Source organism: Vanacampus margaritifer, chromosome 11 (assembly GCF_051991255.1).
Source record: "Vanacampus margaritifer isolate UIUO_Vmar chromosome 11, RoL_Vmar_1.0, whole genome shotgun sequence".
In the NCBI taxonomy this organism is placed as follows: domain Eukaryota; kingdom Metazoa; phylum Chordata; class Actinopteri; order Syngnathiformes; family Syngnathidae; genus Vanacampus; species Vanacampus margaritifer.
In genome coordinates this window covers 17,941,076-18,085,254 of record NC_135442.1, presented here as the reverse complement: position 1 = coordinate 18,085,254, position 144,179 = coordinate 17,941,076, and the positions used below count along the sequence as shown (strand labels likewise).

The following is a 144,179-nucleotide window of genomic DNA, read 5'->3' as shown; positions in this document are numbered from 1 at the left end:
TCAGGAAGTTGATGTTGTTCCTGTCATAGAATCCCCCAAAAGTCAGCATCAAAACATCAAGCATGCAGTAAATTAGCTTCTCACGCACTTTTCGCAGAAGCTGTTGATGACGCCCCAGTACGGTTCGGGCACAGCAAACCACTCGCAGTCACCAGGGCCGATGTTGATGTTCACCGAACAGAAGTTATTGTTCTCTTGGTGACCTAAAGAACCACACAAGCGCTTATTTTTAGCCAAGTGACCAAAAATGACAAGCCATGATCTATTCATGCTAGTCCCATGTTTACCTGGTGTCCTGGACCCGGGAACCTTCATGTAGAGCTGCACTGTGTTCATGCCCAGGATGGTGTGTCCCACGTGGCTGAGCAGGTTGCCGGCTGATACCACCCGGGCGAAAGCCGGCAGCTTGGTCAGCTCCTGGAGCTGCTGCTTCCACCTGTAAGTGAGAGGAACATTGTACAGAGCATGAGACAACTAGAAACACATGGCTAGAGACAACCACAATATATCCCACTGGACATCTTTGAGATCTTTGCAAACGTGGAAACACAAAAGAAAGAAAGCCCACTTGTTAATCTACTAATGTTGAAAAGAAGTCAACTGGAATTCTTTGTCAATGTTTTCATCGTGGATGATTCATCTATTTGACAAAATAGTAGCTGTTAAAGCTAATTTTGGTTTATTCAATACCTGGCATAATCTCACATTTGATAAAACAGAAGGTTGAATCATTTTTGTTCCAAATCTGAAGTACCGTTACATCCATCCATTTTCTGTAACACTTTTCCACATTTGGGTTATGAGCAAGCTGGAGTGTATCCCAGGTGATATTAGGCGAGAGGTGGGGCATTTCCTGGACTGGTCATCAGCCAATGGCAGGGAACATATAGACAAACAATCACTCACTAAGATTCACACCTTTGAACAACAAAGTCTTCAATAATGTATCGTAGTTACCGAGACGAACAATTTGAATATGATCCAAATAAAACTGTTACCTGTTCCTACATAAATGCAAAAAGAGAGTGTCTGTATTCCAATGAGATACAATAAATAAACATCTTAATTTCCTTGTTTTCATAGATGCAATGGTCCACTTACTTCTTTTCATCCGAGAGGTCTATGTTGGTGCCAAATTTGATGTGCTTGAATGGACATTTCCTCCGCCGACTAACACAAGAGCATCAGTGTTAGCAACAGGAAAGAGAAAATGGTTGATTCCATCAAGGCAGCCAAAGAAAAGTCACCTGTCAGACGAGGCTGCCTCTGCTTCTATCTCCTTCTTCTTCTCATTCTCCTCCTATTTCAGAAATCAATATCAACTCGAATGTACACTGCGTGGGCAAACGTATGTGTTTTAACACATGGCCATTCCATCTACAGGAAATGAAAAAAGAAGATAATTTGGACGTCCTCATCATTACTGACCCGTAGTGACTCCTGGAAGGATGAGGCCTGGTACTGGGCGTACTTGATGATCGTGGTGTGCGAGCGGCTGCTCTCACAGCGCCACATCTTGCGGCTGCCGCTGAGGTCCCAGTTCTCGTCAGTGGGCTGGGCCAGCTGGGTGCGAACTTCCACCAGATGGTCGGGATTTGCCTCCACCAGTGTCTTGGTAGAGAAAAGGCCCAAGTCTGCACAGAACAGGAAGAATATGGAAGCACGGTCAAGCATTGATGTCTGCATTTTTGGGGTTTTTAAACTCTCAGTTTGACATTTGACACTGCTTTTGTGCAATATCGCCATTATTTTTATTTATTTATTGTGTCATACATTGATTTGAACATATTACTTTACAAGCAGAAAGGGTCAGTCTTCCTGATTATAAAAAGTTGTGCACAACCTAGGTTGTACATCAAAAAAAAAGAAAAAAAAGGGCCCTTGGCCCCCAACAAAAAAGAAAAACAATGTTTCTTGCTTACGCAGAGGTGCCAGGTACCAACATATAGGAATTTGCTTCCATAGCAATTTATCTGAAATTTCATATTTTTAAAATTATGTCAGGAACATTACAGGACAGTGTCTGTAAATTGCAGTAACATTTGATGACTGCAGGTGGTACTGTTGCCAGACATGTCAAAAACAATCACAACAGCCATTTAAGAAATATCCACAGAGCCATGCTGCAGTGCACTGTACAGGAAAAAAATATGTGTGAAAAGAAAAAATTTAGAGGATTTATTAGGTGGTTTCTTACCCAGTTTGAGGGCTCCTGCCAGGCCCCTGATAACGGTCACAGGGTTGGCAGGGTTGGTGCAGAACTGATGGAGAGGAGGGTAGAAGGCGTCCCTCTTGTTTTCCAACTGTGCAAGAGAGGAAGCACAAGGATTAATCACCACTTAAGACCCCTTCCAGGGAGGCTAATGAGGAACCGTTTCACCAACATTACAGCACAATATCATGCACATATTTCTTTGTCAACGGTGACTTTGACTCACATAAATACTGGGCGTTGGCGGGTTGAGCTTGTCCTTTGGCAGGGGAGGTAGGGGTGTGCTTGGGGGTCGTGGCGGCGGGCACTTGTCCAAAATGATGCTGCTTGTCGACAGACCGTTCTTGCCCAGGTTTCTGAGGCGTGGGGAGTCAAGTGATTAGCTCAAAAACAAAGTTGGCATAAGTGAGCAACCAATAACAGCCCAAATGTAGGAGATACTACTTTGTCAGCTTGGAAAAGCATCAGGAATGCCACTTTGAAGAAGTAAGAGATAATATGTCAAATTTCTAATTCCTGATGTATTAATTATTCAAAAAATGAATAAACAGGGCCAGTACCGGTTCTGGTAGGGCCACCACAACAGGGCTCATGGTGGCCTGATAAAAGGCTAAATGTAGCACCGCCCTTCAAGACATGCCTCGGGGCAAATTTTGCTGTGCCAACGCGCGTTTCTGATTGGTGGGCTGGTTCACGCTGGTTGCTAGTTGGCTGCTGGCTTGATTTAAGGTACAGCGGCGGAAGGAGGGGAGAAGGCAGAAGAGAGTTGCAGCTGTATGTACTCTATTGTGGAGATGGAACAAGAAAATGAATAAAAAGAGAAACTAAAACGGCAAATTGCAGTGTGACCTCCTGTCTCCTGTACTTCATTTCGTTTAACGCGTTTAGACCCTACCTTTTTGGCGACATGCAGCCGCCGGGCGCTATCCAGAGACGATTTGAACACCGGCCGAGACCGAGCAGGAACAGATAGCAAAATAATGCCGGTATTTGCATTGTACAAAACAACATTGGTTTGGTTAAAGAACTCTGGAAAATGGCATCAGCTAAGAGACATGCTTACGAGGCACAATTTAAACTGCAAGCTATCAGTTACGTGGTTGTACATGGGAATAGCGCAGTCGCGAGATAATTCCACATCAATGAATCCATGGTTCGGAAGGGGAAAAAAGCAAGAAACGAAGTTGGGGCTTGCCATTATTCCGGGAGGATTAACGAAGGAACTCCTAATGGTCATTGAAACTGGGCTTTGAAATTAAAGTTGCGAGACGCATGGGCGCGATCAATGAGAGAATGGTGAACGCACTCCACAAAAACAAACTCGGAGGCAGTGCCGGCTGGACAAGGTACACCACGGTATGTGAATGGGTTGTGGACGTCTGGGTTGAAGTGTCTGATGTTTTTCATTGTTTTGCTTTCTCCTCTATAAAGTAAGCATTATTCATTTCGGCCAGAATTATCCCATAATATTTTCTCTTTAACCAGCACTTTGTGCACTTTATGCTCGCAGTTTGTGCTTTGTGATTGTTTATTCACGTCCGATCCGTCCCAATCCAGTTATTTTCACTTATAATCCGATATGACATTTTATATTAAAATAATAATACAAATAAAATAAGGCTAAGTGCAAAAAAATATGGAATCACTGAATAATGTTACAACATTTTTACTCAGAAAATTCACTAGAATGCACGATATGAAGTGCAAAATGGCACAGATTTTTTCCTCAACGGAGTCCACCCACCCAAGTAGATTTCAAATCTGTGGGAAACACTGGAGCTTTATGAGAGAGAAAGTCATGATTGAGATTTACTTCATGACACAGGGGGGAACAAGCATGCCAAAATAAATAAATAGTGAATAAATTAAATCTGAACAGGATCTATTGAAATAAATATTAAAATGCATTACCACATACATTTATTCATTCATTTAATTGTGTAGTTATCTAATTTTGGCACCACAAGAAATGATGAGCAGAAATATGTTCTAAAATATTCAGAAGAGTAAGTTTAGTAGGGTGTTTTGTTTAAATGAGAGAATATGCTTTTTTTGTTTGCCTAAGTTATTGCCATTTCTGGTAGTTGTCTTTTAGATGGCCTGTAGAAGAAAGGCTAAATTTGAATCCGTTGAAGTCTTAACATGTAACGGATGGAGTGAGAAAAAAAGGAATGTCATACCTGCACGCCTTGAGCACCTCACTGGAGCTGGGATAGATGGAAACAGAAGACCAGGGAGCCAGGCCAGCAGGGGCCATGTGTCTGTGCAGTGTGCCTTCTGGAGTCTCCAATTTTCGCGGGCTGCGAGAGTCCTCCTTCCCATTCACTATGGGCCCCTGACTGTTGGTCTGGCTGTTAAGGCAGGAGAGGCTATTGGGGGAGTGCACAGCAGTAGTGGTGGTGGTGGACCTTGGCGAGGATGCCAAGAAGTGCTCCGAAGCAGCATTGGCAGCATCCGCGTGGACATTGTTGATTTTCTCTGAGAAAGGCCCTCCGTGGTTACTACAGTTGTTATTATCGTCATTCGTGGTGGTATTGGCTTTTCCCTTTAGCAAGGCTGAGAGTGGAGGATTGTCTATAGTGGGCGCACCGGGGGCTGGAGAGCCAGGTCTGTCCGTCACCCGCAGCTGGACATGATTAGTCGATGCCTGTGCGGGAGTGGCACTGGGACTTGGGGTCATCCCTGCAGCGGTGGCGGTGTCTGGACCTAATGGCAGAGTGGCAGCTGCTCCCGCGTTACCCCCGGAAGGCGCATTGTCTTTGGTGTGGAGCCCTGAGGTAGTGGTGGAGTGGGGAGGCGAGGACAAGTGGTTGGGGGTGGACCTGGGGGAGGTGGGGGATAAGGAGGAGGCAGAGGACGAGGCAGTGTAGGGCCCAGAAGAATGTCCCACCTGATTGAGAATAGCCAAGGAAGAGAATGAAGTCTGAGGGGAGGAAGAGGAGGAGGAAGAGAAAGGGGGTTCTCCATTGGGACCTGCCGAATGTGAACCTGGACCTTTGTGAAGCCCCTAGACAAAGAGGAAACACACTGAATCAATAGAAAAATTGAACAAATCTCTCTCTTGAGTTCTGAATATATGAATTAGCTTGGGCTATGACATTTGTGACCTTTATGAATTTATGAACATCCGCTGAGATTGTTTGAATTCAAATTGCCATTACACAGGACTTCGGCGCACCTCACATTAGATTAAATCAATGGATTACCTTCCTAGACTGGCAAGCTACACCCACTTTCTTGAACAAAAAAAAAAAAGTTGGTCTGGTCACTCGATCGTTGAAAGCGATTTCAGCCCAGGCCAAAACGAATCGTGAAATCAAATTTGCTTATTTGATGATGTATTCTTTGTGAGCAACAACACTCTTCAGTGCCGGAAGTCTATCATCAAACAAATCATCAACTTTTTAATCGCAACAACGACATGTCATTCACTACTTTGTCTCTTCGAGTAGCTGTTGAGATGTTGAATTTACTATGTATCCGCCCACCGCTACCGTTTACTCATGGACTTACTTTCATATGAAAATGATCCATTTCATATGTACTTCCGTGTGTTTACTACTTACGCTCATACGTCCTGCTTTTATGATGACGTCACGTCTGCTCTTCACTGATTGGATCTTTTCACTGTCTGTTTGGTAAGGTTTGCCCTGCCTCAGAAATGGCCAGACTCATCTGCTAGTTTCCAGACTATTACATGTGGGTTTTTTTGTTTGTTTTTTAAGTACATAATCCAAGAGAATGAGTTCTGGGACTCAGGGAAGAGTTAGCATTTCTAACATATATTGGAAACTAGCTTAGCTTTACACAGTCAAAGGAAGCGTAGTCAGAAGAAAAGAAAAGCTGAGGCGACCAAAACTGCAAAACTTTTCAAATCATCACAAAGCCCTGAAATGCATCAGGCTGATGGAGATGACACAGGTAAATTAGTCCAGAAAGCGAAAAGTCTGACTTTTCTGACAAGGGAAAGTACACTGAAACGTCACTTTGAACAGGGAGATCCAAGTCACAAGTCTGGAAACAAATTTAACCACTCAGTTGGGGTACAGTGGTGTGATCTTTGACTTGCTGCATGTGTTAAGTGCCCTCAGACAACCTTTTTCATGATTTGGTGCTATATAAATAAAATTGAATTGAGTACTGGTAGTATAACTTCTGCCGTAAAAGGGGCACAAAAAAGACAATGTTTGTTTACCTGAGTGCTAGCGTTGCTATGCGGACTCCTCCACGTCTCGTCTGGATGAGCGGGACTAGCGCTGCTGGTGCTGGGGTGACTGACGGCTGTGCAGTTGTGAGGTAGAGAGTTCTGCTGCGCGTAAGGCACGTTTCCGTTGCTTGTGCTGCCACTTCCCAACACCGCGGCGTGGTCCCCACCTGGGGACCTGGTGTCGAGTGGCCCAGATGATGGACTTGAGCATGCTCCGTTGGCCGTGGGCTGGACAACGCACTGCTGTCTGATGGCTGCGTGATTCAGGGGGGATGAACGGGTAAGGCCTTCACGGCAGTTGGGGGACTCCGCCTGAGGACCATTGGGAAGGCTGGGCTGCAGCTGGGCACCTGACATTGCCTGTTGTCTCGCCTGACAAGGCAAGATGGAAAAACTGAGGATTTCTGTATACTTAGTTTTTTAATATTACAAAAGTCAAAAAAATATGTGCCTGCTGCTGATGCTGCTGCATGAGTGAGAACTGGTTCTCCAGCTGATCCAGCATCTGCACCTGGAGGGGCTTGAGGATGGCTCTATTGGTCCGCAAGTGCTCCAGAAGCTGCAAAGGACACATTTTATATACCTTTTCACTTTGCGTTGAAATAAAAGGAGTTTATTATTTGTTGTAAACATGCAGTGTTCTTTGTCTGCCACTAGGGGGCCCTTTATCAACATGGTCAATAGATCAGGTGTCTTCAAGTAGAGATTTAAGGTCCAGGTCAAAAAAATGTCTTTGAGACAAACAACATGTATAACATGGATTAGGCTGGGCTATATGGGTAAAAGTTAATATCTTGATATTCATGCCGGATATCTTGATATAACGATATTAACGATGATAAACTAAGCTTTTGGCAAAATATCGAACCAAAAGGATTTGGGAAAGTGCTTTTATTATTTATTTATAACTTTATAGTTTTCCATTAACCTCGCATACATGTTTTTTGAATGAGGGAGAAAAACTGAGAAAATTCACACAAGCACAGGGTAGACCTGTGCCAAGAATCACATTTTCTTTCTCAATGCCTCAGACACCTACTGTGGCTGTAACTGTAACTACGGTTTTATGAGTCCCAGACAACTGTGACAGGACTAAGTGTCCTGTCACTCGGAATCCTTGTGTACACGTGTTTAAGATTTCGAAGGAAACAAACCTCTGGTGATACTGGAACTTATACCCTTCTAGGATCACCCAGTGACTATATTAGTATGCATAACTCAAACTGCGCATGTGCGAAGGGAACATTCAGTGCTTGAAGCACCGCCATGTGGCGGTCAGGAAGGAGGAAATAGAACTTCTTTGAAATTTATTGGTTCTCTAGAGGCGTATCATGAGCAAGGAGTGACAATGCCACAGGATTGGCTTGTCTTGTCACTGCTCACCTAACCTTACAATTTCTCTAATCACAAAAAATACATGCAGGGTGAATTAAGAGTGTTAATCAGAACAGACAGTCTACTGGGGGCCTGTGCAACTGAATGTACAATGAGTTAATAAAGATATTTCTAACCTGAAGCTTCTGCGGAGTAAGGTACCAGCTGTGGACTGGCTGTTGATTGCCACTGTTTGCACACGAGTCTGCAGCACTCTGCACATAACCAAAGGATTGGGGAAAGGCGGGAATCAGTATTTTCGCTCACATTGCAATGTGCGCGGAATGGCCGCTAATGTGCAGCTCTTGGCATTACTTTGGCTGGGCTGGCAGTGCGTTTCTTTTTGGCAGGACTGGCCTGTAGGTCGCTGTGATTGCTGGTGCTTTGGGTTCCATCCCCCTTACAAGCCTAAAAATCCAGCAGAGAAACAGCTTATGATCACGACCATCTGCGTTTTGGCAGAAGAAAAAACAAAAAAATAACAATACGACGCAAAAAAACCAATGAAGTCCTTTTTCAAAAGAGAAGGGGAGGGAAAATAGACATGGATCCTCTGCATACACACACTACATTTACATGCTTCCAAATAAAGAATGTATGACAACACTCTGATTAAAATACAGCTTGGTTTCCCACCTTAAAACTTAATCAGAACTATTGATTAAGGTCTTAATCAGAGTCATAATGGTGTGCTTGTGGAATAATGCAACAATATTATTGCATCAATATGCAAACATGCAGTTGGGTCTTGGCTGGGTTAAGTCAAATTATTTCAATTACATTTTGTTTTTTAAAGTTCTGTTTCCGAATGTGATGAGATTCCATGGGGAATATGTCTTGGATAGCAATTTTGATGCAAGATTCATACATCTTTACATGAAATGCAGTGTATGATGCTTGTCGCGCCCTGTCATCATTTTTGCACCTGACAAATCCTTTAAAAATCAACAGCTCACTGTCCCCCTCTGAATCAGCACCTCACTGCATCTTTAGGTCCTTATGTCCATATCAAGATGCAAATCAGACTATTAGAACTACTCATTTTGTTTCTGAGTGGCTGAGGTCTCTAGTAGGAGCTGGATCTCTCACCTGCTGTGCCTGTGCAGCGTTCAAGGCCCCCTGCCTGGACGTGAGCTCAGCAGGGATGGGCAGGCTCCACGCCTCCTCAATACTAGGGAGCATTTTACTCTTATTCTGCAGACTACCTGGCTGTAGGTTACACAATTGAGCCTAGGAGAAATTGTGTCAAGACACACGTTTCAGTGCGGAACCAACAAGGCAACACAAATTGGGGAGAACATATCACAAATGTGTTATGTAATGAAGACGTATGATCATTGCAAAAGCACAAAATTATGATAATTCATATCTCGCTCATCAGATATGAAAATGATTTCAACACACATTCACCAAATGACTCAACCACATCTAGCAGGGTGCGTACATCTTTTACTGAAGGAATACAGCCTACCTGCAGCAGCTTGATGCGTTGAGCGAGTGCAGCAGTGTTGACACAGGCCTTGCTGCGAGTGGCATTGACGTAGCACTTGATGGCATCATGCGGCTGTCCACAGCTCTCATAGAGCGTACCCAGGTCCATCCAGGCGGCAGCGTGGTTGTGGTCCAGTTGTACGGCGCAGATATAGGCCTGCAGTGCGTCCATAGGCTGGTTCTGCTGCTGGTAGAGCACCCTGAAGGCAAACATAAAAGGGTGGGTCCTCTTCTCATGTTTTTGAAAAAGCCAGAATAATGAATAGGGTAAAATTGTATCTCTTTTAACAACCCCCCCCCCCCCCCCTTGTTATAGTATCAAAACAGCGGCAGGATGAGACCTATGTGTAGGCCTATGATGACAATCTAATCATCTGAATGCGGGGATACCATGTCGCTGTGAAAAAGCACATCGTTGGGGAAATTCCCATCTTTGGTACAAAAGGGAAAGGTACATTTAACTTTCTGTCACAGCTCCTAAGCAACAATTCTGCATGACGGGCGGTATGCTATACATTGTTTCTTCTTCCTCACCCTATGGAGCACCAGGTGTCAGCGCTGGCCTCAGACTTGTCAATGGATTGACGATAAGAGATGAATGCATCCTGCACCTTGCCGATACTAGAGTAGCACCTGCAAGAGGAAATAGAGGAATATGAGTGACAATAATAGGTGAAAAAAATGAAAACTACAAACATTACAGATGCTCGTCAAAAAATGTAAATATCCTCGAAGATAAAAAGTAAAACTTTCATAGATTATAGATTCAGGGCCCACAATTTAAGTGTAGTATTTAAGTATTTGTTTATTTTTACATTATTTGTGCTCCCAGCTCATAAAACCCACAAAAACAGGATGTCAAAAAATTTGAATAATGTAAAGAAGTCACCATGCATACTTCCCGGTAATTTGCATGGAAAAAAAAAAAGATGGATGGTGCATTGTATTTTCAAAACGATATGTCATCGATCTTCACTAGTTGGTTGGGGATCTTTTTGCCTTAATCACTGCCTCGATGCGCAGTGGCATGTGATTAAGGCAAAAAGATCTTAATGCTTGCAGTCAGCGCTTTGTTTTTGGGTCTGGTGGCCCTCATTTTCCTCTTGATAGTACTGTATTGTAGCCATTGTTTTCCCTGTAATACAATACTATCAAAAGGAAAATGACGGCCACCAGACCCAAAAACAAAGAGCTGACAGCAAGCATCAAGAAAGCCTGGGTTTTCAGGACCCGCAAGCAATGCCACGGCGCATTGAAGAAGTGATTAAGGCAGTGCTTCTTAATCATTGGGCCGCGGCAAGCGCCATCTGGTGGGCCGCAAAGTAATTTCAGTTTTTTAACTCTGGGCCGCGTTTTTTTAAAACCGAATATTTCCTCCCCTCCCAAAGTAGAAAAAAAAAAATCTGTAATTTTGCCCAGTAGTATTGTGCTAAATTCATTCATAATCCTCTGTATTCTGTTTAGCCACGCTGCTGGGCACACTGAGTGCAACGGCTCCTTCGGGTTAGTGCACGCAATTGACGAGGCTGTTCCAAAAATAGAAACAGCGTCGCAAAACCTCCATTGAATGAGCTGCTCTTGACGCTCGCAAATATTTTGCATCTAATAACGGCAAAAATATGCAGGGAAGTAATGCAGCACGTCGGAATTTCACGTTTTCTTCTATTTTCGTTATGTGTTCAGCTCGACGTGATTACACAATTTGCTCCTCTTGCAAAAAGCATAGTGAACCGCACCAATGATTGATAATGTGAAAAACTCCCTCGAGTGAATCACAATTATCAATCTGGTTACACTGCCTCGTTTGTGTAACACGTTATTTACCAATGTGTATTTTTATGTACTTGGAATTGGCACATTTTTGTTTTGTAAATTATTGATTTTGGTTTTGTATTTTAGTTTTACATGCTGAAGTGTTTTTGTACTGCACATGTCATGAGCGCAACAAAAAGAGAGAGAGGTGTAGCTGAGTGAGCCTCGTTCCATAGTTCAATAAAGGGAGACAAGCTTGAATCCTGTCCTGCCGTGTCTGATTAATTTAACAGGGAAGGCACCAGAAAACATCAGAAACTTGAAACTATTTGTAAGTTAACCCGCCTTTTACCAAGCCTCCGGAACAACCTCTTAAGGGTTACATTTGTAAAAAAAAAAAAAACACACACACTAAATTAAGTTAAGAAGCTATTATTTTTTTGTCTCACCTGCCAAGAAAGTACCAGGACTGGCCAGAATTTGGGTCTGCTTCTAGAGACTTCTGCAGACACTGGATGGCATAGCTGTCCTTGGTGCCTTTATCCCCAAGCTGCTCCACCGTGTGATGCATCCAGCCTACAGGAGACAAAACAAAACACCTTAAAGCCTTTTTCTTTAAGAACACCGTTAGGGTTGAGCACCAACAGATTCCGAGCATGGTGGATCTGACTGCTATCAAAAAAGCAGTGTGTTCCTCACAGTGCTAAATCAAAGTAGCATTAACAAACAAGCCCCCCTTTCATGTATCACTACACTACAGGTACCAAAGTGCTCTTATTTCAAACCTCATAATTACTACTCTACACACCTGTAGCAAGCTCCACTGATCTCCATAACAACCCAAGCAGGCTAGACTGGTAATGTGTTTTACTACTGGGGGGTGGGTAGGCTGTTGTCTGTCTATGATGAGACTGGAAAAAGAACTTGGAATACTAAATATGGCCATCAGTATAAAATGCTAGATCCAGGCTTTAACTGCTACATGAAGCTTGTTCAATTGCTATCATGTTCCTCATCATTTTCTGTGCGTACTCAGCTTTAATGCTGTCAAGTTACACTCATTCTGCCATGAAGGAAAATAAAAATATAAAAATAAAACAAAAAAACATCAGGAAGCAGCCTTTCAAAATGGCTTGAGTAAAATATGCAGATTATTCTATTTTACACAGATTTGGTAAAAATAACTACATCACAGACCAACAATTTATCTGCGCGAACCCAGCAAGAGAGCATAGCCATGCAATCTTCAAATGACAAGGCAAAACAGAATCAGATAATTAGAAAATATCAGCGCCATTGTCTGATGCGTCCCATAAAATACTTAAATTGCTTTCAACACAACAGGGCAGTAAGTGTGAGGGACACCAATCCCCAATTCCCCCCCCCCCCCCCCCCCCCGGCATTACAAGAATTTTCCTGCCTCTAGTTTCTGATTGGCCAGTTTGTCACGCTGTGAAATGATTTACACAGTTAAATATTTAATTTGATCTAAAAAAATAAATAAATAATGTGGCTAGCAAGAAATGATTTTTTTTTAAAAGGTCATTTTAATGATATTCAGTTTTAACATATATGGTAGCGTTTTTTATTCTATTTTTATTAATTAACACTGCAAGCTCTACAGTACATTTAAAAGGGTATTAATAACTTGATAGTCATGTTCAAAAATGTTTTTGTTTTGAACCAATACGCTTAACAATAATACATTTTCATAACAATTCTAAAGCGTAATGCAATTATGAAGTATTGGTACATGGCACCTGTGAGTACTAAAGTATTTGTACTCTGAAAAGTAAAAAAAAGAGCAAAAAAGAAAAGAAAAGCGGCCTTTGTGTTTATCTGCTTAAAAAAAAAATACAAACGTGTCGCTTCCTAAGTGCCATCCACATGCATGAAATACTGTAGTCACAAGGATCCAGTGACACTCACCAAGCTGTTGCAGTGTGGTCGCCTTCACCTGAGCAGGAAGATTCTCCGTCTGCAAGAGGCTTTCATAAGCTTCTTTCGCTGCTCGGTACTTCTTCTGCAGGAGAACGGACAGAGACACAGATGTCGATCCAGTCAAGACAGGACAGTGTTTTATGACATGAGACGCACAGACAAAAGACCTCCTCACACTTGTAATGACCGTCTGGACAAATACAAACTTGGGAGGGGGAGGGTCTGAGCAAGAGTAAAGGCCAGACACAACTCGTCTGGACCATTAACGTGTGTGATTCTGTTAGGGGGGCACTACAACACCACTGCAGTTGTGTGTGCATGAAACGAGAGACACTGTTTATTTTGACTCTGTGACCTTACCAACCTGGCATCTGAAATAAACCAAAAATACTAAGCACAGATGAGATCACAGAAGGCATATGCTTATTGACTAAAGTAGGGTAAATACAAAGATGACCGGACTGATATTCAGCCCGATTTTACCGCCTCTAAAGTCAATAAAGGTCATCTTATCTGATGGTTTGAAAGCACAGGTGTCAAACTCGAGGCCGCATCCAGCCCACCATGTCGAAATACAGCTTTACCCCGTCCCCCTTTCTTCTTTTACAAATCAACTCAGACAAAAATCATTTTGTGTTGTGTAAACAATGAAGAACGTCCAAGTGATGGACTCCGATTATCACATTGTGTGCTGTTGGTGATATGAAAGAGCTCCGAATGCGAACGTTTAGTACAACATTAAGCAGAAGTAATTGGTTCCCGAAGCCCGCAATGACGTTTGGCTTTGCTTACGTAGCATTAGCAACAAGTGTGTAGCGTATGTTATTCTGTTGTCCCTAAGCGTCCTTTAAGCTCTTTACTGACACCTCTGTTTGAGTCAACTGTAAAACTAAACACGACAATAAGAATTACATCCACTGTATATTTAAATTAGAGCTGTCAAACGATTTAATTTTTTATTCAGATTAATCACATTTTAGAATTTTGATTAATCACGATTAATCGCTTAATTAAAAAAAAAAAAAGAGCCTTTTTTTTATCAAAAAAATGTCCCCACCAAATTTGAAAAGCACTGGTTATGTGTTCATTCATTCTTTTGACGTTTAATGTTATGAGGACGTCTTCAAAAAAATTTGATCCACTGCACACGCTCATCCTCCTCTTTTTCTAATCAGTTAATTATTTGCATAATCTAAAATGGAAAAAAATGCATCCCAATATTTTTACGTGAACAAATATTCTAAATGCGATACGCAAACATTTATTAAATGTTTTACTTTAATGCAAGTAATTATGTTTATTTCTCAAACACAACTTGTGCTACCTTAAATTTAGCAATCCGCTCTCACGCTAAAGGATAATCTATGGTGAAAATTAATAGTGCAATTAATCTGTGTTAATTTATGATTAATGGTGATAATTTTTTGTGATTAATTAATCAGTTAACGCTTTAACTTTGACAGCACTAATTTAAATATAAACCATGTTTCGTTTTTAAAAAGTCGCTAGCCTAGCGCCAATGCTAAAAGAGAAGGAAGGATCCCATTCAAATGCTAATGGGAGTTAGCATCCACTTTGGGAGTGTTTTTCCTTTAAATAACGCATATTCACATAAATGCTGCGGGAACACCTACCCACAGGTACAAATTAATTCCAATGTGTGAAAAACAAGTTATTTTAGCAGAATTCAATCATAACTTTCTTCTGTACTCACTTTAAGTGTGTCCACCATGGATGCACGGCACCACACATTTTATTATTGACACATAAATCTATACAATAACCTTGTATAATTGATAAGGTCAAACTATGGACTTGTCATTCAAAGTAGAGTAAATCTCAATTGCAAACGTTTGTGCGTAAGTGATACCCATTGAAAAGGAATGGGGGGGAATAATTTTATGCATTATATCCTGTATTTTTTTAAATAATCAACGGGTTAGTCAGTAATTTGTATTTTTTTCTGCCCAAAATCAGTATCAGCATAGGTCTAAAAAAAAGAAAGAAAAAAAAAAGAATATCGGTCGGGCCCTACTAATAATGTTTGTCTTAATTCCAAATGCAACTTTCTGAATCAGAGTACAACATCCACGAACGCAAAAGCTGCAAATAAGAAAACAGCAAACTCGAGGAGCACTGAGAAATGTTTTTGTATATATACACAATATATAATATTTTTCGTGTTTGTATATGTTATTTATATGTGGGGATAGTTTGAGTAATTGTATAACCCTAACCCTTCTATTTAACGTGACCACAAATCCCCCCCGCTAATTGGTGACACAGGAAAGCCCTAATTAGAGAATGTAGGACTATTTAAAAACATTTAAGACATCAAATATGCTCAATTAAAACACCATATCATTCAGAGATCAGGAAAAAAGAAAGAAAAAAAGAGGGTGTGTCGCTTACCTGGCTTTCATACAAATGAGCAATGTGGAACTGAACTGTGGGAGGAAGACACAGAAGCAGACAATCAAATTAGTATTTTCTTGTACAAAATCAATATTACATGTTCACCCCATAGACCTCGCAGTGGGTACAAATTGCACCCAGGATGTAAGACAGATGGGAGGAGGGGAGCGGGACAGTAGGGTGTATGTATGTGATGTGAAAAGGCAGTCAGCATGTGCAGTGCAGTGTGCATTTGAGATCTTGCAGTTCTCTTCTGCTCGTCGTCTCCTAGGCAACCTCATTTTTAGGGAGGGAACGGCAGCAGAGAAGGGAATAATCTCCTTACTTCCTCACATTTTTGACATGTCATTTAGGTAGGAGACGCATTGATTTTTCATAGCAAATTTGCAATAAAAAGAAGTGAGTGGTCAGCAACTTACTTTCAGCCTTGGACAAAGTGCAGAGGTTTGAGTCGATCAAAGCCAGCTGAAAATGCTACAGAAAGGGGGAGGGGGATAAGAACATTTCAATTTCTTTCAATCTCTTGTTAGGGTACCAAGTTACAACTGCAGTTTTACAATACCTAGAAGGGTGGAATTATACTGTAGTCTGCACCCTTTTACGTTTTCATGTTAAAACATTTAAAGAGCATCAAAGTAGTGAATTTGAAATTAATCATAGCACTTTTTGGCACCATGAAGCTCGGGTAACCAGCAGTACAGTACTGTAAATTAACAGTGTGCGTGCGCGTGAGGCACTACAAACATTGGAATCCACTTACTGGTAAGTCAATCTATGTTAGTTTACATTTCCGTTTTCACCTTTCACCACCTTCCAACTAAGTCAAGCCCATTTTTTTCAATTTGTGTTATGTCCCCTCACTTGTCTAAACATGGCATTCTGATTAATATTGCGTAGAAAATAAGTTGAGCAGCAAAATCCACCCGTTTTTTATTTATTTATTTTTTTAGGAGGTGGCCATTTTGGCACTAGCTGTCGACTGAAAATGACAGTTGCTCAGGGCTCAGATAACGACGAATCACGGCTGAGATTTAGAAAATTGGTGAGCCATGATTGGTTTACCTGTGCCCTGAGCAACTATGATGCAATACTGAAATACAGCTTGAAACACACACTTGAATCTATGGATTGCTTGTTTTGAATCTTTTATTTGGGTTTTTCTTAACCCAGATAGTTGGGGCACCAACCACAATGGTGCAGAACCTATGTCACTCTAGTTGAATGCATCAAAAGTGCCACAAACACCATCCAACATTTTGTAGAAGGTTTTCCCAGATTGTTTCTTCGGGGTAATTTCAGAATAAAAGACTACTTAATAAAGTCATCAATGACCATCTACACTATTATTATGAAGCTTTTATTTTTAAGTTGCCATCACGGTGCGAATGAAAAAACGGCCAGCTTGACTGTCTCTGCTCTCGTGAAAACGGCTGCTTGCTTGACTCAACAGCTGAGCCGATGAATGTGGGGACGATACTGACGGGACGGTCATCTACAAACCCAATTTCCCAAAAATTGGGAAACTATACAAATTGTGAATAAAAACTGAATGCAATTATGTGGTGTGCCTAATTTTAATACTTTATTCAGAATAGAACATAGAGAACAGGTCAAAAGTTTAAACTGAGAAAATGTATCATTTTAAGGGAAAACTGTTGATTTTTAATTCCATGGTGTCAACAAATCTCAAAAAAGTTGGGACAAGGCCATTTTCACCACTGTGAGGAATCCCCTCTTCTTCTTACAACAGTCTGCAAACATCTGGGGAGCGAGGAGACAAGTTTCTCAAGTATATAAATAGGAATGCTGTCCCATTCTTGTTTAACACGCGTCTCTCTAACTGTTCAACTATCTTGGGCTTTCTTATAGTTGCACCTTCCCCTTTACGATGCGGCAAATGTGCTCTATAAGTGAAAGAAGTGGACTGCAAGCTGGCCATTTTCAATACCCGGACGGATCCTTTTCCTACGCAGCCATGATGTTGTAACTGGTCTGGCATTATCGTGTTGAGAAATGCAAGATCTTCTGTGAAAGTGATGATGCCTGGATGGGAGCATATGTTGTTCTCCAATCAGAATATACCTTTCTGCATTGACGATGCCTTTCCAGATGTGGAAGCTGCCCATGCCAAACGCACTCATGCAACCCTATACGATCACAGATGCAGGCTTATAAACTGAGTGCTGATAACAACTTGGGTTGTCCTTGTCCTGTTTAGTCAGTATGACATAGCTCCCCAGTTTTCCACAAAGAACTTTGAATCGTCTGACCACAAAACAGGTTTCCACTTTGCCACACCATTTCAGGCACCGGACTGCTGCTCAGAGAACTGTGCTAAAATAGCTGAAGCTGCCATGTGGGTAAGCTCAAACATTTGCCAAGGTCCATGCCAACATGCCAACTCAAATGCACCAAATATGAATGTAATGTCTTCTTTTTATAAAGAAGTATTAGTATTGTATTGTCACTTATGTGGCCCTGGTATAGTTTGTTTAAAGGTTTGAATTTAAAACTGGTGAAAAAAAGTGTGATCACTCACATCAAAATGACATCTCTAAATATAACATTCAGTCACCAATCTACACAAAAACAGTTTTTTCTAGTGTCCTTTTTTCTTCTATGTTTATAAAGTGTGCTAACATAAGGGGAAAAAAACACTTTTCTTAGGACTAATGAATCATTACCAGGGCAAATTCCGCTCTTCCCTCTGTTGTGCTGGAAATAAGAATGTTCCTAACATGAAGACTACAGTTGGCATTGGCGCTATTCATTAAAAAAAAAAAAAGTGCTAGAATGCTTTAAGTCACTGAATACAGAGCCAATATCTAAGTTGGCAGCACTGAAGCCAAGTTGCTGCTTGATCTTGTTCGCCTGCACTGCTTGACACATGCACATAAAAAAAAGCAGCACATACTTGATGTTTTAGTTTGAGTTCATAGAGGCTGCAGAGGCTATGGACAGGCCAGATGTGGCCCATGGGCCCTACTTTTCCCAGATGGGCTGTACGTCTTTACAATTCTCCGTGAGGTCGGTGGGAGAGAAAAAAAAGAGCACCAAACAACAAAAAATGAGCACCAAACAATTACCTCTGGTCCTTGTATGAGGACCACGCTATATTATTTGTGTGCACCCCTGATTATATTGTACACTTGCTAGTCCCTTTACAAGTGGATCTCGTCTTCATTGAGTATGTTTACATGCATGCATTAACCCTTTTAAAATCCGAATATTGGCAATATTCTGGATCTAAAAGGCCATTTGAATGCGCAAAAACCTCTTTCAGAATTCTTGTTCATACTGTATAAACATATTTGGAATACCTCAATTGAACGGGGCATTGGTGGCCTGGTGTGCATGCTCTATTCTTCTTCTCATTCACTTAGTTCTATTTGCAAGGAATCTTGGTTTTAGTAGTACAGGTCAGGAACAACATATGCTGCACCATCCTATGCGCTTAACGGGCCTCCCTTGAATACTGTACATTGATTGCGACATTTTAACGTTATTTTCTGTCTCTACGGCAAAAATGTCAGTGTTTATCTACACAAACGTATATACGCAGCCGTGGGTAATCCAAGTAGAGTAGGCAGCCATTTAAAGGGGAAGTCATGTAAAAAATGTTCTTTACGGTAATACATTGAGCAAAAATATAAATGAGACACTTTTGTTTTTGCTCTAATTTTAGTGAGCCGGACTCAAAGATGTAAAACTTTTTCTACATAAACAAAAGACCATTTCCTTCAAACATTGTTCGCAAAAATGTCTAAATCTCTGGTGATATCTTTGTCAAGATAATCCATTCCACCTCGCAGGTGTGGCATACCAAGATGCTGATTAGACAGCATGATTATTCCACAGGTGTTCTTTAGGATGGCCAAAATATCATTATGAGTAATATATTAAAGAAGTATCATTTGAAATTACACATGGGATTTATCCAATTTAGGATTATATTGGGGGGGGAAAGTTCTGAAAAAAAACCAATGTGAGTTGCAGGTATTGATCTGATTCTCCTGAAATTGTGGTACATCTTTAAAAAATATTTTTGAATGTATAGTAAATTATGTTTAATATATATTAATGTATTTATATATAATATTGTAAATTGCAGTTGTTAAAATAAGTTGTGTAAAAAAGGACTAGATTTAATAAAGTTGTACTTTACACGTTAAACAGTTCTTTTTTACGCTCATAAAAGGGGAGGAATACTTCCAAATGTGATGCTGGTGGGGGGCAGTAATGCACATGTCGTGCCTATTCTGCCGGAAGTGATGCTTCGCCGCTGCCATTCGTTCATTGAAGTACGAAATGTATCTTGGGATATTTTCCCAGCCAAGCCTTCACACCAAGCAACAACCGATGGATCCTTGGTTTAAGCTAGCAAAAAAGAATGACATTCGGGAAATCTGCGTGGTCTTGGCTTATGCATACTTCCGATTGGAACAGTACTTGGGCCGCCACTGATGACGGCTCACAAAATCACAAGGACTTAAGTATGTTTTTTAACTGATGTATGTTGTACAAACACATTTTGAAACATCAACAGAGTAGTACAAATTGATTGAAAGCTAGTCACATGATAAAACTGCGATGAATTACGCAAATACGCCAGTAAGATATGCATGCTTGGGAAGTACATTCTTGAGACCGGGCTTACCAAGACCCGACTCGTTGCATCACAAGAACGTAGTCTTTATTCATGATTAGTCTCCCGTTCCAAATAGCCTACAAATGCGTCATCCGCACCGCACGCATCCGTGCCTGTCGGTGCGAAGCACTGTGACATTGACTATAAAGTGCAATTGCACCACCAGAAAATGCTCAGTTGCTCACTCCGCGATGGCATAATTTTTGGGGGGCATTTCGGTTTTCGGTATAGCATTTCTTATTTTCGGTTTCGGCCCAAAAATTTCATTTCGATGCATCCCTATTCTTGATATTGAGAAACGGCTACTAAAATCTGATGTATTTTAGACTCCACTTCTTCTTTAAGGGGCCATACAAAATGTATAAAAAACACAAACAAATTATATAGATTTTTTTTTTGTCACGATCGCTAAATCATCTTTTTTTTTTTATTATTATTAATATTGCTTTAACATACTAAAATGTGGTGGGTGCATGCATTCTATTGAAACTAGATATTTTAGGGTCCTGGACATGACCACCTACTAAGTAGTGACAGAGAGTTAAATCAAAATGCTCTCCGTCACAGAGGAGATTTTTTAGGCACCTACCTGGGACCAATATGCATAAAAGAAAGTCAGCCATTTTGGTTCAAGTGGTTGTACTTAAACTCCCCTCCTTGGGTGTTGATCCCACAGTAAACACAATTGAACCAAGGATACTAGAGAGATGGTTGAGTTTTGGAATTTTGCCCATAGTGTGTGGGTGTAGAATTGTGCCAAAGTTTGATAATCGGTTTTTGAATTGCATGGCGGTGTGCATCAATTGCTCTAGGGGGCAATACATAGCCCACATGCCAAAGGCTGCCCATCGCTGCGATAAAGAGACAATGCAAATATCGTGCTCAGCCTGGGTCAGTTGGAGAAATCATGAGCATAGCTTGTGCTGGCTTGATGTCGACACACAAGATTCAAATTTACACTATGAATCGCTGATATTAAAATACGAAGCAATGTATTCACAATATGGCCCTACAATGTTTCAGGAGCCAGTGACGGACAGATAGACAATCAACATCAACCAGTATGCATGAGGGCCGGCGGCGCCTTGCACATGCACACAGATGCATGCACACACCAGCTTTAAATTGCCTCATAAGTGACGCAGAATATCACTTGCCACAATCAGACATGCACAGAAATTTTACCTATGTTACGGTGGCTCGTCAGCCGCCTCCTGGAAGCCCTCACGCATTCTCCTGCAGCTCCCTCCCGTCCTCACCTTCCTCCCCCTTCACACTTTGGCTGATAATGCGGCACTGACTGTTAGCTTGACATTCCACCTCCCTCCTCATATCTTTTGCCTTTCTCTCTCCCACTCTCTCTTTTGCTCACTGCTGTCTTACTTTCCTTTACCCCCCTCCTCCTCTTCTCGTCTACTCTGGTGTCAGTGATTACTATTCAGCAGACGGCTGCAGTGGTCGGTGCAGAGAGAAAGAGATGACACAATAATACTGCAAATCAGCTACACCAGCTCCAGTAGTACCTACATTTTTTACAGTTAAAAATAAATTACTCTTTCAACACCATTTTTTCGCAAACAATAACCGATGCACCTCATGCATCTCATTATTTACATTTACTGTCACAAATGCTAATACAAATATTAACTCATTAAACACAACACACATACATTCACATTAACAAAACACAAAGCTTTGAGTAAGGCCCTGTAAAATATCCGGAAACCAAAACCTAGCTTTTATCCGCCACCCAAAGTCGGCTTCTTTGCGGCTTAGGTTGTGGCACTGCCTTGCACATCCGCACAACTCCTCGGGCTTGGCTGTCCTATGGCAGAGATCTCTGACTCTGACACTGGCTCCTATACACTCCACTCCCCATCTTACTGTTATTTTATTATAATTTGCTTTTTATGTAGTGTAAAGGGTCTTTGAGTGGACAGAAAAACGCTATAAAAATTTGATGTAGAATGATAAACCAGACAGCGGTTAGCGAGCATGAGAAGCTGACGTAGCAGCGTACATCTTAACTCTACGTTTAATGTTGTCAAACAACTCAAACAGCACAAACAGATGGACTCAAATACAAGACCAGTCATAAAAGATCCAAATCAAATTTCTCTGTTCACAAACAGTTGGTCAACATTGTTATCCTTCGAGTGGGCACAAATATGAAAATGTGTACAAGAACAGGAATAAGAAACCTACCAAATAAAGTAAACATAGCTTAGCAGAAGGAAGAGGCCATCAACACATCATAACACTGAAACACAGCTTTAGATGCATCAGATTAGTTATCCTTGAATTTCTTCTCTTACCACCACTTTGAAAACTATGTTAAAACTCAACAAAAATCCAAACATGGATGGATTATTTGATGCTGGCTGAAATGAGATCTCGTGATGTGCTCCAATTTCACTTGTTTAATTTTCAAAATACTGAAATAGTTTCACGCGATAACTTTGGAGGTTCTGTTGTATAGGGCACACACGTATCTCACCTCCCTACTGGCTAATTTGGCAATCTCTAACTGAGTCAGTACAGTACAGTACAGTGAGGTCATCATGCAACATTTACACATAATCCAGTGTGGTTTTAAATGTGTCCTCAGATTGCAGTCACTTGGCACCATTGAATTTGATCCTGCAGGATCAGTGACAAACTGTAGGATTTGTCTATTTAAAAAAACAAAACAAAAATAGTTTTTTTTCCTATTATCTCGTTTCCATTCAGTGTACTCATATCCTATGTGCTAGGCTGGGTAAGTGGACCAGTCGCACTGTGTGCGTGCGTGTGTGTGTGTGTGTGTGTGTGCATGTTTGATGTGAAGGTGTGTGATTTTGGCAAAGAGCCAGCATTCAAGAGAGACGGCTGCATCCAAAGCTGAAAGAGGATATGCAGCACGTGAAAACTTGCATGGCTTGATAATGTGCAACCAAGGCGTTTGCACAGAAAATGTTATGCATCATCTCCCTGTGTTAATATATTGATTAGGTTCTTAGAGGTAAAGGCAAGGTTTTGCAGACAAAGCAATAGTGATATTAAGTGCAAGTGTGCCTCCTGTAATTTTCCGGTGTGGGCCAAAGCAAAAATGAAGAAACGGCCTTTCACAGCTCCCATTTCATACTGGTTCACTTGAGCTGGGCATACATTGTGTGCTGGATATGAAATCTAATGATTAAAGGGCTCAGACTGCTCACCACTGATGTGCGGCGAGGTTCATGGCTAGTAGTGAGGCACTGACATTTTACTTGTGTTTTCCATGACTGGAAAATAGGTCAATAATTTTCCAGGTTTTCCAGGACACATTGGAACCCTGCTTTTTTTAGCCTCCATGTCTGACAGATGGGCCGAGCGGACTCACACTCCGTGACCGTCTATTTTTTTCCTCTGTCCTCAAATACAGTATTATAAGGTCCCCAATGTACTGCTATCCACGCTTAAATAGGGTAGTAATTTAATAGACTGGGATTACTTGTGTTTAGACTTGTATTTTTCATGTAAAGAGAATCTGCTTTATTTATGGTCGTTTACTTCTTCCCCGGCAAGCCCACTCCTGATGCGGTCATGAGTCTTGACTAGCAGACAAAATTATTTTATCGTGGAGCCAACTAACACCTTGGTGGCGTATGAGTTACATCTAAGAACACTTTACTGAAAGTGTACCTGTGGTGCTCAGAAGATAAACTATATATGGTTTATCGAGAAACACTGCATCACACAAACACATTTTTTGGTACACTGGTTGTATTAAAGCAAGTTTATAATTGTTTCCGGAAAGTATTTGTCATGACACCAAGATAGCCAGTGTTCGCAGCCAAAGGCAAAGAGCGAAGCTATGACGTCACCAAGTTGGCAGGCGTCTTGGCTCCGCCGTCTCTCCCAATACAACCTGACATTTTTTGCCGAATTAAGAGTCATTTTCGCAACTCTGTCAGTCAATACTGATTGAAAAGTCCGTGAATTAGTCACTGACGACGCGCGTTTACTGACAGATGAGACACGAAAGACAAGGTGCTGTAAGTTAAGTATTCTCCCGCTGTATACAAACCGGAAGCCTGTTTGACGGGCCAGGTTATATATACTTTACGTTTACAGAAATAACAATAAATAAATATCAGTGTCTAGCTGACTGATTTACATCCATAGGAAGCAATATGGCGTATCACTCAATAGAAACGAATGGGCGTGAGTGACAGTCTGTCAACGTGGAGATGTCACATCCGCACCAACACAACGACAAGCATGAGAATTAACCAGCGGAATTACTTCGGCAAATACAAGATTGGATACAAAAATGGGAAAACCAGATATTTATCAAACCCTACAATATTGCCCGGTTTCCCAGTCAATACCTCAAAATGGGGCACCAGAGGTGCACTTGAATATTTGTCCTGAAACCACAGTGGCTCTGAGAATATTAACAAGGAAGTAATACGGTTACCCAGCACACCAAAACACACAACTTAACAATTGGCTACCAGTCCTTAGTTCTGTGGGGGAACTGCGTCAAAACCACCACACACAAATATGTAACATTATACACCAACTTTTACACAATCTCAATGTACCGGTTAACATTTATAGAGTTGATGACTTGTGGGAAATATGATCACAACATTACAACAAATGATGGCCCAATACTTTTGTACAGTACTAGATGGATATAGGGTTCAGTATTCAGTAGTGTTATCATGTTAAATGTGTTAACACTAATGAGTTTAAAAATGTCCGAACAAATATATTTCATCATATTCTAAATAATATCCTTCATATTTTATGAATTATTACCAGTAAAAATAATTTAAAGTTGTTTAGCTGTCAGCAATCATTCCATTGTGATTTACTTATTTCAAAATGTTGGCGGTGGTAGAAGTTGAGAAGTTGCATTCTCAATGTACGATACACAGGTATATTATCAAAATCAAAATGTTGGTATCGCGACAACCCTACATCAAACCTGCAGCAGCTGCACTTAAATAATCTAAATCCAAGATGACAATGACAGTATTTGCACTCAAATAGTGAACTTGCTGATCCAGACTCAATGCCAAGTCCAATGGTGGTTCAACTAGTGACTTTTACTGTAAATTCTACGCACATATACACGGCCGTCTATCATCTTGAATGACTGGTGATTTTGCTTTGTAAAAAGTCCAGAGGAGAATATGAGGCCTGAGATCAGATAGCAGGTAGTCCCCTAAGGGATCCCTCTCGACTGCTCTCAGTGACTGTCTGGACATCTCGCTACTCTGTCAGAAAAAGGTCACAGTGGTGCTTCCCTCTGATAGACGGGACAGGTGATCAAACAGTCTTTGTTAATCTGGGCGGTGTGATGAGGTTGGACAAAGGCGTCCAGGTTTTTATCATATAACCAGACATGAAGAGTGAAGACTGTATAAACCATCAAAAAACAAAAACTATTTCTCGAGCAACAATTCTCAAAACGGTTGCAGGTTGTTTGATGCAAGGGCAGCAAAAAATATGTATAAATTTAAAGATGCATTGTGGAGCTCAAAATGTTAATGTGAAAGATTTTTCTACATCATGCATGCTCCACAAATGGCCATACGAGTAAAAAGAGACAAACACTCCACAGTTTCTTAGTTGTGGGGAGAGGTGGCGCGATGGAGGGTGACGTCATGCTCATCCCCGCGGACATATAGGGTTGTGTTAGCGAGCAAACGACACAGTTGGGATAGAAGCTGAAAAAAGAAAAAAAAAGAAAAAAGAAGCTAGCTACGAGCAGAGTTCAAACCTCAGCCCAAACTAAAAATTAAAAGTTAAAATAAGTTAACTAAGTTTATTCAAGCGCACACTCACACGTGCAGTCGCGCACCATGCACAAGCTTGACACAGAGGCTGCAGTTACGCTTTAGGCCAGAGGTAGCAGTCGCAAGTAAAAAAGTGACAAATTTCACAATGCACTTTAGAGTGGCTGTACCTTTAAGCTGGACTCATGGTCTGTGTTGACTTTAAACATGAGGCCCAGGCGCAGGTGAATTTCTTTAGATCGGGAGAAACTTGGGTCAATGTAGAGCACCTCCTGAAATGTCTTGATTGCCCTGCAAAAGATTATGCATGTTGATTATGTACTGGTAAACATGTTGCATGACCATATTCTCGCACAACCTTGTTGTTAAAGCAACACACCACTGAAAATCCATTGTCCTTCATTAATTATGCAGTGTGTATAAACAACAGTGCAAATATCAATGGTATCTGATTCCCTGACAAAAGAGTTTAACCCGATTAATTTTCAAAATAATGACATATTCTTGCACAGCTACGCACCATCTTGCGCAGTTGAGCAATTCACGTAAACACTGACAGAACAAGTGCTGTAACATGGGACTGTTCATTTTTTATTTGTTTCCTGGTCTATATGGCATCAAGTATTCCCATAATTTAGATGGCACTCCTAACCGTCAGGATTCATGTACAGAGAGAAAAAAGCCATTTCCAGTGGAAGTGGCTTTCAAATGTAGCCAGCCTGCAAGCCTCCTGAAAAGCTCTATGTCCAAAAAACATGATTGATCCTCACCAGCAGCTGACAAGAGCAGCTAGCGGGAGAAGCTAGTTTAAAAAAAAAAAAAAAACTACTAAGACCTTGCGAGAGGAAAGCGGAAGGTGAAAAGCGACGGGAGACCGAATCACAGGACTCAGCGACCACCACCTGCAAGCCCCAGCTGTGGAAGGTAAGCGACGGTCTACATTGGGTCTGACACTCGATGCAAGCACCACCAGGGCCAACTACGTTTGCAAAGTTGTCCTTTGGGCATCTGAAGCAGGAAGATGGCGGTGAAACATGGCAGCCTCTTGTAAGGTGAGGCTCCGCCTCCAGCTGTGCAATATAATTAGTGATTACGAGATCCACAATTATATATATTTTTTAATGTACGCAAATGTGATAGAATATATTTTTTGCATATTATTGAAATCATTAGTGGGTTTTTAAATTGAATTAATTAATTAGTTCACCACTAGATGACATTAAAGATTACGCACTGTCATTTTAAATTTGCTTAAAACAGAAGCTATCCAAAAGCGAAACCTTCTATCCATCCATCCATCCATTTTCTTAACCGCTTGTCCTCACAAGGGTCGCGGGGTGCTGGAGCCTATCCCAGCTGGCTTCGGGCAGTAGGCGGGGTACATCCTGAACTGGTTGCCAGCCAATCGCAGGGAACACAGAGACGAACAACCATTCACACTCACAATCACACCTGTTCAATTAACCTGCCATGCATGTCTTTGGAATGTGGGAGGAAACCGGAGTACCCGGAGAAAACCCATGCAAGCACGGGGAGAACATGCAAACTCCACCCAGGAATGCCGAAGCCCGGACTCGATCTCACGTCCTCTGCACTGCACAAATTGATTTTTTTCATGATCTTGATGTAATGACGTGAGAACTGCAGATTTCTCTCTGAATTACCCTTTTTCTTTTTTACAGTTATGCTTTATTTGGAACATTGTATTGTAATTTTGATTAAACAAAAAAAAAACATGTTATTGTTGCTTAACAAATGTATTCAGTGTAAATCACATTGGGCATTTAGGAAAATGAACAAATACAATATGTGCAAAATTATTTTGAACACAGGGATTAAGATCTCATGATGTCAGCATTGTCTGTCTGAATAAGTGACTGGATTTAAGGTCCAAATCCCTGAGGTGAGAGGCTTATAACAATGCTATGATAAACTGATTGAGATTGATCAACAAGCTGTAATCCACTTTGCACGCTAGGGATCGGTATCTATTCAGATTTCCAAAATCAATTCCATTTGCTTCAGAAGGGCCCAATTCGATTTGATCTATGATTCACATTGATTTTCAATTCAGTGAAGGATTTCATGCAGTACCAATTTCACTTTTATTTGGAAGACATTCTCAGAAGTACCAATGTTGCAAATAGTATAAACTTATTTCTCTTACTTGGAGCATTAGTAAGGATATGAATATTTACATTTATAATTTAATCCAATGCAGTTACATTAATCATGTATATTTTATTGAACATGACCTGATCAAAACAATAAATAATAATTGAAATCAATTACAACTACAGCACAATGTAAACAAAGTGCAAAAAACACTCTGGCAAATCACGACATTCACATTCCTGTTGACGGTTTTTATGCTAAACTCCCAGTGGTTAATAAATAAATAAAAACAAATTGACATAAGAGACACAGTCATAGTGCATAATTATGCATTCACATTTTGGGTTTTTATGTCCAATTTCTTACCTTACTTCTTTTGAAGGGTATTTGTGTTCAGTCTTTCGCTTTTTCTTTCATTTAATGTGCAGTTTAATTACTGCCACATGCATGCACACCGTTTAATAAGGTGGAGGTAATGCACCAAAAGCACCTGCTATGCTAAAGAAGGGGGCGCTAATGAACCAAAAGTATTCGACAACCATCAAATGGAAGTAGAAGAAGTATTTCGTAGTCTTGTGTAAGTTATAGTGTAGTATGACTTATTTACTATTTAGAGCAGCAAAATGCGCAGTTAACGATCAGGATTCTACTTTTGGCTCCAATGTGACGCAGAATTTTAGTTAAGGTAAGCCATTTAAAACTACTGCAAAAAGAAAAGCTTTTGTGGATCTGTCTAAACGGTGTGTGTTTGCATGTGTGTATTTTTCGAGAGGGAGACCCGTGATGCGATGTTTTTTTTCTTTCTAAGCACGGGGCTCCTTTTGGGGTACTCTGAATAACAGAAGGGCACATTTGAACAACGCTCACACAAGGTTTTGAACGATTACGTGCTTGCCTTGGGCACATTAATTTACCGGAACAAGTCGTATTAAAAGTATCTATATATGGTTTTATGAATCGATATTGGGCTATGAAAAGCAATATCGATTAGATATCGATATATCGTTATTTTAAACCCAGCCCTATTAAACGCTATAGACTTTCACAGCGATTCAGCGTTTTATCTTCCTGTACTAAGTACACTGAACATAGTGAATAAAAACAATTTTGTTATTAATTTAATCACAGCACATAAATGTCAATTCAATACACTAATCAAAACCCCTTTTTGAAAATGAAGTCATAGACTACGTTTACATGCAGGCAATAACCCTTTTAAAACCCAAATATTAGTAATATTGGGGTTTCATTTGCCGTTACCAGCAACTCGTCACCTAGATGTTACTTTGCGATGCTAAACGTGCAAATTTGTGTTGTTCATAACCGCTTGTAAATGTCTACAAACAATCACGGTATTAAACAGCAGGCCAAGAATTTCTTGCTTCTCTGATTAGCCAAACAGAGACATTCACAGCGAAATAATGCTCGCAGGTTGTTGCTGGTCACGGCACAATAACCACTGCCTAAACAATCGCAGATAAAAAGAAAATCCTAAAAACACATTTGCAAAACATGACGCCACGAGCTGAAGTTTTTTTTGCCTCTACATCATGAGGATCAATCACACAGGAGATAATAATGGAATTTCTTGTAGGGCTGGGCTATATAAATGGTATACTCTAAATACGTTGTAAATTTTGCCTAAGGTAGAGATTTTGACTCTACCGTCTTGCCGCGGTAGCGCATGTTAACTATGTCATTATATGCCGCATGTTGATGATGTCATCATATCTGCATCCCGGACTTGCGCACGGCTCGCGCTCAGCAAAACAAATAACAAATTAACAAATAAGAGTAAAAAAATAATCACAAGTGGTTCATGAAGCTGCATTTTCCATCACTATTTGCAACTATTTCTGTCTCTGTGTTATATAAAACCTAGGCTTGTGCTGTTTACAATGGTCACTTGTGCATGCCTTTGTGATCTTCAAGTGAATACTTGCTCTAAGCCAGTTGTACTGTTTTCATTTAAAATATCAGCTATATTTTTTGTTTCCACTATATTTGCACCACAGTGCTGACTTTTAATTTTGATTTGAGATTTGCACAATAAATGTTGTTATCCAAAGTAAATTTATTATTTTTTTAATCCATTTAGCTTCTATAAAGGACTTCGTAAACCAGTAAGCAAATGACTAAAAACCCACTTAATTCTATACCGTGATATATACCGTTACCATGAAGGGATGCAGTTTATACCGTGACATGAATTTTGGGCTGTATCACCCAGCCCTACTTTCTTGACTCATGCAATTTGCAAGAGTAAAAACAGGTATTACAATTACAATTAGTAATTAGTGTTACAATTGAACCTTGCAGGGAAAACACTACCTGGTCAGTTTTTCCACCCCATTTCAAGCTGTGTCACTTATACACCTGCGCAATATTTGCAATTTGTTCATATAATAATTGGAGGAAAAAGGGTGTTTTAAATATTGTGGGCAATACAAATGCTGTTATTCAGAACCACCCATCACATATTGTTCAGTAATTATTACCCATATTGTCACTGCAAATGTCCTTTGTGATATAATTACAAAAATATACTACCGATGCAGCCAACTACAGACCGGCCTATGTGCGGTGTAGCATCCCCTCCCCCTTTCCTTACACTGCATGGGTGTGCTGTGCAGCAAATCAAACAAACTTGTTGCTATGTGGAGCTTTCATGTGATTTAAGTGTGCAGCTATTCAATTTGTTTAGTATGGGAATCTGCAGCAAAAAACCCCAGCATAGAACACCCATAGTTCCAACTTAATATTCAGGTTACATAGCCAGGTTATGAACGCAACTGTCATAAAGTGAGGACACCTTGTATTTAGTTAAATAATTAAGTAATCAATATAAGTTTCCTCATGTAAATAGCTCATGTAGAAAAAATACATATAAGAACTGCTACATTTGTGAAAGGCAGCACACCAGCAAGACACGTTTCATCTATTATCATTAAAATAACAAAACAACACACACAAGCACAAACATGTACTGGAGCTTCCAAATAAACCCCCTGTTTTTTGTTGCTCTAACATTAACAACTGCATGTTGGCTCAAAACCCCTCTCAGGCAGCTCACATATACAGACACGCGCACACACATTTTGAACTCATTGCTCTCATTCCCTCCACCTCCTCTTCAATGAGCCCTCCTACTCCTCCATCACTATGCTCTGCTATCACCCTCTACTCCCACGCTGGCAGAGCCCTAAGAGAATGCTGGGAAAGCTCACTGGTGTCACCAAGCGTGAGACAAGACTGCAGCTAAAAGAGGAACGAGGGTTACAGTCACGTTGCAAGCTATTACATTAAGCTAGGGCACTTTGAGATTGGTCAGTCATTGTATGGCATGAATTTCACGGTTAAAAAACGTGACATCTTATCTCTTTAACTGTGATTATATTCCCCACTCACATTCACACAAACTGAACATGCAAATAGCAATGTTGTCGCCATTGCTGCCATTACTGTCCTATCAATTACTGTGATAACATGCCGTTGCCTCAACTTGGTTTTTACAGAACAGTGAGATACAACAACAGCCCCTTTTACATAGCCTATTCAAGGACACACAATGGTGCATGAGGGGTGGAGGGGCCAAGCATTCCACCAATATTCCACCATCGGATGAAATATTTGCGCCGCAAGAGAGCTGGGATGGCGTCCCTGTAAATGGTCAATTCATGGTGGGAAAGGACTGTGAAGATTCATAATAAATCACTCAATACCCCTGCCATGTGTCGCTGTATGATAAGCAGGGAGGTTCTGATCATGTTTTTCTATGTGAGTTTGAGTCCAAGTCCCTTGATTTTGAGTATCTGCTGATACCCCACCAATGTATTCAAGGGGAACTAAACTAAAGATATTTAATCCCTCTGATGTATTTTAGATGTGCTGTGCAGATACTCTTACTGAGCCCCGACCAACATTTGTAGGTCTTTCCACTCTCACCATTTTGCAAATTTGTGAAAATATAATGCCCAGTGACAATTCTGGGCTCATGGCTCAGTTGAAATCATAATGGCAGTCAACTCGGTAAAAAGAAGCTCTCCGCTCAGTGAAAAGCACTGTACTTTGGATCCTTGTAATTTAATTTGTGAGGATTATTCTGATTTCAAAGTGGGATGAAATGTAATAAATCCAGCTACAGGCCTCTTTATACCCCTCGATTCGGCAATATATCGCGATATTACAGCGCGCAGTTCTCGAATCGATTCAATATGGGGCCGAATCGATTTTTAAACATCAATTTCTTAATGGGAATACTAAACAAAACGCCTTACTTAGGGTTAGGATTTACACATTAAGCATAGAAGAATGTTATATTAATGGAACATTAAGCCTTAATATTTTATTTCAGTGCTGTTCAAACATTAAACAGACTGCAACCTGAATTTTCAGATAAATACATTTTTATACAAATCTTACAGTGTACATGTACAAGTTTGCTGATTAGTATTTTCTGAATTAGAATTTAAAAAAAAAACGCAATAATCAATTTATAGATTTGTATCAGGATTAATCGGTATCCCCAGTTGCCCATTCACAACAAGCTTTTTTTTCGTATTCAGTCAAGGCGGATTATCGCCATTTATGGCATGTCCTGTTGTTTCACTGATTGGCCTGACCAGACACATTCATATAGCAAGATTGATTTGCATTTGATTTGTACTGGCAAAAATCCACTTGTTCCAAGGTTAGCTCACACGTTCATAGAGAAAAAGAAAAAAGTAGTTAGTACTTACCACTGAAATGCGTTGTAATGGAAGTAGACCAAGCCAAGCCCATATAAAAAAGCAGCATTCTGGGGGGAAATACAAACAACATGTTTCAAATCTACAGCAGGGTTAATTATCAAACCCCTTAACTGACACTGGGCTAGTCTAGACTAACCAAATGGAGGATTTCAAAGCAAGCCGCAAAGACTGAACCATCCCAATGCCCCTTGCCCCCACCCCCCACAGTGATGCAACTCTTTTTTTCTTTTTTCTTTTTACTCGCTCCATGCAGAATTTAGAGAGCTTGCGCGACCAAATTGGTCATACTCTGAAAGCCGGTGATACCGAATTAGCCACAAAGGAAACCTTTCTCACCTTGGTAGAATCTTAACAGTATTTAGACGCAGCTGTGTAGTTGAAATAAAATGGCCTTCAGGAAAAAACTCGCACATTGACTTGAGCTATTCCGTTGTACTCTAAACTCACCTTCCAGTAGTCCGGCTGTAAACTGAAGTACCGCTGGTATGCAGATAATGCTGAGAATAGGGATATGAAGACAAATTCAGAAATGTAAATAGAAATAAAAGCAGGCTGACCAAAATAAGATGACTATTTGAAAACATTACACAAACCTTTTGGATAGTCCTCCAACAGAAGGTGGAAATGGCCAAGTTGACAAAAAATGTCAGGATCTACTTTCCCTTCTGCTTTCAGGATGAGGGCGTTATAGCAGCGAACAGCCTGGATAGGAGAAAAAGCAACATTAATGTTAGTGGGCCTAATTATGATTAATGACACAAGGTGTAACAAAAAAATGAGATTACCGGTAGGAGTCATACTCATGACTAAATGCAAATTTTGATTGTACGTGTCAGAAAACTGTGCAACATCTTGCCACTATTTTACCATAATACAGGCGCGGTTTAAGATAAGAGTGCCTTGGCTTACATTTTACTTTATATTTTTTCAAGATACAACCTGAAACTTGGAAAAAAAAAATCTTGAGATATGAGCACAATTTGAGTTTCAAAAGTGCTTCAGATCACCCACTATTATATGGTGCCCCGGGGGAAGCAGACATCATACCATCAATCAAGCCAACATACGGTCAAATTGGTTGCATTAGAGTGGAAAGGACAATACCTGTTGGTAGCAGTAATTCAACATGAATCTGGTTTACCAATGACAAAGTTTCAGAAAAGTAATAATGAGTCAAAGTACTCACACTCTCAGATATTCGTTGAACAGTCCATCCATTGAAAGTTAAATATTCTTTTTAATATTTGTTGAAAATTGAATACCGATATTTATTGCAAGTCTGACGGTATGGATACTTTGATTCCTTATTGCTTCTAAACAAAAAAAAGTATATCTTTGAAACATATATGTTTCAGAGAACATTTGAAAGATTACATTTCATGAAAAAATATTGGGTCACATAGGGTCACTCACCCATAAGGTCAAATTCAAAGGCCAGATTATAGGTAAAAGGTCAAATTACTAAAATATGCATCAATCTTCTAAACGATTGCAAAATCCTTGTTGAATTCTTCTTCTGACAATCCCTATTTTGTGACACTTGACCAAGTAGGTCCAGAGATATAAAAGGTTCAAAAGAAGGCGGCCGTGCCCCTTTTAGTTGAAAGTGAAAATGTAAAAATTCGGCAAACCGTAGCTCCCAAAGCCATGCTCCAGTTGAGCCAAAATTTTAGATTTAGTGTTGTGCTATCCCGATCAACAAATACACCCGGTTTCATTCAAATCAAGTGGTAAATGCTGGACGTTTTTTTATATAGCTCTATAGGCTCTTTATCTACACCATATGGTGGCCAAAGCGCTTTACAACGCCTCACATTCACACACACACACCGGTGGTCGACTGCTGCCATGCAAATTGGGGTTCAGTGTCTTGCTCAAGTACACTTCGACATGGTGACCAGTGATGAGGATCGAACCCACAATCTCACGGATGGGAGACGACCACTCTACCACTGATCCAGCCACCCTGTCGGCTATGTTAAAAAATTTTGATTTGTTTGGGTGATGTGTTCATATCATGTATGTCATTACATGGGTGCCACCCAGTGTTGAGACAGACACCAAAGTTTAATTAAACGGTAACAAACTTTTGTTGCTAAAGCTCTGGTTACACTGTTGTAAATCAATTTAATTCAGAAAGTTGTAAAACCACATATTTTGTTTGGGACTGTTTAGGGCCACTGGATATGCGTTTAATTTTGTGTTTAAAGTGACAGTGTGTAATAGGTGACCGCTAGATGATCACTATAACATAGAATGCAGCCAAAGTGCATGTATTTCGAAGCATGCGCACTACGGTGGCTCAGAGAGACCACACTTCGCAAGCTAACCATCAATTCTTATTTTGCGTGAGCGAACAAGAATATCGGCGAGTGACGTCGACTTGGCAGCCGGTGTTAAGTGGCAAGCGGGAGTTAGTCGGAGCCAGAGGCTGGAGTGGCTTACAAGAGCGGCTAGCGGGAGAAGCTAGTAAAAAAATAAAAATAAAACGGTAGTAAAAGCTTGCGAGAGCAAAGCATAAGGTGACAAGAGACGGGAGCCCAAATCACGGGAGTCAGTGCCGACGAACTGCAGGCCCCAGCTGTGGAAGGTAAGCGGTGGTTGACCCATTGGGTCCGACACTAGATGCAAGCACCACCAGTGCTAACTACGTTCGCCAAGTTTTCCTTTCGGCATCTGTAGCAGGAAGATAGTGCCGAAACATGTCAGCCTCTTGAAAAGAGAGGCTCTAGCCATGTAATATAATTAGCAGAGGGGGACTGGACCAAAAAAAAAAAACTTCCGTCATTGGTTAGTTTGTCATTGACAGACCTTCCGTCAATATTGATGGAATGCCCATCTCTGATAATTAGTGATTACTAGATATATATTATATTATTATATTTTAAAAAATGTATGTTGATGTGATAAAAACTTTTGGTGTGCACATTATTTAAAGGGACAGTCAGTGATCCCTAGCGCCATCTGGTAGTGAACTAGTCATTCATTTTAAAAAACGACTGTCAATAGTATGTCACTTGTTTTTATATAATCGTAGATCTAGTAATCACTACAGTAATTTCTGGACTATAAGCCGTTACTTTTTTCACTTGCATTTGACCCTGCGGCTAATACAAAGTTGCGTCTTATCCATCAGATCACAAGGGGACGCACTATAAAGGAGCAGAGCAAAACAAACCAAGTGAGCCTTATAGTCCAGAAATTACTGTAATTATTTTTGCATGGCTATAGTCTCACCTTACAAGAGGCTGTCATGTTTTGCCGCCATCTTCCTACTACAGATGCCCAAAGGACAACTTCACGAACGTAGTTAGCTCTGGTGGTGCTTGCATCGAGTGTCGGACCCAAGGATCGACCACCACTTACCTTCCACAGCTGGGGCCTGCAGGTGGTTGTCACTGAGTCCTGTGATTCGGGCTCCCATCGCTTGTCACATTCTACTAGCTTTATTTATTAATCTTTTTACTAGCTTCTCCCGCTAGCTTGTTAGCCACTCCAGTCTATGGCTCTGACTAACCCCGGGATTAAACCGCATGCGTGTGCGTTGCGTCTCCGCTCCGTCTTGACTGCGTGTTCTGGACACGTCAATTTTATGGACAAAACTCACCGGCTGCGCACAGCTACGTTCCGGCAGCTCCGTCGTCAACAACTTCCCGCTGTGTCTCGTGTGCGATAATGTGACATTAAAAACAACGACAAACGCAGTCTGTGCTCAACAGAAAAGCACAAAGAGAGATGGAATTCCTTTGATTGAACTCACCGTTCACCCCCACAGCTTCTACTATGTATTTTTATTTTGAAACTGCGTCGGTCTTCCTGTCCCGCTCGATGTGTTCTGTGCTAGTTTGCCATTGGATGAGTCGTCCGGCAAAAATAGAAAATAGGTCTATCTGTGCGGCGGGCTCCAGCACGACGCAGCTAGTCCGCAGTGGATCCGCAGCGCACATACAGCCGGTGTAATTTGAACAAGGTGATAGAAACGAATCAGCTGCGCCGCCGGAGCGGAGCGCATGCGGTGTAATGCCGGGGTAACTCCCGACTGCCGCTCTTATTTAGCTGCTCCGGCTAAATCCGGCTCGCTTGGTCTTTCGGCATCACTCGCTGGGCTTCACACCAGCTGTTAAGTCGCCGTCGCTCACCGAGATGCTCGTATGCCAACGCAAAATAAGAATTGTAGGTAGGCTTTGGGGAGTGGGGTCTCTCTGAGCCACCGTAGTGTGCATACTTCTGCATGCTTCAAAATGCATGCATTTGGGTACATTCTTTGCTATAGCGACATCTATCTAATGGTCACTTATTACACAGTGTGACTTTAAATAAATAGTGGGTTTTTAAATTGAATTAATTATTAGTTCACCACTAGATGGCACTAAAGATTACACACTGTCACTTAAATGTTTTAATTCATTTGATTGTGTGTTCTACAGTTTGTCCGTAAAGACTGCAGACGCTGGTAATTTTTTTTTACCTGAGCTGAAAGCTGAATTCTCTCGGTATTTGTGAGACTACAAATCCCTGAGAATTCAGCTTGTACTAAGCCCGCCAATTTTCTCTCAGCCCAAACACCAATCACAAAACAAGTGTTTTTGCGGCTGTGACAAAAACAAGAAGCAACCGACATCAACACAACGCCATCCCGAAGTCATACACATTTAATCGCTAATTAAGGATGCTAAGAAACTGCTAGTTAATTAGTCTGTCATTGTATGATAGGGCACAAGTCTCCAGCGTTGGCAACTATACACTAACACAGGGGTGGCCAAGTTCGGTCCTCGAGAGCCACTATCCAGCCTGTTTTCCATGTTTCTCTCCACTAACACACCTGATTCATGATCAGGATCGTTGTCAGGCTTCTGCAAAGCTTGCTGATGAGCTGATCATTAGAATCAGCTGCACTGAAGGAGGAAGACATGGAAAACAGGCTGGATAGTGGCTCTCGAGGACCGAATTTGGCCACCCCTGCACTAACAGGAGCATACACATTGACATCACTTGCGTTCATCAAGCCAAAAAGAGCATTCAAATTGAGTCAGACATTTCAAACTCAAACAATAAATAAGTCAATCAATGCATTATACATTAATAATTGCAAATATCTAAATAATGTAGGCTTTCTATCAATCAATATGAAAGCTATGAAAGCTGACATACATTAAGAAGAATGATGGAGGGCTGGGTTTAAAATATCAATATATTTTGATATCGAATCAATATTGCTTTTCATAGCCCAATATTGATTCATAAAACCATGTACTGATACTTTTAATACAGCTTTTTCTGGTAAATTAATATGCTCGAGGCGAGCACGAACTTGTTCAAAATCTCGTGTGAGCGTTGTTCAAATGTGCCCTTCTGTTATTCAGAGTACCCCAAAAGGAGCCCAGTGCTTAAAAAAGATTGCTATATAACTTTAAAAATGGGCTGCGTTTTAATGCAAGCGGATCGCATCGCGGGTCTCCCTCTCGAAAAATACACACATTCAAACACACACCTTTTAGACAGATGCACCATGGAAAAGCTTTTCTTTTTGCAGTAGTTTTAAATGGCTTACCTTAGCTAAAATTCTGCGTCACATTGGAGCCAAAAGTAGAATCCTGATCGTTTACTGTGCATTTTGCTGCTCTAAATAGTAAATAAGTCATACTACACTGTAACTTACACAAGACTACGAAATACTTCTTCTACTTCCATTTGATGGTTGTCAAATACTTTTGGTTCATTAGCGCCCCCTTCTTTAGCATAGATACCTATGGCTATGAAGAAGGCCACTGGTGGTAATGCATGACTTCTTCTTTCTTATCGCGGTTGGCAGGTGCTTTTGGTGCATTACCGCCACCTTATTAAACGGAGTGCATCCATGTGGCAGTAATTAAACTGTACATTAAATAAAAGAAAAGGCGAAAGACTGAACACAAATACCCCTCAAAATAAGTAAGGTAAGAAATTGGACATAAAAACCCAAAATGTGGATGGATAATTATGCACTATGACTGTGTCTCTTATGTCAATTTGTTTAAATTTATTTATTAACCACTGGAAGCTTAGCATAAAACGCATCACAGGAATGTGAATGTCGTGATTTGCCAGAGTGTTTTTTGCACTTTGTTTACATTGTGCTGTAGTTGTAATTGATTTCAATCATTATTTATTGTTTTGATCAGGTCATGTTCAATAAAATATACATGATTAATGTAACTGCATTGGATTCAATTATAAATGTAAATATTCATATTCTTACTAAATCTCCAAGTAAGAGAAAGAAGTTTCTACTATTTGCAACATTGGTACTTCTGAGAATGTCTTCCAAATAAAAGCAAAATTGGTACTACATGAAATTATAAATATTAGCTAAGAAAAAAACACCAACTATGGCTAGCAGATGCCAGTGTTGTATCACTTTTGGATGAGATCACTGTGCATCAATGCAATTAATGACATGACAACATGGCGGATCTTAGGAAATACAGCAGATTCCCTATCACGGATTTTTATCTGGGTCTATAACATAAGTTAATTGCTACATACACTGTAGCGCCATTGCAAACAAAAGTGCATTGAATTGTTTATAACAACATTCTGCCAAAAAGAAGCATTAATATTCACAGTCATCCCACGACCCTTGTGAGGAATAAGCGGTTCAGAATATGGATGGTTGGATTCACACTCATATGCATAAAGTAACTTGCAGCATTCCTGCTTGATAATCCAACGGATGGCAGTGGATAGCATTTCCATATTGCTCGGTGAAGAGAAGACAGACGTGTTTTGTCATGGACGCTTGCAAACCGGTGGAAACCGGAAACAACATTAACATAAATGAGTAATTATCCATCCATTTTTTTAACGACCTCTACTTTGAGGAAATTCACCTATTCTGGGTGATACGTTCCACGCCCGCCCAAGAAAAGTGCGGGAACACTTTACGTTTTCAAGCACACCGTCATTGATCAAAGTGTTTGTCATGGTAAATTTGATTCAAAGAGTCTCAAAAAGAGAGAATAGATGGCGAAGATGATTTAATTTTAAAAATAGAAGCAATGATGTCATGTATGTGTATACGCATGCGCACGCATATATATATATATACACACACACACATGAATGTGAGCACACACACGCACAAACATTCCTGTAAATACCCAAAAAATTGCAAATATGAAAATGTTGCCGTTTGCATATTTTATCAAATATGTAAATAAATCATTTTGCCATCAAAGACACAGTTTCATCATTTTTGTTCATGTTTTATACAAAGGGAGGACTGATGAGATGTTTGAGATGTCACTAAACCAAAAAATGTGTGTCAAAAATCTGTGTTGTGGAGTTGTTTTCTCCTTATTTTGCCTAAAATAGCTTAGTGACACTCAAACCACCTGTTTTCAAATGATTACTAAAGAACGGTTACGGAATCAGGTAAAAATCATACTTTTCCCTAATGAAAAAAAATGTAATCGAATGTTTCATACGGTACCCCCCTCCGCCTTTTTTTTTTTTTACATAGTCATAACGCACAATATTCTGGCTGTTTTAAAAGATGAGTGAACATACTCGAAATCAGCAGACACTCTATGGGTTTTATTTTTGGATAACGCTTGCCAATCAAAGAGTTAAAAGTCAACCAAGGAACCATCGGCACACCGCTCGCCGTGCCCCAGCCACCCCGATCCCGAGGCTCCAGGCCGCAGCCAGGCAGGGAGCTCCCGCAAGACCCTATTTTAAGAGCCTACCAGCAGACTATGTCTAATCTTCTGTACTTGTTTTAAAAGGCAGCAACTTTTTAAAATTTATTTTCAGTTATTTGTTGTTGTTAAAAATGAACATGTTCAATGAATGATGATGGGATTATTTTTTTTATGTCTACAAAAATAACCATAAAAAACGTAAAACCATGTTTTTTTTCCTCAGACAATAATCGTACACCAAAATCTGAAACTGTTGCACCGCTACTCTGCACAAAGACGTAAACAACACGAATTTCCTCGGTTGGGTCCATATCACCACCTTCGGGCAAATTCATACCTTATATTGAATATACCCTCAATACCGCGCACCCCTAGTCTCAACACCAATATCACACGTTCACTCTCCAACGAGAAGCCCACAAACCACATGTTGAAAACTTGCATTGAGCAAAGGCAGCCCTGCCTACATCTACACAGTGGTTCAGGGTACAGTACACAAAACTGCCCCACGCTGTTCAAATTGCACACTGCTGAATCATGCGACCATCTATAATGCTTGTTATAAACGTAACGAACATGTTTGTTTTTTTAGCTAACGTGATTAGCCCAGCTAGCACGGCTAGTTAGCCTGGAACGTAAGCTAAAGTGTGATCATCCCATCTCCACCATCTTGCTTCCAATCGTACGACCGTTATTTGTTGGTAATGCGTTTAAAATTGCATTGGCTATACGTTTCTGTTCATGATATCAGCTAAGCGTGTTTGATAGAGAGGCAAAAATACGCTACACAACGGGAAAGGCTACAGCTACACGCTAGCATTAGTAAGCTGACGCACAAACCTAAACGAGCATTATTGTATGAGCTGACAACTGTCAATTGGCCGCGCAGCTTTTTAATATGTATTTTGCAATTTCCACGCACATTTACATTCAAAGGCTTTTCATCACACTCTCTCCGTACTTTGTAGCCAAGTAGCGAGCGCTGATTGACTTCTAATCTTACAACAAGCGAAATGTACGCTATGGATTTAACGTTTGCCAACATGTTTGTCTCTTGCCTTTATTGAAATAAATGTTGTGAAATAAACATTCTATCGCTTTGGAAGCCATGTAGAATTAATCTTAAACGTGGAGATTTTAGATCGCGTTCGTTTGCTAGCTTGGAACTGTGACACTATTATATGTGGCGTCAACAAACGTATGTGGCCTTTTATAGTAATTGCGTTGTGTTATAGTTGCGTGAGACCGCACACAATCAAGAAAACATGTATAGTGTAATCTAAATGATGATTTAGTAAGTCAAAGTTGGGTAAATTCACGTCTCTGCACGTCGCTGCTAATAACATTAGCCGTATTAGCAACGAGTAGCGTTGAGAGGTCGCTGCCACTTTATCTCGGGAGGGGATGTGCACTAGTAACGAGAGGAAATAATGGAAAGAGGCAACTGTGATGTTTCACTGTGGTGGCATACCTTTAACAGTAAGGCCTTCGTTCTGGCGCCATCTTCTTGAAGCCTATGAAATCCAAACAGTGAACTGCAAGTAGAGGACACACAACACAGGCGGTTCCGTATTACTTGAGAGGAGCATTCGTGTTGTGTTGTTACAAACTGCGTAAAGCACATATGGAAGAAACGAAGCGGATTTTCCCCAACAAAAAAATATGTTAGCGCCACACTTTTCTAACCTGTCAATTCCGAGCAAGCTGTCTTTCTCTTGCGTCGTAAGCGTCGGAAAGTCCTCTTCGGTTTCACTCGCTTTTGCCGACGCCATTTTCTCCTCGTCATTAGCAGCGGCGCTCAGACTCCGCGCAGCAGCCGAAGAGGAGGCGGCGGCGGCGACAGCGACGAGCGACACTCCGCACGATTTCATGGTGGACAAGTTGAAACAGCAACGGGTGTCGAGCCCGGCTAATGAGACGAGCAACGGAAGAGTTGCACACCTTGTTCGCAGCAACTAGCGCGGGGCGTAGCGTATTTTTCTTTCCAAATCCTCAAGGAAACGAGCCCTTCAAGTTAGCCTCCACCCGCCTCATTTTAACAGCGTGATTCCCGGCGCCAATGTGTGCATGGTGTGGATGCAACGTTGGCTTTTTTACGACTGGGTGTAATTTGATAATATCGTAAACTTCCCCAACCATCGGCTCAAAGTTGTTGTAATTGTGTCACACTGGCAAACGCACGCCGTCGCTGTCGGCACGCCCTCCGCGCACTTCGTCCAATCAGCTACAAGCCTGCTCTGTCACGTGACTGTCCCCGCTTGACGTTTGGCGAGCACGCGGACGGACGCGTGCGCGTTGGCAAAAAAAAAAGGTCCGGCCTTTGCCCCCCCATACTCCCGCGATTGGTTCCGCCCTCTGTATTGTGATTACGTAATCCTATATTCTGTCATATAATTGGACAGAAGAGCTGTCATTCAAAAAAGGCGAGAAAAGGGAAGTTCGGTCCCGACCTGGCAACCATTTTGTAGTTTTTGCGATTGGGGGACAGATACGCAGTGACGTAATTATTAACAACTCTATAAGAATTGTCCAAAAACCCAGTGTGCATTTTATTTGAAAGTTTACTTGTCTTTATACTACAAATTATACGCATGAAATGTTGAATTTCAATTACAATAGCTATCGCGTGGAGTGAATCACACAAACGTCTAACAAAATAACCACAAGGTACATTAACCACAATTCACCAGGGTTTGATGTGACGTCAGACGTGACGGCTTCCTTTAAATTTGGAATTGTGGCTTTTGGGAAACTTTCGGCTCTGTTATTTTATGACATGGCAGCTGTAAGTACTAGTTATATACAAAATACATAAGTTCGCTTGGTTGTCAAGTTATATTGATATTCCTGAAACCTAAGCGATACTGTGTTCAAAGTACTGTATTTTGGAAATATAAGCAGCCCCCCTCTCCCTCCCGTTGAATGTCAAAAGTAGTCCAAGTGACAACGGACTTGAAGGCAACTGAGGATCCAAAATGGCGAAGCACAACAAGGGTAAGCAAGGCGTTAAGCTAATTTCGCGTTTTTTTCGGACATTCCACATGAACATAAAATGCTTTTGAGTGAAACGTCATCTGATCATCTTGCATCCTATAACTTTCAGCACACTGGCTTTAGAGTACGGTTACGCAGTATTGGCTAACTTTTTAACCGCATCTGGTTAGGATGCTAACAAATTTAGACACCAAAACTTTTCATTTTAATTGAATAATGACGTGAAACACATACTACACTATGCTATTTTGAATTGCGGTGATGTTTGAATTTAAGTGTTAACGTCACCGTCTGTTGTCAAGTCACGCTACAAACAGCCTTTAGGACATTTGTGTCGTGCTAGCGTTACTCTCAGGTTGGTTCATCCACGAAATCTAGTCATTGATGTATTATGTCATGTTTTGTACATGTTCACATATGTAGATCTGGAAGAGGAGCTCTACGACAAGGTCGTCGATCTGACCGAGTACGCCAAACGGCAGCGATGGTGGAATCGCATGTTTGGCAAGACGTCCGGCCCATTGGCAGAGAAATACTCCGTGGCCACACAGATAGCAATAGGAGGAGTCAGCGGATGGTAAACAATACATTATTATGTGTGGGATTTTTGTGTGTGTGTGTTTTTTTTTTTTTTGTTGTAATGTGTCTAATGGGGGCGGGGACAAACTTATGAAGGCAACATTTGCAGTGGGATACTTGACTCATTGAGTCATTTTCAACAGTAAGACGATAATAGTTTGTCTATAGTTAATGTGATAACTTAATTATTTTTCTTTAACAATAAACACCTATAAAAACAAATGTTGCCACTTGCTGTCGAATGAAGATGATATCACATGTGCTGAGGAAACTGGTAACGACCAATCATGACTCATTTTACTGACCAAGCCCAGGAAACAGGTGAGCCGTGATTGCCTATTACCCATTTCATCAGCACAGGTGATGTGATTTTCAGTCGACAGCAAATGGGAAAATGTGCTTTTAAAGGTATTAATTATACAGTACATGGAAAATAATCAAGTTATCAAATTAATTCTGGACAAAATATTACGTTTTTACTACTAAAAATGGCTCATTGAGTCAACTATCCCTTTAACACCTCACTCTCCAACTCCATCACACAGAACTGAGCACAAACACCGTAATTATGCGATGATGATGCTTGACTTCAACCGTGAAAAGACACTTTTCTCCCAGTCACAAGTATAGACATCTTGTTAATATAGTGTTTTCAGCAACTAGCTCCGCCGTAGCAAGACTTTGAGAGCTCAAACTTTTCTTTGCAAATGTTATTTACGGTAAATTAGTCCATCAGTGACTCCGTCCCACACAGTGAATAGCGGCCACTACGTCATCCTTTCTATTCCCCGTGATGCTTTTAAACTGGCTGCATTTGGAGTAAGGATGTTAGAAAAAATAGATTCGGCAATATATCACAATATCACAGCGCGCAATCCTTGAATCGATTCGATATGCGGCCGAATCGATTTTTAAACATCAATTTTTTATGGGAATATTCAACAAAACGTCTTACTTGGGGTTAAGATTCACACATTAAGTATGGAAGAATGTTATATTAATGGAACATTAAGCCTTAATATTTTATTTCAGTGCTGTTCAAACATGCAACAGACTGCAACCTGTTTGTTAAATGCAGTGACTCAGTTATAAGCCTGAATTTTTAGATAAATAAATACATTTTCATACAAATCTTACAGTGTACAAGTTTACTGATTAGTATTTTCTAAATTTGAGTTTAAAAAAAAATCGCAATAATCAATTTATAGATTCATATCAGGATTAATTGAATCGTCATATGAATCGAATCGCCAGGTACTAGGCAATTCACACCCCTAATTTGGAGGCTCGCAGACAGTAGACCCGTTTTCTCACAACGACCACACGAGTGGAGTCAGGCGACCCATTGACCTACATGACAATTGTGATAATTTTATCAAACAAATTGCCATTTAAATAAATGTGCCTGTAATCTGATTACATGTTTTTTCTGTAACTGTTGTAGTTGTGCGCGTATATCCACCTCATGGATATATGGGCATGGATCAATTTGTTGCACTTGGATTCTGTTTTCTCAGGTAGCAAATGAACTGTAATTGTGACAGGAATGATGACACGTGTCAATAAAGGGTAAACGCTGGGACGGGGTGTGATGTAACACTCAACAGTTGCAGTTTCCGCCCCTGTTGTTGAAATTAACTGTAACAGTTATTGTTACAAGTCATGCCAGCAACTTTATTTTGAAACTGTCAGTCTTCCTGTCCAGCTCAATGTGTTCTGTGCTAGTTTGCCATTTGACGGATGTGTCGTCCGGCAACAATAGAAAATAGGTCTGTCCGAGCGGCGGCCTCCGTCACGACGCAGCTACTCCACAGTTGATCCGCAACGCACACACAGCTGGTGTAATCCCGGGGTTAGGGAAGTGGTGTCCAAACTCGGTTCTCAAGGTTCAGATTCCTGCAGGTTTTGGATGTTTCTCTTCTCCAACACACCTGAAGCTCATCAGCAAGCTTTGCATAAGCCTGATAACGATCCTGTTCATTAGAACAGGAAAACATCCAAAGCCTGCAGGATTCCGGCCCTCGAGGACCGAGTTTGGACACTGCATGAGGGCATACAGACTGATTGGAAATGGAAGAAAAAGCAGTACAAGAAGCTAGGCTACATTTGCTTATTTTTCAAACACTTTCCATTTTTATTGTGACTGGTTTGGGAGATACGTTTTACACTCGATACAACCGGTCGAGTTGTGTCCAGGCTACTTCCGTCAGCCACCAAGTCCTTGAGTTGACCACGTATCAAGCAGTTGCCATCTCAAATATTGACCCAAGTTCTAACATTGATTGTCACCCCATCCATTTCCTGAGCAAATTGGTGATGAAAAATCACTCTTAGCCCCACACCAAAGGGTAATGAATTCCTCAGGATAATCTTAATTATCCGATTATCTGGCCTTTGCTGACTTTGATCGGAAAGGGATAATCAGACTCACGTTATCCCCAATTATCGGTATCCGCGTACGCCCTTTAACTAATGACCTGTGCTTCATGTCAGGTGTGCAGGCTACCTCTTCCAGAAAGTTGGCAAAGTCGCTGCCACCGCTGTGGGTGGAGGACTTCTTTTGTTACAGGTATTTATTCACTCGCTGTTCAATAATTGTGCCATTGATGAGAATAATATGGAACACGTTTTCTGGCTCGTCTGCCTTCTAGATAGCAAACAATAGTGGCTACATCCAAGTGGATTGGAAGAGAGTCGAAAAGGATGTGAACAAAGCCAAGAAGCAGATCAAGAAGAACACCGACAAAGCAGGTCCAGAGCTGAACACGTTAGTTGAGAGGGTGAGTTCCAAACATCAGCTTTATAACATGTCTTGCTCATTAATGCGGTTCACTTGCTTAACTGATGGCGCAATCTTACGCCCAATCATACTCATTTCATGCTAAGCTTGAGGTTTGTATTGCATAACAGTGTTAACAACAGGACATATTGACAGTATTTTCTCAACAAATCTGAAATAGATGTCTACTTTTTGTCACTGTTAGGATGTCATTAGTCAAATGGGGAGTTTGCAATTTTGAAACTGCTAGTACGATTTAATGACATCTCACTTCACTTAGTGTGGTGCTGAGGGTTGTACTCAGCGTATAGTACTCAAAAAATCATGTACCTGTCACTCTTAAGTCCACAGAGTTTGTGAAGAAAAACATTGTGGTTACAAGCGGCTTCGTCGGAGGCTTCCTGCTCGGCCTGGCGTCCTAAGCGCAGACGAATGGCTGAACACTCCGAAAAGTTTTGACACATCGGGAAAAGGGATACGCTGTTGCTCGGTGGATGATCAATGCGCTGACGGCATGTTTCCAGTTATCCTGTAGTTGTCTTCTTTGTATAGGATGAACCCCTTTTCCTCGATGTAAAGATGCTGTACCGCCACTTTAAGAAGCACTATTATTATGGGTGAATATGCTCAGTTCTTGTACTAGGCCAAAAGATTGCACTTGTATTACAGCAGGGGTGTCTAAACATAATCATGTGTTTAAAATAAAGTAATAAAAAAAAGCCATGGAGCCTCACTTTGGACACTCCTGAAAATCGGATACTAAAGGGGGGAAACCTATCACAATGTTGCAACATTTTATTTATTGTTACCACCACTGAAAGGTTCTCATTGTTGTAATGCATTGTGTCCATCAAAAGTCAATGAATCATAGTTGAAGTGAATTTTCATGCTGATTGGTTTGGAATAATTTTTGCCCTGCATTTTTTTATGCTTTTTAAATGAGCAATAAGTTACTGCTTAATATATCACAGACTGCTCATAATAATGTATGTTTGATGAACAAATTAAAGTACATTTGAACATTAGGTTAATTGTGTTGTGTGGTTTATTGTTTAGACAAAACTAGTTCAGACAAACGTAGATAGTCCTGTTTATTGGCGCCTGCTATTGGAAACCTACACAAGTAACCTTAGTTACCGTCAACACTGGATGATACGAAGGGGCCACCTGCAAGCACGTTTTGTCATAGCCTACATAGCACATTCCCGTCATGGCGTTACCATTTCTACCCGGAAATTCTAATATACACGTAAGTACTGTGACGTTTATGTAATAGGTAGCTTTATATACATAACCTATGTGTGTACATACAATACTTGTAACTTTGGAATTTATATGAGTTAAGCTCGCCAGACAGTCGAAATTTGCATTTGGGTTGATATCTTCTGGTGCATGAGTTAACCATTAAGTAATAAATTCCTTTACGTAATTTACAAGCTTACAGAACGCAGGGGGAGATCCGTCCTGGTTCGCTTCCGCAACAATCCAGTACGTCTCACTGCAAAAAGAAAAAAATATATATATATATATCAAAAGTTTGAATGTCTCAACCGAAAACCAGCGTTCAATGTTTCCCGTCCCAGTGAATGAGTGTGTCCAATATGTACAGTATATGTTAATAATGATACAATAACAAAAGAGTTAAAACTTAAAAAAAATAAAAATGGTATCTAAATTGGTGTTTGAAAACAGTTCATAAAGATGAACTGCAACTGTTTTGTTTTTAAAAGATAAATACAAATGGCAGTACATTTGTATTTAACAAATGTACTGTCTTGGTTGTAACATGCAAAGTTTGAACATTTAATTCAGTGATTCTTTAATCTACCACGAGAGGGAGCCAGTTCCATTAGTGGAACTTGTTCCGCACCTTACTCATCACTGACCTAAAAAATGTACTGCAATTCATGTCACTATATGTAAAACAGGGTTCAATAATTTGAAGATATTTTGAATGAAGATAGATGTCCAATTGTTTAACTCATTCACTGCCATTGATGGCTATAAACGTCAAAAATTCATTTGAACTATTTCTATTAGTTTAACATTTTTTTCCACTTTTGTTAACAAGAGTATGAAAACCTAGATTTTTTTTATTGTACATTATGAACATGAAATTTGTGATTATTCGCGAGTTAACTAGTAAAGTCATGCGATTAATTACAATTAAAAAATGTAATCGCCTCTTGCCCCTAACTTTTAATAATCTTTTTTTTATATATGAATTTATGGCAGTGAATGAATTAATATGTCTGTACTTTTTGCAAAACTTGTTCTCTAACAAGGAGCTGAACGTCAAAATTCACAACTAGTGTTTGATACATAAACCGACCTGTACATTTCCTGGTTCCGTTAGAATTTGTGTTTAAAACAGTTCACTTCATCATGCTGTTTACATTTTGACATCATGCAACCAAGACGACACAAACATCTGATCAACTTTACCATTGCGAGGCATTAAATCGGATGTTCTCAGAGGTAAGTGGCCCGTGAGGTACGGAGAGACTGGAGATGGCTCCGAAATTTAGGCATAGACGTGGATGTCCTTGGATGTGTATTCATCAAAACAATGAGAACGTGTCAGCTTGTTACTTTATCTCAATGGTGTAATTCACCTGTCATCTCACCTACATTCTGTCCTTTGTGTTCCAGCTGCTGAAAGAAAAATTCCACAAATCACAGCATTTCGACTACTCGAGCGGAGTGCCTCTGCTGGCCGGAATCGAGAAGCCGGGCATCGGTGGTGAGCTGTTGCTGGGACAACGGATCAAACCAAAATCTTCAGTCTATCCCAGAGCAGCAACCGGTGGTTTGCCGTCATGGGTTGCCTTTGACAAACAGGTATGGCACCTCCATTTACATCACAAATTCAATTCACGGTTCCTATTGATACATTTCCAGTCGTTTCCACTGTGCAGGCGCTGTGTTTTGAGGCGTACTTTCAGGAAACTGTGCCAGATGCTCCCAACAGAATCCGGAAGTGTAAAATCTACTTCTACCTGGAAGATGATACCATACAGGTGGTTGAGCCAGAGTATAAAAACAGCGGAATCCCTCAAGGTGAACCCATTTTGCTTGCATGTCAGTATGTGTTGTAGACAGGGGTTGAACTTTTTGGACCTAATTCCAAAAGACAAACAACACTGCTTATTTCTAAAAGAACACTTTAGCTGCAGTGGAGCGTGATGGTGGCAACATTATGCTTTGGACTGTTTTTCTTCAGCTAACACGGATGGAATTATGAACAGTTCAAAATAGCAGGCAGCGTTAGCATCAAAGCTTCAGGCTTCTGCTTGAAAATGCCAGGAAAAGCCTACTTGAACATCTGAAATTTCAAGGTTTAAATGGTGGCAGGTGTGTGCTGATTCTCATTTAAGATGAATTTGAATGCGATTGGTTAATTGTAAACACAGCCACATCCCCAAATAGAACAAGGTGTGCACACTTTTGCAACCACATTTCAGTTTATCAATCAATTCAGTTTTGCAAGTCTGATAATATTTGAATCATCAGTGCTTTCATGTTGGCAGGTACTCTGATCCGTCGCCAACGCATCCCATTGCCACCACCCAGGCAGGAGCAGTTCTACAACGTGTTCCACTTTAACCTCAACCAGCAGGTGGCGCTGTTCGGCCACGCGTTCACGGTGACCAACTGTGACCAGTTCACAAGGAACTTTCTCGCTAAATGTGGGATGATACTCAATGACCCCGTTGCTGTGCCCGAAGACCCTTACCGTAGCCTCCGGGAAAAGGTTGCATTCTTTACTATTATTATTATTATTATTTTATTTTTTTGTTAATTTATATCATTAGATTTGAATAGTGGGTAATTGAGATGGAAACACTGTTTTCCCAGATGGAGAAAAGCTTGAGTCCATTGCGGCCGTACGAGAGACGAGACACTCTTAAACAGTTCTTGGACCACGACTGTAAAGTTCTGCGCTTCTTCTGCTTCTGGGACGACACTCAGGCCATGTACGGCGATCTCCGAGAGCTCGTGTTGCACTACTTCTTGGCCGACGACACAATCGAGATCAGGGAAGTCATCCCGCCAAATTCCGGTAGAGTCACAGCATCCAAATTCCTCCGTCGCAGCAAACTACCCAAGGTGAGGAGGGTTGTAAAAATGCCTTGTAAGAAATACAAAATACGCCCACCTTTCAGTGGCATCACAATGACGCGAAGCCTAGAAAAATAAACAGACTGAGCACTGACTAAAACGTGTTTTTACGTCCGCTGATCGGGATGCGTCTCATTCTCATTTGGCGTATTTTTGCAAGACTTTGTGTCATAAAGGATGTGCTGAATATGAGGAAGCACTCGGCGAAAGGTGGGCTTCGTCATCGATGGGAATTGCCGATTAACGTTTGTGCCCAGTTCTGGACACCACCAAACACAAATGTCCCCGGCCAGTGCCATTACGTCATGAACTTCGCTGAGCATTATTATATTACGATCAGAAGCTAATGCTGATTTTTAGCTAATGCTAATCTGTGCTAACACTGAAGCCCTACGTTTTGACTTTGGCAAGATTGTGCTTCTGCGGCTGCATTTAAATGGTTATGTCCTGCTCGGTCCAAATTAGCTGGCAGTTATTGGCTGAGAAACTCTGTGTGGGCGTGGTTATTATGTAAATTACCCTTCTCTTTTATAACTGCGCAGACACACAATTTTTGTCAAAGCTCCAGTTCTGGTGCTATGTTTATCGTCACATTTTTCAAGAAGAATGTTCCTTCACTGCCATTGATCACGGCTACAGACGTCAAAAATTCATTTGAACTATTTCTAGTAGTTTCACATTTTTATTTTTAGAGTATGAAAACCTAGAAAAAATGTTTTGTACATTTAGAACAGATATATGATTTGTGATTAATCTTGAGTTAACTAGTGAAGTCATGTCATGAATTACAATAAAAAAAAGAAAGAATCGCCTGATGCCCCTAATAAAAAAAATAAAAGGAAAGATTATTAAAAATTAGGGGCGTCAGACGATTAATTTTTTAAATTGTAATTAATCGCATGACTTCAATAGTAAACACAATTAATCACACATTTTTGAAACTAATAGAAACAGTTAAAATGATTTTTTGACGTCAATAGCCGTCAATGGCAGTGAATGAGTTAATTATTATTATTATTATTATAACCATAATTATTATTATTATAGCCATTATATTGTATTGAGCAGCCAAGACAAAGACACACATGATGTATCTCTATGTCACAATCACAATTGTTTACGGTTAAGTAAGCATTGATAGGAAGAAGGGGAAAAAAAGCATTGATAGCTAATTTAATTAGAACAAATGCTCATTTCTCCACAGGTGGTCAAGGATAGATGCAGCCACTAGTACACTTTCAATCACTTAATTAAACAAACGGTAACAAAACAAACTCAAGCAAATTCATTGAAGAGCAATAACAGCCAGGCAAAACTCTCACAATGTTCCTCCTTCTGGTTGGCTGACTTCTTCCCGTCATTGTCGACCTCATTCACTCTGACAGCCGCACTCCCCTCCAGCATTTTTGGCTCCACCAGCCGAGTGCCTAATTCAACTTGAAAGACAGCCAGGCCTCCGTCATGTGTGTGCACTTTCAGTCCAAAGGTTGACCAGGATCAGCCAGCCAATGAAAAGGCAGCAACACATCCTTGTTATCTTAATCCATACCGTGCCCCCCGCCCCAACCAAAAGCATATAATTGTTCTGCCTCTCACTACTGTAGCTTTAGTCACTGCATAGATGTGAGCGGAACATGGCGTCAAAGTTTGATGATTATTTTCTGCTTGCAGCTTTGATTATGTTATTATGTCTCCACAGCATGCTTCAAACCTATCGAATCTACCTGGTGAGGTGACCAACCGCACCGTGCTTAATGTGCTGGCCTCCACCAGACAAGGAGACCGTTTCATACTGGACAGCCTCAAAGTACATCATCATTCCATTTGGCTTTATTTGTCCTTATTGTTAACTTGAATAACATAATTACAATAACATATGCTCAGCCGATGTTTACATCCTCCTGCAGACAGGAGCCATCCAAGAGGAGTTTTATAAGGATTGTGATTTGACAGTGGGCGGCGAGTTGAACGTGTGGGGCAGGAAAGTGATTATCGCCGACTGTGACGACTTCACTAAAGACTACTATCGCTCCAAGTATGGTATAGGTAACCGAAAGCAGCGTCCTTTTTCATTCATTCACATCTGTCTGTTATTTCTGACTTCTTCTATTCTTGTAATGTCAACATTTACCCACTTGGGGGCAGTAAGCGTTAGCACATGCATGTCAACACTTTTCCTCAATGAGCTATTGCACATATGGTGTTATATTCTGGCTCCCCTCAGTTGATATATTAGTAATTCTCCACAATAGACCAATGACAGAGCCCAGAGCAAGAACTTTATGTAATACCTTTTGCAACACGGCCCATGGGGTCTTTCTTAAGTGCGTATTATATATATATATATATATATATATATTACTCTATGACAATAGGATATTATAATGATATAATATTAGATCTTGTATTTTTTTCTTTTTTTCAATGAGTAGCCATCAAGGTTATTTTAGTTAACTAAAAATAATGAAAAAACAAAAACAAAAATTCACAAAAACAATTTTGTTAACGAAATAAAATAAAAACGGAAATGCTTTTTTTAAAAAAACGAAAACTAACTGAAACTACATTTTATGTTTACAAAACTAAATATTAGTATTTGGTAATCAATTTAATGCATAAGCCTTTGGGATGACTTATTTTGATATTAACCGGAATAAGGACGTTTGAAAGTGTGTCACCAAAAAGTGACGTCATCTAGCAGCAGCCAATAGAAAAGCACCTTCAGATGACGTTGCTCCCATGGTGTTTTTTTAAATATTGGGCACAAGTAATACACACTTAAAAAAAATAAAATACAATTAAACTAATACTGAAACTAACTAAAACTAAGCATTTATGAAATAATTAAAACGAATCAAAACTAAAAGAACCACCCTGAAAACTAATTAAAATTAAAAATTCCAAAACTTTAACAACCCTGGTAGCCATAAGACCTGTTATTTTTATTTTTTTAAATCATGCAGTTGTCTGGCACACGTGAGAATAGATAACCCTATAAATATGGCAACATTTATTTCTATTCATGTTATTTAGTTCTTTATACGGTACTTTGAATACATCCATCCACATACAGTATCATTTAATTTGTACAAATAGGACAGTTTGTCATATTTTCAATGCTTTTCAAATCACTCTAAATGTGAATTAATTTGATTTGACTGCACGGTAGACTCGACTAATTTTTCAGAGATTCACTCGGCAAAATGAATCTAATAGAGCCGTAATGGAAGATCCTGCATTAAGCAGTGTTTGCTTTTCACAGTGAAGGTGGAGAAGGCAGGACATTTACTATAATTATCTGATTGTGGGAAAAGTATCGCTGTGTAGAAGCACGCACAGTTGTATAAAGATGCTGTATAGGCAAAATTATTATTATTTTTTTAAATCCCCTCATTTACAAAACAAAATGCCGTATTTTCTGTTATAGCTGTGAACTCTGCGTAAAAGAGACATGATTATGACTATTGACAGGACGGTGTTTGTGTTTATACTGACCAGCGAGCAAGAAAAGGGTAAAAAGCGCCACTGTCAGACAGACATGAGAACCTCCTGTGGTGATGCTTCTCTCAGCTGCCATCTATGAGGGCATGGGAGGGGGGCGGGCGGACGGGTGGGCGTGACCGCAACAGGCAAGCTGCCCCCAGCAGGAGTAACCCAAGCTGGGATAAGATGAGTCTGCTACCCTGGGCACAATGTCGGGGCTCTGCTGCATTAGTCACAGTAGTAAAGCAGACAGGGCGGTGATGGAAGTTGCTGTCTGACACGTAGCAGTCTCAGGTCGTTGCGGGTTTAACGTCCGCAGAGGATGCCGTGCTCCCTCACGGATGGATTACCTCTGATCATTTCAGCGTTCCTCCCAGGGTTTGTCTTCTTTTAAATGTTTTCTCCTCCCCCCTCCACCACAGAGGACTTCAGCCCGGTGCAGTACAAATCTCCCATAGCCTCCAAGCCCCCCAGGCTTGTACCTCCTTATAATGGCTTTGGCTCAGAGGAGGACTCGCTAAGCTCCTGCCAGCGCCTGCTGCCCAAACCCCCACAGAAAGATCTCAATAAATTCATGGAATATGACAGGTTGGATCACATTACACACCAACATTTGGCAACCACATATTCATTTTAGCTGTCTGACATTGCTGGACTTTGCCCATTTTGTGAATATGGCGCAAATCAGAAAAAAATTATTTTGAAGTGTTTTTTTTTTTTTATTCTCTCACAGATGTGGCCTTGAGAGTAATGTGCTCAAGTTTTATGCCAAGATGGTGACCACCAGTCAAGTGGATAGCGACAGGGAGTTCATCATCTCCTTCTATCTGAGTGACGACACCATCAGCGTGTTTGAGCGCTCGCAGAAGAACTCAGGTTCGGACCGTGAGCCAAAACATGCAAACTGACAGTGAACATTCGAATTTGGCTTGGGTTGAGTTTTTGCCAGGCTGTAGCTTCAGAGCGTTTTCTCCTTCCTGGTCCTTTAGGTGTGCTGGGTGGTATGTTTCTGGCGCGGGGTCGTGTCAAGAAGCCGGGCCAGGAGTTATTTAAAAGCGAGCCCTCCGTGTACTTCACCGCCCAAGATTCGTATGTAGGAGCGACCCTCTGCCTTAACAACAGGCTATTCCAGCTACTGGATGCTGATGAGTACACTTTGAACTACTTGGAGCAACATGCTGAGCAGGTTCGGGAGGAATATTTAAATAATGGCAGCTGAGTCATTTAGTTAATGCCACATTTTGTGTAACTGTCTAAAGTTTCCCAAAGCCAATGTTGGCACCATCCTGGCTACACTACGGTCAATTCCAGAGGAGAAGCAGCGTGAGATCAGGAACTTTCTGACCCTTAACGATCCTACCAACACCGGATTTGTCACCTTTGAGTCGTTCAGGTAATATCTTATTTGTAAGAGTCACTTTTACACTGGGTGCAAAATTTCTATGTCTGATTGGTTGCAATGTCATAATTAATTAATTGATTAACTAATCAGATCCGCAAAATAAGACAATTACAATTACAGAAAACGCAATCAAGGTTTTTCAGCTTTTTTTTAGCGTTTGTTATTATTTTCCCCCAATGCATCTCAGTGGGCCACAATTATATGCAAATTTTGGCTATTTGTGGGCCTAGCACCAAATCTCTTTTTCAAAAAATGTTTGCTAGGCCTAAAAACAAAATAAAAAATATATAAATAAAATTATGAGGACAAGAAAAGAAAAATATGTCACTAGCATAAAGTATAAACTAGCACAATGAGCATTAAGACTATAAAATATTTTTCTATTTACAAAATTTTCTACAAATTTTCTATTTTTTTCTATTATAAATAGATAAGTAAAACTATAAAACAGAGAGAAAATTTGATTATTTCAGCAGAAGTTGTTTTTAGAAGAATGAAAAATTATAGTTATTTGTGAGAATAAAGTAGTATTTTTTTTTTTTAGGGAAGGAATTCCAAAAATTCAGAGAGAAAAAACAAGTTGTAAAATTACAATTATTATTTGTTGTTGATTTCCTTCACACCTCTAACATTTGGAAAATCTGCCATTTGGAAACATGTTTGAACAGAAAGGGTCTTCCTGCTCTTATCTGATATATATTGTAATGTCTCATTACGTTTTCCATATGGTGAATCTGTGGAATGATGTAACCTCCACTAGAAATTGAGAAAAGCAATTTTTCTGTTTGACTATCTGGCAGGGGCCTGCTGATGGGAACGGAGTGCGGTCTGAGCGAGCATGAGGTTTTGGTGCTGGGCCGATCTTTCTCCAAGCACCAGCAGCCTGAAGTGGACATTGGTCTGATGCTGGCTGTGGCCCAGGATGTCCTCAAGAAAAAGGACTTCGACCAGATCCCAGACATGACCCGAGCTTTTGAACAGCACGACCTCACCAAGTAGGGAGAAACTCATATTTTGGGAATAATGTTAAACAAAATCATATAGATTTGCATCAAACAGCAAACAGACAGAATCAATGGCTAGTTGGGGTGGGTAGTGCATTTGGTACCTGGGCCTTCAGAAGGGACTAAACTGACTTAATATCAACTGATCGTGTTGATTCGCAATTATAGAAACCATCAAAAAAAATACAGTATAATGACGAAAGTAATCTGGAACAGTTCCGAATATTCATTAAATTGTTAAATACATCACACTCACCAGAGATGCTGATTATATGTATTGAGTCTGCACTCAATTGAATTGGTTAAACAAAGAGTTTGATTACTCGTATAGTTTAGGGCAGATAGTTTGAATTAATAAAGAAAGCACAACAACAAAAAATGTTTAGGGCAGATTAGGTTGCCATGGCAACACATACAGGCTGAAATCTGATTGGACAAAAAAAAAAAATCTAACAAACATTTACACACAGAGAAATGCTCCAACATGAGGAGAACTGAGTGTTGGGAATATATATTATGGAACAAATATTAGAATTTAGGTTGTAAATGTAGGTCTGTGCTTCTGATATTGTGGACCGGCCACCTCTGGTAAGTTGCAGCAAAACACAGTACACTCCATTTTGCCTCAATTGCTTCAAGATGCGATTAATTAGCAATCAATTCCAAGACCATTCCACGAAATTCATAACCATTCATTCATCGATGTCAAGCCGTAGTTCCTACTACTGCATCATCGTTAAGATGTTTTCATGCCAAGTTGTGCACTCCCCTTGTTTCTCATGGCTGTAGCTCATCGCAGACTCACCCAGGTATTTAAAAGCCTGGGATGCGTCGGTAACGCGTCAGCCTCTTGGCCTGCGTCTTTGAACAGAGCGCACAAGCACTGTTTTGCGAGTCCTCGGTGAGCACCCCAGCATCTCGCTCCGAAATCGCTTAGTGTGAACGAGGCATAAAATACACAGATAATGGATTAACAAGCAAACGAACACATGCGCACACACATGTAGGCGTCACACGAGGCATCAATCGTGTAGTCAGTGGCCCCCAAATCTCTGAGCAAGCATTAGTTCCAGCTTTGGGAGTGGAGCATTGGAACCAGATGGACTCTAAAGACAAGAAATGGCATGTAGTGGGGAAGAACACACACGCGCGCACGCACACACAGACACAAACTTGCAATCTCTGTGTCACCTTCCTCGTTTCCTATCCTCCCTTTTAGTGGACTAAATCACTAGATGTCAATCTTTACATAAAAAAAGATTTCCACCCTCTCTCAACATAAAAATGAACTTCACTAAAAATAAACACAAAGTATATATAATAAATTAAGTTAAATTTCACCCCCCCCCCCCCAGAAAAAAAAGTACAGTTTCTAATTTTTTTTGTGTGCAAGTTGTCAATGCAAAGTAATAAGAATTTTTGAGGGGGAATAATTTTCATTTTATTATGAGAATTCATTTTAATATGAGAATAGTTCTGTTATACGAGAATTCTATATAATGTTACAACAGTGTTTCTTAATCTTGTGGAAGGTACTGAACGCCACCAGTTTACTATGCATACTCAGAGAACCCTTCTTTCCTGAAAAATAAAATGTGGTTAAAAAACAACAACAGAGTTTAGGCCTACTGGTGAAGAAAATGAACAGAGAGAGTAACCCTTTAATTGAATCTGGCTCTCTTCACCTTGAATTCAAAATTAAGATTAAACCCAGGGACAGTAGAAAGAATGAAAATAGCAGAGGCCCCAGAATTTAAATCTGTGGAACACCATGAATGGACATAGTCAGTATGAAGGGAAAACAATAATAAAATAAATCACACGACGTACCTTCACAACAGCCACAAGTCGACTACTGAGTGCACCAAATTCCTTGCAGCACAAGCCAAGCAATGGAGTGTGAATGTGTAATCACCTGCAGTCAATGATGGCCAAGCGGGGCTCATCATCACAAATCATTTGAGTCGGGTGTGTGTCTTAACCTCCACCAACCTCACCCTGATACTGACTCATTGGGTTAGGGTATAAAAAAAGGGGAAGTTAACCAAAAATGTGTTCTATGCCCCAATAGTCTAAATACGGTATTCTGAGCAACTGTAATGTCATATTCAGTCGACAGCAAGTGGCAAAATGGCCGCCCCCTGAGATGGATAAAAACGGCTGGATTTTGCTGCATAACTCTTATTCCACAAATGTAATATTAATCACAATGTTATGTTTAGACTAGTGAGATCACATATATTATTGTGAAGAAATGTTTAAGGTTGACTTCCCCTTTAAGTTGAAAATTGTTTGAAAAAAAATGGCAATTTACACCAAAAAAGTTCCAAGTTATCATTATACAGTAAGATGATTTTTTTTTCTAATTTTACAAGAAAAGTCGTATTTTGTGGGGAATTATTTTATTATTAGAATAGTTGTATTCATCCAAGAACTCCTTTTAATATGACAAGGATTATTTTTGTTTTCTAGAAGATAAGTCGAAAATGTCAAATTAAGATATGAAAAAGATTTTTTGGGCAAAAATTTAAATTTATAAGAAAAAACTAAACAAAACGAAAAATACCCTAAACTGATTTTTTTTAAAGAGAGAAAAAAGTAACACGCAAAAAGCAAGAAAATTAATTTTAGTCATATTCTACGTCAACCTGATATTTGAGAGATTTTATATCTATATTTTTTATTTAAAAAATAATATATATATGTATATATATATATATATATATATATATATATATATATATATATATATATATATATATATATATATATATATATATATATATATATATATATATATTATTTTATGTATATACATACATACATATATATACACATATACAGTATATATATCATAAAGTTCCATCCATCCATCCATCCATTTTCTTGACCGCTTTTCCTCACAAGGGTCGCGGGGGTGCTGGAGCCTATCCCAGCTGGCTTCGGGCAGTAGGCAGGGTACACCCTGAACTGGTTGCCAGCCAATCACAGGGCACACAGAGACAAACAACCATACTCACAATCACACCTATGGACAATTTGGAGTGTTCAATTAACCTGCCATGCATGTCTTTGGAATGTGGGAGGAAACCGGAGTACCCGGTGAAAACCCACGCAAGCACGGGGAGAACATGCAAACTCCACCCAGGAAGGACGAAGCCCGGACTCGATCTCACGTCCTCAGCACTGGGAGGCGGACGTGCTAACCGTGCTGCCTATCATCATATCATATCATAAAGTTAAGAGAATAAAATTCAAGTCTTATTTTTTTCTAAGCAAAACATAACTGAAGTAAAATGAGGAGTAAATAAGTTACGAGCAGAAATTTGAAATGAACAATGACAAGGTCAAACAGCCGTGTTTGTTCATACTGTATGTGTGTGTTGAGAGCCTGGCAGGTGTTGATTGTACTTTAAGGCTCTAATGAAATGGTATGGCAGGAATGGGACTCTGGATTTTGTGGTATCAGTGAGTGTGAAACAACTGGCAGTTCAGGACAAGCACCTCTAACTCCATATACACCATACGACACGAGTTTAAGTGGACTTTTTTTTTTTAACAATGTTTTTTGCTTGTATGCTAATAGTCAGATATATGGAGTGTCTGCCCACCCATCACACTTGAAATGACACACCCAAGTAAAGTTTTTGTTTATTGCCTATTTCCAAAATATGTCTGGAAGTAACCATTCTGAATGTCTACTATTACTACTACTCCATGAAAGTACTATCATGTCAAAGAAAAAAGGTAAGAAGAGCTGCAATGTTATCACAGATTGGCTAAACGCATTGTCAGGTTTAGCCCCCAATAACTGGCACATACTTGAATGTTTCACTTACATAGCAGTGTGGAGGCATTTTTGTTTACAAGTGCAATTTGACAACTGGTGATGAAGTGCTGTCTCCACAAGTGAAAATACACTGCATCTTTTTAGGTTGCTGTAATATTAATGCTAGAGGTATTTTTGACAAAAGCGGAAAGTCACAGAACATGTGGAATCTGGTTTAAATAGCAAAAAAAAGTATTATGTCTCCTTTAGGTTACTTGGAAGGATTGTAAAGTGCTATAGATATTGATTGCTCTGCAAATCGTTTTCCTTTGCTTCTTTAGAACAGGACGCACGTCTATCAAAGAGGCGACAACTATCTGCAGAACCTTCCAGCTCCCACTGCCTGACAACCTGCTCACATGTCTGCTCCGCAAGTATGAACTGTCTATGTTAAGGTGGGATTGATTTGATGCAGTTTCTCAGATGCCATTTGTACCTTTTGCTGTGTGTGCACGTGTGATGTCAAGGTTTGCAGATGGGGGCCAGATAGACTACCATGCCTTCCTGGCTGGCATTAACTGGCTGGAGCATCCTGCTCCCCCGGTGATGCCCGACGACATCCTAAAAGTAAGGCAAAGCATGCAATCAAATACATTTAATTGTCGGATTGAAACGGGTCAACAAAGTATAAACAAAATATTTTTGGAGATATTTTTTTTCTTCTGTTACACTATTTTGTTTTTTTCCTGTCTTCACCAGTTTGAAGTGAATCTCCGGCATGATGCCAGCGGAGTGAAAAACATCAATTACTCTTCCCTGGTGCAGCAAGCGTTCCCTGGCGTCTCCAACGCGGTTGACCCGGAGAGCGCAGCATCAGCGTAGATGAGTGCACTAAATAACACACGCACACGTGAGTGTGGGAAATTAACATCCAATCTGTGTGGTTTTGACATCACACTTGAAAACGGAACCACATTTCAGGTCAAGGTGGGTTACGTAATGGCTGCAGGTATTATGCTGTAGCTTCCAGCACTGAGTTGAATTTATACAAGAGAGAATTGGCTACAACAGAGGAGCGCTGCTGTCAACTCACAGCTGTGGAAACAACAGGTACTGATGAGACACTCACATTCAGTCCAATTGACATGAGACAATTTTATGTTATTTTTGTAATGTCTCTAAATCTGTGGTTCTCAAACTCTGTGAACCGTAGCTTGGGAGTTCATAATGTTGGGCCAATTAAAAGCTCTTTTATGGTTGTGACCTTTCAATCATCTAACATCCATGAATAATGATTTTATTTATTATTATTATTATTATGTTTCTTTTTAGTTTTTAGAATAGGCATAGTGTTACAAGAAAATTTCCTTTTTTTTCTTGTAAATAACAAAATGTGTATTTTTTTTTTCTTTTTCAAAAATACAGCAGTACCTCAACTTATCAGTAGAATTTGTTGTGGTCAAGCTTGTAACTCAATTTACTAATTAAAAAAAAACGTAGGCAACATTTTAATTCCTGTGGCACTAAGGCGTAAGAAAGTAGAAACCCTGCCACAGTATGGCTTTAGCCCCAGGAGCTAGCTAGCTAGCTCCCTAGCTAGCTCCTATCGCGCTCATTTACCTGCTAGGGAGCTAGCTAGCTAGCATCAATGGCTAAAGCCAAACTGTGGCAGGGTTTTCCTGGACCTGGATTTGCCACCTCTGGTAAATATGGTAGTTATGTTTAATTACTTTTGTTTAGTAATGTTTAATTAATTTTAGGAACGTGAGGGGATTCTTGAAAATAAATCTCTCCACTGTAAGGGTTCCGTAAGAAGTTTAAGAACTCCTGCTTAAACTTTGTGGTGGAAGCACATTTTGTGGAAATTTGATCATTTTTGACCCACTTTGTCATTCATTAAGAATTGTACTTGTGTTGGCAATTGCATTAGCAGTAGGTAGTGTTTTTGCTTGAAGTGTCAATACATGCACAGCACATACTTGTACAAAATGTACATGAAAAGTGTGATTGGGAATAGAAATCAATAATAAAGTGAGTAATGATTACCAACGAGTCCGGGTTTCGGCCTTCCTGGGTGGAGTTTGCATGTTGTCCCCGTGCTTGCGTGGGGTTTCTCCGGGTACTCCGGTTTCCTCCCACATTCCAAAGACATACGTGACAGGTTAATTAAACACTCCAAATTGTCCATAGGTGTGATTGTGAGTGTGGATGGTTGTTCGTCTCTGTGTGTCCTGCGATTGGCTGGCAACCAGTTCAGGGTGTACCCCGCCTACTCCTTGAGGGTTCCCCACCCCCCCAAAAATATAGGGGACTTTTTGATTGAAATAGGAGGGTCACAATTCGAGAACCCATGTGGAAAAATGAAAAATGGCAGTTGGCTGAAAGATGCTTGTACGTATAGTAAGGTGTGAGTTGAATTTCACCTTGGGTGATTATGAGTATAATAAATCAAAATATAAATAAATGTATACACAGCACAAATAGCAAAAATCTGTGCTTAGTTGCTTCCACCTGAAAATGATTATAATTGTCTACACTCTTAAAACCGGTGGGTTAAATGTAACCCAAATTGGGTGAAACGGGACTGAACCAATGCTGGGTTATTTATACCCAGTGCATTGGGTTGAGGATTTGACCCATTACATTACCAGTAGGCCAAAATTTTGATCCAACAAGGGCCCAAAACTATCCATACTGATGAGTTAAAGCTACCACAAAATGGATCATCAGGTAATCAGTATAGCTGTTGTTAAAACTAGCATTTAAATGAATCACACTAGAATCTTCATCATCTTGGGGTGTTATAGAAATTGTAAATAATTGTTATTAGTTCTTTCAGTTCCACAGAAAAATCATGAATCGGTGAGTTTACGAAATGGTAGTAGTGGGGGTTCACATTGCTACATGGCCTAATCAGACCACAAAATGACATCAGCATCAGGTGTGATGTATATTTTAGTCGTTAACGAGCGACGGTTGCTTTCAACCCAACAAAGCGGGAGAAGTGAGTTTGATCAAGTGTTAACGATCACAACCCATGTAGAAGTGGTTTCTATCTGGCAGGAGTGTCATGGAGAGGATGTTAAGTGCTGGATAAGAGGCCTAGCATTTACATAAGGCTGAAGAATCTAATTAGTTGTGATTATGGGGGCTTAGAGCCCACTTCACAAGGTAAGCTTCATGTCTTGAGGTACACATGTGGAAACACGTTTGCAGACAGATTTGAACGTTTCCTCACTTCACTCCAACTTTGGCATTCGCAAATGCACCTAATTGCTGATTGTTTTGTTGAACCTATCCTCAGTTTGTTTCTTCCTCCCACATTCCAAAACCCTGCAATTGGCTAGCGACCATGCCCGGGTAAACCACCACTAGGATAGGCTCTTCTCACCTGCAAGCGGTGTAGAAAATGGATGACTCGTGTAGCCCCAGACCAGGACACTCCCACCACCACGCTTGACTGTAAAGCCACACTCTAAAAACAGTTGGGTCAAAAATAACCCAACTATGGATCAAAAACGGGTCGATCCTCTACTTGGGTCAATTTGACCCAACTTGGAGTCAAGAAATTGGTCTTTTAGTATAAAACAACTCATAAATATAGCTCAGATGCTTTACGTGAGTCAAAAAATTGGGTCAATTTGTATAAAACAACCCAGAAAGTTACGTCAAATTGACCCATTAAGTGGTGAAAGAGGAATAAAATTATTTTGTCCTCTTTGCGTGTTCCAAAAATGAAGATAATTTAATGTAAGAAAAATACACCTTTGCAAAAATGATTTTTAATCAGTCAGAGATCTCTGGACAGATAACATCCTCTAATTCATCACTTAAACAGGTGGGATTCAGAGCGTCAAATGTAGCTCTTCCGCGTGCACAATGGTTTCTTATAGTTAAAAAGACCTCCTCCTTTTCATTTATAGACTAAACATATTCTTGGTACTTTTCCGTGAGCAGATGGCGTAAACAAGGTCAGGTGTGGGTGTTCAAAACAGATTCTGTTCTCAAGGACCAAATGTGTTTTCGCACAAAACGCTGAGAAGGAACTTTTTTAGACTAAATAGTATGTCCCAGTTTAAGGTCAGATTATACCGAAATCAACACCATCTGCTCTGCACAGGACACAAAACATTTTGACAAGGTTAATATAAAGAATTAAAATGTTAATAATGTGTAACAATGGTTAATAAAATAAAAGTAAGTATTAAAAATGTTATAATATCTATCAGTGGATCGGTCCATTTTTTATCCATAATTGGGTTACTTTGGACCCAACTGTTTTTAAGAGTGCAAGACACACTTGTCTTTCTACTCCTCCTCACCTGGTGACCGCCACACACACTTTGACACAATCTGATCCAATTAGGTCTCATCAGACCACAGGACAAGGTTCCAGTAATCCATATCCTTAGTCTTTGTCAGCAAACACCGATAGTCTGACCTCTCACCCCTTCAACTTCCGCAGCAACAAAAGCATCCATTAACCAAAACGATTTGGGTGACGTACTGTAAAACAATGTTAAAATCTTCCCTCATTCATCTCAATTTAAAATTTGTTATTGTTTAATTGTAAATAATAAGAACTTATTAGCAAAATAAGTGATTTAAAATGATTTAATTATGATTATTAATTATGACAATTTATGATTATGATGGCGTAGTCGAGGAAATTAATCATCTTGAAGCCCCGACGTGTGTGTGAAGTATTGCCTGCAGGGCTTGGCTGCTTTATGGGGCTTTATTTTGCCATCACTACATTCTGGTCCCATAAAAACTGATCCGTTTTACTTCCGTTTTTCATAATGTAAAATCAGTACACTAAAAGATTCGCTTCAAACATTGGGGGCACAAACAAGGCGATTCATCCTAACATTATTATTAGCACCGTCCACGGCTTGTATATTTTACAGATGCGCGGCTGCTGTTTTAACAGTCAGGCCGCTGCATTTGTAAGCACCATAGTGGTACGTCGGTTAGAAGTGAGGAGCTCAGTGAAGAGCCAGGAAATTAAAATCATCGCTGTTTGTTAAATGTCATTATAAAAACACGTAAGTACCAATCACTATACGTATAGCACTTTAAAACTGACGTCCTGTTAAGTTTCGTCACGAATAATTATGGTGCTTAAGGGGCAACATAGTGGACGACGTGCTCCTTTTTTAGAAGCGCCACCGCACGTGGAACTACGCAGACGAAAATCACTCGAAAACTAGACATTAAATCAAAGTTAAATTGCATGTTGTAGTCGTTTTGAGCTCTTACCCGACTCAGTAAAGGACGCGTCCTCTCCCCTCTGTCAGTCGCAGTGGACTAATCCTGAGGCGCGCAAGGGGCAGGTTAGAGCTGTCCTAATTGTTTCGCTTTCGTTTTCTAACAAATGAAATAGCCCACCGTACTAGGAGTTTTCGTTTTATAATAAATGCTGAGTGTCGTTAAAGCTTAGTTTCCGTGAGCTAATGTTTTTGACCGTTTATGTTACAAAACACCACTTTGTAACGTGTTCTGAATCTTGCTTTGAACATTATGTTACCCGTTACTATATTTCAAACTAGATTTGTGACAAGTTTGACAACTCACTTGTACCTCGAGCGACAGCAAAACGAGAGACTGGGTGGGGGCGGCTCTGCGTGGAAGGCGTCACATTGCACTCTGGGACTTGTAGTATTTGCTCTGGCCGTGTTAATAGCACGCGTCGTGTAGCAGTAATAATAATAATGCACTTACGTCACATGAGAGCGATTACCAGATATCTATAAGAACAGAAAAAAATTGAAAGGAGCACAATCGACGACGACGAGATGCCGGCTAAACTCCTGCTGTTGCCCTGCGTGGTACTCTCTGCGCTACTGCTCTGCACTAGCCCCACCGAGGCTTGGTACAAGCAAGTGGCCGGTCCAAGCTACCACTCGGTGGGCAGGGCGTCCGGCTTGCTGTCAGGTATCCGGAGGTCACCGTACGTCCGGAGAGGAGCCGACATGGAGCCGTCAGAAAGTTTGTTTCCTGAAACGGAAGCGCTGCGTATTAGCCTGAAGACAATGGTCAGTGTTCTTTACTTTATAAGATACATAATTAATTAATATAACATAGTTTTTTTTATAAACTGATTGCACACATATATATATTTTTTTATAGTGTGTAGAAATTCATATTTCTATGATATGGTGTAGTAGATGAAGGATTATAATAAATTTTGTAATCTTTTGCGTGTTCAAATAAATCAAAGATGAGATTCTTGTGAAGAGGGTCCTTGCAAGGATGGATTTATTACAGAGATCTCCGGTCACACAATTGAATATCACCAAAGCAGTGTCATCTAAGAATGTGTGTCCCTCCCCTCAGGAGACACATCCCTTTATTACAATCCGAGTTTGTACAAAAACGCCTCTTCTCCTCCCATCAAATACAAAAATCAGATTACATTCTCACAGTATGCTAGGTTGATTTTTTACTTTTAGACAAAACAGAATCTCAATATGCCAGCTTGCACTTTCTTCACTTTTAGACGAAACAGGTTCTCAGTATGCCAGCTTGCACTTTCTCAAAACAGAATCTCAGTATGTCAGATTGAACTTTCTCAAGCAGGACACTGAATGGGAATTTAGACAAAACATGATAACAGATAGGTTAAGGTCGAGTTATATTGAGTTTAACATTATTTCACCTGCTCTACACATCTATAACTAAATTCAAAATGGTTAAAATATAAAATAAAGAATTAAAAATGTTAACAATGTTAACATAGACCATCCATGCAAATATAGGCTACAGTATTCCACAAATATGAATGTTTCTCTTCTACAACCCACATGTATAAGAGACATAGTGCCAAACTTGTTGAGTTGTGAACTCGTCTCTGGCGACAAGACAACAATCAGGTGCAAAGCGGACATCCTCCTCTCCCTGGACTCTGCTGACTGTGTGGAGGACTAAGACGTAACATGCAGCATTTTTTATTTTATTTTAGATTTTTGTATGTATGTGTGTGTACATAGTTGTGTTCATCAAATCATATATTATATCCTAACCAGAAATACAAACCAAATTCACTTGTTCGCCATTTGAATCAAATATAAAAACTTTCAAGTATTGTATGCTCCTGAAGCTACAAAAAAAAGTAAAATAAGGTAAAACTACCGTTTACCTCATGGCATTTTATAAATTGTGATAGGCTAGGTTTTAGATCGATGGACTACCGAGCAGTGATTCTTAATGTGTGGCACTTGTACCACAAGCTCTCTTGTGGTATGTGAATATCATGTTGTAAATGTTTCACTTTTAAGTTAAAAACATTTTCATTTCAAAGACTTTAAAATATATATATATATATATATATATATATATATATATATATATGAGTAACATTTTATTGTAACTTTTAGTTGCAATTCAGGTCAACAGAATTGTTGAATGCCGTTTTTGTTTTTCTATACAGTACAGCAGTGTTAATGTTTAAACTGCATAATGTTTCCCGGGCTTGTAATATTTAAAGCTGCTCTATAGGAAATTGAATTTTGAATCACTACTGCCACGTGTGGCCGAAAAATGAAACTACACACTCCTTTCTTCACATGCATGCTGTGCACATGACATCATCTGCAGACAGTAGGCGGCAAACTCAAACCTGAATCCAGTCTGAAAACTATTACGGGTGTACCCATTGTGAACGGCTAAGGTGTTTATCTGCTAATTAGATGTTTGAGTCATAAATGGTCAAATAAAATGGCTACTGTAAAGATATTTTCGAGCAAAATTCTACATACGTAGAGCAGCTTTAAAAAAAAAAAAAGAAGAAAAAGTAAGTAATGTAATGTCTTGTATTTGATTAATTGAATTTATAGCCTTATGTAGGGTGTTGCCTTGAGATATGAGTAATTTGTTTTGCAATCACATCATTTTCCCATCACTGAAATGAATGGAAATGTCAATCTGTTCTAGCCCGCTGTCTGTTTTTTTTTTTTTTTTTTAAAGGAAAAATCTTACTCCATAATAGTGGACTTCACAAAAAGTGATATACAGGTAATTAAATGGCATGTAAAGTATGAATCCGTTTGTACACGACGCTGCAATCCTATTCATTGTGCTGCTTCTTGGTGTGCTCAACTCAGCCACTGGGAGACAGTATAATGCAGTGCAGTCATGCAGACAAACTAAAAGTAACTACTGTACTACTATTACGGTGTGTGTGTTTTTGTTGTTGAAGTGACTATAGTGTAATGGTAGTCATTTCTCATAGAGAATAAATATATGCCAAGCCGTAAACATGCCTGTCAGTATTGTTGCATTACCTGAGACAAAGCAATGTGGTTGTTTCAAATGTGTGCAATTGTTTGTTATATTATGTGAATAAATTTCCCTGGGAGTGCCATTAAACAAGTTGAACAATTGCTGCTTATTGTGAAGTGAGTTGAATTGGGTTCATGGCTACCATACGACATTCACATTAAGTTTGCTCTCAAGCAACAAACAAAAAAGTGAGATCTCTCTCGCAACAAACAAGTCTGAATGAGGGCTCATATCTTGAAAAGTTGCATCGCTTGTGTGTCAAGGCAGCAATGTACTGTATTTTAATGTTCAACAGATAAGCTTTGTTTAGGTTGTACATAGTGTTTGTTAGGGGTGTTAGAAAAAAATTGATTCGGCAATATATTGCGATATTTCAGCGCGCAATTCTCGAATCGATTCGATATGCGTCCGAATCGATAAACATGAATTTTTTATGAGAATATTCAACAAAACGTCTTACTTAGGGTTAGGATTCACACATTTAGCATGGAAGAATGTTATATTAATAGAACATTAAGCCTTACAATTTGATTTCAGTGCTGTTCAGACAGAAACCGACTGCAACCTGTTTGCTAAATGCAGTGGCTCAGTTATAAGCCTGAAAAAAAAGCCAAAAGTGCCCAAATTAAATAAATGAATACACCAATAAATAAATAAATGTGTCATGAAATAATTAAATTTGTCATTTATTAATTAAATATGGAATTAAATAAACCAATAATTAAATAAATGTGTCATTAATTAAATTACCTACATATATATATATATATATATATATATATATATATATATATATATATATATATATATATATATATATATATATATATATATATATATGTTCCTGTGTTGCAGCGTTTCATGAATTTATTTTATCTGTCAAACTCGCCCGTCAAAGTTAGTTTTGTTTGCTCATATTGAGTGATCGAGGCTTGTTATTGTGCAAAACCAACATAAAAATAAGTGATATTTCTACTATTTCGCTAAAGTACAGTTTTGACTTGTAGGTGTTTCCATTGAAGAGTGATTTGCTTCTGAGGCGTAATTTTCGTAATGTCCCGCCTCGACTCTCGCGAGATCTCGCAATACTTGTAGGCGGTCATGTCACACTAACGGCTCCTCATGAACGTCACGAGAATAAATAGCATGCGTGCATGGAGCCGCGGCAGCCTTGACTCAATAAGACTAGTTGTCCCCTCAGGAAGCAATTCCAACACAAAAGCGAGTGGCTCTGTACTTCCTACTTCCTTTTCTTCCTTTTACCGGGCGGGGTCACATGACTACTGTTGAGCCTTCGTGGATAGTAAATCCGTCTGTCTTATGCTGCCCCCAGGTGGCCAAGGCGGGCACAGCAGAAGGAGCTGAAAAATGATTCTTCAATTGATGCAACGTGTGACACAGTCACAACTGACAAAAACTGTTTGATTCGATCTAATTATGTTTTGAATGTATCTTCAGATATAATACAATATTGTGGAGTGACTTGGGCATTCAAGTGTATTGGACTCTGTGTGTAATATGTACCTGTAGAAGGTAAGATGCAAGAGTTTGTTTATTGTGTTGTCCAGCTTGGCTTCATTTTGCAGTTAATAGATTTTTTTTTTAAATCAGGCACAAACAGTCTTGATTGATTGTGTGTGTGTGTGTGGGGGGGGGGGGGGGGGTTGTTACATAGTGGGGCCAACGTTCTGGGATTTCACAGAGTTGTGGGGCCAATTTGCTGGGCCCCACAAGTTTATACCTCTTTTTGAGGGTCAATACTTGGTTTTAGAGTTTAGGTTTGAATTGGGTTATGGTTGAGGTTAGGGTCAGCGATAGGGGTAGGCAATCATTTTTTAGGGTTGGGGTTAGGGGATGGGGCTAGGAAATGCATTATGTCAATGAGATGGCCCCACAAAGATAGTAAAAACAAAAGTGTGTGTGTGTCATTCCCTCTCGTGTTTTCTATCTTGCTTTTCCCGTTGTTGCTGTTTCTTCTTTGTCGAGTTCCATCACTTTTAATCATGCCAGATTTCAGTGGTGGATGTGGAAGGAAATTTGAGGATGCAGTTGGGCTGGCGCCTCAGATGCTGAGTTCATCATCCCAGAAAATTTATTGAACCAGGTTGGTTTGGGCTATACTACAGTGGATTTAAAAAGTGAGCAAACCACGATTAAAATACAATACTGTTTTTACTAGGGTAAGTCATTAAAATGTATTATTAGACTATATTTCAGTCTTTTGGGTAGGGGTCTACCTGTATTGGTCTTAATTTACAGGTTCAACATTGCTATTATTCAAGTGAGGGTACTTGAACAAAGTATATTGAAACAGATCTAACCAGCACATTGAAAAGTCCATCGTAGTTACAATGACAATAGCTTCATGTGATACATAAATTCTAAAAGGAAAGACAAATAGTTTTTTGTTGTTGATGTTTGAGTCCTCAGGGGAAAACTGGGAGATGGTCGTTGAGCAGAGGAGTCAGATACTCTCCGCTGTATGTAAGAGCAAGAAACTTTGGGGTGACACCCACGTCTCCAAGTTGCCCTTAGACAACATCTTTGTCTTGGACCGACACAACATATTGTTCTGCCAGACGCCTGATGAGAGTGACATTGAATGGAAGAAACTCCTCATTGTTTTAAGTGGTGAGTAGTATGAGGACACTGCGGGCCTGCCCCGCCTCTCATCACTGTCATCACAGGAAGTTACACACAGGTGAGTCACAGTCAACTTTGCCGTAATTACCACAATAGATCACGATTTGCGGGTAACACACATAATCAAGCCAATATTTGACTGTAGATGTCCAATTTAAGTCCACAAAGGTCAGATTACCAGATGTCTGGCAACAAATATGTTCTTTTTTTCCTTCCATGATTTCTTGTTTTTCTTAAAACAAAAAGAAAGCTTGTTGGCTTGCATGGAGGACTAAGAACAGTTCAAATTTTACAAAAACACAGAAAATGAGCATTTTACACAGGTTTTTCTAAACCACAATTTTAAAAGTAATGTCTGAGTTTTATTGGTTTATTATTATTATTATTGTTGTTGTTGTTATACTTGCATTAAAAGACAGGTACCAGAAATTATCTCCACGTAGAATTTTGGCTGGAGATTGTCATACAGAAGACGATATTCGGACGCCACGATATCGCCATCTCCTGGCCAGTATGATAAATTGTCGCAGTGACCACTTCCGGTAACCCAGAAACAAAAATACGGGCCGTTTTTTGATTTGTGTCTCCTGCTATATCCTATTTTCGTTTCTGAAATAAAACTGGTAACTCAAACTGCTATTGAGTCAGTGTCTCTTTTGGTCATTGGATATTCGTTTGAAAACTGATAGTAAAAATAAAAAAATTACTCATTTCATTTTTGTTATAAAACAAAAACACCAAAATTGAAATGAAGCTCAATTTTCTCGTTTGGTTGTCTGGAACGAGCAAGGAAAAGCCTGACAACAGTGTGATTATCAATTTTTATTTAGACAAACGTAAATAGGATACAGCACGAGGCACAAATCGAAAAAAACGGCTTTTCTTTTATTGCTACGCTTGTTAATGTTGACTGCCACCAAGTTCTAATAAACAATGCACTTTACACATGATCCTTTTCGATTGATAATTTGCTTGTTTTCACTGAACCCACGTAATATCGTTCTTGTATCAGTCTTGCAGTAGAGGCAAGTTAAATGAAATAACACAAAATAAAATCGAATAATATCACAAGTAGTTAAGTATGCAAGTAAATAAAATCAATATTAATACAATAATAACAATAAGTAGGGCAGTCCAGCCATCCATCTTTTTAAAGAATAATTAAATAAGTATCAATAAAATAACAAATTGCAGCATGCAGACGCCACAAAACACTGAAACAATGCAGTTTCATGCTGAGTCAAAAACCAAAGAATAGAGATGTCTGACAAAATCCACAAGATATGAAATTTTGTCTGTATCGTACAACCTTAAATCCAACCAGCGAAGGAACGCAACTGCTCGCCACTCGCAGATAAAAGGGGCTAGGTCGCAGAGTCATTCCTTCGGACATAGTTGTCTACAGAAATGCCATTCAGCTTTGTTGCTAATTCACTTTTGAGTTGAATAAATGCACACAGGACTGGACCATTGTTTTTCGTTTGTCTTTTAGATTTCATGGCGAACTGCTGCTTTTAAGTGACAGAAAATCTTTCTGAGCACTTGTCACAACGCCACTGTTCAGCCTGAAGAGTTAGGTTGAAGACATGCCCCCCACGCCCCTGTAATTTATTTCTGTAGCCGGGTGCGACGTATCAATTGTTGCGTTGGTGGCAGGGTTTAGTGGCAAGTCCATTTTTTGAGGGGCCGGGTGGGGTGTAGATGGGGCGGGGGGCGCCAAGGGAATATTTCGCCCAGGGCGCAAATCTAGACAAAACCGCCTCTGCACCATCTCCAAGAAAATTCCACAAACGGTACGTACACACGTGGAGATAATCGCTGGTAGGGTACCCGTCATTTACTGCAAGTATAATAATAATAATAATAATAATAATAATAATAATAATAATAAAACAACAAAAATCAGACATTACTTTTAAATTGTGGTTTGGAAAAGCCTGTGTAAAAATTTACTTTTTCTGTAGTATTATTGTCCAATTTGAACTGGAACTAGGGAAGACTTCAAGCTGTGATCCTATTGCGTTTTCCAGTCCACCATACCGCTACATTCATTTCCAAGGCAGATTTTGGGAAAATAAGAAAATAAAAACAATAATAATAAAAATAGACGAACATAAAATTTATTTTTTTTGTATTCAAACTTCCAGTAGCGCTTTAATACATTCTAACTGTTGGGGAGGAAAATTCGAAGTGTTATATTAAAAAAGACATAAAAATTATGCTGATACTCCAAAAACAGCCTCAAATTTACTTTGGGTGTATCTTTTTTTAGGCGTTTTAGGTAAAAATGGCATGACAACTCGGACAAAAATATTTGGTAGTACAATAATAAAAATAAATCTCAACAATGCTTTCATAACACCTGATCAAATGATTTTTGGAGAGCATGCATTAAAATTTCTCAAGAGCCTCTCTGTTAAAACATACAAGTGAAGCACAAGTCTCAATTCTCAAGATAATTGAATGCCCAATGGGTTAGGAAAAAACAAACAAACAATGAAACATCATTGTTGCTACCAAGCCTTTTGCACTCAAAAAAAGGAAGGAAAAATGTTGAACTATTTTTTTTCTCCTTTAATTCTCAGTCAATATACTTCTTCAAATGTGAGGTTCTTAATACTTCTCATTTCCTTATCTTTGTGTTTTAAGCAAAATAAGAGATCATGAAGATTGGACTTGGGGGAAGCATTTTTGGCAAGTTTCTGACATGCTACAAACGCACGAGTCAAACCCTGAGAAAGCAGTAATTACCAAACTTAAAGTGATAGTCGAGAATATGTCAGAAAAGTTTGAAGATATCTGTGATGGTGATGGACACACCTTGAACATTTCTCTATAGTCAAATTATTTTCTGTCTCAAGGGGCATTTTTTGACCAAGACTGTTTCATGATTTGTGTTTAAAAAAAAAAAAAAATATATATATATATATATATATATATATATATATATATATATATATACATATATACATATATATATATATATATATATATATACATATATACATATATATATATATATATATATATATATATATATATATATGGACCTGTGGCTGCATAGAACATATTGTAAATATTTTTTGGGTGTCTTGACATTATATTCACAAATGCGTACTATGTTCAACAGCTTAAAACATTACTTCAAGTTTTTCATGGTGAGGGATCCATTTGAGCGTCTCATTTCCACATTTAAAGACAAGTTCCTGTTTAACAAACCCTCCGAACCTTGGTACAAGTACACCATTGGACCTGCCATCATCCACAAATACAGGAAAGGCTTTCCCTACCTGGCTGATACTGGTTTAGTCTTTGATGGTGCAATTTGGCCAGCACATCCTCCACTGGGCAACCTACGTGGAATTGTGCGCGCCGTGCGACATCCACTACCATGTGGTAGGCCACCTGGAGACGTTGCCGCAAGATGCCGCCCATATTCTGATGAGAGCAGGTATTGAGCAGCTGGAGTCCTCCTTGGCCATCTCTCCTGGCGTCACACGCTACAACAAGACCAAGGTGGAGCGCTACTTCTCAGGAATCAGCAAGTGGGACATCCGACGCCTCTATGCACGCTATCGGGGCGACTTCTTTTTATTTGGATACCCAGCACCTGACCTTCTACTCAACACAACACAAGCTCCTCTGGCCATGGCATAATCAGCAGTGTTGCTTAAAGATGGATAAAGTCATTGTTACTTTACTGATTAACCGGTAGTTGATTTAAAATTTTAAGGTATAGTCAGCAGCTGGCGACACCGTCTCAAACATACAAAATAGTTTTGCAAACTTTTTTTGGGGGGGGAAGGTGTATTTTTTTACCATAATGTTTAGTAATAAAGGTCTTATGAAAAAGTTGAAAATTGTCTTATACAAAAAGGTACAAAGTATTTCACTTTTTTACGATGGAGTATCTTTAGAATTCACTTAAACTTTTTTGAAGTCTTTATACCTAACATATTTAACATTTAGAATGTACTTTGTTTATAAATATGATTATTAAAATCTTTCTAACACGTTCTGTTAATGTTCACAGCATAAGCGCAGCAAGGAGTGATTTTCAAATGCATTTGGCCACATAAAATTAAAAATGTTTGGATTGTTCCACACTGTTATGGCATTCAATGTAATACATATAATTGTACTGTATACATATTTACAAGTCACTCTAAATGTGCACATTATATTTTTAATGTCTCAGCATCATTTTCAGGTCTTGAGAGAAAGTTTGAATGCTTTTTAAACAATCCTCCCAATCAGTTATATAGTTTTCACAAATAAAAAAATATTTTTTTTAGTTCCAAATGATGCACAGCATTTAAATGTAAAGAACTGAAAAAAGTTACCTGGAATGTAGGACCTCTATTTTTTTGGGTTTATAATTGGACCATTCTTTTTTTGTATTTTGCTCATTAGTTTCTCCCCTTTGATATCCATTATGCAAAGCAATTTCTTGCAGCCTAAGAAGGCGCATTGTCATGCATGAAGAGGACTTAGTTCTGGTTTTTATTTTGTACCATGGAAGATATACTTTTCAGAGGCTATTTCTCCAACTCTAAGGGCTCTCTCCCCATGATTATGCTTCAAAACATGACAGCAATACCTCCTTGCAGCCTTGTTGGGACAGGGTGTCCATCCACCAAACATATAATACTGACTCCATCTTCACTATCCATAGCTGTACAGCACTCTTCAGTGAACAACCTCATGCTCCAATCATTGGCTACCATGGGCCTAAAAAGGGGAAAAACTCAAAATGATGTGGCCTACATGCTGCCCTGACCCCGCTTCAACCCCGTTCACAACCTTTTGGAGCCTCCTCAAGCAAAGATCTATGAGGGCGGCAGACAGTTCACATCCAAACAGCAGCTTCAAATAAATTCAAGCAAGAATCTGCAAAAACTCAAGTTCAAGTAATGCAAGACTTGCAAAGCTGCTGGGTCCTTTGTTAAAATGCAACTTAATCTGTTAGGATATTTTGGATTGAAAATCGCTTTTCATTAACAGCAAATACAACCATCCTACTGCTGCAAATTCAACACATGGCAAGTTTCAGTTCTTTACAACCTAGAAAATGTCAAACTGTTAATCATAATTTTGACCAGTACAATTTAATAAACGTTTTTAATTTTTTGGAGAGAAAATCAAGTTGTTCTCCAACAGTTGACTCAAAGGTTATGCTGAGCTATATAGACTATAACATTTTGATAAAAACATGCATGGTCATTTGGGACACGGTGAACTGCAATCCTGTACACACTTACACAAAAGTAATAAATTCTTAAGGCACCTCAATTATTGAGGTTATATTTCCCATGGTTTTAAGTAGTGTTGTTCCGATACCGTTTTTGGGCCCCCAATACCAGTCCAATTTATATCTAGTTTTGCAGTACCGGCGTACCGATAACTCGGCTTTTATTTTACAACATGATTAAGCTGCCCTGCCATTGGTACAGAGCGTTCAAGGGCCAATAAGATATCTTGGCTCGGCATGGAGTGAACACGCCACACATCAATGAATGTCATGCAAAAGCAAGACACAAGATGCTGCATCCAAAGTCCTATATTAGTGTTGTAAATAATGGTATCGGCATGTAACTTGTTAGTACTTGCCGACGCCACTGTTTTTGTTGTTGTTGCCCTAAAAAACAACAACAACACAATGGTAACTTGCTAGTTTTCTAGAGTTCATGGAGAAGGGGCTGGGGTGCTCTCATCGTCACGTCAACTTGCTACGGAGGCAAGGTCAATTTGCGACTGTAGAGGTAGGCAAGGGGGAGGGTGGCGAGGGATATACCACTGATCTGAATATATGACTGTATATATATATATACATACATACAGCCAAACATGCCCGCAAGCCGTTGAAGTCACAGGGTGGCCATCTTGCTCCTCCCATCTTGGGAGCAGACTACTGTATAAACTATACGGTATACGTACAGATTAGACATATACAGCTCGTAGGCAGTTAGTATAGGGGCGGGGTGGTCACTATTTTTTAACAAGTAAAAAAAAACAAAAAACAAGTGGACGGTATGTGCTGCTTTGAAGACCTCCTTTTTCTTCAGTTTCTTAGACCCCAATATTAGATTTGGCAGAGGCATCTTTTGTTGAATTATAGTTATAATTATTTAATAAAAAGAATATACACAAGTTTCTTCCTCATTAATCATGTAATTTATACATGTATTTAAGGCAAATTGTAAAATGTCTAAAGTTTTCTTGTTTATGTTTAACAAATTTAAAACATCATAAATCATGCTGTTTCTGTTAAGTACTGTTTCAAATGTTCTCCAATTTCGATACTATAAATGTATAGGATCTTATGCCGAGAAACAATTCTTGGGAGGAGCAATATGCAGCCTTGCGGTTTCAAAAGTCTTGGCCTATCGGCTATACCAGGGGTGGGCAAACTTTTTGACTTGCGGGCCACAATGGGTTTGAAATTTTGACAGATGGGCCGGACCAGGAGCATTTGGACCTCATAGCACAGTAAAAACACACAGATAAATGTACCGTCTCTGACCACTTTTCCATCTCCGTGGTGGACGCATAGCACACGGTGTTTTTGCAGCAGCTCAAAAAGAAGCCAAAAGCCAACAAGGAAACGCTCATAGAAGTGCTCGACGCACGCCCCGGGGATGTATTCACCAATATCAACAGTCTCCTGCATGCGCGCTCCTCACCTCCCCCATGACAACATGTAGAAAGACTATCTTCAGCTGTCAAAAGGATCAAAACACGCAACAGTGCCACAATGTTGACTGATAGACTGAACTATTTGTCCCTGCTTTCTTTCAAAAAAGAATTGACCGATTCTCTGGACTATCAGGACATTATTGCTGTGTTCAACACAAAACCGTGCCGTCTCCTGCTGTAAATGTCCAAATCCAAATCCAATAAGATAAGACAAGATCCACTGATTGTCACACCCATCTAAGTGGGGCGAAATTTGTTCTCCGTATTTGACCCATCCCCTGAGGGAGCGGTGAGCAGCAACAGCGCCGTGCTCGGGAATCATGTGGTGATCTAACCTCCCAATTCCAACCCTTAATGCTGAGTGTCAAGCAGAGTGGCAATCGGTCCCATTTTTATAGTCTTTGGTATGACCCGGCCGGTAATTGAACCCACAACCTCCCAGTCTCAGGGCGGACACTCTAACCTCTCGGCCACTGAGCTGAACAAAAAAAAAAAAATATATATATTTTTTCTAGCCTTATTGGATAAGTTCGGCGGGCCGGATTGAAACGCATAACGGGCCGGGGTTTGCCCATGTCTGGGCTATACAGTCATATATTCAGATCAGTGGGATAGACAAACTTTTTTACGCCACGTGAAGCTGATGGATCAAAAGTACAATGGAAAAGAAGCCATAGGGTGCACAAAAAGGGTTTAGAAAAAGAAAAGGAGAGGAGAAACAGAAAAGGTAGGCCGATTTCTATAGGCCTAAATTTTGCAGGTTTTGCATGTTGCCCTTCTCCAACACAGTTGATATATGATCAGCTCATCAGCAAGCTCTGCATGAGCCTGAAAACGATCTGTTGATTGGAATCAGCTTATGTTGGAAGTGAGAAACCTCCAAAATCTGCAGGACTCCAGCCCTCAAAGACCGAGATTGCCCACCTCCGATATAGCAGGTAGGATTTACTTTTATATACAATACTGTGCAAAAAGCTGGAGGGTTTCATTCACTTGGGAGGAAATCGTGAATAGAAAAAGTAACCGGTATGCATTGTTTACGTTTTTATATCCCGTCCCCCGTAAAGAGGTTTCCGGTTGCCTTTAGGAATAATGACTACCGCCGGCGATGGTATGGAGGGGAATTACTTCTCGCACCTGCGCTGAAGGTAGACAATAGGCGGTGTGTATTTACGTAATTTTTTTACGCGACGTGCTTACTTCTGGGCCAACGCCACAGGGAGGAAGGCGTCGGTCACATTTGGCCGACGTCGGATACTTTGACATGACATTTTGTAAGATACGTGTGATATAGATTTTTTAATAATTTCTAGTGTGTTATTATTAAGCTTGTAGAACGTAGTTGAGGTCCACTATGTGACAGAAGCGTCTCGCTTGGCTTGTTATCATCAGCATCAATCAAACAGTTGTACAATAGTTTTTGCAGGATGATGTGTCATTGATGATTTTGCAGGCTAGAAAAGTCAAGTTTTAGATAGCATTTCACACCAGTTGTTAATGTTAATTCCAGTTCTAAACTGTGTGAAAAACCCAGATTGATAAATAGTTAACTGTTTTTTGTTCTAGTAAAATTTTTCTGTTATGATTACATGCACTGAAATAATGTGTTGGAAGCGGGTGGCAAGTCCATTTTTAGTGGAGGTGTGGGGGCTCGATGGTTATGGGGGGAGGGGGATATGCGGAGTGGGTTATGTGTGTGCTTATGTGGGTGAGGGTGTGTGTGTGTGTGTGGGGGGGGGGGGGGGGGGCGTGCCCAGGGAATGTTCGCCCAGGGCGCAAATCTAGCCAGAACCGCCTCTGGAGGTGGACAAGAGAATGTGCATAATATTATAATAATGTTGATGTGATGATTGGTCACTGTTGTCAGACACTGGGTGACAGTAGAACGTGACAAAACTGTCACGTGTGGTCACGGAGCAGCGTGGTGTCTGTCGGCGTGTGGAGTGGAGGACCCAAAATGCAGGAGAACCACAGCAGGAGTGCGGGCGAGACTGGCGTGCTTTATTTTACAGAAAACACTAAGCGAGGAACTGGTTAGCATAAAATAAACAAGGAACTGAAAAGGTACAAAATCAAAATGACAGACAGACGGAACGGGAACCGGTGGCGGCCGCAGGACATGCGCCGCCAGAACTGGAAGCGGGCGCTGTACGGGGGCCGCCAGAACTGGCAACGGGCGCTCAACTAGCGCCGCCAGAAACACTGGCAACGTGCGCTACGCGAGCGCCGCCAGAACATCGGCAACGGGTGCTGCCATCAGCGCCGCCGGAAACACTGGCAACGGGCGCTACATGAGCGCCGCCAGAACATCGGCAACGGGCGCTGCACGAGCGCCGCCAGAACTGGCCACGGGCGCTCCGCATGCGCCGCCGGAAACTGGAAACGGGCGCTGCATGCGCACCGCCGAAACTGGAACGGTACCTGCCTCTTGGTCCGCTGGGTCTGTTTATGGTGGGATCATTCTGTCACGGTGTGGTCACGGAGCGGCGTGGTGTCTGTTGGCGTGTGGAGTGGAGGACCCAAAATGTAGGGAGGCAGGAGAACCACAGCAGGAGTGCGGGCAAGACTGGCGTGCTTTATTTTACAGAAAACACTAACCGAGGAACTGGTTAGCATAAAATAAACAAGGAATTGAAAAGGTACAAAATCAAAATGACAGACAGAACTCCGGGCGTGACTGTGACAAGCAGCAATGATCCCACACGGACTGATCACCACCCGGGATGCACCCACACTAATTGGGTAACTAGCCACACCTGGGGCCAGGCACAAGTGGCTGAGGGCCCGGATTGGTCAACCAAACCGGGAACCCACTCAGGCCCTCAACCAAAGCCAGATCTCCCCAGACATGACAAAAACAAGCCAGGAAATATAATTACGAGGCTTGCGTCTTTCCCTCTATGACATTGACGTGGTGACATGAGGAGAAAAAGCAGGTCACACACAAAAAGTGGTTGAGGCAAAACGTGTGAAATGTGTAGTCATGTAAAACGGGTTAAATCACTACTGAGTTTTTTAGAGGGGTGAATTTTACTGCTGACATCATTTTCACATAAAGACCTTTCATATAGCAGTAAGTGCCCATGTTCATCTCAATCAAGCGTCCCGTTAAGGCAGGGATGGGCAAACTCGGTCCTCGAGGGCCAGAGTCCTGCAGGTTTTGGAGGTTTCCCTCTTCCAACACAATCAGGCTTATTCAGAGCGGATCATATATCAGCTGTGTTGGAGAAAGGAAACATCCAAAACCTCGAGGACCGACTTTGCCCATCCCTGCTTGAAGGCATTGTTGTCCAATATTGTCCATATGTTATTTGGTATGGTAAGGTTTACTTGGAAGTTGACCTTCTCCCTGCGTGTCACGTCCATACCTAGCATGAACAAGTGTTGCTGTGGCTGGCTTGACTGTCTTTTTGACCAAATGAGCGCATACCTGAGGCATTTTTTATGCCTTTAAAAAAAACCACACAAAAAACGAGGTACTTGAATTACTCAAGCACTCGTTTCACCCCAACAGCATTTTGATTCAGCATTTTACATTGAAGCAGAGAGAAAACACTGCATGAACAAATTAACTTGAGAGACCACGTGTATATATTGTTAAAGTTAGATTTTATGTTTGAATTTGAATTATTTTAAATCTTATTGATGCACATTTTAAACAAAAGAATTTCACATTCAAAGTATGACATTGACATTGACATTTTCTTCAAAACCTCTATACCGTCACAGGTGCGGAGTGGAGAACCCAAACGCAGGGATGCATGTTAAACTGAACACGATTTATTTAACAAACACACTACCAGGGTACTGGGTAAACAAAACCAACAAAGATCTTAAAAGACCAAAAATCAAAGTAACAACAAAACACCAGTGGTGACAGCGACAATGATCCAACCAAGACTGAACAAAACCAGGGAACTAAATACAAGCCAACTGACGAGACAACGAGAGACACCTGGACAAGACACAAATGCCTGGGGGAGATGATTGATGACACAAGGGAACAGGATGACGAGTACAGGTGCAAACAAAACCTCACAAGTCAGAGAGGACACCAATCATAACAGTATAAATGTAATACTTTTAAAAATTAATTTCCCCACTTGCTGTCAACAGAAGATGACATCACCTGTGCGCAAGAAGTAGGGAACGACCTGATCATGGCTCACCTGTTTTCTGGGTTTGGTCAGCAAACTGAGGCATGATTGGTTGCTACCTACTTCCTCAGCACTGGTGAAGTCATCTTCAGTCAACAACAAGTGGGGGGAAAAAGTTTTTAAAAGTATTAATTGCAAATGAAAACTAATGAAGTTATCAAATTCATTCTGGACAAAATATTTCGTTTTTGTGTTTATTTCAGGCAACAATACCAATTTACACTGGGAACAAAGACGTAGATGTTAAATGTAGAAACAAGGTGCCTGAAAGCGAGTGGGTGAATCCCACCTCTTTTTACACATTTAATGTAAAACATAAAAACAATCACCACTTCCGTCAAAAATTAAGTTGCAACTTTTTGTTTCAAAACTGATTAGGCATCATGGACACAATATAACAAAAATACAAAATTATTCACACATGAGTGTTGCCACAGGTAAAGAATTGTTAATTGCATTACATCAGTAAAGTTTCTACCAACATTGGTTACTAAGAAAACAATACATGTAATGGTAAGGATAGCGCATACCACACTGGTAAATACGTACCAACAATGGTAAGAATATGACACACAAAAGTTGACACTAGGAAAACAGACCAAATCTGATGTTCTAAAGGTATGAATCTGAAAAGTATAAAGGCATTGCAAAATATTAACTTTTTACTTTTGAAAATGGCTCAATGAGTCAAGTATACCTTTAATACATAACATGCGGAAGAAATTCGACTGAATGGTCAAAACACATTTACATTTAAAGTAGAGCCGTCAAACGATTGCATTTATCAATCAGACTAATCACATTTTAGAATTTTGATTAATCACGATTTATCGCTTAATTAACTCTTTGACTGCCAAAAACGTTAAATGACGTTTAGTAAAAACGCCAAGGACATTAAAAGACGTTCTCCAATTTTATTTTTATTTTTTTTTTTGGAAACGGGTGGAGGAAAGCCTTGCCCAGCTGTGGTGAAAGTTTCAAGCAGATCTAGTTAGCCTAATGACTATTTTTGGCCCCTAGATGGCAGCAATGACTCTCTTTTGACAAGATTGGGTAGGCGTCAGTAGAAGACGTGAGGCGGAGCTAGAGGGGACAATGGCTGGGGAAGGGAAGAGAACATGGCGACCGGTTGCAAGCAGCTCACGCTCGAGCATTTTTTTTCAAAGACGAAAAGCATCGACCAACGCTAAAGAGCACATTGATGACGACGATGATCATCATCGATGATGATGATGGTGACTCCGAGGTTGGAAGCGTTGACGCGGCAGTAGAAGACGTGAGGCGGAGCTAGATGGCTGAGGAAGCGAACAATGGCGACCGGCAGCTCACACTTGGGAATTTTTTTCAAAGACGAAAGGCATCGACCAACGCTAAAGAGAACATTGATGACGACGATGATCATCATCGATGATGATGATTGTGACTCCGAGGTTGACGCCGAAGTTGGAAGCGCTGACGCGGCGGCTATGACGAGGTTCACGGGCTAGTGATGCTAACACCGGAAAACGCAGAGCACAACCGAGCACGCTCAGGCGGACGTTCAATCAGACGACGAAGAGTACCCCGAGTCCAATGTATATTCATCGGAGGAGTGGGTACAGTCTGCTACTTGCTATTCCCCGGAAAAAAAGGCCGTCAAGAAAGTGTAACGTCTGCACGCGAAACGGACAATCGAAGTGAAACGTATCTGTTGTGCAAATCCTGCTCCCTCTCCTTGCACGCAGGGCAGTGTTACAAAAAGAAAAACTGTATTTGAAACATCCACATAATTGTAAATAGTACCACAGTTGCACACATTTGTAAATAGTTTGCGAAATAGTTTTGTCAAATTGTTACACTGTTGAATGGAAATAAACACTTTTTCATTGTTGGTGTATTGCAGAAGTAAAGCACTATTTAGGTGTTTGTGGCATCATTCATGGACAAAAAGAAGTGTAGAATTCACTAGAGTGCATGAAATAACATCGTTTCACAAGAAGCTCTTTTTCTCTGCTTTTTGTTTCAAAACAGAGCATTTTGGTGAAACTAACCATTTTCTATTGTTGATTACTGAAGAACGGAATAAGGTAGAAACAAACTTTTTCTGATGAAAGATGAGAGTTCAATGTTTCATTTGGTAGTATAAATGTTTCCATAGTCCAAACACAACATTTTCTGTGGACCTTGAAAGATCAGTCAAAATGCTTAAATCGGCTGGCACTGGCGACATCCCGTTTCTGAAAACGTCTGGCAGTCAAAGAGTTAAAAAGTAAAGGACGGGAGCTTAAAGGGACCTCATTTGGAATGAATGACCAATTCCCTAGAGAGATTAATGAGCGGCGAAAGGTCCTGTTTCCTATAATGAAACAAAATAGGCAGGAGGGTAAACGGACTATGATAGTCGTTGATAAACTATACATCGATGGCCAACTATTCCGGAACCCCAACTCCACTCCCTGGCTGTTCTAATTGGCATTGATGGAACTAAACTTTGTTTGATTATTAGATGTATACATATACTGTATATGTGGTTATAAAACCTAAAATATGAATACTCATTATGTTTAGGCTATATTATAAATATAATAATAATACATAACTATATCTAAAGTATATTTAAACAAAAAATCTCGCTTGGGTTACCAGTTTCTGGAGTACTTTAATGCTGTTTAATTCCCCACTAACTTCCTTCACTTTCACCTCCCTACCCGTTTTTTCACTGCTATATTTACTTACACATTTCCTCATATTTTACACACATTATATAAATCACCTAACTACTTTGATTCTATCCTATAACATGCCAATATTGACAAATGTCCTATGCAGATATATACACAGGACTGAGTCTATATTGTTTGTATGCATAAATTAGTTCTGGTTTCCTGGAATGTTTGTGGCGCTCGCTCACAGGCAAAAAGAATAAAAACTTTAGACCATCTCTTAAAGTTAAAAGCAGATATTTGCCTCCTGCAAGAAACCCACCTACAAAAATCTGAAGAAAAATTAATTATTGATAAGAATTTTAGCCAAGCATACTCTGCCCCTTATAACAGTAGACAAAGAGGAGTCTGTATACTCATACATAAGAATTTACTCTTTACTTTAAATAATACAATAACAGACCCAGAGGGCCGATACATTATTATTCAGGTAACTATATTTAATAAAATATATAGATTTGGCAATTTATATGCCCCTAATAATGATGATCCGGCCTTTTTTCATGAATTTTTCTCTCAGCTGTTTGATTTAGCAGCGAACTCTACTATTATTATTGGAGGAGACTTTAACACAGTCTTAAATCCATTAATAGACCGTTCTAATAACACAACATGTATAAGGCGATTACAATCTACTAAAGTAATAGGGGAATATATGGATGATTTTGGCCTCGTCGACAACTGGAGACTTAAAAACCCAAATAAGAAGGAATTTACTTTTTTTTCCGCTGTGCACCGGTCTTTTTCAAGAATTGATTATTTTCTTACAAATAACTCTATTGCTGATAAAACTGTTACAAAAATACATCCTATTATTATTAGTGACCATGCACCAGTCTCACTTTCCCTACAAGTTGATTATACCTTTAAACCACCACCAACATGGCGTTTTAACATCTCTCTGCTAAACGATGCAGAGTTTGATAAAATTATAAGGAAAGAGTGGGCAGACTTTTTGGAAATAAATGACTCTCCAGGCCTATCGCCATCTCTTCTCTGGGAAGCTGGGAAAGCAGTAATTAGAGGTAAAATTATATCATATTCATCTTATAAAAAGAAACAGAATCAAAAATTTGAAAAAGACTTGGAAGATAAAATTAAACAACTGACGGATGAGTACGTAATAAACCCAAATAACCAAATATGGACTGACTTACAAAATACAAAAATACAGTTAGACAATATGCTAACTAAAAAGACAGAGTTTATAATACAACAATTGAGATACAACAACTTTGAATATAATAACAAATCAGGTAAATTTCTTGCAAACCAACTTCAACGCAATCGGGAAAAATCTCTTATAACGGCTATTAAAGGGACAACTGGTGAATGTACACAATCACCAGAAGAAATTAATCAAATTTTTTATAACTATTATCGCAACCTATACTCAGAAACTAACAAGCCTAACCCTGAGCATATTGAGGCATTCCTCAGTAGCTTAAATATGCCTCTACTGAATATAAAGATAGGTTAGAGGCGCCACTCACTATAAACGAGTTGTACAGTGCTCTAGATAATATGCCTAATGGCAAAGCACCTGGCCCAGATGGTTATCCGGCTATATTTTTTAAGCACTACTGGTTAATGCTTGCTCCACTATTCTTAAGAGTAGTAACAGAAATTAAAACTAATGGTTACATACGTCCACATATGAATACAGCAGCAATTAAACTTTTATTAAAGCCAGAAAAAGACCCCACCCTTCCATCAAGTTACCGTCCGATTTCACTAATTAACACTGATATTAAAATTATCACTAAGGCTTTCACATCTAGACTAGAAACAGTAATCTCGACAATTATTCATAGCGACCAAACAGGCTTTATTAAAGATTGGCACTCTACTAATAATATTAGGAGGCTCTTTAACCTTATTAGCATGTCCCAGCGGCATGATAAAAAGGCAGTTATTATATCATTGGATGCAGAAAAAGCTTTCGACAAAGTTAACTGGTCCTTCCTCTTTGCTGTTTTAAATAAATTTGGCTTTGGGAAATCATTTATCCACTGGGTGTCAGTATTACATGATTCTCCCAAAGCTACAGTTACTACTAATGGGATTATATCTAAGAGCTTTACTTTACAGAGAGGCACAAGACAGGGATGCCCACTATCCCCTTTATTATTTGCAATATTTATTGAGCCACTTGCATTAGCCATACGCCAGGAAAGAAGGATTCAAGGAATTCACTCTGGGATAACAGAACATAAAATTAATCTATATGCCGATGATATTTTACTTTATTTAGAAAGCCCGGCGATTTCGTTAGGGGAAGTATTTAACTTAATCACTAAATTCTCACAGTTATCAGATTATTCTATTAACTGGACAAAATCAACACTTCTACCTATTACAGAAAATTCATGGAACCCTGCAAGCCAGGACCCACACTACTCATTTCCTGTAGGTAATTTAAAATACTTAGGCATAAAAATCTCACCTAAATTAACTGATTTAATTAATTTAAACTTTTCTCCACTTCTGGATAACATTCATAGTGACTTGGAACGCTGGAATAATCTTCCTATTTCTTTAATAGGATGAATAGCCACCATTAAAATGAAAGTTTTACCTAAAATAAATTATTTTTTCTCAATGATTCCATTTAAACCTACGGCTAACTGGTTCCAGTTGTTGGACTCAGCCGTTCCAAAATTTTACTGGAATAAAAAAAAGCAAAGATTAGTCTATCTACTCTTCAGAAAAGTAAATCCAAAGGTGGTCTAGAGGCACCAAATTTTATGTACTACTATATAGCTAACCAGCTACAATATATCGTTCTATGGGCACAACCCAACAGAGACACTAACTGTTGGCTGGAACTAGAACAGAAGGATTGTAATAACCTCAGACTTCTAGATTTACTCTTTATTACAACATCGATTAAGCGACATAATTGTAATAATTGTAAAAACCCAATGAGTGCAGTGCCCCGTCCTGCTGCGTTGGGTTGGGGGCGCGGACCGCGTTGGGGTGGAGGGCGCTCCTGCTCCTGGGTTTGCTCTCCGGCCAGTGGCCCCTGCGGGGCCCGGGGGTCGTCCTTTGGTGCTGCCACGGCCTGGAGGGCCCTGAGGTGTTGCGCTCGCTCTGTCCTGGCGGAGTTTCTTTGGTCCTTCTTCGGGTCTCCTGACGGCCCCACGAGTCTGGCTGGATTCTGAAGTGTTTGGTTTAGGTGAACGGTATGGGATTTTTTTTTTCCACGCACGCATGCACGCACACACACACACGCACAAACACACACCCACATACCAAAAAAAAAAAAAAAAAAAGGAGAACAATGATGATGACATGTCAAATGATCAATACTGAGCTCTCCAAGAAAGAAAAAAAAAGAGTTAAAAAGGTTTTTTTAATCAAAATTTTTTGCCCACCAAATTTAAAGAGCTCTTGTTATGTGTTAATTTTTTTCAACATTTAATGTCATGAGGGCGTCTTCAAAAAACTTTACCCACTGCTCATGCTCATCCTCCTTTTTCTAATCAGTTAATTACTTGCATAATTTAAAATGATTTAAAAAAAAGAGAGCCCGATAGTTTGACATGAACAAATATTCTGAATGTCATACGCAAACATTTATTAAATGCTTTACTTTAATGCATGTAGTTATGTTTATTGCTCAAACACAACCTAACCTTTAACGTAATCAACCGCTGTCAAGATAAAGCATAATCTTAAAAACTGAAATTTTTACATTATCTACAAGTTAAAAATATGATAAAGAAAAAAATTCCAACACTTCGGGGTACGCTCTAACCGCCTGTTTTAGCTAAAGATATTAACAAGCTTTCTCTGACAACAACAAAAAAAAAACTTTCTAAAATATATAAGTTACTTTCATATACGGATAAAATGTCTTTACCCATCTCGAAATGGGAGACAGACTTGTCTATAGCACTGGAATCTGACTTTTGGATTCAAGTTTGTGAAAACGCATTTAAAATGATAAAACACACAAATTTACAACTTATCCAATATAAAATTATTCACAGAACATACATGACTCAATATATGATGAAGAAAATGGGACTCTCAGACTCCGACATTTGTCTCCAATGTTTACAAAACACTACAGACACTTATGTTCATGCTTTATGATTATGTACTCCGGTTATGTATTTCTGGACTAAAGTCTTAGAAAAACTTTCCGCTATTTTGGACTGTAGGATAACTTTATCTCCAAACTTGTGTTTGCCAGGTGACCTAACAACAACTGACTTACCACATAAACAATTTCAATCTACACTTGTAGCCCTTACTATCGCAAAAAAAAAACAATTCTTGTTAACTGGAAAAATAAACAAACTCTGAATATCGACCAATGGTCTAACCTCCTCATAAATCACATTTTAATGGAAAAAATATCTGCCTCAAATAAAAACCAAATATCAAAATTTATAGAAACATGGTCTAAGTATATAGAATTTTTTAACCTAATTCTGGTTACTTAATTCTTTCTGTTAGCGAGAGCCACCACATCGTGATAACTTACATAGATGTTTCTGCATTTGGCAATTTATTATTATATTATATTATTAGTATGGGATTTTTTTTAATAGGCTTTAGGTGAACTGATGAATACACACACGCTCGCACGCACGCACGCACGCACACACATACACATTCTCACTAACATACAAAAAACTTTTGAAAATGAACTGAAGTAAATCTTCTGTTTCAATTTAATTATAACTGTTTTGATTTAGTTATAACTATTTAGAATTGGATGAAATTGCTTTGATTTACTTATTATAGTTCTGTGTGTGAGTTTAAATGTGCTCTTCTCTTTGTCCTCTCCTTCATAGCACATGGTGGGGGGAGAGTAAATGTGTTAATTAGGTTCCTTTGTTTATACTAGGCACCAGCAAATCTCTTTTCTGAAAAACAAGTCAACTCTTATCTGATCTGTGTAACATCATGGTGGGGGGAGCAGTTCTTTGTATGGGGGCGTAGTCATGTGACTCTGCGAGGAACTTTGGTAGGACAAAGAATATTATCCACAGGCGGAGCGTAAACGACAGTTTGAGAGACAAGATGAAGCGAGTAGGCTCATCCTTCTCCTGTCCACGAATTCGTGAATAAAGCTACAAGAAAATGCCTGAATTCACTGATCTCATTGTATGTTTTATTAATCAACGGCATGAACACGAAAAAGTAAGTAATCTGACTTGCAACAGAACCTTTGCACAGCATGATTGTGATTAGAACGTTTAAACATATACCGTGGTGTGGCCTACTGCCATGAAAGTATGGTACAGTGAGATTTTCATATAATTGCCTCGTTAATCTGAACAGTGGAAAACAACAGAAGATGGCACATTAGAATTGAGCTAATTGCTGTTAGCATGACGACAGAAGTGGACGTCCAGACAGGAAGTGGCAGTCTGACGATGTTGTCACATCAGCTGGATGCCAGTTAGCGACACCTGCCACGCCTCCAGCCACTTGACTCGTCGCAGGTCGTGAACTTGGTAGTTGTACACCATCTGGTGGATGTCGTTGAAGGTCGTGTGGAAAGCGTCACAATCTGGACCGCAACAAGACAGCAGTGTCAGTAAGTACTCAAACGTACAGTTTCTAATGGTGGTACGCCCTGAAATTCAGACAGACGATGTTAATGGTGAGTCAAAGTCAAAGGTAAAGCTGAATACTGCTTCATATCAGAAAGCTATTAAAAAAAAAATGCTGAATACTGCTTCATATCAGAAAGCTATGGAACCGTCACCAAAAGTGAGGTGGACATCTTTACTTTTACACTTTAACCTCTATATAATATTACTAAAATAAATTTAAGTGAAGATTGCCGTTTTCTGACATTAAGCGACATTCAGCTTTTATGCTTTGTTGCTTGTCATTCAATTTCACATTTTTCCAATGTGGGAAAGAAAAGCCATTTGAGTATGAAAACATGCAAACTCCACATGACGACGTAGTGATTGACGTGACCTTAAAGTCGAGTCCAGGTCCAAAGGGGAAGCTTTGCTCTGAAAACTCCTTGCTCTGCTTTTGGCCCCACAAGTTGCCTATTTTGGAGGTGAGTGTGATGGTTCTGCTTTCAAAGTCCAACTTCAGGTGCAGTGCTGTCGTGTCGTCATCCTCGCCATTTGCGTCAGCATCGAGGTCACGCACCAGCAGGTTGACGATCACCCTGACGCACAAATGTGCAAGTTGACGATCACCCTGACGCACAAATGTGCAAAGATGTTGTCACTCGCATCTTTGTTGAGGGGTGAGCGCAGCCTATTATACCTCTCTGTTCAGATCGGCTTGTCCTCTGATGGCAATACTGCGGTTCACGCTGAGACCGTCGCTAAGCACACCTTTGAATCCACCACGCTGCACACAAACAATTGAACAAAATGCACTTTCTGTAGAACTGAACTTTTTCATGTATTTGCCAACATGTCCTGAATGAGGTCCTTATCTGCATAGCCATTTATTTTCCCCAATGAAAATGTAACAAGCCTTACCCAAAAGTAGTATACTTTAAGTACATAATAGAGTATACCTAAGTTTATTTTTCGAGTGTACTTTTTCTTGTACTAAAAGTAAACTCATTGGGACTAAATTTGAACATTTTAGTACGCTTAAAAGAATACTGAAGTGTATTATAAAGTACATTAAAGCTACTGAACGTAGACTATTCCATTTTGAATGGCTACTGTCACCTGCTGACGAAAAATGAAACGGCACATACCATTCTTCACATACACACCACGCACATTAAGCCACATCTGCAGACAGGGCGCAGGAAATTCTAACTCGAATCCAGTCTGAAAACTATTGGCAAGAGGCTTGCAGGAGTACCCATTATGAACAGCTAAGGTGTTAATCTACTCATTAGAAGGCATTTCAGTCATAAATGGTCAAATAAAAAGCTTATTGTAAAGTTATTTTGGGGAAAAAAGTTCCATATTGCAACTTTAAATATACTTATTTTTAGTAAGGGAAATGCCACCAATCTATTGCAGCCCACCCAAACACCACAAGCAATTTTATTTGCATGTTTTGAATCAAGAAAAACGGTAATGGATGGCATCACATAAAATAAAAAACATGTCAAATTATCCATCTGCTGTCGGTACCGTTGCAGACGTGTACCTTTATCACACCACAAATGATCAACTCACCGGGCTAGCAGCCATGGCGAGCAGGCACGAGCATGTGATGTCATGAGAGGAACATGACTGCTGCCCGGCGGAGCTTGTGCAGATCTCTGGCTCCCAATTGGTCGGCGTAGCGGCAGTTGACGTTTCCAAGGTCGGACAGGTAGGCGGAGGGCCGGTTGGAAGAGTGGGACAGGTAGGAGGAGCAGGGCAAGTAGGAGGCAAGGAGGAGGATCAGGACAAGTATGACAGATAGGAGGAGCAGGGCAAGTAAGAGGAGATTGGGTTTCATCTGCAGGAATACATTCCATTTGAAACTTGAGAGCACATTAGAAGACATGTAAATGTTCTTCATACACTTCTACATATGGCCATGAGGTGGCGAAATGAGGTGTCTTCATAAAATACAGAAGTGTGTCCTTTGCTTGTCTATTTATGAATTTACATTGATAGCCAGCGGTGGCAAATCCAGGTCCAGAAAGTGCTAGCTAGCTGGTGGTCCTATGGTGTGTTAGATTACCTGTTTTTATAATCTTTTGCGTGTTCAAATAAATCAGAGTTGAGATCTCGTGAAGAGGGTCCTTGCAAGGTTTTTTAATAAGAAAGTTTCTGATGACACAAAGGAATATCACCATTAGTGTTTCTGTCCAAATGTGTGTCGTCTCTCTTTTATTAGAAAAAACTGTGGTTCCCAGGAAAAGGCCTCTCCCCTCCCTTCAAGTTACTTCCTTCCAGTATGCTAGCTCGTCCTTGAACTTTCAAAAACCGGATTTCTGACGAACAGAAACTAGACTTCTTAGATAAATAAAAGAAACTTATTAACTTTCTCATTTCTGGGAAAAGAGAACGAAAGATAACAAAGAGGACAAAAGCATTACTCATCAAGCTATATTGAGTTAACATAGTTATATCTACATCTACACAGCTATAACCAAATTCAAAATAGTTAAAATATAAAATAAAATATTAAAATGTCAACAGGTGCTTGTTTACCTTTCAGGTAGCGGAGTGGAACCGTCACTTGCCTGCGATGCAGGTTGTTGTGGGTTCACTTCCCTGCCTGGGAGACCATGTTTGTTTGTGTGAGTGAGTGAAAAAAACTTTTAGGGAGCTAGCTAGCATCAGGGGCTAAAGCCAAACTGTGGCAGGGTTTTTACTTTCTGGACCTGGATTTGTCACCTCTGTTGTTAGCTATAATGTTCCAGAGCCCTTGATCATGTGCTTGATACTGGATAATGGGGGCTTTAATTCAGCCCACCTATTTGAGATTAAAGTTCAATTACCCACATAATTCATGGATGTATTAATATTGCATTTGATTTGACTTTTAATGTGCCGTTTGCAGCCAGGAATTTGGTGTCAGTCTCCTCACCTGGACAAAGGAAAAGGAAAAAGGGACGCAATATGCAGCCCCCAAACCATACTTTTCTGGAACGTCTTTCAACATCCCTTTCTTGCATCCAGGCGTGCGAGGGTACTAACCCTCCATAGCATTGCATAGCATTGTAACGTAATGCCGCCCTATATCAATGTGTGGACTCACCCCTGGCGCGCTTGCAGATGTACTTCAGCTTGTTACTGCATACTGCGTCGTACCAATGACCTGATCGCTATGAGCCTACCACCTGACCACAGTGCTCATTTCCGCCATCGTTGTTCGGCTCATTATTAAACCTATTCCAGTCCCTGGAACAGACAAACTTTCCATAGAGATCATGCCAAATAGCATGTAGACACCTTTGGCCTTTCACCCACAAGCTAGCCGGCTAGTATACCAGTCCCTAGAACAGACAACCTTTTTCACACAGAGATTGTCCCAAATATAGCCTATAGATTGTCCCAAATATAGCCTGATGTCTGACATGTCGTAGCGAGTGTCAGACATCAATGTTCCATTATTCTTTCCACGTCACTTTTGCCTTGGAAACTCATGAAACTATTCTAGTGATAATTATTCTCATTTGAGTGTGACTTTCCTCTTGCAATGATGACCATGAACATTATGCTTTTTTTTTTTGTCCAAAAAAGACTGGCCTTGTAGCCTACTACACTCTATAAAGAGAATTATTGAACTAATTTCAGATTACAAATTGAATTGTTGACCAATTTTTTTGAAAAAAGCACTTCAAGTGATAACACACGATTGAATTACGTTAATCCAAAGTGGATACATTAGGTTTGAGTGATTATGAGTCCATTAAACTTAATACTTTGGATTGGAGTCACTTTGGTTTAACTTAATTCAGGTGAATATATTAAGTTTAACAAACTCATAATCATTTAAACTTAATGTACTCACTTTGGACTAACTTAATTCAATCGTGTGGTACCACTTGAAGTGAGTTGGTCAACAATTCAATTTCTAATCTTAAAACTGGTTCAAGAGCGTTTTTTTTTTTTTTTTCTCAGAAAGGTACACCCTTAAAAATTTTGGATAACCTAATTTTGCTCAAAAATTGGACTGACCCGCTACTTGGATCAATTTGACCAAAGTTTTTGGGTTGTTTTGGACATAGCATGGAGTCACTGTTGAAGATGAATAAACATGGACTATAGGTAGTTTTACTTTCTGATTTACTTGCTTGATGCTTATTGTGGGACAACTGTAAAGTAACTTGCGCACTTTGCAGAGCCAAATTCAAATAGCATATTAGTTGTACGCCTTTGGCGTATCATCTCAGAGCAAAATTCCCTGCTCAAGTTTCCTCCACAGGGCCTCGTCAACCAATGCTGCTGGAGTGTGGTGCTCGTGAACAGAATTAAACTTGTAACTTGCTATTAGAACAGTCTTTGATTGTAAATATACGGTACTTTCTAGTTGATGATTTTGCATTAGATCCAAGATTTTACTCAATTAAATATCCGTTACAGCCTTTGAAGGAAAAAGTAGAAGCAAAAGTAGAAAAATGTGGTTAATCGCAATTAATTAGTTAAAACAATTTTAATTGTTTGGTTCGCGCTTTCTTACTTGAATATTAAAGGACTTCCGGCTGTCCATGTCCAGTGTCCCTCCTTGATCGTGTCTGCCAGGCCGATCCAGTATGACTGCTGTCCGATTTGTGAGCTCAGCCAGGACTGCAAGAAAGAGGGTGACTTGGTGAGAGAGACATAGACAGAGAGAGTGAGTGAGTGAGTGTGAGAGAGAAAGATGAAGAGAGAGAGCGAAAGTGAGAGAATGGGCGAGGCATAGAGCTGGCTTGTCACCTGCTCATATTTGTCCCAAATGCTCGCCAGGTGACCTCCAATAGAGCGACAGTTTTTTCTCAGCCTGCTCCCACGGGACTTCGTTGCGTGAGAAAAAGTAACATTGTCCACCGTGGCTCCTCCAGGACGGCGGACAGAGCGCTGGAACAACAACAACAACAACTTGAGAAACAGGTCAACAGCCACCACCCTGACCCAATTCCACATGCACTGCATGTACACTAGTCATAAACTCTAATCATTCACTAAATTATAAACTATCATAAACAAGTCGACTTTGTATTTTTCTATCATGCAGGAAATATACAAAGTCGACTGTCATATTGCAATAATGTCCACAGATATACATATGCAGTCATGCTTCTTCCATCTCTGGGTCCAATAAAAGTGTATTAAGTGACTGACACAAAAGAAGATATGGAATGCTTGTTTTTGTATAATGCCATAGAGGTTTATGGAAGAATTTATGAAGTGATTTTGGTTATTATCATTAAAACCTTAGGAAAATGTTTCAGTCAGCTCTTAAAATGAACCTCTTATAAGCTGCTTTTGTTGATATGTTGGTCTAAACTAGGCATTTACAGACCCTTTTCAAAAAATTTGAATATCCTCGAAAAGTTGAATAATTTCTATAATTCCATTCAAAATGTTAAACTTTCATAGATTATAGATTCAGGAACCACAGTTTAAGTGATTTCATCTTTTCAAGTATTTATTTGTTTATTTCTACATAATTTGTGCCTCCAGCTCATAAAACCCACGGAAACAGGATTTCTAAAAAAATTGGAATACTGTGAAAAATCACCATGTATACTTGTGGGCCTCACTTTCCTCTTGTAACACAGTACTAGCAAGAGGAAAATGAGGGCCACCAGACCCAATAACAAAGAGCTGACAGCAAGCATCAAGAAAGCCTGGGCTTCCAGGAGCCCCAGGCAATGCCACGGCAGTGTTTAAGGCAAAGAGATTCCTAAACAACTACTGAAGTTTGACATATCATTTTGAAAATACCATCCGTCCATCCTTTTTTTCTTCCAATGCAAAACACTGAGAAGTATGCATGGTGATTTTCTCACAGCATTCTAATTTTTTGAAATCCTATTGTCATAAAGCCCAAATTATGTAAAAATAAACAAATACTTGAAATTGCTTAAACTGAATCTACAATCTATGAAAGTTTGACTTTTTGAATGGAATTATGGAAATTCGAGGATATTAAATTTTTTTGAAAAGGGTCTGTAAAATGAACAGGAAACTAAAGAAACGAGGGTGGTCTCTTAATTTGTTCCATGGCTGTATATACATATAAACATAACAGTAATCTTTTTTTCTTTTTTTGCACCAATTGAACATAAAAATTTAATTAAATCTCCACAGGTAGGGTTGTGCATGCAGGCGACTTATAAAAGAAAAAAATGTTCTCAAAGAAAAACTGCAAGACAAGAAGACGTCTCCTTGACGGATCACACTCGTTCCATATTTAAAATGCCTTCGTAGTGTTCAATGTCAACCTCAACGATAGATTTGAACTCTCAGTGAACTCAACTCCACTTGACTTTTGGAGAAAGCTATCAGGCAAGAAAAGCCATTCCTGTCCAAAGTGAATATTTTCTCACCTGCACAAGTCCAACAAAGGCCAAAAACGACTGACTCGAAGCATCCTCATGAAGCCCGTGGTCCTTCACAGCCAGAAAACGTAGCGAGTAGCAGTTCCCAAGCCAAATGCAAACCTATTTGAAACAGAGAGCTACTTCTTGAATAATGATTAATGATGTGAGCCATTGTTTTATGAAATTCTCAGGTTCGGAAGGATAGGCGAACAAGATTTCTTTAATTACAATGATTTGCTTTAATATGAACCCACAGCAAGCAGTAGATATCGCTAGATCACTGTGTAAATATGCAAATCCCTACGATAAACTACCCTAACACATGATGCCGACGCGTAGATAACATTCAGTTCAGAGAGCCAACACAGCCATCTAACAACAGCATAGCTTCCTATTATTATAAATAAATATGATTCATATTCCTCACCTCCCAGCAGGTTCTTCAATCTTGACTTGAGCTTCTTCTGCTTCTGAAAACTGATGACTTGCGCGCCTAATATAGCGTGTGGGAGGGCAAACATTCAAGGCTCTTTCATCCTTTGTATAACAGCACACATGTCAGGGGGGAAATGCCTTGTTTCATCAACATCGAAACCATGGACAGGACGTCCATTCTCACGCAACCGTGGTCAGTTAAAGCCTTATGAAGTCTTAAGGCTTTTCTTGATGTGATCCATGGTTGAGTTTCTGCAAAGACAACTAAGAGAGAAGCTGAACAACCTCCAGTCTATGAGCATTATGTTTCTGGCTACTTTGCTTGACCCAAGATTTAAAAAAAACTAGGCTTCTTTAGTCCCAATAAAGCAGCAGAGGCAGAAAAAAGGCTCACGATGGAATGCGCAGCTATTATGAGGCGCACAACGTCCTCATCTACATCATCATCATCATCATCATCAGAACCTTCCCAGTCTGTTGGAGGTATTTCATATTTCCTAATTGTGCTAATATTTAATAATAACTAATATCGGTTTATCTTTTCTAGGAAGCAAACTGTGGCATCATTTTGATACCTCAATTCATCAAGCAAGAACCATAAATGTCACGGCAAATGCAACAGTTGAGGTGCAAAAGTATCTTGGAGCACCAAACATCCCCAGAGTTGAAAGTCCCCTTCAGTACTGGGAATCACAGAAATATACGCTTCCAATTTTATACACACTTGCTATCTCATATCTATGCACCCCTGCTTCATCAGTACCATGTGAAAGAGTTTTTTCAAAAGCAGGTGAAATTCTCTGCAAAAAAAGAAACCGCCTGAGTCCAAAAACTTTGCAAAAAATATTGTTTTTGAATAAAAATGAATAAGCACTTTATTTTACCTCCTTATTTCACATTTTCACTTGTTGCATAAGCACAAACATAGACAAAGTAACACAGAACAATTCATGTTAAAACACTCTTCAAATATATATTTTTTTGTATTCAGAGCATGATTTACACCCCACCATTTTATTGCATGCACCAAGCATGTTATACATTTTGGGGCTTCATTTTGCCATCTCTACTTTTCATACAATATTGTCAATTTGTCACCATCGTTATGATTACTGAAATAAAAACGCCATGATTCGATGTTTTCAAGGCTCTTTCATCCTTTGTATAACAGCACACATGTCAGGGGGGAAAAGCCTTGTTTCATCAACATCAAAACCATGGACAGGACGTCCATTCTCACGCAACCGTGGAAGTCTTAAAGCTTTTCTTGATGTGATTTATGCAAATGATGGCGTCCATTTGAATGTCCCGTGCCGTGCGTATGCGTATGTACGCCTGCCATGAGCTCACATTTTTTTCATGTCATGTTTGCTTATTGCATGCATGCGGCAGTATTTCAGCTCACGCATATGCACCCTCCAGAGCGCGAGCACGATGACAGCCAGCATGAGGACGCCGCCGGCACAACTTCCCAAGATGACTACCAGCAAAATGGCGCTGGAAGCGCGCTTCTTGGTCAGCTCCACCACCGCCTGCGCACGCACGCACACACACACGCATCAGTTGTGTGATGTCATATGATCATGGCACGGTTGTTGTGCCCATTGTTCTCATCCACATGTTTGTATTTCATTCTTGAATGTTTTTTATATCCGTTTTCATTTCCACTTCCCTTTGTTTATGTATTTGTCAGTTTTGGTGGTCCATCGTCATCCATCTCTTTTTTGCATGGATGCTACGTTGGAAATGGACGAAGGAAGAAGAAAAAGAAAAAAGAAAAAAAGCAAATGGACGAAGGAAATGTCCTTGGCCTTCATTTGAGAGCGAGCCTTCAATGCTGCCGTCATTTACGGTCGGTGATGAAAAACAAAATGGCGTTTTTAGAGATTGGCTGGCACTTGGTGAGAAAGTTTGACGAGTCCAGCATTCCCCAAAATACACAAAAACAGACAAAAACCTTCTGGTTGGACAACAGATGGCGGCAAATGTTGAGGAATGTCGCATGGTTGAACCCACGACAAGTTGGGAGACGCGTTCAGACACGACCGGACGACACGTTTGTCATCGCAATGTGAAGGAAATCTGTTGAGATTGAAAGTAAATACAGACGCTCCCCACCTTACGAACGAGTTACGTTCCGGACGATCGTTCGTAAGGTGAATTTGTTCGTAAGTTGCTTCAGTGCTATATTTTGTATTATAATTTATGTTTAAAGCCTATATACTGTAAGTATATTGAAGGTTTATATAAGTATGTTTAAGGCTTGTACAAGTAACCTGCATTGGTTTGTACTGAAAAAAACTTTTAATAAAATGGAGAGAATACGTACAGTACTGTACTGTACTGTACTACGTATGTTAGAGAGAGAGAGAGCGAGAGACACATACAGTATGTACATGTACGTAATAAGATAAATAAAATGAAGTTTAACTTACTTTTGGAAGATGTACTCGATGCTTAAGGAGATGATGGAGGAGGAGGAAGAGGAGGATTTTATATCATGAGAGATTCTTCATCGTCGCTGGAATCGGCTTCAAAAGTTATTTCCTGCTTCATGGGGACCGGCGTTTCTTCCTCCTCCTCCTCGCCACGTTGCTCAGCCTCCAATGAGCTCTCACAGCGCCAATCGTCGGTATTAGCGGCGGAAAGAAGCACTACGCGCAATACAAAATCTCTTTCCGAACATTTTTCGACATACTGTACGCGCAGACATGTTCGTATGTACCGTTGTTCGTAACTCGAATGTTCGTAAGTAGGGGAGCGTCTGTATTGCATTGAGAAGGATCAAAACAAAACAAGAAAACAAGCTTCGTGTATTTTGTTCTTATTGAACACGCCGACCAGCGACGCTCGATCCGGGATGTGACCAGCGATTGTTGATGTTTCCGTGCAGCAAGTCGGCGACAGCGGGAGAATTTGCTCACACGGGAAACGTTTGCTGAGGAAGCAACAGCAACATCACGCAACGCAACGCAACGCGAGTTGTTAGAGTTGGACCGTTTTCATTTCAGTTTCTTTGAAATGTTTGTTTTCGGGGTGGTTCTGTTAGTTTTGAAGAGTTTGAGTTGTTTCATAAATGCCGACTTTGAGTCACGTTTCCGTAGGAGTTGAAAACAAAACGAAAAAAAGAAAACGAAACATGGGAACAACGTCATCTGAAGGTGCTTTTCGATTGGCTGCTGCTCGATGACCTCACTTTTCAAACGTCCTTGTTTCGGTTCAATCACATTTCAAATCATCCGCATTCAATTCATCATTAAAGTTTGTTTTGGAAACATCAAATGTCGTGTTTTGAAAAAGCATTTTTGTTTTTGGGGAATTTTCCTTTTTCCGTTAGTTTCAGTGATCTCAAATGACACGCACCTGTCGGACCGGACGCTCGTCCCGCAGGAAGAAGGAAGTGGACGAGTCCAAGTGGACGTCGGCACTTAGCAAAACCTCAAGAGTGTTGAAGACCACCTGAAGAACACGCACGCAATCGGTCTCGTGTGCAATTTGTTGGAAATGCGGCAACGGACCTTTTGCAGGACGTCTCGCTGGAGTTTTCCTCGGAGAGTCAATTGGACCCGCTGGGAGGCGGGAAGGACCAAGCGGCACTCCGCCGACACGCTCGCGCTGTTGCTCTGATTCTGAACACACACACACAAACACAGCATTATATGCGTTGTGCAGACGTCCACGCACACGCGTGTGGACCAACCATCTGCGTCAGGTGCGTCAGGTCCTCCGCCGTGACCTGATTGGCTGCGGCGGGCTGTGTCAGGACGCAGGAGGCGCTCGCCTGCGGAGACTAGGGCGTGAGACACTTGATTGACAGAAAGGGGGGCCGAGAACGCACCTGGTCCCGGTCCCGGTTCTGGTCGCAGTGGGTGAGGCTCAGCAGGCGGTTGCCATGGAGACTCACGGCCCAAAGGTCGGCCCTGAAGGTCACGCCCTCAACGGGGAACCACGACAGGTTCTCCAGCTGAACACGCGCGCCGACACACAAATATATTTAAGTGACATTTGAAGTGAAATGATTTGCATGTCAAATGAATTGAAAAGGAAATTCAGTGGGCCGCCATTTTGGATCCAAATCTTTATTGATAAAAAAACGTGTTCTGTTTTTTGGGCTTGAGTTTTGCTGGCTTCAGATAGGTGTTACCTAGTAGTCTTTTACAATGCGCTACTAGTAGCATGGACTTGTCACTAGTTCACAGATTTCCACTAGTTCTACCAGTGCGGACAATTGTACTAGTAGCAGATTGGTGGCAAATGCCGGTCCAGAAAGTCAAAAGCCTGCCACAGTTTGGCTAGCTAGCTCCCTGCAGGTAAACAAGCACCATGGGAGCTAGCTTTCTAGCTAGCTAGCATCAATGGCTAAAGCCAAAGTGTGGCAGGCTTTTGACTTTCTGGACCGGCATTTGCCACCAGAACTGCTACTAGCACGACGGCCAATGGAGTGCCAAAGAAAAGTGTCTTTGACGTACATAGAAGGAAACATTGAAGGCGGGGAAGGCATCGTCTTCATTGTTGACGTCTTCTGATTGGATGACAAAGCGGGCGGGGTTTGGATCTCTGAGGAGAGGGACGAGCTGTCATTAGATTGGTCACCAGAGGCATGATTGACGGACGGACGGACGACTGACATGGTGAAGAGGAGCTCGCTTTGGTATTTGAGGGGGAACGTCACGTCCTTCTTGTTGTCTTCGGGAGAAGCGTCTTCACCTTCACTGGAACACGCACACGCATCCTGTTTTGTGTGTGTGCGTGCGTGCGTGCGTGTGCGTGCGTGTGCGTTTGCGCGTGCGCCGTCTGACCTGCTGGCTGCCACGCCGACATGAAAGTGGTCCAGAAAGACCGAAGAACTGAACTCAAAGTCCACTCGGAAAGACACCTGTACGTGAAGCATAAACGGGTACGTGATGAACTGGTCGCCAGCACTGACTGGTCGCCGGCCTATCCAAAGAAGGGAGCGGTCGCCATTTTACCTGAGACGAAGCCTTCATGAAAGGAGCGCTGACATCACATCTGGTCTGATTGGTCTGCTGAGGGAAGCACTCCATCTGCACGTCTGATTGGTCCTGTCAGAGGGGGCGGGGCCAGAGAAGTCCCCTCCAGTGACGGGACCGCTCGGCAAGACGGCGGGCGGCCCGCCGGACGTTTGGTTACCTTGACCACGAGGCCGGCGAAGATCAGGTTTGGCGAGGAGGACAGCAGGACGGACGTCCCGTAGGCGTTCTCGCCGCGGTTTTCCAGGCGAGTCCAGACCGATGCCTGACGCCGCCTCGGGTCCACCACGTGCGCCCGCTGCGACCCCTGCTGACCACACAACCGTCGCCACGCCCCCTCCGGGGAAGAGCACATGTTCCTACGAGCACACACCAACGGCGTGTGTGTGTATATTGATTGTGTGTACATACATGTGTGTGTGTGTGCGTGTGTGTGTGTGACTCACTGTACACTTGCAAGGTCAGCGTGACTGTGGACGACGAGGTCGGGAACGCAAACGTCTTCGTGCGTGCACCCGTTCCAAAATGGAAGCTGCAAGAAAAACATCCAAACGAACTAGCTTGAAACTGATGCTAAGCTAAGTTGAGCTAAATGCTAAGCTAAATGCTACGTTGGGCTTGTGATTGCTGTGACAGCGATTAGCATCCTCGCAAGCATTTGTGGCGAGCTTACCTCGGCCTTCAGCGTGGTCGGCCAATCGGGGTCCAGCATCGGCCCGTCATCGGAGCTGCGTAGCCCTGCCTCCAGCCCCACCACGATCGGACGGATGTAATCCATCGTGTCCTATTGACATCACCACTCAAGTGTCAAAGTCAGTGTGCGCGCGCGTGTGCGTTTGCAGAAGTTGAGCGTCCGTCAGTTGGCAATCGTCAAATTGGGACACGTCATCGTCAATCTGTCGATAATTCAAGACAAACCGTCAATCCGTCATTGGTCGATTGCTCAGCAAAATGAGCGTCCGTCAATGTTTGTGCCATTTGAGGTGTCCGTCCGTCAATCGTCACGTCTGTGACAGATTGACGGACGGACGAAATCCATTTTTCAAAGTGTCCCATCAAGCGTCAACAAAAAGTGCGTCCGTCATCGTCAGACCTTCCGTCTGTGCGTGTGCGTGCGTGTGTGCGCGCGACCTGCACTGTGAAGCCGTGTGGTCGGCATTGTCGTTCACTTCCTGTCGTCAGCGTCATCACGTTGGTCTGAAGGCGTTCGCGCTCGTCCAGAACGGCTCGATGAGGAAATCGCTTCTCGTCCAAACTCAGCTGGTAGCGCACCGCTAAGGAGGGGGCGGAGTCAGGTGTTAACAGGAAGTGATGTGTCCATGACTCGACAGCAGAGCTGGGTATCGATTGGAATTTCCTGAATCGATTCACTTAAGATTCACAAAAGCTCGGTTCGATTCGATTTTTTCTGATTTGATTGGCTTCAATCCGATATTGATTAATTATGGAACATCAATTCTTCTTAAAGTAGCACTAGGAACTTTTCAACCTTCATCAAATATTTCCATAACTCTTGTGATTTCAACGCAGTCGAACGGTCCCGTTGTGATGGCCTGAGGGGTCCGCTCATTTGTATTGAGGGGTCCGTCTCATTTGTATTGGCACAACGCAACTTTGAGGAGGACGGTGGGAACATGGAAACGCAAAAAAAGACAAAAACGTCGCTTCTCTCTTTCAACATTTTTTGCAAAGACGGAAGTCAATTTGAACGTTAACGCACGATTGCAAAACAACGGAAAAGTTTTGTTAGCCGACAAAATGCATCCGAATATGCACGAGAGAAATAAATCAATACATTGAAAAAAGAAAATTGACGAGAGGGTGACGTGGGCCTCGTCTTGGGATTTTCTTTGAGCAGATTGGTGGGAGTTACGAAATAAATGAGGCCATTGACGACGGCGCGGGAGGAATTCCAATCCGTGTAACCAGTCGACGGTGAGCAACTAGTAAGAAATAGGTTCAAAAGTCACCGTTAGCTTTTAGAGGCATGTTTTGCCAGGTGCTTTAGGCCTTCATGGGTTCAAGAAAGCTCAACTCGACACACTCGTTTTCTCTTACTGTGCAAGTGCGTGTGTGCGTGCGTTCGTGTGATGTGGTCCAGATGTTTGCTTTGCGTCTCACGTGTCAACTTGTCATCCAAACAGTGTATCATCATCTTAAAGTTATACGCTCAGCCAAAAGTGACGCTAGCAGTGGAAAAAGGACTCGTTACAATTAACTGTCAGTTTTTTTGAATGTATGAAAAGGACAAATGTTATTGACTACGTTTACATGCAGTCAATAATCGGGTTAAGGTCAGAATTCCGATTTGGGAAACAATCGAGGTAACACGTTTGCGTGCGTGGCAGAAAGCGGTACTCCCGTTTACTCATTTGGAATAACCCGTTTGGACCGCGACGCGTGGACGACGTCATTACGGAAATTTGAACTTACTTTACGTTCAACAAAAGGCATATTTATGTCACTCAGCACGCTTAATAAAGTAGTCGCTTTCCTCCTCGCTCCACACGTGCGCTTGTTTGCTGCCAGCGTAGCGTTGTCACGATATCAACATTTTGGTGACGGTTCCGGTACCAGCATGTAGATGACTTTTTGGTACTTTTTTCCAAATCAAAAGACAGTCCTTAAAGACTTTCTTTTTCTTCACATTTGTTTTTCTTGTGTCTTTAATGATATAAGAGTCCAGGTAAGGTCACTTGGCGCAGTATCGGTAGCATACAAAACGCAGTATCGTTTTAAATGCCACAGTAGCTCGATACCAAATAAGTGGCGGTTCACCGTGCATCCCGATGTCACCATCGTGTTTGTTGACAGCGACTTGAGGATTTCCGGTGGCACCAGAAGCACACACTTACTTAGAAACAAGCAGCGGAGAAATCAAAGTATCCTTGAGCAAGTCGGACGGGCATACGAGTCGGGACCGCAGAGGACAAGATTCTTTGCCAATCAAATCATCAAAGAAGAAGAAAAGAAGACGAAGAAGAAAATAGCGAGCGTGCGCACAGGAAAAAACAATGCCGCCATCGATCGATCGAGTTATTCCGATTGCGTCTATATGAGCAAGGATTCCGGTTCTGAAAGGAGTAGTTTTTAAAAACCCCAATAAAAGCATATTGGGGTTGTTGCACCTTTCAAAACCCGAATTTTGCCACTGTTCCGGTTTTGAAAGGTTGATTGTCTGCACGTAAACGTCGTCATTGTCACTCGTCGTATCGGAGACGGATGAAAAGTTGAGTGCTGGTTGTACAAAAGTGCGGTGCAACATGGTTGGTGCACTGCTGACAAATTGGTGACACGTCATGGCACGTACCGACGCGTTGATCTGCGGCGGCGCGCGTGCCGGTGAGGTCGCGCAGCCGCAGGCACACGGTGGCGACCATGCAAGTGACGGCTCTCCCGCCTCTCCAGCAGTCCTTGTGGAAAACGTTGACTTTCTCCGGCTCAAACGTCAGCGTGGACTCCACGCGCACCACCTGCCGACACCTGCGGGGAGGGGGCGTCGCCGGCACAAGGGGGTCAGAGGGGGTGGGCGTGGTCACAGCAGCACGTGCGCGCAAACCCACCGGACGACGACGGCGGCTCCGAGCGCTCCGACGGCCACGCTGACCGGTCCCTCGCCGTTCTTGCTGGCATCAAGACTTTGCCCAAAGTACTTGAGTCCCAAGTCCAAGATGGCGGCGGCAAGGCGCTGACGAGGAACACGGAACGTGCATCACAATGGTTACTTGCGTCATGATCAGCATGTTTGGAACAATCGCGATTGTCATCATCGATACGATCCGCACTTGCCTTCCAATCATCACGACAAAAAGCGTTTTTCTCTCAATGATTGCTTTCAAGTTTACGTCTTAACTGCTTCCAAAATTCTACTGGAAGAAAAACAAAAGCAAAGATGAGTCTATCTACTCTTCAAGCGGGTGGGGGCTGGTGGGGTGCCTGGCGGGCCCGCCGTGCCCCGTTCTGCTGCGTTGGGCTTGGGGCGCTCCGGGCTCCAGGGTTTGCTCTCCAGCCGGTGGCCCCTGTGGGTCCCGGGGTTTATGGTTTGGCGCTGTCTGGGGGGCCCTGAGGGGGTTGTGCTCGCTCTGTCCTGGCCTGACGGCTCCCCTCTTTGCTGGAGGTTTTTCATGCATGCCAGATCCACCACACCAGCATCTTCCGAAATTCAAACACAATCTGCTTCTTCCTCGAGTCGTTGAATGGGTGGAGGCTGATGTCTGTGGATCTCACTCTGCTTCATCTATCCTTCCTTCCTTTCTTTAGTCTTTCCTTTGGTCTCTTGAGGTCTCCCTAATTGGTTGGAATTGAGGTGTTTCTGGGGTTGGTGAAAGACTCTGGTTGGTAACCCGGTGGGTAGTAGGTCATGTCTGGTCGGTACTGGATTTCACTTTCCTTTCTTTGATCCTTCCTTGGGTCTCCTGACAACTTCACGACTCTAGTGGGATTCTTAAGTATTCGATTTAGGTGAACAATATGAGATTTTTAAAAGGTTTTTAATGAGCAGACGCTCACACGCACGCACATATGCGCACACGCACATGCAAAAAAAAGAGAAAAAAAAGAGAGAGAGAGCAATGATGATGACATGTCGAATCGGTAAGGTTACCGAATGAACAATACTGAGCTCTCTCGAGAAAAAACAACAACAATTACAAAAAGTGTGATGTCATTTAGTGACGGCGTGTCCTGCAGCTGGGGCTCCCACCTGCGTGTGGCGCACGTGAACGCCTCCATGGCAGCCGTGATAAAGGTAGATGGCCCCCCGGTGGTCGTCCTCCAGCGGTGCGCCGACTACCAAATCGTTAAAACCGTCCGCGTTCACGTCGGGAATTTGGACCAGCGCCGCGCCGAAGCGCGAATTCAGAGCGGGCGACGGAAACAGCGCCCCCTGCAGCACCAACACAGCCTGCCACACACATTTAGACATGTCGTGTAGTTCGTGTACATGTATGTGGTGTGTATATGTACATGTGTGCTTACCTGTTCATGTGTGTTGTGTTTGTATACATAAACTTTGCCCGTCTCGTGCGCATCTTGACTGCAGTACATGGGCGCCGCCACTAGGAGGAGGTCACTCTCCTCATCGCCATTCACGTCCATCGACAACAACACGCTGCCAAAGTAAGAACCCATCTGACGCACACACACACACATGCAAAGTTGCACAAAACATGCCCAATGACATAAAACAAAAAACTACCACACATAAACACAAATAAATGTAAGATAAACAAATAAAAAATCTAATAATATTGACAATAAAAAACAACAACATAATACAAATAAATTAGAGCTGTCAAACGATTCAATTTTGATTTTGATTAATCACAATTAATCACTTAACTAAAACAGATTTTCATTTTGTCTTCCAAATTTGAAGAACACCTGTTATGTGTTAATTGTTTCGAAATGTCATGTCATTAGGACGTCTTCAACATTTTTGGGATCCACGCTCTCTCATCCTCCTCTTTTTCTAATCAGTTCATCACTTGCATCATTTAAAATGACCAAAAAAAAAGACCCCAGTAGTTTGACATGAACAAATATGTCATACGCAGACATTTATTACAAATTTGAAGCAGCCAATTTTGGACCAGCTCAGTGGCCTAGTGGTAGAGTGTCCGCCCTGAGACTGGGAGGTTGTGGGACCCATTGCCGTCCCGCTCGACACTCAGCATGAAGGGTTGGAATTGGGGGGTTCTATCCCCAAATTATTCCTGAAGGCAATCCCTACTGCTGCTCACCGCTCCCTCAGGAGATGGCTCAAATGCGGACAACCGATTTCGGCCCACTTTGGTGCCCGTGACAATCAGTGGTACTTTCACTTGAATGCACGTTCGTTGTGTTTCTTGCTCAAACACTTTAACGTCATCTGCCGCTGTCAGCTGAAGGATCGTCTGCGCTCAAAATCAATAGTCGGATTCATCTGCGTTGATTCATGCCATCTTTTTTTGTGATTAATTCATTAGTTAACGCTTGAACTTTGACAGCGCTAAAATAAATACAAACAAAATAGACAAACTGATACAATGCACACACATATACACACAATGATACACAAATACAAATACAACAATATCATGCACACACACACACACACACACACACACACACACACAAGCCAATAGACGAGCCACGACACCACACGCCTAACAAATGCAGGACATGACACGTGTGTGCTGATGATGACATATTAGGGTGGGGGCGGAGTCAGACCTGCTCTCCAAGGAGCGCCTGCAGGACCTTGACGTTTCCGCGGCCATCCAAAGTGAAGGCGACGACCTTGCCGCTGTGGTTGAACCGGGGCGCTCCCGCCAGCACCACCTCCGACCCGTCCGAGCCCACCAGCGACCCCAGCGAATATCCTGCCAGAGGTCGCAGCGTTAGCACGCGTTGCCACCCGCCGCCGTTGGCGCGTCATACCGAAATAGGCGGCGTGGTTCCACAGCTCCTCGGGGAACTGGTCGCCGTACGCCGATTGGTTGAGAAGGAGATTTCCGTGGGGGCTGCGCTTCAGCACGGCGCCGTTCCAGTCGTACGCACCCACCGCACCCAGCAGGAGGCCGTCCTGTAGGTCAAACAAGTGTTAAGCACGCCACAATCTGATGGTTCCAATCTCTGGCGTTGTCTAGCGACCAATCCTGTGCTTGTCTGTCCATATGCGGCCGGCCTTGCATTGACTGGCAACTGCTCTTGTTTGTCTTTGTGTCTTGACGTTGAAAGGCGACCGGTCTATTGTTTGTCTATATGTGCCCTGGGATCCTTAGCGACCAGTCAATGGGCCCTGCAATTGACAAACGGATCGGTCGCGATCCAGCGGGAGGCAGATGGCGATGACGTGAAGGAATGTTCTGGAGCGGGATGACGGACGTTCTGCTCCACTGCTCACACACGTCCACCATCTGCTTTCCACGTCGGCGCTCGCCTCGACCCATTCCACGTGCGCGACACCCGACACCCGCGAAACTCAGGAATCCGCCGGCTGTTGCCGTGGCAACGCTTCATTCCAGGAAACTTCTCCATTGCCGTTGCGTCATCGCGCCGCCGCTGCCAACCTGCGCCTTTCCCTCGCAGTTGGACACAATACACTAGCATCTTAGCATTAGCAATAGCCGTGGATACCACACTGTGTGCTAGGATTAGCATTAATTAGCTCCACCTTCAGCTGTGTTGCGTTTGTGTCTAGCTTGCAGTTTGTTATTGTGTAGAGGGTTTTGTTTGTGTTGGGTTGTCTTTGTGTGTTTGTCTATTGTTGTTGTTTTTATTGTTGTTTAAGGTTGTTTGTTCTTGATTTCCATGACTTTTTTTTTTTTAAGGTTGTCTCTAAATAAAGCTGAGATGATCATGTTTCGGTTCTGTGTGGGTCGGCTTTTTGTTTGTTATGGCTGCTGCTGTTGTTTTTGTCTGTGGTTGGTGATTTTTGTCTTGTGTTCCTGGTTTCTTCCCTTGTCTCGTTATGTCTAACCACGTCCACCTGTGTGTTTCTTTCCCTCCCAGTGTGTGACCAATCAGCGCCCTCAGCCGCTTGTGCTTCCCCAGGTGTGTCTCATTAGTGTTGGTGTATTTATCTATCTTTGTCTGTTGCGTTTGTCCAGTCGGTGTGGGAGCATTTTCGTTATGTGTGTAAGTCTCCGTCAAAGCCAAGCCCTTGTCACTGGCAAGTCATCCGCGGTTGGTCATGTCCCACCAAGCCATGGTTATCTGCTCACTTTTTTCCCCCAGGTTTAATCAAATTTCTACGCATTTCACTTGATTCGTGTTTCCCTGCGTTTGGGTCCAGCATCCCTCAACTGCTCACGTTCCATCATGACAGACATGAGTTGTGTTATATGTTTGTGTGACGTGGCTTCTCAACGAGTCACGCAAGCTGGACAATGTGGCTACACGTAACAGCATTAGCATCAGGCGCGCTTACCTGCAGAAGGTGTGAGGAGAACCCCGCCTGCGCCATCTGCAGGCCGAAGCCTCGGCCCAGCCCGCCGCTTCCTGACAAACATGAGACCGATCAACAAGTGGCCGCTGTTGAAAGCTACAAAAGAAAAAGGCGAGACGCCGGTGCTGATCTTGCCAATTTTGCCAGCGCTGACCTTCCAGCGAGAAGATCTGCTCTCCCAACGCGTCCACGATGTCCTTGAGCGCCGCCTCGTCCGTCACGTTGAAGAAGTGGTCCTCGTCCGGGTCGCTGGCGATGAAGCGGATCTCCTTCAGGAAGGACGACGGGTCGATGCCGCGACGGTTGTAGTACCCCAAAACCTCAAAACGCACACAACAGCAAGTGTTGGAATGCACACAGGAAGTGCCGACATGTTGGAAGACACAAAGGAAATGCCTTTTTTTGTGTGGGAAAATACACAGAAAGTGTGGCAATTTGGAGAAAACAGAGGAAATGCTAATATGTTGGAAAACACACAGGAAGTGACACCATTTTGGAAAATACATGGGAAGTGCGGTCATGTTAGAAACCACACAGGAAGTGTGGCTGCTTTTGGTTGTGTTGTACTGGGTTGGTCTGTGTTGTGTTGTGGTCTCACCGCGATGGCGTACATGGTGACGTTGTCGCGTTTGCAGCGTGTGACGGCGTCGTCCAGCTGAGGATTGTCGTGAGATTCTCCGTCCGTGATCACCACCAAAACTTTGTGAGCACCGGGACGGCCGCCACGCTTGAACGCCTGCGACCTGCGGCCAAATAACACCGCACGCAATCACACACAAGGTGGCGCGCGAGGCGAGCGGCGCACCTGGCAACGTTGATGGCTAACGCCGTGCGGGTCTCCTCGCCCCCTCGCTGTCGGATGTCAGCGACCGCCTGCAGGACTTCATCCACTGTCTGGTGCTCGCCCAGATGGAACTCGTGGACCACCCTGGAGCCATATTGCACCACGCCCACCTGCGCTTCGTCACAGGAAAGGGCGAGGCAGGAGGACTGTCATTATTGAATCTTTTTCAAATCGATTGTTCCTTCAAATAATTGCCTAATCACCCCCATAAAATAGTTTTTTTTAAAAAAAATTTTTATTTTGTTAATCCACTAAGGTTGAATTGAGTGGATATTAATTAACTACTCATTATTTATTACAGTCTGTACATATTTTTATTTATTAAACACCAACGAAGTTAGCCAATGCTTAACGGTTAGCAATCGTGCGCGCTAGTAATTACCATTCAAGGTAAACAAATAGTAATCACAATTTAGTTCACACATACATCTGTATATCTACATGAGTTTGAGTGGATTTGGCTACTCAGTATTTATTATATTCTGTGCGTAAGCATTATTAAACACCAACAAAATTAGCATTTGCTAAATGGTTAGCAATCGCGATTAGCATTAGCATGCTAACGATTACGTTTTAAAGTAAACAAACATTTCTATTAAGTTTATTCCTAGTGTCCATCATTCTACCTACATTACACGTGGAATAGTAAAAGTCACTTCCAGACGATGCTTCACGCACTAGTTTTTTTTTCTTCCTTTCTTTTTCACTCACGCACAAAAACACGCGCACATACAAACATGGTCTCGCAGGCGGAGAATCGAACCCACGCCAACCTGCATCGTAGGCAGGTGACGATATCACTCCGCCACCTGGAGCCCGCTTCATGCGCTAGTTGTTTGTTAGCTACAATGAGCTCAATAACTTCCTGTCCAGTGTGCGCGTCTGCATAAAAGGTCTGTATAGAAACATGGGCAGCGGCGCAAACATGGTTCCGGCGGAGATTGAATTTATTCCACTTTTTCCCCAGCTCTACATGGTCACGGGAGGGACACGGAGGATGAGGAGCACCAGGAGGAAGAGCAAGCCAAGAAGAAGAGAGGGAATAATGAAGATGAGAAGAACGAGGACGGCGGAGTGGACAACAGGATGAGGAGGACGACACGAGGAAGTGAAGGCGGCGTGGTTGAGGATGACGAGGAAGACCATGACGAGGAGTACGAGGAGTACGGCGATGGTGTGAAGGATGGAAAAAAAGGGCGACGGTGGCCGACCTGCGTCTGGCCGGGGCCGATGTTGACCTTGCGCAGGATGTTGACCAGGAAGTCTGTGACGTCCGCCCACGGGTAGATGGAGTTGGAGCCGTCCACCAGCATCAGCAGGTCCACGAACGTCTCGCACCCTGCACCCACGCAAGAAGGACGCGCGTGTGGAGGCCCAGGCGCAGACCAACTCACGCCACGCGGACACGGACTTACTCTGAAAGGCGGGCGTGACGATGTCCAGCGTTTGGAAACGGGATCCCACGCGAGTGCAGATTCCCGACGTGTACACGGAGCTGCCGCACTCGTGAGACCAGCGAGGGCCGCATGTCTGACCACACGTACGCATCGTCCAAGCATGGTTAGCCTGCTAGCAGCTTAATATGTATCTTTGGTATCATGTTTTGGGATGTTCCAGATCACACTTTTTAGACCCATACCAGCTCTTGAGTAGTCAAGTCACTGACGCCAACACCAAGTACTGATACTACTGTTACTTTCGATACATAACATTTACATTAAAAAAAAGGCAGATTTTTATCTATCTATCTATATATCTCTATCTATATATATCTATATCCTAATGTAGCATTTTACCTTAAAATTGGATGGCAATTTCTAAATTCTACTTCCTGATTGGCCAAATGAATACTGGTACTTTGAAATAATGCCGGTTATCAGCCCGTTACCGATACCTGGCATCGATACTCGCCCAGCCCTAATCATTCTAAGACACCTTTGTTAGCATCTTAGCGTAGACACAACGGGAAGCCTGATGGGTCTTCAAAGTGCGCCCCGATTTTCTTTGATGAATGCTGAAGCGTGACTTACCACGAAGCTTCCGTCCTCGTGATCTGCGGCCAGCGTCATTCCCAGCCTCATCCCGTCTTTGCGCTGCGCTAGCACGTTGTCCACCGACACGTTTCCTGGTCACGTCACGTCACGTCAACTAATTGTGCCATGGGGGCGGAGCTACAGGCCGAGTTGCTCACCCAGGTGCAGGCGGCTGCAGGCGCCGCTCGACTTCAAAGGTGTCACGTCGTCCATGGGGCACCTGAACACGTCGCCCGTCTGCTCGCCATCCGTCCACGCCAGTGGGGCGCCAACCAGGAGCCTGCGTGGACGCATGCACGCACGCACATTCAGGCGACGTTCACACTGCAGGCTGAAATGCCCAATTTGTTTTTTTTTGTTTGTTTTTTGGTTAAATCGGATCTTTTTATGGACCGTTCACATTACAAAAACAAATGCGACATGTAATGTGAATGCAACGCGCCCGTATTGCAACTCGCCTTTGCAAAGAGCACACGTCGAGCGACGCACACCCAAAACAAGCGTCACGTTGCGGTGTTCACGGAAGTAACCCGACTCGCAACGTTTGGCCGCCGAGGCAAGCGACTTTTATCAGTGTCATATGCAAATTCAGCAGTTTGAACGCTGGTTCCTGGTTGGCTGCTATCCTGGGCTTGCTTCGTTGCATTCAGTTTTGAATTTGCCGTTTACAAACAGCAACACAATTCCGTTTGCCTCATTTTTTTCCTCATGTCGCCAGAGTAGCGAAGTTGGAAGAAGTCATTTACTCTAAACAGCTTTGTAAGTATTGACACACGTGTCAGTCGTCTCCTTTCCAAGCACTCTTTCCCGCCCGCGCAGAGCGCATATCAGGCTTTTGATGATGTATGATTTGGATGCATGTGGATGAGCGTTCACAGTGCACACGCATCCGATTTATGCGAAAGAGGCCCAAGTCGGGTGTGAAGATTTTTTTTTTTTAATTGAGCTGCAGTGTGAAGGCCGCCTCAGATGGACACACAAATAAAGTGAGGTGACAAGTGAAGTCAAACGTGTGCGTGTGGATGAAGCGCGCATGTATTTGCGTGTACTTTGCAGGCGTGTGCGTGTGATGCTGGGAACATGCGTGAGTCAGACCAGACGCCACATGTGGTCATTAAAGGGTTAAGGACGATCTAGTTTCCTGTTGACTCATAAAAGCGGCGCTGGTTGTCCCATAATGCACTGCGGGGCATCGCCGCTCTTCCCCTCACAACAATCATCATCAAGAAGATGATGATGATGATGATGAAGGTGAACACGTGGAGCGCACGCAGGTCTTCTTTTGTCTTATTGAGTCCAGCTGCCTGTCCAGGAATTTGTCTTGGCGGGAGTGCAACATTCCCGGGATGGCGCAGAAAGAGGAACACGTTGCAAACTTGGGGAAGAAAAGAAAAGAAAGGACGAGACAGACGAGAGCAACAGCAGCTGAGATGGAAAAGGCAGGAGCAGCAGGAGGAGGAGGAGGAGGTTGTCGTGAGTGCTCCTCACCATTGTCGTCCCAGCGCGTTGTGTTGACGCAGCGTGTAGCCAAAGTGGTTCTCCTCCGAGCCGCGGAAGATTTGCGCTCGCTTGCCGTCCAGGTTGAAGCACACGCGCCCACCTGACGCCACCAAAACGCACACACATGCGCACGCACACACACACACACACACACGTTTTAGTATGAGTTGAGTTTTTTGTATTTCAAGTTTTTATTTGGATTTTTACAACTTATACAAAAGCATATAAAGTATCAACAACCAAATCTGTACCATATCTAAAAAGGAACAAGAAGAAAATCACAAACAGACGACAGCCTTGTGTCACTTCTCGTCAATCAAGCGCCAGCAAAATGTCTCCATACATGACGGACGGTCCGAATCAAACAATCAATAACATGTACGACATCCGAAAGCGTCTCCGTGATGTCATCCCAGACAAAATGCACTTTCAGTCTGTTTCCGTTTTTTCTTCCTGAAAATCTTCTTTCAGTTTCGTTGCCATGAACTCGAACGACTTCATTTAGCGCCGGCAAAATCAAACAAACGCAACTTTGGGACTGGCAAGAGTCGCTCGTGGGAATTTTCCATTTGAAAAGATCCGAAGCCCAAAAAATCCAAATGTGTGGGAACGCGTTTGCGTTTTTGGATGTCTTTGTGTTTGGCCTTCAACCCGCCCGCCAAATGCCAGGCCAGAAAGGTCAAAGTGGCAACAAAAGTCCGTGGGCGGGTGTCAGGTGCTCATTTGCATTTGTCCTTTTCAAAATTGCTGACACTCAATAATTAAATGTAATAAGTCCGCTTTCATGACCGCACCATGAGCAAATTGTTGGCTTCGTTCTTAACCCCTTCAGACCCGTCGATGCTTGCATGTGTCTCAACCGATAAAACGCATCATTCTGCTTCGTGATTGGATCTTAACTAACCAATCACAATGGCAAGTTGATTTGCATGATGTTGAAAATGTGACTCCGACTTGCAGGTGTGCAGTGGCAGCGCACCTTTGACAGTTCACGTGGACAGTGATGCCACCGTTGAAGCCGAGGCAGTCAAAGGTCAAGAAAATCAACAAGATCTTTTTGTCCCTCACTCAGTCAGCCATTAAGACTTTTTTTTGTTCCCCCTTTCGGGTTATGCCCATCCAGTCCAAGTACATCCTAGATGAGCACTTTTGGGGAGGAGTCTTTGTCAAGTCTGTGGATCTGGATGACTTCAACGCAATCTGCGGTCAAGGGAACCATCCTGTCATCAAACGTATCCGTGACGTGTTACTTGAACGGGATGCGGGGCTCGCGGCTCGCTTCCTGCGGTGAAGGCAACTTGCCCGTCAAATGACGCCACTTGCTACATTTGGGACGAGGCCTTATCTCATGCCCCACTCGCTTATCGCAATTTGACAAAACATGACAAAGGCAGCCATTTTGGCACAAATAGCAAGAAACATACACAAGGTGGATCCATCTTCACCTTCCTGCACACGACAACACATCATTCAACTACAAGTTCATTTACTTCACATGCAAGATTCAGCCAATAAAAACATCCAAACTTTTAACGTTCGTGCTCACCTGGCACACAAAACGATTGTGTTGCACCACCAATGTTAGACATTAAACCTGGCAAGAGCCAGATTGATCATTGTGATTGACTCACGGGAGTTCTCCACAATATCAATCTGGGAATTTGTTGGGGAAAGGCGGGACATTCGGTACAATACTTGCAGCTGATTGGACCATGCGGCATTGTGCACGTTTGTTTTGCGCAATCACGGCCACGGATGAAAATGTCGCCTTCGTTCTCGTCGAAGTGGGGGGAAAAAATAGCATCCACATCTTTACTATCTAAAAATGCACAAAGCGCCTCTCGCGGTTCAACGAGGAAACGGTGAGCACGTCATTCTGCGAGAACCAAATTCATTGCAGCGTCCATTCGTCCACGTTAGGTTTGTTTGTTTGCGTCGGCTTCCTGGTTTCGTCACAGCAGCATATCCCGCCCCCAAACACAATGTCGCTCTGCGATTGGTCTGAACAATCGGCGGAAATCAACTGGCTCGGTACAAGATGTATTTTCCGGAGTTTGTCAACTGGTGAGAATTCATCTTGCACAGCAAAGTATCACAAATGTCAACACAAGCTCTCGGGCATGTCAGTCGAGTCGGAAGAGTTGGGAAAATAGTGACGCTGTCCGAAAAGAACTTTTTGTTCTCTCTTTTGGACATTTGGACACACCTACAAAATGGCGTCACCCCTTAAGTAGTGTGTACATTGGGATCGGGCCGCATTCCAATTTGTGCCAATTTGTGCTATTTTGCCAAATGCTGCTGAATGTTTGCTCTTTGATATTTTTCCATTTTGTGATGATGACATGATTGATGCGTGACAAACGTCAGTCGACATTCATCGGCCATTTATGCTTGATCAGATGATTGTGTGAAAAAAAATGCAATCAAATGTGTCAACCAATTCCTTCTTGATTGTTTCTGCAGGTGTCTCCAAGTGCGGAGACTTGAAAATGCTGCATGTTAACGAACCATCAGCAACAAGGAGCACTTTCAACAATTCGAACACAATTTGCATACTGTTGACAAGAATACATTTACGTTGCATCGGTTTGGTTCGGCATTTTAAGATCTTCCACAGCCAATTCTGAAGTTGAGCATCACTCTGCATCCAGTCGGTCACTCTTCAAGAATGGAATTCAAAGTCACGGCGACCGAAAGAAAAACACATTTGTTGTGGGCCGTCCTCATTTTTGCATCAGCCTTATTTGAGCAAAACAATGTATCGTTTGGAGTGCGGCGTTGTCACCTGGCAGAAGAGCGCAGATCCAGATGATGAAGTCGAAGCGCAAAGAATCCATGTGAGAGAGCTGCCGCACACACACGCACGTGTGCACGTCCACACTTGCCCGTCACCCCTTTTATCTGCAGTGGGCGAGGCCTAACCGCACAACACCCCTTCAACCCAACCCGCCTCACTGTTCCTTCCCTGGCCCCTTACCTTCTTTAACCGAATTCTCCCCCCCCCCCCCCCCTTGTTCACCCCTTTTGTTTTTGGCCACCTTTCGTTCCCTGCTGCGGCCGCAACTGTGCGCGCCACCTGTCAAGCAATGCTCAAACAGTTCCTGGCAAGCGGCAAGAAACAAACTTAACATATTTGGCTTTTGGATTATTTTTTTTAATGTATAAATTAAAAAATATTCATAACTATATTATCTATAGTATCTTGTCATTTTTAATTTCTGTTTTCATTTTATTTGTCTTAAATTTCATAAATGTTATTGATTATTTTCATTGTATTTTATTTGTTGTTATTTTTAGATACAGAGCACCCCCTACTGTACACTCCAACCTCAAGACGTGCATGGTTAAAAAAGAATGTTCAACACACACACACGGACAGGCAGAAGTGCACCCGCACACACACACGGACAGGCAGAAGTGCACCCGCACACACACACACATACACAGCCATGCGCCATTCAGCAGCGCGCGCGCGTGTCTGAGCACATTGGAAACAACAAGTGGAAAGTTGCGGTCATGATTAACAGGAAGCAGACATGGGTGGAATTGGAATGGTGTGTGAACGCGACACACCACATCATCATCATCATCATCATCATCATCATCAACACAGAAAGCAGTCACATAATATCAAACGGTGACATTTGAATGAGAGCGCATCCTTCGCGTCCTTCATGTGAGCTACAAGCAAGAATGGCAATTCATTCATTCATTCATTCAGCCATCCATCTATCTACATAAAAGGGACACGCCCCCAAAACAGGCTGTTTTGAACAGAGCGTTTTTTGGCTGATTTAGGGACAGCAAAAAAAGTATTTTACACATTTGAGAACTATTTTAGCATGATGAAAAGTTGAATAATATGAGACCTTTAAACAAATGTCCCAAAAAGAAAAAGAGAGTAAATCCTATTTTTAAAACAAATGTCCAATTTTTCAAAAACAAACAGTTGGCTTTCAACATTTATTCACATTAGGCAATTTTGAAAGAAAAAAAAAAAGGTCGCTTTCTTTTTTCAGAATGTATTTTTTAAGGCATTTTGTGGCGGAGAAGGAAATTTATTTCATTGTATTTCTTAATAGATTTTTTTTTAATAAAAAAAATCCATTTATTGTTGTAATAAATCTAATTTTGAGTGTCGTTGCTTCAGAGAAGGAAAAGTCCATTTTCTTGCATGTTGCTTTTTCTTTGTTGCTGCCAATCAATCCGCAAAAAAGCTGATGTGTTCGTTGTCGTCTAGTCGTTGTGGAGGCGGCCTTAAGTAGTCAAAAAGGCCGTTTAAAAAAAGAGACCGCATTGGCACCAAAAACGTCTTTTGGCAAGCAAAAAGGCAACGTTGAACTTGTGCTTTTCTGATTTTTTTCCCCTTCTTCTTCTTTTTGACCGATCAACCGAGAGCGTTCGAACCATCGGGTGCACGTCGCCTTCTGCCGGCACAGGGGCAGCACAACCAGGGTTGGGAGGGTTACTTTTCAAATGTAATCCATTACAGTTACAAGTTACCTGCTGAAAAATGTAGTTAGTAACATAATCCAATTACCATAGTATTAAGGTAATGTAACTGGATTACTCCAATATTGAGTATGCTCATGAAGACAAAATAAAAACTAGAAAAATTCCCGCGGAAATTTTGAATGGGACTGCTGACTCTTGCGAGGTGGAAAGACGCATGTATGTAGTACTTATAGCAATAGTAGTAGTAGTAGTATAGTAGTAGCACTTGTAAAAAAGCTGTATTTAAATAGCAGTCCATTCCATTTAATAAAAAAATAAAAATAAAAAATAATGTTTTTTTTTGAAAATGTACTTAAAAAATGTAAATGAGCTGAACAGTTTAAAATTTAAATGGCTGGAATCGGTCAAGAAATGTGGAAGTTAACCATAATCAACATAAACTAAACGTATCTTACTGTCCCTTTAAGAAACATGCACATTTACGCACACACATTGGAACTTTAACATACTGGAGACGTCACGCACCCACATTCCATTGATATTGTATGAGAGACGCACACCTCGAACAAATAAATATCACCACAATATATATTCTATACAATGTGCCCCTGCCATTTGCCGGTGATAGGGACCCGGGCAGCCTACAAATAGCAAAAATCCTTGTGTAATTAAAAAGCATGTAGGCTATTGATTGATTGATTGATTGAAGGCCATATGCTGTTTTCAAACTGTTACTGAAAGCAACCACACTGGATGGATGGATAGATAGATAGTCATCTGCAAAATGAACTTTTATCCCAGTCACAAGTTAGTTTAGCTGCGTATATGTTGTGTATGATGTTTAAATAGTGAATTGGTGTGAGAAAGATTTGTTTGTAAGGTGTAACTCACATTATGCTTGTAGGCTAGCGGGCTAGTGTTAGACATTATTAACATTTTAATTCTTTATTTCATATATTAACCATGTTTAAATGTTTTATAGATGTGTAAAGTAAGTGAAATAGTGTTGAACTCAGTATAATTTGACCTTAACCTAAGCTGGTACACCACCTTGTTTGGTCTAAAATTCCTTCTCAGTGTTGCGCACACACATTATGTTCTTGAGAACAGAATCTGCCTTGAGAGAGCACACACACACACACACACTCTGTTTGCGCCATCGCTCACAGCCACTCTAAATCTGATTCAACTTGTTTGTGAGATATTGTTTTGAGAAAAAGTACCCGGAGAGTATATTTTGTCTGGAGATCGGCACAGCTGCAAATCTGTTGCATAACGTGTTTTAAAAGGTGTTTCACTTTCCAAGCTAGATACTATAAGAAGCCCTCTCTCCCAAGGGAGGGGGCACACGGACACTCTGAAATTCCACCTCATACGTGATGTTCAGTATTCCTGTGACAGGAGAATTCTCTGTTTTAATAAATCATCCTTGCAAGGTGTTTTTTCTTACAAGAAGTCTGTCTTCAAATTTTTGGAACACGCAAAAGAAGACAAATTATTAGCCTCTTTCAAAATGGTGACCCCGATGCTGGAAAAACGACGTTTTTGCGAGCGGAGTGTTCACGGACGAATAGAATTCCAGGCCATATTAATCACGGTAAGTGGACACTTTATCCACGTTTTAGGAATTCTATCTGTCTGTGAGCGTTTCGGCTGATAAATTTTGTTAAGTTATATTGAAGATGGAATTTATGTGAGAAAGATGGTGATAAATTTTAAGTCGTTTGGTTGGACGGAGTCTATGATTTTGGATTTTCCTACGGTATTTGAAGTATACACATATGTGGTGACATAGCATTATTTACTGAAATGCTGTCACGTTGAATTGTACGCAATTGCTTTGCTTTGGAAGTCAGTTTTTTTTAAAAAACGATAGATACTTAGATAATTGATTTAAAGTCTATGTATATGTGGTTTGAATTGTACGCAATTGCTTTGCTTTGGAAGTCAGTTTTTTTTTTTAAAAACGATAGATACTTAGATAATTGATTTAAAGTCTATGTATATGTGGTTAAGTTGAGAGGAAGTCAGTTTTGAGAAACATTTTGTTTTTACAAGACGATAGATACTTAGATAATTGATTTAAAGTCTATGTATATGTGTTTAAGTTGAGAGGAAGTCAGTTTTGGGAAACATTTTGTTTTTTAAAAATGATAGATTCTTGGGTGTATTAGAGATGAAAGTCACGGATTTACACAGCAGAGAGTACGCCTGCTGTTATGTAATCGTGACAAGATCCTTGAATAAAAGATATATTTGCTCAACTTATGGAAGTCAGGTTGACATAAACGTTTTTAATACGCCGCTTTAAGATCAATCGCTAGGTCTTTTGAATAATTGGTTATTAATATTCTTAAACAAAACTGTTCAGCTGAAAGGAAAAACAGTTATGCAGATTTTTATATGTTTTTGTATGTCGTAAAAGCGACATTTCATGTCTGTGTGTACAAATATCGGACGTCACTATTATTTTTAAAGGGACCGCGATGAGATATTTTGTTGACTAATTCTGTTATAAGTGAGACGTCACTTCTATATAAATATTAATACGACTTAACTACAATATAATATAATATAATATAATATAATATAATAAGCTATAAAATACGGGAGTCAATAATTAATAGAAATTGAAGGAAGCTCTATTCGAGCGCGAAACAGAATGGTTTGACCCAAATGAGCTTCCGTTGAACGAGAACGATATGACGCTAGTAAAACAAGTTGGTAACGCATGCGCAGTTTCTATCGGAGTTTTACCTACGAAACCAGACGAGAGATAAAAAAAGAATTGCACGACTGGGTGCACGATTGCTGTGGAATAAATCTTTTAGCGCCGTTATAATCTACGGTAAATTAATTCTATTGATGAAAAACGTTGAATTTGCACCGCCAGGCGTTCGACGTAAAAAACGAGATATATCTGTAATTTCTTCGAGTGGAATAAGAGCCAGACATAATGGTGTATTCTTGTATAAAATGATGAATAATGCTAGAATGATAGCTTTAGGTATTTCTGTGAAGTTATAACCATTTACATAACCTTAATAAAGTAATAATGTTTAATATAAATTACGGGCGCGCTTTTAATCTGAAGAAACCGAATAGCTTGACCTGATAGTACTTCCGCTAGCCGTAACTAAAACTTCCGGGTTAAATTATCATTGGTCAAATAATGACCTAAAATGTATTTAATATCGAACGACGGAACTTAAATTTATTGTGGAAAAGGTTAGTTTATTCTAATAAGATCTGGAATCTGTTCGATGGTTTTAAAGGCGGCAGGTTAACTGTGTATGGGCGTAGACGGCGATCGCTCTTTAAAAAGTGTTATAAATATATGTATTTTTATATAGAGGAAAATCCCGGACGTAACTTTAAGAAAAGTGTATTAAATGATGATTAATGCTGAAATGTTGACTTTGGATGGTTTCGTAAGGACAACAGCGGTACAACACGAATTACGTAATAAAATAAATGAAACCATTTAGTAAACGATTGGTACGGTAATATTACTAATAAAATCTCTAACGCTAAAACCGCGAGCGTCAGGGTCTCCGTAAACAATTAAACGACATTACATAAATTGTTAACGTAACTGATTTTCTAAGCCCTTCATTTAAATCTCCTAACGACTAATGCTGAATACTTAATCTGGCTTTACAGCGCATGATGCGTCATAAATGAATTATATTTAATACAAAACGAACGAATATTTAACACGCACATAACATACAATGTTAAAATATTGTAAAATTTAGATGCATATCTCACGCTTATTAAACATACATAACTGTAAAACTGAATGTATTGCTGTGATATTGGAATTTGTAGTGGCTGTGACTCTAGCTGACCGCCAGGTGTCACCCTTTTATAAATTAATGACGCGAGTCAGTTTGGAAATTGTAGTTGCTGTGACTCATTCTGACCGCCAGGTGTCACCCTTTTTCCAAATTAAAATTGCCAAAAGCCTTACAACTTTTGTAAAGAGGTAATATAATGTTTTTTTTTATAAAAGAGAAGATGTTAATTGTGTGATTGTTAATCTGCTTTTAAAGTTTAATGAGAAAATATATATTTTACTTTTTGGATTGTTTTTATATGAAATATTTCAGTCTCTACTCTCCGCATTTTAATAATAAGGATAATAATAATTAAAAAACAAATAATTTGGATGGCAACTAATGTGGAATATTTTGTTATAAGTTGATTGTTTTTCCCTTATGATTTTTCTCGTACGCGAGAACATTATTTAACTTTGAATATCTTTTCAGAATCAGAAGCCACACCCATTATAAGAGGAAAACGACAAGTTCCTTATCTCTCGTCCGGGGGGTGAAGTAATATATTATTTGTATGAAAAAGGAGACTTTTCTCCCTTTGTTAATTACAATTTAAAAAGGGGCTTTTCCCATGCTTATAAATAGAAAAATAATTTTTAATTTCTCCTGAATATATTTAACCTTTGAATTTCGACATTTGAAGTCCCATTTCAGAATCGGCCATGCGAGTCCTGGAGACTGGACAGACCATTCCATGGGGGAGCCATCTGGGAGAATCACATTTTTGACATAATTTGACGTGCTATGTAATTAAAAAAATAATTTCTGCCTTGATGTTAGACCAAAAGCTGACTAGGCGGTCTGCGGCCTTCATTTCTTGAGAAATATTAATTGAAAACTACACACTTGTTAATTGACTCTGTATTATATTTGTAAATTTTAGGAGCAAAGCTATCCTTTCTTATCTTAAGTATTATTTACGAAGGTATGCAAAACATATTAAATTAAATATTGTAAAACATAACAATACTGAATTATAATTAGCAATTATTTAATTGTAAACTTTTATTGTTTTGATTATTTTTATTTTTATTTTTAATTAATTATTTTTTAATTTATTTTTATTTTTACATTTTTTTATTATTTTTTAATTTAAAAAAAAATATATATATATTTTTTAAGTTTTTGAAATAAAGGAGGATTTTGTTCTTCCGACTATTTACTGACATGTTATTACCTAATACTGTTGGGGCAGATTTTAATGTTTCAGTCGAGTAAGGTTCATTGGTCGGGGTCATTATTTCAAAATAAGGTCAACTGGACCGATGCAAGCAGGACTCAGGTAGCATCAAAACCAGAAACTGCTGACAGCAAAGAGACCGCAGCTGCTACCACCAGCAGAGGGGGCGTGATGCAGCCATCATCACAAAATATCTGCCCTTTTCCCCTAATCAGCACTACCTGCCGCCACCTGCTGGGCAACAACAGCACTCCACCTGCTGGGCCTACCACCACCTGATGGACAGCAGAGGTTCCTGGCGCCACCTGGTGGAAAGTTTCCATAATGACTGTGCCGTCATATACAAATGTGATAAATAAAAAAACTGCTCCAATGCATACAATGCTCCGCACAAACTTCCTTAAAGCATTCCTGCGTCCCGAACTGTCCTGTGAATCCTATAGGAAAACATCTTCTGAAAAACTACTCCACTACGCTGATGACTCTGCCCTCACCAACAATGTTTCCTTGAGTTAGTGATACCAGACCATATGATGTGATATCTGACTGTTTACACTGCACTCTATATTTTTGACGGACATAAGGTGATAACATTTACAGTAAAACATTATGTAAATAGAACGAACTGATTGGCAACACTCTATACATACAAATTTATTATATTCTAATACTTTTGATGCCTATTTTGATTTGAACTGATTTGTTTATCTCTGTCTATTTTAAAACAGTCAGCTGTGGGACTAATATCAAAAAAGGGGACTAGCAAGCTTAACTCTTTCACTGCCATTGACGTTTATAGACGTCAAGTAAAAACCTACGGAGCACTGCCAATGACGTCTAAAGACGTCATCCAATTATTTATTTATTTTTTTGAAACGGGTGCGGGCATGGCTTCCGGAGCTGTGGTGAAAGTTTCCAGCCGGTCTGTTGTGCCTAATGACTATTTTTGGCCCCTAGAGGGCAGCGATGATTCTCTTTTGACAAGATCGGGTGGGCGTCAGTAGAGGCGGAGCTAGAGCGTCGAGCAGGAGATGAGAATGGAAGACAAAGGAAAAATGGCGGCCGGTCGCGAGGAGCTCACGCCCGAGCCGTTTTTTTCAAAGACCAAAAGCATCGCTGAAAGAGCACATTGTTGACGACGATGATCATCATCGATGATGAAGATGAGGGTGGTGACTCCGTGGTTGGGAAGCATTGACGCGGCAGTAGAAGACGTTAGATGGAGCTAGATGGAGCTAGATGGAGGAGGGAACGGGCAATGGCGAGCGTTTGCAAGCAGCTCTACACTTACAAGACGAAAGGCATCGACCAACGCTAAAATAGTACATTGATGACGACGATGATCATCATCGATGATGCTGAAGGTGAATCCGAGCTTGACGGCGAAATTGGAACCGCTGATGCGGCGGCTATGACGGTGTCGTAACGCGGAGCGCAACCGAGCACGCACAGGCGGACGTTCGATCGGACGACGGAGAGTGCCCCGAGTCCAATGCATATTCATCGGAGGAAGTGTGTACAGTCTGCTACTTGCGTTTTATTCCCCGGAAAAAAAGGCCGTCAAGAAAGTGTAACGTTTGCACGCAAAACGGACCAATGCGAAAGTGAAAGTAAACTGTTGTGCGAGTCCTGGCGTCTCCTTGCACGCAGTAGAGCGTTACAAAAGGAAAAACTGTATTTGAAACATCCACATAATTGTAAGTAGTACCACAGTTGCACACATTTGTAAATAGTTTGCAAAATTGTTTTGTCAAATTGTTACACTGTTGAATGGAAATAAACGTATTTTGCAATCAAAAAACACTTTTTCATTGTTGGTGAAAGCGTTTTACAGAAGTAAAGCACTATTTAGGTGTTTGTGGCATCATTCATGGACAAAAAGAAGTGTACAATTCACTAGAGTGCATGAAATAACATTGTTTCACAAAAAGCTCTTTTTCTCCGTTTTTGGTTTCAAAACAGAGAATTTCGGTGAAAGTAACCATTTTCTATTGTTGATTACTGAAGAACGGAATAAGGTAGAAACAAACTTTTTTTTCTGATGAAAGCTGAGAGTCCAATCTTTTATTTGGTAGTATGTGTGTTTCCATAGTCCAAACACAACATTTTCTGTGGACCTTGAAAGATCACTCAAAATGCTTAAATCGGCTGGCAGTGGGGACAACCCATTTCTGAAAACGTCTGGCAGTGAAAGAGTTAAGAATGACATGTTAAAACTAAGGGCAACTTTATGATATTTCTATTTTATAGTATAAAAGATAATACTGGTAAATTGGTTGCGGAAATTGAAAATTTACTTATATGAATAAGGATAGGATAAAATTTATTTCAATCTTAATTATATTTTCCGTTATTTGACGCTTATTAAATTTGGTCTTCAAGTATTTTCCTAAATTCTCTTTTGAAATTTAAATAAATTGCTTGGGACGCGAATTTACTGGTTAAATTAAAAAAAAAAAAAATTCCCCTCTTTTTAAAGCAAAAATGTATTTACTGCTGCAGTTCTACTTTGATTATCAGTCTGAAAAATTCTCTAAGTCGATCTTTTTCAGATGGGGGAATTATTGGTCGGTCTGGGTATATCGTCGCGAAGGACACAAACAGTCCATGTTGAATTGAATAAATATAAAATTATAAGTTAGTCTAATGTGATAATTATCAGTGAGAATGAATGAAATTTACAGGAGGACAATTGATGATTGGACTTTTGACCATGGAGGAGAGTAAGTTTTGGCAGAGACGGCGAAAATAAGGTGAATATGTTCTATTTTATCTCTCCCTGGGGCCCTGGGGTCAGATGTTATTTTTTTATTTTATTTGTTGGCGAAAGTTGCATTTATTTAATGGCTGGAAGCACATTCATGCCATATCTATAACAGTAAATATTATGGTAAAACATTCCAATAATCATTACATTCTGTAAACAAAATTGGCCTCGTCAGATTTGAATTGGCTATAAGATTTTCATTGTTGCATTAATGAATGTGCTTAGGTCATTAAAGTCAGCCAAAGGCTGGATTCTAATTGAATGTCACAACAAACAGAATTTTTCCACAGGACGGGCCTACAGAACTCCAAACTAATAAAAACTACCAGATGCTCTTTCAAAAAGAAGGGATGTGAAAATGTATGTTTATTAGTGACTAAATGAAAATGTTCTGCACCCAGATGAGGTGATGGAAAGGTCAATCTGGTCCAGTTCACGGGGGGCACCTGGTTCCACATCTACCAGACCTGCCGGGTCCGCCTTCTACTCAACCCCCACCAACAGGAGCCACCTGACGAACCAACTGAGAAACCAGTCAGCTGCTTCCAGGAACCACCTGACGAGCCAAATGGAACACCATTCAACTGATTCCAGTGTCCACCTGACGAGATGAGGACATCCCTCAATGGAGATAGGAGGAACGTGTCCCTTTTCCAGGCGTTCCACAAAGAATGAGTCACACCTTGGGAAAACAAATCCCGGTGATCAATCCCTGCATCTCTGGCAGTTGATGTGGGTTCTAAAAGAGCTGAAGGATGCATCCATCCGTTTCCTTGACCGCTTGTCCTCACAAGGATTGTGAGGGTACTGGAGCCTATCCCAACTGGCTTCGGGCAGTAGGCGGGGTACAACCTGAACGGGTTGCCAGCCAATCGCAGAGCTGAAGGACTCTGTTAAAAAACAAAAACAAACAAACGCAAGAACGAAAATGGAACTGACAAATGTCCTTCTCATTCAACAAAACTTCCATTGCTCAAAACGACAACAAGTCTTCAATTGCGTACATAATGACACTCTTTCTCATACTGACTGTCATGACAATTTTCTATTTCTGGGATCCCCCACCACAATTTTTGAACATAATCACAACACATCGTCTTCATATATGATATGCTTATTTTACTGAAAAGAAATCTTTTAATGAATCACATTGTTTTTGACATATGACTGACCTCCTCCCCTGCTAAAAAGAATGTTTTTATTTTTCTTTTATTCTACTGTTGCACCTGCCATTGCGATGATGAAGATCCTGCTGGAATCTTTTGGTAAAAATGTTTAAATGTGTAGTTATTGGGCTGTTAGACATTATTAACATTTTAATTCTTTATTTCATATATTAACCATGTTGAAATGTTTTATAGATGTGTAAAGTAAGTGAAATAGTGTTGAACTCAGTATAATTTGACCTTAACCTAAGCTGGTACACCACCTTGTTTGGTCTAAAATTCCTTCTCAGTGTTGCGCACACACATTTTGTTCTTGAGAACAGAATCTGCTTTGAGAGAGCACACACACACACACTCTGTTTGCGCCATCGCTCACGGCCACTCTAAATCTGATTCAATTTGTTTGTGAGATATTGTTTTGAGAAAAAGTACCCGGAGAGTATATTTTGTCTGGAGATCGGCACAGCTGCAAATCTGTTGTATAACGTGTTTTAAAAGGCGTTTCACTTTCCAAGCTCGATACTATAAGAAGCCCTCTCTCCCAAGGGAGGGGGCACACGGACACTCTGAAATTCCACCTCATACGTGATGTTCAGTATTCCTGTGACAGGAGAATTCTCTGTTTTAATAAATCATCCTTGCAAGGTGTTTTTTTCTTACAAGAAGTCTGTCTTCAAATTTTTGGAACACGCAAAAGAGGACAAATTATTAGCCTCTTTCACTAGCTAGCAAGAAGCTACAGCACGTAGCATGCTGCTGGACTGTCAGCTCAAACTTTCGCTCCGAGTAAGTTCCAGTGAAGACCGGTCGTCATTTCCTCTTCCGGTCCGTGAAGCTTTTTCAAACTGCCCGCGTGTGGACGACACGACTAGTCAGTTCGTTCGTCCCCACCTCCCCGACATGTAGCAACGGTCCCACTCGCGTGCGGGCGTGCACGCGCGCGCTCTCTCTCGCTCTCTCTCTCTGTGTGTCTCTCTCTCCCGCTCTCTCTCTCTCTCCCTCAGTAATCCCCATTTTTAATAAATGTACCTGTAATCTATTACATGTTTTTTCCTGTAACTGTAATGAAATGCAGTTACATTTTTTTGCAATCTGATTACGTAACGGCGGTACATGTTTTCCGTTACTCCCCAAGCCTGAGCACAACTGTTAGTGCTAACTGTTAGCATGTCAAGGATGTTTTGCATTGTTTGTTAGAATTAAGCTAAGCAGACAGTAGGCAAAGTTTTGGTGTTTTAAGAGTAGAATGTAATACTCTTTTTTTTTTTTTCTCAGTTTGAGACGTTTTGTTAGCGTCCTAGTTGTGCTTCTTTAGCATTTGTGGCCTCAGTCTGCCTGTTAGCATCGTAGAATGACGAGAGGCGCAAAAATGTCATCTTGAAGAGTCAAACTTTATTTACAAAAATACTGAGAACCAAACAGTGCAGAGCGAGAAGGTCCATCCATCCATCCATCCATCCATCCATCCATTTTCTTGACCGCTTCTCCTCACAAGGGTCGCGGGGGTGCTGGAGCCTATCCCAGCTGGCTTCAGGCAGTAGGCGGGGTACACCCTGAACTGGTTGCCAGCCAATCGCAGGGCACACAGAGACGAACAACCATTCTCACAATCACACCTATGGACAATTTGGAGTATTCAATTAACCTGCCATGCATGTCTTTGGAATGTGGGAGGAAACCGGAGTACCCGGTGAAAACCCACGCAAGCACGGGGAGAACATGCAAACTCCACCCAGGAAGGCCGAAGCCCGGACTCGATCTCACGTCCTCTGCACTGGGAGGCGGACGTGCTAACCAGTCAGCCACCGTGCTGCGAGAAGGTCCAATGTGTTTTATTGCTATCTTTAGCGGCTAACCGCTAGTGGCTAGCGGCTAACCGCTAGTGGCTAGCGGCGGCCGATGGCGATGCATCCTCAGCGCGATGACGTGGTGCGTCTTCTCAGCTAAACTAACTTTTTTGCCGGCGCCGTCTACTTCCTGCGGCGGGAGGCGGCTCCCTTCTTGCTGCTGTGGAATGGACAAATGAAGCTACGTTAGCATGTTGAAATTTGTGCTTAACTTGAAACTTATATAGGCTACAGCTTGCGATTCATCATTTTGGATCAATGTTAAAAATAAGTAGACATGAACATGGAGTTGAATGTAGCTACTGTAAAACCGTGTTAGCAATACGTTAGCATCCAAAGTAGCTAACAATAAAATTTTTACAAAATTAGAATAATACCTTCTTGTTAGTGATTTTCCAGCAAATGTGCTATCATGTCATGCGAACTTGTTTTTATTTCCAATTTTCAGGGTCAGTAATAAGTCATCAAAATCTGAACTTGAAAACATTTATCTTTTGTACACCTCCAGATGACAGTGTGAAGCCAATTTCACAATTCAGCTAATCATTGCATAGCTACCGGCTAAAAACAGGCATTTAGAACAGAAAAGACATCATAACATTGCATAATAAAAAGATCTTAAACCATAATAATAATAATAATAATAATAATAATGTAATAATTGAAATGGTGTAATGCGTCATCCTGACCAGCAGTGGCGCTGTAATCCCAACATGCTAAAATGGTACTTACAACTTGCTGAGCTCCTCCACTCTCTTGCGCAGGGTGGTGACCTGCCGGGGCGCAAAGATCCCGTCCACGTTTAGTTTTTGACCTTTTGACGTCATTATATGTTTGTTGCGTGCTGTTTTGACACTCACCTCGTACTTCTGCTTCTTCAGCCGCTCCGTGTGGTCGAACTTCTCCGATTCCAGCTGACACATCCAATCGTGCAACTCGTTGATCTTGTCCATGGAACACGATTATTGATGGACCAAATGATTATTGATTGAGCAATTGGAGGTTGTGCGACAATTGATTTTCATTGGAAAACCATAAACTGCTTCGACTGAAGGTAAAACGTGTATTAAGTAAAAAACTTTAAAAAGCATTAGTTTCAATTGAAATCGACAAAAGTTGAACAATGTAGCGCACAATGACGATGCGATTTGCCAGATTTTGCCATCAACGATGATAAGTGCATGAAATCATACAAATCTATCCTAAATTAAACGTCAAAAGAACAATATACTATATCAAAATGATGGGTTTTTTTTGGCATAAAGCATTTGATCAATTTGTTGGGAGTTCCACAATCGAGTAAGGCAACAATCAGATATTGTGAAATTTGAGGATGGATAATGATGTGGACGATGAAGTGATAATTGCTATGTTTTGTCAAATGTGCGACATATTGCTATACTGTAGCTATCCCGGGGGAAAACGCTAGCATATGTCGCTTAACGAATTCAGATCAACGTGAATCTTGGAAACATAAATGACGGTGCCGTGTTTTGACAACAATAATTTGGCAAAATTGGATATGATGGGAAAAGCTATGATACTGTATATTGCAATATATAATGAAGTGAATGTTGAACAAGCTGATTTGTGGTACTGGATGGAGTGTGATACATATTGTGTATTGGCGTATGTATTGAACCTGAGCTTGTCCTCGTTAAGATGGTCGATGTTGAGTTGCTTGCGTCTGGCGGCCAAAATTTTCTTCTTCTTCTCTCTCTCCATCTCTTTCTTTCCTCCTCGCTTCTGGTCCGCCTGACGGAGACAAAAGTTGCACCGAGGTCAGCGCCTTCGAAAACCTAGAATTTTTTTTATTTTACATTTAGAACAGATATATAATTTGTGATTAATCTTGAGTTAACTAGTGAAGTCATGTCATTAATTACAATAAAAAAAAAATTATCGCCTGATACCCCTTTATTATTATTAAAAATTAGGGGCGTCAGACGATACATTTTTTAAATTGTAATTAATCGCATGACTTCAATAGTAAACTCACAATTAATCATACATTTTTATATCCGTACTAAACAATGAACAATAAAAAAAATCTAGGTTGTCACACTCTTGATAACAAAAGTGGGGGGGAAAAAGTGAAACTAATAGAAATAGTTAAAATGAATTTTTGACGTCAATAGCCGTCAATGGCAGTGAATGAGTTAATTATTATTATTATTATAACCATAATTATTATTATTATAGCCATTATATTGTATTGAGCAGCCAGAACAAAGATGCACGTGATGTATCTCTATGTCACAATTACAATTGTTTACGGTTAAGTAAGCATTGATAGGAAGAAGAAAAAAAGCATTGATAGCTAATTTAATTAGAACAAATGCTAATTTCTCAAATGTGGTCAAGGATAGATGCAGCCACTAGTACACTTTCAATCACTTAATTAAACAAACGGTAACAAAACAAACTCAAGCACATTCATTGAAGAGCAATAACAGCCAGGCAAAACTCTCACAATGTTCCTCCTTCTGGTTGGCTGACTTCTTCCCGTCATTGTCGACCTCATTCACTCTGACAGCCGCACTCCCCTCCAGCATTTTTGGCTCCACCAGCCGAGTGCCTAATTCAACTTGAAAGACAGCCAGGCCTCCGTCATGTGTGTGCACTTTCAGTCCAAAGGTTGACCAGGATCAGCCAGCCAATGAAAAGGCAGCAACACATCCTTGTTATCTTAATCCATACCGTGCCCCCCCCCAACCAAAAGCATATAATTGTTCTGCCTCTCACTACTGTAGCTTTAGTCACTGCATAGATGTGAGCGGAACATGGCGTCAAAGTTTGATGATTATTTTCTGCTTGCAGCTTTGATTATGTTATTATGTCTCCACAGCATGCTTCAAACCTATCGAATCTACCTGGTGAGGTGACCAACCGCACCGTGCTTAATGTGCTGGCCTCCACCAGACAAGGAGACCGTTTCATACTGGACAGCCTCAAAGTACATCATCATTCCATTTGGCTTTATTTATCCTTATTGTTAACTTGAATAACATAATTACAATAACATATGCTCAGCCGATGTTTACATCCTCCTGCAGACAGGAGCCATCCAAGAGGAGTTTTATAAGGATTGTGATTTGACAGTGGGCGGCGAGTTGAACGTGTGGGGCAGGAAAGTGATTATCGCCGACTGTGACGACTTCACTAAAGACTACTATCGCTCCAAGTATCGTATAGGTAACCGAAAGCAGCGTCCTTTTTCATTCATTCACATCTGTCTGTTATTTCTGACTTCTTCTATTCTTGTAATGTCAACATTTACCCACTTGGGGGCAGTAAGCGTTAGCACATGCATGTCAACACTTTTCCTCAATGAGCTATTGCACATATGGTGTTATATTCTGGCTCCCCTCAGTTGATATATTAGTAATTCTCCACAATAGACCAATGACAGAGACCAGAGCAAGAACTTTATGTAATACCTTTTGCAACACGGCCCATGGGGTCTTTATTAAGTGCGTATATTATATATATATATATATATTTTACTCTATGACAATAGGATATTATAATGATATAATATTAGATCTTGTATTTTTTTCTTTTTTTCAATGAGTAGCCATCAAGGTTATTTTAGTTATCTAAAAATAATGAAAAAACAAAAATTCACAAAAACAATTTTGTTAACGAAATAAAATAAAAACGGAAATGCTTTTTTTAAAAAAACGAAAACTAACTGAAACTACATTTTATGTTTACAAAACTAACTAAAACTAAATATTAGTATTTGGTAATCAATTTAATGCATAAGCCTTTGGGATGATTTATTTTTGATATTAACCGGAATAAGGACGTTTGAAAGTGTGTCACAAAAAAGTGACGTCATCTAGCAGCAGCCAATAGAAAAGCACCTTCAGATGACGTTGCTCCCATGGTGTTTTTTTAAATATTGGGCACAAGTAATACACACTTAAAAAAATAAAAAATATATAATACAATTAAACTAATACTGAAACTAACTAAAACTAAGCATTTATGAAATAACTAAAACGAATGTAAACTAAAAGAACCACCCTGAAAACGAATTAAAATTAAAAATTCCAAAACTTTAACAACCTTGGTAGCCATAAGACCTGTTATTTTTTATTTTTTTAAATCATGCAGTTGTCTGGCACACGTGAGAATAGATAACCCTATAAATATGGCAACATTTATTTCTATTCATATTATTTAGTTCTTTATACGGTACTTTGAATACATCCATCCACATACAGTATCATTTAATTTGTACAAATAGGACAGTTTGTCATATTTTCAATGCTTTTCAAATCACTCTAAATGTGAATGAATTTGATTTGACTGCACGGTAGACTCGACTAATTTTTCAGAGATTCACTCGGCAAAATGAATCTAATAGAGCCGTAATGGAAGATCCTGCATTAAGCAGTGTTTGCTTTTCACAGTGAAGGTGGAGAAGGCAGGACATTTACTATAATTATCTGATTGTGGGAAAAGTATCGCTCTGTAGAAGCACGCACAGTTGTATAAAGATGCTGTATAGGCAAAAAAAAAAACATTTTTTTTTTTAAAATCCCCTCATTTACAAAACAAAATGCCGTATTTTCTGTTATAGCTGTGAACTCTGCGTAAAAGAGACATGATTATGACTATTGACAGTTTTTGTGTTTATACTGACCAGCGAGCTAGAAAAGGGTAAAAAGCGCCACTGTCAGACAGACATGAGAACCTCCTGTGGTGATGCTTCTCTCAGCTGCCATCTATGAGGGCATGGGAGGGGGGCGGGCGGACGGGTGGGCGTGACCGCAACAGGCAAGCTGCCCCCAGCAGGAGTAACCCAAGCTGGGATAAGATGAGTCTGCTACCCTGGGCACAATGTCAGGGCTCTGCTGCATTAGTCACAGTAGTAAAGCAGACAGGGCGGTGATGGAAGTTGCTGTCTGACACGTAGCAGTCTCAGGTCGTTGCGGGTTTAACGTCCGCAGAGGATGCAGTGCTCCCTCACGGATGGATTACCTCTGATCATTTCAGCGTTCCTCCCAGGGTTTGTCTTCTTTTAAATGTTTTCTCCTCCCCCCTCCACCACAGAGGACTTCAGCCCGGTGCAGTACAAATCTCCCATAGCCTCCAAGCCCCCCAGGCTTGTACCTCCTTATAATGGCTTTGGCTCAGAGGAGGACTCGCTAAGCTCCTGCCAGCGCCTGCTGCCCAAACCCCCACAGAAAGATCTCAATAAATTCATGGAATATGACAGGTTGGATCACATTACACACCAACATTTGGCAACCACATATTCATTTTAGCTGTCTGACATTGCTGGACCTTGCCCATTTTGTGAAGATGGCGCAAATCAGAAAATGTGAATTTTAAAGTGTTTTTTTTTTTTTAATTCTCTCACAGATGTGGCCTTGAGAGTAATGTGTTCAAGTTTTATGCCAAGATGGTGACCACCAGTCAAGTGGATAGCGACAGGGAGTTCATCATCTCCTTCTATCTGAGTGACGACACCATCAGCGTGTTTGAGCGCTCGCAGAAGAACTCAGGTTCGGACCGTGAGCCAAAACATGCAAACTGACAGTGAACATTTAAATTTGGCTTAGGTTGAGTTTTTGCCAGGCTGTAGCTTCAGAGCGTTTTCTCCTTCTTGGTCCTTTAGGTGTGCTGGGCGGTATGTTTCTGGCGCGGGGTCGTGTCAAGAAGCCGGGCCAGGAGTTGTTTAAGAGCGAGCCCTCCGTGTACTTCACCGCCCAAGATTCGTATGTAGGAGCGACCCTCTGCCTTAACAACAGGCTATTCCAGCTACTGGATGCTGATGAGTACACTTTGAACTACTTGGAGCAACATGCTGAGCAGGTTCGGGAGGAATATTTAAATAATGGCAGCTGAGTCATTTAGTTAATGCCACATTTTGTGTAACTGTCTAAAGTTTCCCAAAGCCAATGTTGGCACCATCCTGGCTACACTACGGTCAATTCCAGAGGAGAAGCAGCGTGAGATCAGGAACTTTCTGACCCTTAACGATCCTACCAACACCGGATTTGTCACCTTTGAGTCGTCCTCAATTTTTCTGTTTGACTATCTGGCAGGGGCCTGCTGATGGGAACGGAGTGCGGTCTGAGCGAGCATGAGGTTTTGGTGCTGGGCCGATCTTTCTCCAAGCACCAGCAGCCTGAAGTGGACATTGGTCTGATGCTGGCTGTGGCCCAGGATGTCCTCAAGAAAAAGGACTTCGACCAGATCCCAGACATGACCCGAGCTTTTGAACAGCACGACCTCACCAAGTAGGGAGAAACTCATATTTTGGGAATAATGTTAAACAAAATCATATAGATTTGCATCAAACAGCAAACAGACAGAATCAATGGCTAGTTGGGGTGGGTAGTGCATTTGGTACCTGGGCCTTCAGAAGGGACTAAACTGACTTAATATCAACTGATCGTGTTGATTTGCAATTATAGAAACCATCAATAAAAATACAGTATAATGACGAAAGTCATCTGGAACAGTTCCGAATATTCATTAAATTGTTAAATACATCACACTCACCAGAGATGCTGATTATATGTATTGAGTCTGCACTCAATTGAATTGGTTAAACAAAGAGTTTCATTACTCGTATAGTTTAGGGCAGATAGTTTGAATTAATAAAGAAAGCACAACAACAAAAAATGTTTAGGGCAGATTAGGTTGCCATGGCAACACATACAGGCTGAAATCTGATTGGACAAAAAAAAAAAATCTAACAAACATTTACACACAGAGAAATGCTCCAACATGAGGAGAACTGAGTGTTGGGAATATATATTATGGAACAAATATTAGAATTTAGGTTGTAAATGTAGGTCTGTGCTTCTGATATTGTGGACCGGCCACCTCTGGTAAGTTGCAGCAAAACACAGTACACTCCATTTTGCCTCAATTGCTTCAAGATGCGATTAATTAGCAATCAATTCCAAGACCATTCCACGAAATTCATAACCATTCATTCATCGATGTCAAGCCGTAGTTCCTACTACTGCATCATCGTTAAGATGTTTTCATGCCAAGTTGTGCACTCCCCTTGTTTCTCATGGCTGTAGCTCATCGCAGACTCACCCAGGTATTTAAAAGCCTGGGATGCGTCGGTAACGCGTCAGCCTCTTGGCCTGCGTCTTTGAACAGAGCGCACAAGCGCTGATTTGCGAGTCCTCGGTGAGCACCCCAGCATCTCGCTCCGAAATCGCTTAGTGTGAACGAGGCATAAAATACACAGATAATGGATTAACAAGCAAACGAACACATGCGCACACACATGTAGGCGTCACACGAGGCATCAATCGTGTAGTCAGTGGCCCCCAAATCTCTGAGCAAGCATTAGTTCCAGCTTTGGGAGTGGAGCATTGGAACCAGATGGACTCTAAAGACAAGAAATGGCATGTAGTGGGGAAGAACACACACGCGCGCACGCACACACAGACACAAACTTGCAATCTCTGTGTCACCTTCCTCGTTTCCTATCCTCCCTTTTAGTGGACTAAATCACTAGATGTCAATCTTTACATAAAAAAAGATTTCCACCCTCTCTCAACATAAAAATGAACTTCACTAAAAATAAACACAAAGTAAATATATGAAATTAAGTTAAATTTCACCCCCCCCCCAGAAAAAAAAGTACAGTTTCAAATTTTTTTTGTGTGCAAGTTGTCAATGCAAAGTAATAAGAATTTTTGAGGGGGAATAATTTGAACAAGCTTAAAAGGGGAACATTTTTCATTTTATTATGAGAATTCATTTTAATATGAGAATAGTTCTGTTATACGAGAATTCTATATAATGTTACAACAGTGTTTCTTAATCTTGTGGAAGGTACTGAACGCCAACAGTTTACTATGCATATTTAGAGAACCCTTCTTTCCTGAAAAATAAAATGTGATTTAAAAAAAAACAAAAAACATAGAGTTTAGGCCTACTGGTGAACAAAATGAACAGGGAGAGTAACCTTTTAATTGAATCTGGCTCTCTTCACCTTGAATTCAAAATTAAGATTAAACCCAGGGACAGCAGAAAAAATGAAAATAGCAGAGGCCCCAGAATTGAATCCTGTAGAACACCATGAATGGACATAGTCAGTATGAAGGGAAAACAATAATAAAATAAATCACACGACGTACCATCACAACAGCCACAAGTCGACTACTGAGTGCACCAAATTCCTTGCAGCACAGATAGGCCAAGCAATGGAGTGTGAATGTGTAATCACCTGCAGTCAATGATGGCCAAGCGGGGCTCATCACAAATCATTTGAGTCGGGTGTGTGTCTTAACCCCCACCAAACCCCTGATACTGACTCATTGAACCCCTGGGGTTTGATACCAGCTTAAAAAACACTGTGTTACAAGAAAAACATTCTTATAAGAAATCATAAAAAAAGGAGAAGTTAACCAAAAATGTGTTCTATGCCCCAATACTCTAAATACGGTATTCTGAGCAACTGTGATGTCATATTCAGTCGACAGCAAGTAGCAAAATGGCCGCCCCCTGAGATGGATAAAAACGGCTGGAATATTGCTGCATAACTCTTATTCCACAAATGTAATATTAATCAGAATGTTATGTTTAGACTAGTGAGGTCACATATATTATTGTGAAGAAATGTTTAAGGTTGACTTCCCCTTTAAGTTGAAAATTGTTTGGGGAAAAACTGGCAATTTAAGCCAAAAAGTTCCAAGTTATCATTATACAGTAAGAAGATTATTATTTTTTTTTTTAAATATTACAAGAAAAGTCGTATTTTGTGGGGAATTATTTTATTATTAGAATAGTTGTGTTGTCATAGAACTCCTTTTAATATTACAAGGAATGTTTTTGTTTTCTAGAAGAGAAGTCGAAAATGTCAAAGTAAGATTTTAGATTTTTTGGGGCAAAAATTTTAATTTATAAGAAAAAAACAAAACAAAACAAAAAATACCCTAAACTGTACACAAAAAGCAAGAAAATTTATTTTTGTCATATTCTACGTCAACCTAATATATGACAAGAGATTTTATTTCTATATTCTTTATAAATATAAAAAAGAGTATATATATATATATATACAGTATATATCATAAAGTTAAAAGAATAAAATGCAAGTCTTATTTTTTCCAAGCAAAACATAACTGAAGTAAAATGAGGAGTAAATAAGTTACGAGCAGAAATTTGAAATGAGCAATGACAAGGTCAAACAGCCGTGTTTGTTCATACTGTATGTGTGTGTTGAGAGCCTGGCAGGTGTTGATTGTTCTTCAAGGCTCTAATGAAATGGTATGGCAGGAATGGGACTCTGGATTTTGTGGTATCAGTGAGTGTGAAACAACTGGCAGTTCAGTACAAGCACCTCTAACTCCATATACACCATACGACACGAGTTAAAGTGGACTTTTTTTTTTAACAATGTTTTTTGCTTGTATGCTAATAGTCAGATATCTGGGGTGTCTGCCCACCCATCACACTTGAAATGACACACCCAAGTAAAGTTGTTGTTTATTGCCTATTTCCAAAATATGTCTGGAAGTAACCATTCTGAATGTCTACTATTACTACTACTCCATGAAAGTACTATCATGTCAAAGAAAAAAGGTAAGAAGAGCTGCAATGTTATCACAGATTGGCTAAACGCATTGTCAGGTTTAGCCCCCAATAACTGGCACATACTTGAATGTTTCACTTACATAGCAGTGTGGAGGCATTTTTGTTTACAAGTGCAATTTGACAACTGGTGATGAAGTGCTGTCTCCACAAGTGAAAATACACTGCATCTTTTTAGGTTGCTGTAATATTAATGCTAGAGGTATTTTTGACAAAAGCGGAAAGTCACAGAACATGTGGAATCTGGTTTAAATAGCAAAAAAAAGTATTATGTCTCCTTTAGGTTACTTGGAAGGATTGTAAAGTGCTATAGATATTGATTGCTCTGCAAATCGTTTTCCTTTGCTTCTTTAGAACAGGACGCACGTCTATCAAAGAGGCGACAACTATCTGCAGAACCTTCCAGCTCCCACTGCCTGACAACCTGCTCACATGTCTGCTCCGCAAGTATGAACTGTCTATGTTAAGGTGGGATTGATTTGATGCAGTTTCTCAGATGCCATTTGTACCTTTTGCTGTGTGTGCACGTGTGATGTCAAGGTTTGCAGATGGGGGCCAGATAGACTACCATGCCTTCCTGGCTGGCATTAACTGGCTGGAGCATCCTGCTCCCCCGGTGATGCCCGACGACATCCTAAAAGTAAGGCAAAGCATGCAATCAAATACATTTAATTGTCGGATTGAAACGGGTCAACAAAGTATAAACAAAATATTTTTGGAGATATTTTTTTTCTTCTGTTACACTATTTTGTTTTTTTCCTGTCTTCACCAGTTTGAAGTGAATCTCCGGCATGATGCCAGCGGAGTGAAAAACATCAATTACTCTTCCCTGGTGCAGCAAGCGTTCCCTGGCGTCTCCAACGCGGTTGACCCGGAGAGCGCAGCATCAGCGTAGATGAGTGCACTAAATAACACACGCACACGTGAGTGTGGGAAATTAACATCCAATCTGTGTGGTTTTGACATCACACTTGAAAACGGAACCACATTTCAGGTCAAGGTGGGTTACGTAATGGCTGCAGGTATTATGCTGTAGCTTCCAGCACTGAGTTGAATTTATACAAGAGAGAATTGGCTACAACAGAGGAGCGCTGCTGTCAACTCACAGCTGTGGAAACAACAGGTACTGATGAGACACTCACATTCAGTCCAATTGACATGAGACAATTTTATGTTATTTTTGTAATGTCTCTAAATCTGTGGTTCTCAAACTCTGTGAACCATAGCTTGAAAGTCCATAATGTCGGGCCAATTAAAAGCTCTTTTATGGTTGTGACCTTTCAATCATCTAACACCCATGAATAATGATTTTATTTATTATTATTATGTTTTTTTGTTTTTTTTTTGGAATAGGCATAGTGTTACAAGAAAATGTTCTTTTTTTTTTCTTTTAAATAACAAAATGTGTATTTTTTTTTCTTTTTCAAAAATACAGCAGTACCTCAACTTATCAGTTGAATTTGTTGTGGTCAAGCTTGTAACTCAATTTACTAATTAAAAAAAAACTTAGGCAACATTTTAATTCCTGTGGCACTAAGTGGTAAGAAAGTAGAAACCCTGCCACAGTATGGCTTTAGCCCCAGGAGCTAGCTAGCTCCCTAGCTAGCTCCTATCGCGCTCATTTACCTGCTAGGGAGCTAGCTAGCTAGCATCAATGGCTAAAGCCAAACTGTGGCAGGGTTTTCCTGGACCTGGATTTGCCACCTCTGGTAAATATGGTAGTTATGTTTAATTACTTTAGTTTAGTAATGTTTAATTAATTTTAGGAACATGAGGGGGTTCTTGAAAAAAAAATCTCCACTGTAAGAGATCCGTAAGAAGTTTAAGAACTCCTGCTTAAACATCTCATCTTGCACATCTTGTGGAAATTTGATCATTTTTGATCCACTTTGTCGTTCATTATGAATTGTAGTTGGCAATTGCATTAGCAGTAGATAGCGTTTTGCTTGAAGTGTCAATACATGCACAGCTTATACTAATACAAAATGTACATGAAAAGTGTGATTGGGAATAGAAATCAATAATAAAGTGAGTAATGATTACCAACGAGTCCGGGTTTCGGCCTTCCTGGGTGGAGTTTGCATGTTGTCCCCGTGCTTGCGTGGGTTTTCTCCGGGTACTCCGGTTTCCTCCCACATTCCAAAGACATGCGTGGCAGGTTAATTAAACACTCCAAATTGCCCATAGGTGTGATTGTGAGTGTGGTTGTTCATCTCTGTGTGCCCTGCGATTGGCTGGCAACCAGTTCAGGGTGTACCCCGCCTACTCCCTGAAGCCAGCTGGGTTAGGCTCCAGCACCCCCCCACGACCCTTGTGAGGACAAGCGGTTAAGAAAATGGATGGATGGATGGATGGATGGATGATTACCAAGGCGAATCACATGTTTTATGATTTGTTAGGTGTTGAACGAACGAGCGTAACCAACCTCTGTTTATACCCAGCAAAAATGAGGGGTTCCCCACCCCTAAAAAAATATGGGGGACTTTTTGATTGCAATAGGAGGGTCACAATTCGAGAATCCATGTGGAAAAATGGCTTTTGGAAAGATGCTTGTACGTATAGTATGGTGTGAGTTGAATTTCACCTTGGGTGATTATGAGTATAATAAATCAAAATATAAATAAATGTATACACAGCACATAGCACAAATCTGTGTTTAGTTGCTTCCACCTGAAAATGATTATAATTGCCTACACTCTTAAAACCGGTGGGTTAAATGTAACCCAAATTGGGTGAAACGGGACTGAGCCAATGCTGGGTTATTTATAACCAGCGCATTGGGTTGAGGATTTGACCCATTACATTAGCGGTTGGTCAAAATTTTTATCCAACAAGGACCCAAAACTATCCATACTGATGAGTTAAAGCTACCACAAAATGGGTCATCAGGTTATCAGTATAGCTGTTGTTAAAACTAGTATTTAATTGAATCACACTGGAATCTTCATCATCTTGGGGTGTTATAGAAAATGTAAATAATTGTAATTAGTTTTTTTCAGTTCCACAGAAAAATCATCAGTCGGTGAGTTTGCGAAATGGTAGTAGTGGGGGTTCACATTGCTACATGGCCTAATCAGACCACAAAATGACATCAGCATCAGGTGTGATGTATATTTTAGTCGTTAACGAGCGACGGTTGCTTTCAACCCAACAAAGCGGGAGAAGTGAGTTTGATCAGGTGTTAACAATCACAACCCATGTAGAAGTGGTGTCTATCTGGCAGGAGTGTCATGGAGAGGATGTTAAGTGCTGGATAAGAGGCAGAGCATTTACATAAGGCTGAAGAATCTAATTAGGTGTGATTATGGGGGCTTAGAGCCCACTTCACAAGGTAAGCTTCATGTCTTGAGGTACACATGTGGAAACACTTAAAGTTTGCAGCCAGATTTGAACGTTTCCTCACATCACTCCAACTTCGGCATTCGCAAATGCACCTAATTGCTGATTGTTTTGTTGAACCTATCCTCAGTATGTTTTCTTGCTCCCACATTCCAAAACCCTGCAATTGGCTAGCGACCATGCCCGGGTAAACCACCACTAGGATAGGCTCTTCTCACCTGCAAGCGGTGTAGAAAATGGATGACTCGTGTAGCCCCAGACCAGGACACTCCCACCACCACGCTTGACTGTAAAGCCACACTCTAAAACAGTTGGGTCAAAAATAACCCAACTATGGGTAAAAAATGGGCCGATCCTCTACTTGGGTCAATTTGACCCAACTTGGAGTCAAGAAATTGGTCTTTTAGTGTAAAACAACTCATAAATATAGCTCAGATCCTTTACCTGGGTCAAAAAATTGGGTCAATTTGTATAAAACAACCCAGAAGTCACGTCAAATTGACCCATTAAGTGGATCGGTCCATTTTTTGATCCATAATTGGGTTACTTTGGACCCAACTGTTTTTAAGAGTGCAAGACACACTTGTCTTTCTACTCCTCCTCACCTGGTGACCGCCACACACACTTGGACACAATCTGATCCAATTAGGTCTCATCAGACCACAGGACAAAGTTCCAGTAATCCATGTCCTTAGTCTTTGTCAGCAAACACCGATAGTCTGACCTCTCACCCCTTCAACCTCCGCAGCAACAAAAGCATCCATTAACCAAAACGATTTGGGTGACGTACTGTAAAACAATATTAAAATCTTCCCTCATTCATCGCAATTTAAAATTTGTTATTGTTTAATTGTAATTAATAAGAACTTATTAGCAAAATAAGTGATTTAAAATGATTTAATTATAGAGTAGAAGGAAGTGGGGGAAAATAAAGATTCCACTCCACTTTGTACATTAGCTGTCGAAGTCTGTTAATTCCAGAAATGGCCTCAATGCCAGTAGACGGCGCTGTGGTGCAATCAACAACCACACATTTCTAGAGCAAGCTAACCACTGCCCCTACATGGCGGCCATGTTGGCAGGGATGACTCAGAAAAGGTCATGGAAAGCATGAGCATTAGCTTTGCATTCTCGTAGGCATGTAGCTAAAAACGAATGTGCCTTATCCGCCTATTCATATTTTTGGCTTTTGTTTACTGGAGAGACGTCTTGTCATGTTGTTTACAGTAGGTACACATTTCTCAAAATTATATTTTTGGTACAGTACACTTTTTTTTTGGGGGGGGTCAAACTAACTAAGGTGAAAAAAATATTCAAGCTTTTTTATTTATTTATTTATATTTATTTTTATTTAGTAAAAATGTACTCTACTGGTC

General features: G+C 40.8%; 6 protein-coding genes, 2 long non-coding RNA genes and 1 pseudogene across 17 annotated transcripts in view; 5 read left to right on the top strand and 4 right to left on the bottom strand.

Moving 5' to 3' along the window:
- The window catches only part of kdm6a (lysine (K)-specific demethylase 6A), a 50,617-nt gene extending 8,111 nt beyond the window's left edge, over nt 1-42,506 (bottom strand). The window contains exons 1-26 of one of the 3 annotated variants that reach the window (XM_077580536.1): nt 42,046-42,506; nt 41,831-41,894; nt 33,271-33,379; nt 33,125-33,174; nt 32,666-32,724; nt 25,982-26,102; nt 15,812-15,866; nt 15,390-15,424; nt 12,966-13,059; nt 11,486-11,612; nt 9,819-9,917; nt 9,265-9,484; nt 8,883-9,023; nt 8,109-8,201; nt 7,931-8,008; nt 6,871-6,978; nt 6,408-6,791; nt 4,393-5,219; nt 2,439-2,568; nt 2,198-2,303; nt 1,429-1,634; nt 1,248-1,300; nt 1,102-1,170; nt 288-436; nt 89-203; nt 1-20 (exon numbers count right to left, since the gene is read on the bottom strand). The exon at nt 1-20 is cut by the window's left edge and continues 168 nt beyond it. In XM_077580536.1, coding sequence (XP_077436662.1) covers nt 1-20; nt 89-203; nt 288-436; nt 1,102-1,170; nt 1,248-1,300; nt 1,429-1,634; nt 2,198-2,303; nt 2,439-2,568; nt 4,393-5,219; nt 6,408-6,791; nt 6,871-6,978; nt 7,931-8,008; nt 8,109-8,201; nt 8,883-9,023; nt 9,265-9,484; nt 9,819-9,917; nt 11,486-11,612; nt 12,966-13,059; nt 15,390-15,424; nt 15,812-15,866; nt 25,982-26,102; nt 32,666-32,724; nt 33,125-33,174; nt 33,271-33,379; nt 41,831-41,894; nt 42,046-42,230 — 3,697 coding nt within the window. In that variant the 5' untranslated portion in view covers nt 42,231-42,506. Of the gene's footprint in view, nt 21-88; nt 204-287; nt 437-1,101; nt 1,171-1,247; nt 1,301-1,428; nt 1,635-2,197; nt 2,304-2,438; nt 2,569-4,392; nt 5,220-6,407; nt 6,792-6,870; nt 6,979-7,930; nt 8,009-8,108; nt 8,202-8,882; nt 9,024-9,264; nt 9,485-9,818; nt 9,918-11,485; nt 11,613-12,965; nt 13,060-15,389; nt 15,425-15,811; nt 15,867-21,225; nt 21,728-25,981; nt 26,103-32,665; nt 32,725-33,124; nt 33,175-33,270; nt 33,380-41,830; nt 41,895-42,045 lie in introns of those variants that run through there. The other 2 variants (XM_077580537.1, XM_077580538.1) reach the window with 2 other exon arrangements.
- A 158-nt stretch (nt 42,507-42,664) lies between these two features.
- Nucleotides 42,665-47,736, top strand: fundc1 (FUN14 domain containing 1). 2 transcript variants are annotated; one of them, XM_077580540.1, is made up of 6 exons: nt 42,665-43,144; nt 43,292-43,353; nt 43,777-43,930; nt 46,426-46,501; nt 46,584-46,712; nt 47,056-47,736. In XM_077580540.1, the coding sequence occupies exons 2-6, from the start codon at nt 43,335-43,337 to the stop codon at nt 47,131-47,133; spliced, it is 456 nt and encodes a 151-aa protein (XP_077436666.1). In that variant the 5' UTR covers nt 42,665-43,144; nt 43,292-43,334; the 3' UTR covers nt 47,134-47,736. The 2 variants fall into 2 exon arrangements, with proteins under 2 accessions (XP_077436666.1, XP_077436665.1); XM_077580539.1 differs by having other exon boundaries at nt 42,665-43,353.
- A 1,441-nt stretch (nt 47,737-49,177) lies between these two features.
- On the top strand, nt 49,178-62,517 carry efhc2 (EF-hand domain (C-terminal) containing 2). Its single transcript, XM_077580045.1, has 15 exons — nt 49,178-49,189; nt 49,364-49,552; nt 49,630-49,771; nt 50,242-50,465; nt 50,570-50,821; nt 52,533-52,640; nt 52,741-52,879; nt 54,739-54,904; nt 55,050-55,192; nt 55,306-55,502; nt 55,576-55,709; nt 56,519-56,713; nt 60,833-60,925; nt 61,019-61,118; nt 61,251-62,517. Exons 1-15 carry the CDS (start codon nt 49,178-49,180, stop codon nt 61,371-61,373), a joined length of 2,217 nt encoding a protein of 738 aa, XP_077436171.1. The 3' UTR covers nt 61,374-62,517.
- Nucleotides 62,518-66,153: 3,636 nt separating this feature from the next.
- Nucleotides 66,154-68,806, top strand: LOC144060453 (neuropeptide B-like). Its single transcript, XM_077580044.1, has 2 exons — nt 66,154-66,529; nt 67,224-68,806. Exons 1-2 carry the CDS (start codon nt 66,290-66,292, stop codon nt 67,419-67,421), a joined length of 438 nt encoding a protein of 145 aa, XP_077436170.1. The 5' UTR covers nt 66,154-66,289; the 3' UTR covers nt 67,422-68,806.
- Nucleotides 68,807-71,188: 2,382 nt separating this feature from the next.
- On the top strand, nt 71,189-75,074 carry LOC144060452 (carbohydrate sulfotransferase 10-like; annotated as a pseudogene).
- A 15,004-nt stretch (nt 75,075-90,078) lies between these two features.
- LOC144060066 (integrin alpha-11-like) lies at nt 90,079-117,540 on the bottom strand. 7 transcript variants are annotated; one of them, XM_077579210.1, is made up of 37 exons: nt 117,414-117,540; nt 114,617-114,728; nt 113,287-113,408; nt 113,126-113,220; nt 112,511-112,625; nt 112,307-112,434; nt 111,057-111,205; nt 110,850-110,994; nt 110,406-110,571; nt 110,234-110,304; nt 108,742-108,886; nt 108,535-108,683; nt 107,299-107,451; nt 107,024-107,224; nt 105,885-106,009; nt 105,632-105,804; nt 103,453-103,595; nt 102,995-103,105; nt 102,768-102,853; nt 102,482-102,680; nt 102,301-102,393; nt 102,130-102,206; nt 101,959-102,042; nt 101,800-101,887; nt 101,169-101,294; nt 101,031-101,120; nt 100,849-100,959; nt 100,694-100,789; nt 97,323-98,862; nt 96,902-97,015; nt 95,286-95,426; nt 95,050-95,156; nt 93,625-93,767; nt 92,106-92,373; nt 91,225-91,311; nt 90,922-91,155; nt 90,079-90,502 (listed from the first exon to the last, which is right to left on the bottom strand). In XM_077579210.1, exons 1-29 carry the CDS (start codon nt 117,463-117,465, stop codon nt 98,677-98,679), a joined length of 3,591 nt encoding a protein of 1,196 aa, XP_077435336.1. In that variant the 5' UTR covers nt 117,466-117,540; the 3' UTR covers nt 90,079-90,502; nt 90,922-91,155; nt 91,225-91,311; nt 92,106-92,373; nt 93,625-93,767; nt 95,050-95,156; nt 95,286-95,426; nt 96,902-97,015; nt 97,323-98,676. The 7 variants fall into 7 exon arrangements, with proteins under 7 accessions (XP_077435336.1, XP_077435334.1, XP_077435335.1 ...); XM_077579208.1 differs by having other exon boundaries at nt 92,106-93,767; XM_077579209.1 differs by having other exon boundaries at nt 90,922-91,123; nt 92,106-93,767.
- A 12,364-nt stretch (nt 117,541-129,904) lies between these two features.
- LOC144061036 (uncharacterized) lies at nt 129,905-131,359 on the bottom strand. Its single transcript, XR_013296066.1, has 3 exons — nt 130,743-131,359; nt 130,615-130,655; nt 129,905-130,042 (listed from the first exon to the last, which is right to left on the bottom strand). It is a non-coding gene; the product is annotated as an uncharacterized LOC144061036 (long non-coding RNA).
- A 1,272-nt stretch (nt 131,360-132,631) lies between these two features.
- On the top strand, nt 132,632-141,369 carry LOC144060067 (EF-hand domain-containing family member C2-like). Its single transcript, XM_077579215.1, has 10 exons — nt 132,632-132,838; nt 132,939-133,077; nt 134,947-135,112; nt 135,259-135,401; nt 135,515-135,711; nt 135,785-135,912; nt 135,945-136,139; nt 139,819-139,911; nt 140,005-140,104; nt 140,237-141,369. Exons 1-10 carry the CDS (start codon nt 132,719-132,721, stop codon nt 140,357-140,359), a joined length of 1,404 nt encoding a protein of 467 aa, XP_077435341.1. The 5' UTR covers nt 132,632-132,718; the 3' UTR covers nt 140,360-141,369.
- Nucleotides 134,531-141,546, bottom strand: LOC144060068 (uncharacterized). Its single transcript, XR_013295839.1, has 3 exons — nt 141,508-141,546; nt 139,974-140,368; nt 134,531-135,062 (listed from the first exon to the last, which is right to left on the bottom strand). It is a non-coding gene; the product is annotated as an uncharacterized LOC144060068 (long non-coding RNA).
- Nucleotides 141,547-144,179: the final 2,633 nt, after the last annotated feature.

Coding starts and splice junctions, on each gene's coding strand:
- fundc1 (XM_077580540.1), top strand. Junction 43,931..46,425: donor ATAGGAGGAGTCAGCGGATG/GTAAACAATACA, acceptor GCTTCATGTCAG/GTGTGCAGGCTACCTCTTCC. Junction 46,502..46,583: donor GAGGACTTCTTTTGTTACAG/GTATTTATTCAC, acceptor TCTGCCTTCTAG/ATAGCAAACAATAGTGGCTA.
- efhc2 (XM_077580045.1), top strand. Junction 52,880..54,738: donor TCGCTCCAAGTATGGTATAG/GTAACCGAAAGC, acceptor CCTCCACCACAG/AGGACTTCAGCCCGGTGCAG. Junction 55,193..55,305: donor GCGCTCGCAGAAGAACTCAG/GTTCGGACCGTG, acceptor CTGGTCCTTTAG/GTGTGCTGGGTGGTATGTTT.
- LOC144060453 (XM_077580044.1), top strand. CDS start 66,290: ATGCCGGCTAAACTCCTGCTGTTGCCCTGCGTGGTACTCTCTGCGCTA. Junction 66,530..67,223: donor GTATTAGCCTGAAGACAATG/GTCAGTGTTCTT, acceptor AATGTTAACAAT/GTTAACATAGACCATCCATG.
- LOC144060066 (XM_077579208.1), bottom strand. CDS start 117,465: ATGGATTCTTTGCGCTTCGACTTCATCATCTGGATCTGCGCTCTTCTG. Junction 107,452..108,534: donor AGGCGCTCCTTGGAGAGCAG/GTCTGACTCCGC, acceptor TGTGTGCGTCAG/ATGGGTTCTTACTTTGGCAG. Junction 105,805..105,884: donor GGAGCCGCCGTCGTCGTCCG/GTGGGTTTGCGC, acceptor CCCTCCCCGCAG/GTGTCGGCAGGTGGTGCGCG.
- LOC144060067 (XM_077579215.1), top strand. CDS start 132,719: ATGTCTCCACAGCATGCTTCAAACCTATCGAATCTACCTGGTGAGGTG. Junction 139,912..140,004: donor CTCACATGTCTGCTCCGCAA/GTATGAACTGTC, acceptor TGTGATGTCAAG/GTTTGCAGATGGGGGCCAGA. Junction 140,105..140,236: donor TGCCCGACGACATCCTAAAA/GTAAGGCAAAGC, acceptor TGTCTTCACCAG/TTTGAAGTGAATCTCCGGCA.